The sequence below is a fragment of the Euprymna scolopes genome, chromosome 28 (assembly GCF_053919585.1).
Source record: "Euprymna scolopes isolate OS-2025 chromosome 28, ASM5391958v1, whole genome shotgun sequence".
NCBI lineage: Eukaryota > Metazoa > Mollusca > Cephalopoda > Sepiida > Sepiolidae > Euprymna > Euprymna scolopes.
The window spans coordinates 9,319,662-9,463,840 of record NC_136509.1 but is presented as its reverse complement, the minus strand read 5'-3'; the positions used below and the strand labels follow the sequence as shown (position 1 = coordinate 9,463,840).

At 31.2% G+C, this 144,179-nt stretch overlaps 2 protein-coding genes and 1 pseudogene across 4 annotated transcripts in view; 1 reads left to right on the top strand and 2 right to left on the bottom strand.

Moving 5' to 3' along the window:
* The window catches only part of LOC145249446 (deoxyribonuclease-1-like), a 120,578-nt gene extending 94,025 nt beyond the window's left edge, over positions 1-26,553 (top strand). Inside the window, exon 8 of one of the 3 annotated variants that reach the window (XM_080111004.1) lies at positions 26,207-26,553. In XM_080111004.1, coding sequence (XP_079967130.1) covers positions 26,207-26,356 — 150 coding nt within the window. In that variant the 3' untranslated portion in view covers positions 26,357-26,553. Of the gene's footprint in view, positions 1-1,041; positions 1,240-6,518; positions 6,823-26,206 lie in introns of those variants that run through there. The other 2 variants (XM_080111006.1, XM_080111005.1) reach the window with 2 other exon arrangements.
* Positions 26,554-41,792: 15,239 nt separating this feature from the next.
* On the bottom strand, positions 41,793-118,341 carry LOC145249444 (F-box only protein 30-like). Its single transcript, XM_080111003.1, has 4 exons — positions 118,149-118,341; positions 60,370-60,414; positions 52,334-54,220; positions 41,793-42,134 (listed from the first exon to the last, which is right to left on the bottom strand). The coding sequence occupies exons 2-4, from the start codon at positions 60,370-60,372 to the stop codon at positions 41,865-41,867; spliced, it is 2,160 nt and encodes a 719-aa protein (XP_079967129.1). The 5' UTR covers positions 60,373-60,414; positions 118,149-118,341; the 3' UTR covers positions 41,793-41,864.
* Positions 114,853-114,969, bottom strand: LOC145249930 (5S ribosomal RNA; annotated as a pseudogene).
* Positions 118,342-144,179: the final 25,838 nt, after the last annotated feature.

Below are 144,179 nucleotides of genomic sequence, written 5' to 3'. Positions count from 1 at the left end.
CAGGTTTAAATGGTAATTATTATTTGTATTATTGTTTTTTATTATTATTATTATTATTATTATTATTATTGTTAATGTTATAGTTATCGTTAGTAGTAGTAGTAGTAGTAGTAGTAGTAGTAGTAGTAGTAGTAGTAGTAGTAGTATAAATGCAATCCTTAAAGCGGTAATGACTAGGGCTATGACAACAGCATATTCTTTTCATTGTTTTGACTCTCGAGTATATATCCGACACAGACACAATTAATCAACTGAGAACCACATCACTCTATATAAAAGCATATAAGATATCAACGGATATACACTCGAGAGTCAAAACAATGAAAAGAATATGCTGTTGTCATAGCCCTAGTAATGACTATACTAAACTTTTATTTTGTGTCTCCGATCGCGCTACCCAGTTCCCATGGTAACCCTTTAACTTGTTTTAACTTTTGCTATATCAAAGAGTTAAGCGATTTATAAACGCGAGCCTTCGCGATTACTGAAAACATTGGCACGCACACAGTAGGTTTTAAATATATTTACATTCGTTAATTTCAAAAGACTTTTTGAGTTGCGCTTAGAGCACAAAGCCTGGGTAGGTATGTATGGATGTCAAGCCGCAGAATACCTATACTGGAATGGTCCACTGGAAAGGTAAGCACCAATACACATTGTTCCAGTATCATCGCAATATTATCAGAACGTTTCCCTATATAGCCTCAGATCACCTTGGGGATTCAGGCTTTGGATTTTTGTCATTCTTACTTCCGAAGCATTTCCTATAAATTGTTGAAAGTTTTTTTTCTTCTGTTTTGTTTATATGTAAGACGGCAACAGCCTTTTCCCCTGTTTTATTATGCGTAAGATTTCGTTTACAGTGTCATGTTAAATGTATTCTTTTCAGTTGCTAGAATGATTTGGGTTCACAAATACATTTGTTTCAAAGATTATTTTGAAGATGAAATCGATTTGTAACTAAGTTGGTATTATTTTCATTTTTTTTTTTTTTTTACTTTTACGCATCTTGTATGTTTATTTAATATTATTCTCCAACAGGTCAACACCAAACAACTGGAGAAAGGGACAGTGAAAGGGTTCCTGCATTCTATCCAAGATTTGGGAAATCGTCTCCGTCGATATATAGAATCCAAAGTTAACTATTTCAAAAAGGATAGGTTGGAATTGTAATTACATTAAGTCCCAATGTATCTTTCTTTTTACTGCTGAATTGAAAAGGAATAAAAATGGGTTGAAATTTTGTGTAATGACGAAACATGGGTTAAAATACACAAATTGAAAAGAAAAGACTATCATATTTAGAAAGCGAAATATTGACTTCCCTATAAGTGGGACACTGGGTATATGTGATATATTTAAGAAAATTACACATTATGATAAGGAGCAAAGCAGTTTACACAAAGAGTTACAATGCATTTTTAGCAGTAAGTTAGTGGCTTACTATTGCAAGACTCTTTATGGGAGTTTATAGCTGATCAAACAAATAGAATTTTAGCAAAGTTCACAAGAATTTTAATATATATATATATACTGTCGAACTCCGGGATACGGCATTAAAAATTAGTAACGAAATACAGCATAATACACAGGTATATAATCGAATAACAGTAAGGCGGGACAAATACCGTAATCAGGTGCCGAAAAAACATTGTAATCTAAAAAAAAAAAACGTATTTTAAGGCCACTGTATTTCGGGGTTCTACTGTAAATGAATTTTATCCTTCCTTCAGAGTAATTATGAAGTATTTTTATATATTATCTCATGGATTTTGTGATTTTAAAAATAAATTATTTAGTGTCCTATTTATAGGACAGTTGGATCTAACAGATTAAAAAAACATAACGATGGGATGCATGGCGCGTGTATAATATTAATATACAAACTCGACGCCATGAGCCACGTTTGTTGTCTGAGCCACGTCTGTTGTCTTTGTCTCTTGACTTGGACAATTACCGTCTTATTGGTTTTTAAGTTATAGCAAGACTCATTTCTATAAGTAAATTCATCACCGAACAAAGAATTTTCATACGGTTCCAACAACTCTCGATATATTCTAATGAATATGGATTAATTTTATCCTTTCTTCAGAATAATTATGAAGTAAGCAATATTATGACATATTATCTTATAAATTTTATAAAGAAATTAGTTGGTGTTCTATTTATAGGACAGTGGGACATAATGTGCTTATATGCGTCCATTTAATATGTGCGTTTATAGACGAAAATGGTATTTTAAAACTTAAGCCAACGGACAGCGCTTCGTGTAGAAATGCTTGGACTATCTAAAATTAGATGCGTCCATTCAACTTGCGCATTTCGCAATGAAATACTAGTTTCCAATGCATGCATGATAAAAATGGTATTTCGAATTTTCAGTATGACAGACAGACAGATGTATGGCACCTCTTTTAGAAATATTAAGACGTATCTAACATAAATTACGTCTTGTCAATCTTCACATTTACTGATTCAAATTCCGTTACAAAATTAAACGTAAGGTCTCGGAGAAAATGTTATTTTAAATACCTAATCGTGACACAAAATTTTATTTCAAAATTGTGATGTGATAGATAGAATGGCGCTTCGCTTTATTGTGACAGACCAACGAAAATTCTGTTAAGTGGGACCAGCTTATCTCAAACGATTTTTAACAATTAAAGCCTCTATACTATTTATATTTAAATCCCTCGAGCAGAGCTGGACTTTGTTGAGGTTGCTAGAGACGATTACTGTGAGAGGCGTCTAATAGACAATGTTAGATTGTTGCCACCCTTCGCTTATAACAAATTCGAAATCAATTGTGGAATATAGAAATATTTTTCAACATCTATAACATAAGATTTACTTTTTCCGCTCCCAACCGTTTCCTTCTGGAATTGTGAATGGTTAACATACCTGTAATGTAGTCTGAGGTGTTCTTCGATCACTAAGATGCGTCCACATCGTTTTCAGAAACTGTTGATTAAATTACTGTAGTTGTAGTGGTGATGTGTCAGTCGAAATTAACATTTTCTATTCTCTGTGTCGTTGTAGATGTCTTCTTGTTGTTTTTGTTATTGTTATTGTTGTTGTTGTTGTTGGTGGTGGTGTTTTTGTTGTTGTTGTTGTTGTTGTTGTTGCTGCTGCTGCTGCTGCTGCTGCTGTACTACGTTTTCTTCTCAATAACAAATTTCATAAACATTATTAATAACGACACGTCACAAATACAATTTGGTTCTTAAACTCTTTTGTTTTGTTATTTTACAACGTGCGTAGATATAAATAAAACAACAAACCCCTTCTCCAAATGCGGGAAGTAGCAGTTATCCAAACTCAACTTCTCTGTTTCTCTTTCTCTTTCCCTTTCTCTTTCTGTCTCTCTCTCTCTCTTTTCTTTCTCTCCCTCCCAGTTGTTCGAAAGAAAAATAAATTCTAACCACAGTTGCCACGTTAGATTAGCAACTTCTTGTAACTGTGACGTATTTGTCGGGACACGTAACTTTAACACGACATCTAAGTAGAGAAGCCCACTCTAGAATTCCCATTCTAAGCGTACTTTTACACACCCATCTGTTATTTTCTACCGTTACAGATTAGGGGAACTAACCCTAACCGTTAACTTTAGCCCTAATATTATATGCTGTGTTCATACGTTTGTGTATGTTTATATCACCGTCTGTATCGTATTTAGGGTGTTGAGTGTATGTACGTGTCGACACATTTGATCGTCTATATAATGTATGTGCATGTTAAATATATTTATGACAGTGCCTCTGTGATCATCCAGTGTATATAATGTGTCAGTTTTATCATTGTGATGTTTTTTTCCTTTATATATAGTGTTCATCAAATGAATGGCTGAGTGTAAACAGGTGTATATATATGCAATAAATAGTTCACCAAACGCGGACAATCGTGTACAAGGACAGTTCTTTACCGGGACGGTTAACATCGTTTCTGGGGAGAGGGGCACCTACCTTGTTTCACTGTATCTCTTTTTTGTTGTTCTATGAAGCTGCAAAAAGATTTGAACCGATTGACATAAAATGCCAGATGACATTTTATATTACATTAATTTCTTGAATGTTTCTCAGTTCTAGATTTTACTATAATGTCCACCGGTAGTGTTTCCATGAACCTCAGCGACTGGATCCCTCGTCCGGTAGCCAACTCAACGTCTCTCTAACTCTTTCCACCACTACTGACTGGCTAATGTGTATATCTAAAAACTATCCCTTTCTTTTTTCAACTCTCTGAATTGGAAGGTCAATCTTATTGTTATTCTAGATCAAATTTTGTTTATCTATCTACATTCAAAACTGATCTACATCCCATAATATCTATCTACATTCAAAATTGATCTACATCCCATAATATCTATCTACATTCAAAACTGATCTACATCCCATAATATTTATCTACATTCAAAACTGATCTACATCCCATAATATCTATCTACATTCAAAACTGATCTACATCCCATAATGTCTATCTACATTCAAAACTGATCTACATCCCATAATATCTATCTACATTCAAAACTGATCTACATCCCATAATATTTATCTACATTCAAAACTGATCTACATCCCATAATATCTATCTACATTCAAAACTGATCTACATCCCATAATGTCTATCTACATTCAAAACTGATCTACATCCCATAATACCAAATTCCATTACGACTCAAACTAATCGTTTTATTTTCCAACATTCCCTTTTGTTATCGAAATATTTTACTTTGAATATTTCCTATTTTATAACATCTACATCTCTATATCTAATTGATAATATTAATTGTTTAGGTTACTTTACGATGCTCGAGATTGCTAATATATAACACTAACACTAAACCCTAAACCTTAACTCTAAAACCTAAACATACTCACCCATCCAAAAAATGTAGTTTATAATCACGCGAGAAAAAAATTTAAACTTGCGGTAGGTTGTTGTTATTTTTTATCGTTTTGTTTTTTCTAATTTTTTTTTTATTTTTAATATCGTTATTAATCCGGCGATTGTTGCTATTTTCTCTCTCGTAGCGTTTGTAAGATTTGCACGGCAACGCTCGGTATATTTCGGTGTTTTACGTCAGTTTCTTGGCAAACCGGGACGGATGCCAATGATTTGTGTATAAAGGTTTGGGTGTAATTTGGCACATGTGCACTTTAAAAGATTTCACTATACCAATTTTAGCAAATAAAAGTTCATCATCAAAATGTTCTGTAAGAGATTCAGAACATATAAATGAGGTTGTGATAGGTGACGGTGGTTTGTGGTAAACGACACGGACTGACAACCTGAATGTTCCAAGTTCGAATCCAGTTCTTTCCACAAAAAGAAATCACTTTCACTCAGAATGTTGGTAACTTTCTCGTGGTCCCTCCCGTAAGCATCCGATGTTTTTCTAGATATAATTCGGACTAGAAAAATATCGGGGAAACCAATGACACCAATATAATTTTTGGATTCATATGATATGATGATGAACGAGGTTATAAGTCTACAACAGTTATTTCCCCTTGTTGAAACGTCTCTTGTATGTCGAAATGTGTTTTTGTAAATGTTTTAATATATCGTATTTTCCTGTAATATTCGGACTCGAATGACAAATAAATGCATTAAAATACAAGAACTAGTCGTATTTGTAGCCTTTATAGCAAAAAAATTGTCGTTTACAGCTCAAGTAAAAGCTATTTTTTTTCGTTGTTTGTTAAACTATTAACTATTACGAATTTTAATATTGTTTTTGATAAACTTAATCACAACGTGATGTAAATGATCTTAAAACATCCGATACAATGTTTATTTTCCATTTCTTTGAGTTTAATAAAAATGTATAATATTCTGAGCTTAAAAGCTTAGAATTTACACACCCGAATATCTTTACACCGCGTTTACTGCGATTACCACAACTCTCCTCTTTGATAATTTTCTAAGTTTAAAAAAAAATTGTTTGTTCAAACAAAATCAGAATTGAATTTTTAAGTTGTCATGCATGGAAAACATATCTGTACATTAATATTAAACAGTGATTCAGTCTTATATTTGTGTTTTTTGTATATTTGTTTGTTGGTTTTTGGGGGGTTTTTTCGGGGTGGGGCATGTGGACAACAAATATTCTATGACTTAAGAATTATTTTTTATATAATATTTTGTTTGAATTTTTAATGGATAGTGTAATTTATTCAATTTTTATTTTCATAATCATAATGTGTGTGTGTGTGTGTGTGTGTGTGTGTGTGTGTGTGTGTGTGTGTGTGTGTGTGTAATTAGCATGTTCCCATTAACTCAAGATTGTGAGTATACTCTTTCTACGTACAACCTGCCGCATTTTAATAACTAGTTTTTCAAATGTTTTAATGCGATGTTTAAACACTTTGTAACTATTGCAACCATTGTTTGTTGAAACGGACAACCGATAAAAATTGTGTTTTGTTTTCCGATTTTTTCAATATATAACCAATTATTGTTTCGAATAATGTTTGTTGATTTTCTTTCTTTTTTTTTCTATCAACTCCTCGCTGCAGATTATCCAGGTCTGGAAGATTTCACTGTTCAAGCCATCGTGGAAGATTTTCCTAAAACCAGAGAGTTGGATTCAATGTTTTATCTTAATATTCGGTTTATTATATAACTATTTCCTATAGATCTATTTTGAATGTACGTACCGGAGTACATATGCATATGCATACATATATGCATATGCATCAAGAAATACCTAGATTTTCCCTACCATCAGGTCACACCATGACACATATATAAACATATGAACACACACACACGCACGAATATATATGTCTATATATATATATATATATATATATATATATATATATATATATATATATATATATATATTACAGAAGTAAAAATTAAGTTTACAAGCGAAAAGCTCACGTAAACTTAAGAGAATATAAATATTAATATTTATATAGTCATCCCAACCAAAGAAAAAAAGCTTAACACAACCAAAATAATAGTGTTTGTCATAAAAGAATACAAAGATTGTGAATTATAATTTACAAAAATGTCTTGTTCGACAGAATATTCAAAATAAAACATAAAAATTCGCTTATATAAACCTTGTTTATCGCTTTAATCCAGGTAGATATTTTTTTTAATTTGAAATTGCTATGAAACGCAAAAAAAGTGAAATTTAGTACACTGGAAGAGCATAACAAGGCGCCTTATTTTCCTGATTTTTGTGGAATTTGAACAAATATTTTGAAAGTTATGCTCAATTTTCCATTTTCTGGTTACTTTTAAGTGTGTATCACTTAATTGAAAGTGTCCAAAATTTATATATCCGGTAATAAAACAATACTCTAACTTCATATTTCTATTTACATGAAATAAAGAACATATCCATTAATAATATTAACCAAAATCAAGAACGATTTTCACATTATTTTGTTTAAGGAAATATTTATTTATCAACGTAACTCCCATGCTTCAAAATCACATTGAATTGCCTTTTGTCAACTGATGATGTCAATCGGCAGATTTCAGATGATGTGATGCTATAGGAAACTTCGAAAATCTTCCTCCGAAGTTCATTGACCAGAGCTGCTCAATTGGGTTTATATCTGGAGAACAAGGTGGCCATGTCATCAAATTTACTCTATAATGCCTAATGACTTAAGGTAGGATGTCGTAACCTTGGCTGGGTGGGATGGCGCATTGTCGTATACATAAAAATCAATTTGGGGTGACGTGCGAATTGAAGGTCATCAAGCCATGGTGACAAATGCTCATTTAAAAAATAAAATATAAGACTGGCTTGTCAGTTTGACACCTTCTGGCACTCGAAATAGTCCAATTAGTTCATCGCAGATTATTCCAGCCCAAAACATAACACCTCCACTTCCCAGTTGGCCACAGAATCGATGAGGGGGTAGAGAATTCGAGAAGACTCCAAAATTTGACCCATCCATCCAGTCCATCAAGGGTTGCTATGGCCTCATCGGTGAAAAGAACATTTTCAAAGCTGGTTTTCATGTATTTCTGAGCCCAAGCCAAACGTTTCTCCTTATGAGTTTGGTTTAAAACAGGTCTTGCTATGGGCTTAATGCTTCTTGCAATTTCGTTTAAGACATTGTAGCGTGTTTTTCTCAACAAGGAAATTATTCCAGCCTTGACAAATATAGCAGTACTGTTGCTGTCCGGCTGCTTGATAAATTGACGGCGAATTTTTCTAACATCACGAGCAGAAACTGACTTTCTTGTGTTTTTGTCCTTCCTTGTTTTGATGTTTGGATTTTCAACGAATAAAGACAATGTTCTTCGATCTCTTCCAAGCTCATTGGATAGATCTATGAGAGATAAACCTTCTACAAGGCCTGCAGCAACACGTTCCTTTTCACTAGCTGTCAATAGACCCTTTCTAGGCATGTTGGAAGACCTGCAATAAAATGATACACACTTAAAATTACCAGAAAATAGAAAAATAAGCATAACTTCAAAAATATTTGTTCAAATTCCACAGAAATCAGAAAAACAAGGCACTTTATTATGCTCTTCTAGCGTACCAAATTTCACTTCTTTGCGTTTCATAGTAATTTCAAAATTTAAAATATATTGACCTGCAATGAAGCGATACACAGGGTTAATATATATATATATACATATATATATATATATATATATATATATATATATATTATCCACACTAAATTTTATAGGAAGATATATCTTATGCAACAATTAATAGTATTTACCTCAATAGTGCTCAATACGTGAGCAGAGATAGGTAGTAAGGTATAAAATATATGACAATTAAGCTGCACAAAATCTTCCCATTTCATCCCCGTAGAGAATCGTAAGGCTAAAATGAACTGAATTCGTGTCACCTGTTTTTGTTTTTTTTTTTGTTTGTTTTTTTGTTTTTTTATACATGTGATACTTAGCTTAGCTAGCTAACCAATTAGATTCGTTGTTCTTCCCATCCGTGAGTTTATCTTTCCATCAGCCAATTTCTATGCTTCACACAGACAAGGTTCGATTGATTTCTACTTCCTTTCTGTTGTTCTTCGAGGATGAAACGCAGGATACACTTTATAGTTTAATTGCTATATATTTTCATAGCTTTTATATATATATATATATATATATATATATATATATATATATATATATATATATATATATATAATTTTATTTTTATTTACTTATTAGTATTTATATTGATAATATATATGTATATATTTATTTATTTCTATTGATATAATATATATATATATATATATATTATATCAATAGAAATAAATAAATATATACATATATATATTATCCATATAAATACTAATAAGTAAACAAAAATAAAATTACAGAGATAAATATTTTTATATTAAAACCTATCAAGATAATAAAAAACATCATTATACTAGATAGAGCTTAATTGTTTCTTAATAAGAAACAAGAAAATCGATGATTGAAATAAAAATTGAACAATTTACAATATCTAGTAATCGATCAAATATTCAAACACTGAATTAAAATAAAGAATAATCGATTCACATTTCGGATTGCATATTAACAAAGTTTGAAGGCGTCCGAATAGTGTCGAAACAATTGTAACATTCATGAAAAATACACAATATGATGCTCTAAATTTTTTTGTCTTCTTGGTTTTGAAAACTTATATATATATATATATATATATATATATATATATATATATATATATATATATATATATATATATTAAAAAAATACTTTGCAAGGATGCGATATAGATAAAATATTTTTGCTTGTTTTCTTTTCCTTCTAAGGGAAATGGTTTCTGTAATGTTTTATTGTTAAAGTGTTTTTCATTCAATAAGTCTGAAGAAAGGCCGTTCTTGTGAAAGTTTTCAAACGACATAATGTTTGAATTTGCCCGAATAGTCTTGAAACAATTGTAACTAACGATGAAATACACTATTTGTTGCTGTCAACCCATTCTTTGCAGTCTTGGTTTTTGTTAAAACAATATATATATATATATATATATATATATATATATATATATATATATATATATATATATATACATATATATATATATATATATATATATATATATATATAAATGAGAGAGATATAGAGAGATAGAGAGTGAGAGACATACAGCATACAGAAAACAGAAAGAATATATTATTTTGTTGAAAGAAACCAATAAAATACACGATCATAAGTGACACGGAAGCTAATGTAAGATATTTTATTTAAAAACTATCCGTTACAGTCTCTACTTGTTATACCAGGGTTTAATACGTTTATTTGTAACGATAAAACCCTAATATACCAAGCAGTTACTCTTAAGTATAGTTTTAATGTGTGTGTGCGTGTGTGTGTGTGTGTGTGTGTGTGCGTGCGTGTGTGTGTGTGTGTGTGTGTGTGTGTGTGTGTGTGTGTGTGTGTGTGTGTGTGTGTGTGTTTTCAGTTAATTGTAAAGCACCATCTGGTTCTATAGAGTGGAGAGCGGAATGTTCTGTCTGGGATTTCCGCTCACATTATTTTATATAAAACATACCTCATTAACATTTCTCGTCTTAGTCATGAGGGCAGATGCATCTAAGACCTTGACATTAATTACTATTAACACTATTTCAAACATTTTCTCCTTCTCTCTCTCGCTCTCTATTTCTCTCTCTAGTGCGATATCTCGTTTGATCAGACAGAATTTCTGGAATCTCTTATTTCTTAATATAACATCTAATATCACCATTTTCACTAAATTTAATTCGATGTCATAACAACTTTTATTTTGACACACGCGACCAACGCTAACAAAATTGGTATCGTTTGAACACTCTGTCTCTTGGCCGACAAATATCCAAAAATTGGGCAAAATCATTGACGTCTTCACCCTCAACGCTTTTCACAAGGAGAGGTCGCTTTTTTAGTCGACATTTTCGCAAGTCCTCGTCTCCTTTCGATTGACTACCCTTAATTCCAACGCTCGAGACTTCCGTTAGTTTTTTTTTTTTTTCGCCTTCTTTTTTTCTTCGCGTTACGGGGTCGAGCCTGCCTGCCTACTACCATTTTTTAAACACCTCTCTCCACCCGGGCTGCCTACTGTTGTTTTGATTTCCCCCTCCTCCACCTCTCCACTCCCGCTACTACTACTGTTTTTAATACCTCTCTCCACCCGGGCTGCCTACCGGGATTCCTTACTACACCTGGGCAACGCCAGGTACTCCTGCTAGTCATAACTAAACGACTTTTTTAAAACACGATACGTATGACAAGTAGCTTTCAGTCTTAGAAGAATTTTTTAAAAATTAACCGGTTATTTTCTTAATGATCTATCATGATTATCGGGAACTATGTACCTTCTTTTTTTTGGGGGGGGGATAAGCTTCTGTAGTTTGTTTTTGTTTTGTTTTGTTTTTTTTGGGGGGGAGGGGGGGCTTCTTTTTTGTTTTTCTTTCTTTTTATTTGCACGAGAACCGCTACTATTTTGTAACTTTTCTCCGTGGAATTCTGTAACAGGGTGTTTACAAACATTATTTTTGTCACCACTCTTGTTGAGCATCATTCATGATTGGTTGGCATTCGTTTCTCTGATATCTTTCAATTAAGAATTCTTTCTAGAACAATATTGGGTACTTAAGATCACGTGAAAGTTGCTTACGTCCCTAAGTGAAAATGCCTCCGTGAAACAACCTGGATACGAACTTGGCACACGCAGGTTCCCACTCCGTGTCGTTAACCACTGAGCCACGGTCACCCTCCTGTCACTGCTGTATTTCCTGCTCTACAAACAAGTCTTATATAACTGAGACGTTTTCGCTTGATGGCATTTCTCAGTGGATTTGTTACAACCATTTTCTGATAGTGTCATTAATATACAAAACGCTATAATTGACAGAATCTCTTTTATAATGGTATCATATTGTTATTGAACATTTCGAAATGTTTACAAATTTTTACACTTTTATATCCAAACTATTTGAAAATAAATTTACCTGAAAAATATCAGAATTGTTTCGGATCTTTTTGTTATTTTTTGCTAACACTACTAACAGATTTGGAAAATATTGATACATCTACTAACATATATTCGGCAGATATAGATAACGATGGTGTTCATAAAGTATCTTCTCTAGATCTCTATCTCTAATATTATATAAAATTACCTTTTTGTGAGTGCGTGTGTTCCTTCCTCATAGGTTCCGAAACGGCTGAGCCTACCCTTTGCAAATTTAACACAAAGCTAATTTATGTGTCTGGCAGTGTTCTTAGATATGTTTTGTGCAAAAATTCAATCCGATAAGTATCGAAAATCGAAAAAATTCGATCTTTAAAATAACTTTTCTCTCTTATAGATAAAAAATAATCATTTAACAAGGGAATAGTTTACGTTACACCGACCAAGGGAGATAATAAAATTTCAGCAAATCATTTCTTCCTAAAAATTAGATTTGTTACAACCTGAAGATATAGCTTAGTGGTAGAGCATTTGATTATAGATCAGATGATCCCCCTGTTCAAGTCCGGGTGTACGACATCGTTTTATTTTAATTTTTTCTTATTAATTTACGATAAAAGAAAAGACATTATTTTATATCACCGCAAATAATTTCTTTGATTGCACATTTTAAAACTAAACATTAATCAAAAGTGACTTTTCCAGGGCATTCATTCGTCAATCTCAAATATCAGCTGACATAATATTGTAAACAAACACAGAGGGAATTTGATGAACCACATTATTATTATTATTATTATTATTATTATTATTATTATTATTATTGTTATTATTGTTATTATTATTATTATTATTATTATTATTATTATTATTATTTTTATTATTATTATTATTATTATTTTTATTATTATTATTTTTATTATTATTATTATTATTATTATTGTTATTATTATTATTATTATTTTTATTATTATTATTATTTTTATTTTTATTATTATTATTATTATTATTATTATTATTATTGTTGTAGTAGTAGTAGTAGTAGTAGTAGTAGTAGTAGTAGTAGTAGTATCAAGTCGTCTGGAAGGACAATTGAAAAAACTACGAATCCCCGATGTTTTAGGCGGCCTTCAGACTTCTGCGATTGTAGATACCACCAACATCCTTGAAAAAAACCCTTGATCTTTGAAGCTCCTGGTTTAGAGCCGGGATTGAAGGAAATCCTCTGGAAATGAATCCCACCCCTTTCCAGGGAGACGTTGATAAACGAAATCAGAATTATTATTATTATTATTATTATTATTATTATTATTATTATTATTATTATTATTATTTTATTTTATTTATTTATTTATTTATTTTGTGAATTATTCAACCGGGCAAATGATCCCTCGTTATATATAATATTCAACAAAGGATTGATTCTATAATAATACATACGCAATCTGCATAAATTAAAATATCATGTTTAGGCGTATTGTACGACAGGACAAAGCCGGACTGCAAGCTAGTATAAAGAAAATGTCGGTTTATTTGCGTGCTATATAAATCGATGTTAACCTTCAAATAAGTTTAAAGGCTAAATTTCCGAAGAAATCTAGAGACATTAAATTATTTCTTCCATTCTGAGTCACTAGGGGCAATTATCAGTTAGGTTCATGAAAAATTGAAATATATTTGAACATAAAAAGATGAAATGTACTTTAAATTGATCTTCCTCAGTTAATAAAAGTAAAATAAAATTTTAGAAAAGTGGAAATATTTAAATAATTATTTAGCATTTTTTTATTAGCATATATATATATATATATATATATATATATATATATATATATATATATATATATCAAAAATGATAATTAGTAAAAACCTGAAGAAAGTGCTCAATACTATTGCAGAGAAAATATGTGTTTTATTTTTTATTGCCGTTTTATCTGTTTAGTTACACATGTTTCGGTTACCGAATAGTATTAACGATCCAACAACTTCATCAGACTTTACAGAAATGGTTATTATGATATCATATTAACATAATAGTATCGTATTAACGATGCAGTATGGTTATTATGATATCATAATAACCATTTCTGTAAAATCTGACGAAGTTACTGGATCGTTAATACGATTCGGTAACCGAAACATGTGTAACTAAACAGATAAAACGATAATAAAAAATAAAACACATACACACACATATATATATATATATATATATATATATATATATATATATATATATATATATATATATATATATATATATAGTCTTGGACGTGTTTTCGCTTGTAAAGCTATGTAAAATATCTTGTCCTTCGTTGTCAAATTATTTTTCCAATTAATCTCCTGCAATCGCTGAATCAATTTACTTTCACGAATTCACATATATACATATAGGCATGCATATATATATATATGTGTGTGTGTGTGTGTGTGTGTGTGTGTGTGTGTGTGTGTGTGTGTGTGTGTGTGTGCATCTATATAGAGAGAGATAGAGATATATAGATGATCATTGGGAAGACAACCAAGCCAAAAAGCCTAAGCAAAATTCGTCCCAAAGCAGCAAACTAAAGCTTGCCTGCCAGGACGCTATATATATAACAATATATGCAAATTTTGGCATATTTTATTGGTTTGAAAATATAGGGTTTTTTTACGAATTGTCATAAAATTTTAACATTAGAATAATATTATAAACTTCAAAGAGCCTGAAAATATTGATGTAGTTTCGTCCCATACAACCAAAGATATGAGCATTTCAATTATTAACCGCAAATTTAATTTAAGCTAAATTGAATGTAACTCTTTATACAGTCACATTTTATTGGCCTTTTATTCTTCTATAATTTTACCTGTTTATATTTGACTTTTAATTGACGTATTCTAGTGTTCACGTTAATTTAAAAATTAGCTTCAAATCGAGACGGCAAAAGGAAACTTAAATTTCCGGTATTTGAAAAATGACATGTGCGGACTTTCTTTTTGCGGGGCCCTATATATATATATATATATATATATATATATATATATATATATATATGTGTGTGTGTGTGTGTGTGTGTGTGTGTGTGTGTGTGTGTGTGTGTATATATATATGTGTGTGTGTACATATATATATGTGTATATATATATGTATATATATAAATATATATATATATATAATCACTTTCTTTGGCAATTTAAAAAAAATTCTAGATCTCAGCGACTATTGATCAGAATTAAACAAATAAAGAAATGAAGGCTCATTGAGAAGGTAATGACCTTAATTGTGTAGTGGACTATGTGACATTTGCTCTTAAGGTCGCAAATTTAGGGGTTATCCCTCATTCAGAGCCTATTTTTGTCACTTTTTTACAGTTATAATATATTTCGGTCATAGACATTTGTTTGCCTAGTTTTTCATATGAATTATAAAATATGTATTTCCCCAAAACCCCTGCCTTGATGGAGGGGAGACTGAAACTTGCTGCTATGGTTTCAAATGATCTGAAATAACAGCAAGGGGAGACTTGATTCCAAATATTTCTTATATGTTTTATGTCTCCTCTTTTGTTTCCATACATAAAGTAAATTTCACAATGTATAAGGATTATTTGATACGTGAGATATTCATAATTGTACCTTATTTCCATACACAATAAATACCGGAACACAAAGGCGTATGGAGTCGATATCCTGTTGAGTTTATTCTCCTTGATGTATTTTAACGGCACGTTAATATTCTACACGGGTTTAAAATTGTTATTGTTGTCATTGTTGATTTCTATTGTTACTGATTACTGTTTCCTTTCTTTTTTTTTTTTACTTACTGTTGGAGACGCCTTTCCATGGGATTCATGGATTATCTTATGACATCACTTCCGTTGGTGACGTCACTTCCGGTATCGAGTACCGGTGCCCGGCAGTCTGAGATTGGCACGCGACCTAGCTGAACGTGTGTAAACGTCCTACCGTTCAGGAATGGATTTGCTCAACGCACTTTGCCTGTAATATATGTGAATACATGATTCGTTCCTAAACATCCTGTGTTCCTTCGTTCTTTTTACCATTTAACCCCATAACAACTGGCGACAAGGATTCGACTTTCACACGGGTTAACTCCAAAAAAGAGGAAAAAGAATGAAATTCTAATTGACTTCAAAAGGGTTTAAAAGCTAAGAATTCGGCTGGCAATAACTTGCTAAAACAAAAAAAACACACACAAAAAAAACAGAAACAAACACATGGCAAAGTTATCCGATTAAATTGTCAGTTACTCTTTTTGTCTCTATATTTAAATTGAAAAAAAAAACTGTCCTTAACGCATTTTTTATCATTTTTAAAAATTAATTTGGTTGCCTATTGAAAGAAGAAAGAAAAAAAAAGAGAAAAATGTTGACACAATTTTCACCGCGAGAACAATTCTATTGTAACTGTCTACGGTTTATTCTTATGCAAATTTGAACATTTTTCAAATGAAGTGAAAAGTTTGTTCTTTTTTTTTTGCCTTTGTTTTTGCTGCTAACTTTATGCATATTTTAACGGGAGAGAAATGTTTTCCCCCGTTTTCGTTTTAGTTGGACTAAAAAGCAATACTACTTTTTCATGGAGTGGAATTCTATGAAATATTCTATATTTAACTGTCGGTTCTAAAGTGAAAAACTTTTTTTCTTCCGCGTGGGGACCCCCCCCCCCACACACACACACACATAAAAAACAGCACTTTTGGTTAATTTCCAGACAATTCCACAATTGTTTTTATTCTTTTGCAACTGTAGTACATTTTTTTTGTTTTGTTTCGCAATTTTTTTTTGTCCACCCTCATATTGGGTTATCTCTAAGGTTTTTACGAAGAAGCTAGGGATACATTGCTCCCTCTTATACGCACACACTCAAAGAAAGGACATTTTATTTTTTATTTGTTTTTTATTATTTTATCTCTCTTCCAAAACGTAAAAAACGGAAATAATTTTTTTTATGCTCTTGGAAAAGCCATTACATGATGGAGGAGGTTAAAGCAATAATAATACAGCTTATAAAAACTCAGATGGACCAGCAGCGGAAAACTGAGAAAATTTAAAAGAACATGATAAACATCACCAGTTACAATTTCAAGAAAGGCAACAAGCGTTGGAGGAGAGAATGTTACTTCAACAACAGAGACAAGAAGAGCTATTGTTAAAAATATTCGATAGAACGGAACACAGGGACGACAGTTATGCTTTTCCCCGAAAGTACAATATGGAACGCTATAGAAGCGTTCAACTACCAACCGGAGGTGGATGGGACGTTTGACGCTTTCTATCGGAGGTACGAGGACCTATTCACCGTGGATTATCAAGAGTGGAGCAACGCTAAAAAAAGTTCGCCTACTTTGGGGGAAATTAGAGACCACAGAACATAGCAAGTTTGTGGATTATATTCTCCCCAGGAAGACGAGTGAATTGGAATTTTCTGAAGCCGTCAAACTTTTATCTGAACTATTCAGCCCGAATTCTACGCTCTTTCATAGAAGACGGAAGTGCTTGAACCTGCAAAAAAGCGACGACGATTACCTAACCTTCGCGTCCGTGGTAAATAAACACTGAGATGATTTCCGTCTATCTGACCTATCATTAGATGACTTCAAGTGTTTAATTGGCTGAAGATTGTCAACGGTTAGTCTGCGTAAGAAACAACTCGAGACACGTCGAGGAGTCAGGCGTAACATTCATTAGAAGGACGACTTTCAGACCGAACAAATACTCACTTCAAAAAAGCAGAGCTGGAAGTAAGAAAACTCAGGCTAATCACCTAATAAGTACCACCCAGTCACAAGACCCGGATCCCCTAGAAGCCCGTGCTATCGCTGCGGCGGGAAACATTGGTCGAGTCAATGTTTTTACAAATATAATTACTGCAACGAATGTGGCAGGAAGGGCCACAAAGTGACCCAGTGCAGGAAGAACAAGGTCAAAAACAGCGTCCGACAGATTAGATTCGATTTGGATTCGGATAAGAACCGGCGCAAATATGTCACAGTTAACATTGCAAATAAAACTGTGCATCTACAATTGGATTCAGGATCAGAGCTGTCCATCATTAACCTTAAGATGTGGAAAAGGCTAAGGAAACAAACCATGCGAAAGACGAACAAATCAGCTCGAGCTGTAACAGGCGATAAAGTGGAATTTGAGGGAGAGCTTACACTCCCGGTGACCTTAAATGGTGTTACTAAAAAAGTGAAAATGTATGTACATATGACATCCGGAAACCTATTCGGTACTGATTGGATGGAGCGATTCGAATTGTGGGACCAATCTATGAATAAATTCTGTCATAGGGTAGAAAACTCGTCTACGGAAGCGCAACAACTGAAGGACGAGTTAAAATAGGAATTTCTAGAAATATTCTCACCAGAACTAGGGAAATGTACAAAGGCTATAACAAGATTCGAACTAAAAAAAACACTCTGCCCGTTTTCAAGAAGAAACGAATCAGCAGAGAACTCCCGGTGTCTCTACCGCAGATTAAAAGGGAAGCAGACAAGGGTGACTTCATCTGTGACATAAAAAATGAGATCGCCACAAAGGGCGATGTTCCGGAAGCATTTTCGCTCTGCGATGGGGTTTTACTATATGGCGAAAGAGTGGTGATTCCCAAATGTCTCCAAAAACGAATTCTACGGGATTTTCACACAGGACATCCTGGAAAAAATCGTATAAAGAGTTTGATGAGGAGCTTTGTATACTGGCCTAATATGGACAAGGACATCGATGAGAGGATAGACTCTTGCACAGGATGTGCCCTTGCGGCTAAATCACCACCGATTATGTTTAAACCTTGGCCGAAGACTGACCAGCCATGATCTAGGGTGCACATCGATTTTGCGGGTCCACTCGAGGACTATTATTACTTAATCGTAGTCGATAGTTTCACTAAGTGGCCTGGTGTATTGAGGTGCAGAAGACCGACAAGTGGAACGGCTATAAATTTCTTACATAAACTGTTCGCACGTTTCGGTGTAGTCGATTGCATCGAAAGTGATAATGGAACCCAGTTTACGTCTGCTGAGTTCAAAAGTGTTTATGATACGTTCCAAATTAATCATATCACCACTCCCCAATACCATCCGAAGTCGAATGGACAAGCAGAACGCTTCGTGGACACTCTTAAAAGAGCACTGAAAAAGGCTCAAGGGACCCTAACAGGTGAAACACTTCAACAATTTCTACACGTATAGAATTACACCCAATCCGAACACACCAACAGCAGTCTCACCTGCAGAAACGATGTTTGCGCGGAAAGTGAGATCCGTTTTTGACAAGCTCTTATCCAAATAGTCAAGGCCACGAGTGACCACTTATGTACCCAGTAAATGTTTCATGCCAGGTAAAAGAATGTTTTTCAAAAGTTATAAAAAGAACACATCATTCTGGGAGGTGGGTACAATTACTAAGAGAGTGGTGGCATAGTATATATCATCCAAAGACCAACATATACCCACAAACGTCACCAGAAACAACTAAGATGTCGATTAGTTGAAACCAGCGACAGTCCACCATTGGAAGATGAGCCGATAGACACTGTCTTCGAAACGTTCGATCTTGAACGGCCTCAACCAACACATGAACTACGGCGGTCGTTCCATAAGAGAAAGGTTACTGAGTCATTGATGGTAAACCCTAAAAGGAAGAGGCACTGACAGCTTTTACGAGCAAAAAGCTTGGACGCCCCTCCATGGGATTAATGGACTATCTCATGGCGTCACTTCCTCTAGTGACGTCACTTCCGGTATCGAGTACCGGTGCGCGATAGTCAGAGATTGGCACGCGGCCAAGCTGGGCGTATGCAAACGTCCTACCGTTGAGGAATGGATTTGCTCAACTCACTTTGCCTGTAATATATGTGAATACATGTTTCGTTCCTAAAAATTCTGTGTTCCTTCTGTTCTTATTACCATTTGACCCCATAACACTTATGTTTCTGGCCTTGGCGGTTGTGAGCTACAAGGCGCCAGAAATGACTACAAGGGCGAGAGAGCCGTTCAACCCTCACCCCCACCAAACTAGAGCAAACCATCCGAAAATTATAATTGACGTGCAACAATTCATGGAAAATTAACTTTCAATAGATCTTCCGAAGTGAGAACTAATTTCCAAACATAAAAGTATTTGTTGATGACAAAAAACTTAAAAGTTATTAATTCTCCAAACGACCTAAAAGTTATTGGTGCAACCAAAATAGTTAAATGCATTGCAGATAGTCAAATGCAAATGACTACACACTTAGAATTATTTTCGACACCCGAAGACTGCATAAAGTCGGCAAAAAAAGAAATCATAATTACGTATGGGAACTCTGTTTCGTATTTCATGTGCCATTCTATGTAGAGGGAGAACACATTGCAGCGTCCCATACGAAGTACGGGGATATCACTAAGATTGCTTGCGACGAACATTTCTCAGTCTGGCAATTTGAAATTATTCTAGACCGTCAGGCTTTTAATGAAATCCTTCATTTTCTTTAGAGGAAGACAAGATATCTGTCATAATCGCAGGCAGGAGGCCTTTGTGTTGAGGGTTCACCTGGGCACTAAGGTTGGGGTATCCATTAGAAGAGAATCATCACCAGAGACTACTCACAAAAAAAACATAAACAACAACATTGACGAATTCCCCGATTTTAGCACGACAATAAAACTACCTAGAGAAAATAAGTGGCTGCTAGTCACTGGGGGAAAAAGACCCTGAGAGATTAAGTTTGAAGAGAAACTACTTAAAATGTTTAAAAAATAAATGAATAAATAAATAAAGCCCCGGGGAAAAATTCTTGAATTAAAAAAAACTGGAAAAAGTTCCAAAAAGCCTTGGCCCAAGTACTCCATTAAAAATAATCACCAGCCCTGTAAGCAAATCAAAATCATCACCAAAAATCATTCCTCCCCTATCACCGCGCCCATAAAAAAACAAAAATCGAATTAATCCCTCTCAGTCGATCATATAAAAGACCTAAATTAAACTCTTCAAAACCACCCCTCTTGTCTCCCCTCTTCAGACCCCAAAGAATTCCCTTTCCAGTATCACCAACAAAGTCCCAGCCACAATCACCATTCCTACACAAGAGACTCAAAGGTACCCTCCGTTTCGCCAGTAAAAACCAAATTGAATATCTTTCCCTCTCAACCAATCACCCAAACAATATACCCTCACCTAAAGAAAAGAAAAACCATCTCTATATCTACACGAGCATGATCTTTGACTCATCATAGCTAATACAATCACAAGAACTCTCTTCCGTTTGTCTGTTTCCCACCTGATAAGGTTACACGCAATAACCCTTATCCCCGAGTGGCCTCCGGGCCCTGATAAGTGGTGACTTCCTTCTAAAAAAAAGAGCTAAAGACCACAAATTAAGTTATCTCCGCACATTTTTGAAATTTACAATTTACAAATGGGAACTGCACGAAAGATCCGAAGAAATTCCCTGATGCCACCAGAATACTAGCAGTGATTCAAGCCCGGGATAAAAATAAATAATTCGGGACAAAATGAACGCCCGTACATGAAGTTTTCAGACGAATTCAAGAAGACGGTTTCAAATAAAAGGAAAATAGATGCGTTTTTTATGGAACAAGTTAAATATCTAGGATAAACAATAGACAGGAATTAGAAAAGATCCGACTCACATCTAGCAGATGCAATAAAGTATATGCCAGCTCCAGAATACAAAGTGTCATTACAAAATGTCCTTGCTACATCATATTTATCTGTATAACAGTAGATATGCGTGGCTATGTAAAAATATTTAACCGATAAACTTTTAAACTACTGGTCAGGTAATACAGAAATTAACACGAAATAATAGTTATATACAAAGGATGGTTAATAATACGATCATTGTTTGGATGGATGAATAACGTCTAGAGAAATATGTCAGCAGGTTAAAATGTAAAATATTCATTTCTATGTTTGAATATGCCTATTACTTTTGCGCATGCACAAATTCATTTATAGACTGAAGTGGATTAATTTAATTTTCTTCTTGTCTAACTCTCGATATTTATATTGGTAGGTAACGGGAATTGAACGCTAAAATGTTTTGATTTCAATTCTAACTGATGGGATCCATTTCATTCATTTTAAACTTTTGAAATCAGTACAATATATTAGGTACAATATAATATTCAATGAAGAATTTTCTCTACAATAATCAATAATAAGTACGAAATATGCATGAATTAAAATATATTTAAGCATATTTTACGAGCGAGCAAAGCCGTAGCTGCCCCCCCCCATATTTGGTTTTAAATATACATAACTTACGAGCGCTTCTAAACAAACTATTAAAGGATGAAATGGATCTGGACGGTAGAATGAATTTGGAGACATTTGGAAATAAATAACATTCTCATGTTTTAATTATTCTGAATACATTATGACCCAGAGCGCGAAATCGTTGTAATACTTGGTCATAGTGCATTGTATTTTACACAGAATAAACGATAATTTGCTGAAGTCTATAGCGCATGCGTCTCATACACATTTGCCGGCAAAAAGGAGCTACTCTAAAATTGAAAAAAAAAAGGTGTTGAGTATCATTTTTGCAGTAACAAAATTTTATAGTTTCGTGCATGTAAAATGATTGTTATTACAAACCGATCAATAACCTTTATTAACGATTTATGTACCGACAAAAAAGGATTTATTAATACATACAGCGAACCGATTACAGGGATGGAGCAACATCCACCTAAATTACATGAAATAGAGCATTTTCCATCTTCAAATGCCGACGGACTGTCTAGACTGATACCAAAATCTGTTAAGCATTTTTAAGACTGGTTAATTACTTGAGGTAAAAACAAGTCATTTAAGAGTTTCCAGTGACACTTGAATAAATAAAGACGAATGCAATAAACGATGTTTTTTTCTAAGGAACATAAAAAGGACATAATAGAAAAGAACCGAAAATTTTCGTATGGTATTTTATCTGCAGCGACGTATAATGATCGGGTAGTCATTCTAGTACTATTACAGAAACGTATTCTAAGAGTTTCATGAAGGTCACTCAGGCATTTCAAGAATGGACCGAGATATTGAGAATACAGTTAAATCATGTAAACGCTTTGCATTAGCAGAAAATACGCCTCACCTACAATAGTAGTATTGAATAGTTTCACTAAATGTCCAGAGATATTTAAAGTGTAAAAACAACGGCAACAGCAACAATAAGGTTCTTTGCTTGAAAAATTCGCACCGTTAGTGGATTGTGTAATATCGGATAATTGCACAAATCATGTCCAGTAAATCTAAAACGTTTTGTCAGTCATTTTTAGTGGAATTCATCACAGTTGTGCCGTATCATGCTATAAACAACGGTCAGGCTGAACGATTTATCGAAAATTCATTTGAACTCATACATAGATACGTTGCTTTTTCTGCTTATCCTAAAGTAGATGCATTTTACCATTCTAAACACTTTCTCATACCTGAGACTGTTCTCCGTTTACAAATCAACTACCAGACTATATATGGAGCCCTGTTATTTGGGCTGGTTATCTCTGTCCTATTTGAAGGTTCTTAATAAAGTGCCAAAACGTATTTTTAATTTAATTGCTCCCAACCGTTTCTTCTTCACTGCAACCTCTCTCACACAGACGTAATATTGCTAACTTCATTCGTTTTATATAAATACTGTTATGGTATGTGTTATTTAGACCTGTATAATCAATTCACTGCTTCCTTTGTTCCAGTTCGTCTGACTTGTTGGTCTAGTGCTCTCCATCGATTCGCTGTTTTGATACCCCAGTGTAATACAGCGTCTTATTCCAGTAGTTTCTTTCTGTTCATTGTTTTCATTTAAGGACATTTAAATAAAAATTATTAACCTGAAATTTTGTATAATATCTAGGCCTTATGTAAGGAGAAATTATTTTGACAAAAGCGTATATCTAGCAACAAATGTAAGAAATAACAAAATAATTACCAAATGTACTAAAAGGTCATTTGAATAAAAAAAACCTGAACCTGACATCTTGTTTAATACCTAGGCGTTCTGTAACAAGAAATCATTTTGACAAAAGCGTGCATCTGGCGAAATGCAAGAAACAATAAAATAATTATCAAATGTACCAAAAGGTCATTTGAATAAAAAAAATATGGACCTGACATTAGGCACCCGCTGTAAAGAAGCAACAAACTTGATCAATTATCAAAATGAACATAAGTAATGAGTATGATGTTTGAAAGGTCATTTTCAGCAAAAGGTTACACAGGTGTAACCAAACACAGGTCAATCCAGTGAAACAACAATGGACAAATATAACTCCCTTGGAATTTCGCTAGTGATAATACCGTCCCAAAGAGGCGTTGAAGGTGTTTAGAAATGGTTATATAATAACAACCAAAAGGGATATCGTTGTTGATTGAAGATTTGGGCTCTAAAAGAATGTTATGTTGTGCCTTTTGGCTATGATTACAGTGTAGTATCTGTGTTATGTTGTGGCAGGCAATGCCAAAGGTGTGAATTATTATTATTATTATTATTATCATTATTATTATTATTATTATTATTATTATTGATTTATTAACTGTTGTGTACAAAAAGATATGCAGAGTGAATATTTTGAAAAAAAATGATGTCTGCCTAAAATATTTATGCTAAAAATCAATTTTAACTTAGATTTATAAACAACAGCTCAGCCCGGATTTGCTCGGGCCCTATCTACTGTTCATAACTTTATGTGCATATGTATATATATATATATATATATATATATATATATATATATATATATATTACAAAGTTTGATTCATGTCCAGATAACCTATATTTCAGGTTTTTATACTCAAAATTGGCGGAGGAGTTTAGTAGAGTCTACAAAGGTCAACTCTTTAAACTTTGACCTTTTGGCAGACAAATTTTCACCCCAAAACTGATTAAAATGGTTGCTTCATGTCTGAATACCCTTTATGTAAAATTTCAAATGTTTAGACCCAAAATTGGCTGAATAGTTTGCTAGAGACTGCAAACGTCAAATCTTTTGAACTTTGACTCCTTGGCAGCACAAATTTTCGACTGAAACCGATTAAAAAGCTTGTCCCATCTCTGAATACCCTTTATGTAAAATTTCAAATGACCAGAAATTGACTGAGTAATTTGGTAGAGACCGCAGTAGTAAAAGAAAATTTAAACTTTGACCCCAATTTTGACACCTTAACATTTATTTTGGGGGGCTCAAATCAAATTATAAAGTTTGATCCATGTCAAGTGTTTAGACCCAAAATTGGTGGAGGAGTTTGGTAGAGTTTTCAAAGGTTAAATCGTTGAACTTTTACCCCTTGACAGCCAGATTTCTGGTTGAAAACCGATTACAAAGATTTTCCCAAATCTCATTATTTGGTAATGAGTTATTTGGTAGGGAAATGTACACACACGCGTGCGCGCGCACACACACACACTCACACACACGCACAAACACACACAATTTCACTTTTATAGATACATCGATAGAGTGATGAACTATTACAGAGATATTTATGTAATAAAAAAGATTAAGGAATTCAGTTTTATAAATAATAAACAATGGCATTTACCCGGTGACGAAGAAAGAATAAGTTTTGATATATAAACTAGAGATATAAATAAGAGAGCTTAACAAGGGAGCCGTCCACGAGAGGAGATTGGCTTTGTCAGTCGTGGAAACAGTCGACTGAGATAACTAAGAGACGATGTAAGGACTAAAGGGAGAGAAGCGTTGTAAATCCCTGAGGAAAGCACCTAACTGTGAAAATGAGAATAAACGAGGAAAAACAAAATGAAATCCTGTTGTTACTGCTTCCCAGTGAAATGTTTTCTTGTCGTGTCCAAGAGACGAAGAGAGCCACAATCTAAGGTTAGTAGTCCGTTATGTGTGCATATGTTTCATGTTTTATGAACCCGTCCCGAGCTAATGACTGTTACTTTGTTCTGTTTGAATATGTGTCAACACACACACACACACTAGACGATACACGAACATTGGTTTTATACACGTATAGTTATATAGACTAGATGCACATGAACGCATGTATATAAGCTCGTTGTATACAACCCCACAATTCAACAGGAATCAACCCATCGAATTCCTGAGCATGCATCTCCCTCCTAACAACTAACCATCCATAACAGCCACTGATAATAAAGATATATTGTTATATATCACTGTGTCGTCATTTTTTAAACACAGCAGCAATACAACAAAATATGTTAATCACAATAACAGTTAATTTTCATTATAAAAAAAAATCAGTTAAAAATGAGATTCAAAAATCTTTTTTTTTTCTTTCTTCTTTATATTTGCAGGGAAAGCTAGCAACCGTGTGGACTTCCTTACTCTTATCGAAATGTGTCCAGAAAGTGCTGAAAGAAAATAACATGAAGTTGGATGATTTTAAAGACATCTCTGGCAATTTAGGCAACGAGTATATCGATTCGATCTCTAATCAATTATAACAATGATGCCTAATACAAGGCGGCATCTAATTAACATCTGAATTCGATATATCTATGACTAAACGAAAAATATTCCACGGGTAAACAAATGGACACTTATTTAACCTAAATACTATTTAAAAAATATTATTTACAAAATTTTTACATAATAATCAAACAATCTAGTTCGCATAAAGAGGTTGCTCGTTTTAATGGTACCACTCTCGTTTTCGTAGTTCTTGAACTTTTTTAGTTAAAACATAGGAGGCTTTACTTTGGGATGACCTTTGTATGCAGTGATTAAATATATGATACTCTTTTGTCCCAACGCAACATATTCTTTTAACTATTAATCCTATTATTAAATTAAATAAAATAAAATAAAATAAAATAAAAACTATAAATGCACCAAGCCTCAAAGGAAAAGAAAAATGAAAACGACAACAATCGCCCCTGATGATAATCGGACGCATCGATAGAAAGCGCTTAAGAATAATATGGCTGAACAACAACTTTTGGGCGCCATTTTATACAACCTGCCAGTGTATATAAAAAAGACTGCGCGACAAATGGAAAAGATATCCAGAAAAATCGGAAAAAAATAACCCTGCTGTGTTCAATCAGACGTGCTTGTATATATATATATATATATATATATATATATATAAAAGAATAATAAAGCAAAGTATCTCCATTGCATTTAATAATGTTTGCTTGAATATATATGTGTGTGTGTGTGTGTGTGTGTGTGTGTGTGTGTGTGTGTGTTCGTGTGTGTGTGTGTGTTCAAGCAAACATTATTAAATGTAACGGAGACACTTTGTTTTATGATTCTTTTTTCTATTTTTTCGATTTTTCGTATAATGTTTTTTTTATATCAAAATCATAGATATTAATGAAGGTTCCATAATTGTCACTGTCACAAACGCTTTCGATTCCTCCACGAATCATCTTCAGGTGTTGAGGAAATAAAAGTGAGAAGGAACGAAAATAGAAAATAAAAAGCGAAAAATAAAACATACATTAAACCGCGTTAGGTGATGGAAAGTAAAAAAATATAAAGTCGATGAGAAGTCGATTAAAAATTAATTTATTAAAATCAGCAAGTTTGTGGGCACGATTCGCAGAGTACGTTTATCACGCACTACGCAAGACATTTTTATATAATTCTGCTTTTCTCGAATGCAATATTATTTATAGTAGGGTGATGCGTTTTAATGTATGACGTTTCAAGAATTTTTAATTTTTTAAGATTATTTTCACCTTGTATAATTTATATATATATATATATATATATATATAGTCATCCACATACAGTACTGTTTCGCTGTATCACAGCTCATCAGTGCGGCTAGGCAGACAACTACTTCAAGCCAGGATCAAAACCCAACCGCCAAAACGACGGTCAAGACTTCTCACCACTATGCTTTTCCGCTGCTGCTGTGCAGGTAGTGAATTAACGATGTTTTGATATCGTCCATTAAATACCTAAGCTCGATTTGTTTACACAAAGAGCGTTGCTTAATATGCTAATGGCAGTTTCTATATCACTTCCCAATATCCAAGATAGGGAGCATTATAGTCATCCACATACAGTACTTTCAATGTCTGTGTCTGTGTTTGTATAATATTTGTGTGTATAAAGAGAAAGGTCAGAGATTATATATAAAATCTAAACGTGCACTCTTATGTATAATATACAATGGGAAGAAAATGGAAATTTCTCTCAATCTCCAATTGCACGTTCAAGAGAACAATAAAGGCATCTTAAACCATCAAACATATCAAATTTTTATAAAGTTTAAATCATGAAATTTTCTTGGAAATACAATGGAAGTGGTACGAATCTCTAACTTAATGGAGTTAGTGGGGGAGGGGTCTCCTTTAAAACTTCAAATATATTTATTTTTATGAAATTCATTCCACAGGTGTAACATTCTCCGGGGAAAACAATAGAACTGGTTAGCAAATCATTGTATTACACCCTTTTGTGCCAAATATCTACATGCTTCCATCTCTAAGTGGGCCATGGGTACACAAGTTCCTTTGAACCTTTGCATATGCGTATTCAATTTTAGTGAAATTTAAAGTATATGTATGAAACAATAATTCAGAGTTTTTAAAGAATCAGTTTCTTCTATATTGTGCTGTGGAATGGGAGTAAAATCAGAGAAACTGATACAGTCTTATGAGCACTATGAATAAACACAAAGTAATTTTTTTTTAATCCCGAGCAACGTTGGGTTTTCCTGCAAATTATATCTAATTAACTTGCAATATTTTGGTTATTTGATTATTTGGGTTTTTTGGGTTTTTTTTAATTTGATCCAGACAAGGCATGAAGACATTTTATATAAGAAGCTATAAAAATACTACTTCAGGGTCAAAAACTAACCAACAATAAATGTGAGATGGATGAATTCCTACTAGAAAGTAGCAATTTCATCTCCTTTGTCAGAAACATCTCTCATGGGATGTAAAGATTAAAGGAGAAAATAAAATAAGGGAAGCAAGAGTTATAAGTTTGTCAAAAGTAAAACCAAGCTTCACTTTTTTTAAGAAATATTCTTAACAAGACTCTTTAACTCAATTTGCATGAGTGACTTTATGCAAATTACTCATTATTACTTAAGGCGAGGCTATATATAAACATTAAAAAAAAAAGAACCTTGGACGAGAGGAGCTCAAAAGAAATTTACTGAAAGAAATGAAAACACTTCTGCTCACCTCTGCTACCTAATTTTCTTCAACATTCTTCAACTGTTTTGGAAACTACCAAACTTAACAGCTGACATAAGTATTACTCTTAATTATATTTGTAATTATAATTGATTATAATTTGTTTTTGAATGCAATAACTTGTTAGTTTTTAATTTCATTCGTCCAAAAAGTGGAAAGTTGTTCTGCTACAAAAGATTGTTTTTTTCTACAAGCAAAAAAAAAAAAAATGTGTTAGAAATAACAAAGTCAAGAAAATTTTTAACACTTTCTAAATTTAAGTTACTCAAATAATGGAATATATTCTTTTAGGCTTTCTCTATGTGAGAGTAAGTGGCCTCCCTTGTATCGTTTTTGTTTTAGTAATAAATCATTAGGGTTTGTTTTACTATACACAGATTCGAAAAAGTTGTCAAAAAACAAATATATAAAAAATAAATGTTATCAAAGGCAAAATAAGTTACTTTTCTACCTAACTGGATAAGTGTTTAGTGTTTTTATTTAATGTAAAATGTTTATTCAGTTCAAAAAACATGCAGTGTTTATGGGTATATTTGAAAAAGACGAATGGCAGCGAGCTCACAGTAGGATACGTTAAGTTTGGGAAAATGAGTTCAAACTAAAAAACTACACAAAATACTGTTAGAAACTCACTCAATACATGTTTACTATAACATAAGCTGACATATATTCGGTGGGTTTCTAATATTATTTTGTATAATTTTTTTAGTTTGAACTCATTTTCCCAAACTTAACATATTCAACAGCAAACTCGCTGTCATTTGTCTTTTTCAAATATATTGATAAGCACTGCATGGTTTTTGAACCGAATAAACATTTTAAATTAAATAAAAACACTAAAACATTCATCAAGTTAAGTAGAAAAGTAACTTATCTTGCCTTTGATAACATTTATTTGATATATATTTGTTTTTTGACAACTTTTTCAAATCCAAACAAACCCAATCATTATTATTCCTCCCTCTTAAGATCTTTCTACCTAACATTCTTTCCTCTTATATACCTAACTTCCTATTTATCTCGATATTTAAGCAATATTAATTAGGATCAAATCTCAATAATTCCATATTAAATATTATTACTCATCCACAACTTTGAAACTATCAGTTGACCTTACAATATATCTTTGATACTAAGTCAGCTCCATTAAAAGTTCCCTTCCAAAATCTCTATAATTATGTAGAAACCTTAAATATACCAATCATTTTGATTTCTTTTTTTTTTTCTTTTTTCTTACATGGTAGTCACCACTTATCAAGGCCCGGAAGCCACTCGGGGATAAGGATTATTGTGTGTACAGTAATCAATGGGGCAGTATCATAGAAATCGTTAGTATTGGATGTTTTATAAAGTGTCTTACTTAAGGGGGCAGTTCATCAGGAATTTGTTTATGTTGGACTTGAAGACATCCAAGTTGTAGTCAGGTGGGAAACAGGCAAACGGAAGAGAGTTCCACAAGCGTGCACTTCTAAGAAAGAAGCTTTGTTCATGGAATCTACGTTTTGGTTTTGGCACAGATAAAGAGTGGGGTAAATTTTTGACAGTGGTTTCAGCTAGACGAGTGTTTTTCGTGAAACTTGCATTCAGTATTATAACAATCAGTTCTTTTACTGTATATTATCCCATTTATTTATGTGAAATATTTGTATTTTAATTAGACCATTTATTATCTCAATGATATAGTTATTAATGCCATGTGATTTCAACTACCTGAATGCAGTTGTCACAAACAAAATAGGTGACACCAAAGAAATAAGACGACGTATTGTAATGACAAGGACAGCAATGATTGTGTTAACCAGTATTTGGAAAGACAGATCCATTTCACAACACACAAAGAAACGACTCCTGCAAGCCTTGGTATTCTCAATAATAACATACGCAGCAGAATGTTAGGTCTTGAAAAAAGTCGACAAGAGGAAAATTGCTGCTTTTGAATTGTGGTGCTACCGTGGATTTCTTTGTGGAAGTTGGGTGGACAAGTGTACAAACAAATGGGTTCTGGAGAAGATTGGGCCATGCCGAAGACAGCTGGACAACATCAATGACAGGAAATTGCGATTTTTTGGGACACATGGCAAGAACAGATGACCTAACAAACGATCTACTCTTTGTTACACCTCCTGACAAAAGAGGATGTGGAAGTACCAAAAACAAGAATGTTAAACAAAGTGAAGGACATAGCGGACATTACGATATCTGAGTTGCGCAGAACTGGAGTCAATTGCAATGATTCATGAAGACTGCCATGGTTTGTCAGTAATGACTATTCCGTCAAAGAGAGACAGAGAGAATTAAATGATAATAATATCTAATTAACTTACAATATAATCGATATAATTAAATGAAAGAGGTTATCTCCCTTGCATTGTAATCTTTTTAAGATAACTCTTATTATTTGCTCATTTATCGACCTTGGATGGAATTTTTAATTCTTTTATGGTTGTACTGTAATGGAGGCGATCGTTGGGTATTTGAATGGTTTTGTTAATCCATGCGAGTGATCTCCCCTGAACACTTTCCTAGGTAGTGAGGGGACTTCTAAACCAGACGTTATGAGGCCGCCAATAAAGTTTTTACTAGTTTTAGAAGAAGAGTATAAAGAAAAAATTCTCTCCTTATCCGTTATTTTAGTTCATTATTTACGTGTTTACGTTCTTCTTTCTACATATTAACGGAGTTTTTTATGGTTTTTATCTGATGTTTAAACTCTTAATTCTATAAAAATTCTCTGGTTTTATAATTTTTACTATACTTTAAACACTATTATTTGTGCCTTTACCATGAATTTGTGGTGGCATGGTGTCTTGTCTTGGTGGAAGTCATCTTGGATGACAATAGCATCTTTGTATATGGCCAAGAACCACATCAAAATTTAATACAAAGTGGATATGAATGCAATGTTTTAGTGAAAGAAAGAAAATGAAGGATATATATATATATATATATATATATATATATATATATAGAGAGAGAGAGAGAGAGAGAGAGAGAGAGAATGTAAGTTTAATTATTTGTCGCACTGACATTGATATTAAAAGCCCGCTTTTTTATTTTAAAAAGTTGCTTGTACACTTAGTCATGAATATATTAGCGACTTCAAAAAGCATAACTAATTTGCATATTCCTTGAAAAAAAACATTAATTCACTGTACATATTTTTTGTTTTTTTATCAGACGATTAGTTTCATTTCACTATTATGCACAGTTTTATTTGTGCATATTTTCTACATTCTGAATAATTGCATAACATTTAGATCTGAATTTAGAGTAAATCTCTGTCTGTGGAACGATCTCTACCAAACTACTCTGTCAGTTTTTCATCTACAGATTTGAAATTTCATATATGATGTATTCGAACCTGTGGAACAAAATTGATTTGTTTTTTTTTAGGTGGAAAAATAGCTGCTAAAAGGTCCAAATTAAAACATTGAGACTCTTCAAGCATAGTTCAACATAATGTGTATGTTCGACACATGAGCACATATACGTTTAACTGCATTAATTTGCCAAGATTTTATATACATATGTCGTTAGCTTATATGGTAGCGAATACTGCTAGGAAACTAAATGTTTCGGTTTCGATTCTAGTTAATGGCACTCAAGTCATTTCTTTTTTCCTTTTTAAATATATTGATATTGGGTACAATATAATAATTAATAGAGAATTGGTTCTATACTAAATATGAAATCCGCATGAATTAAAATCTATTGAAGTGTATTTTACGACCAGGCCATATTGGACAGCCTGCAAGTATATAACACTCACATGCATGTAAAAATGAAAGAAATGTAACATGAAAGAATAAAGGGGTCACCAGTTAGCAAGTGCTACCTAAAACATGAACAGAATTTTGTAAATAAAAATTAGAGAAAAACAATTTTATAACAAAGCATTTTCATACAAGAAATAAGAATATAAAAATAATTTTCATGTTAATAAATGTTCATTCACGCAAACACTTGTTTGATAAAGAAAGTTTAATTTAAGGAGAGTAGAAAGTGTTTACTTTATGCTTATTTTCTGCATCTACATAACTCTCGCTTCCCTTGTTCTCTCTTTTAGTCGTCACATTCTTGTTCAAAGTTCATTCTTGTAAAAGTTATTTTGTTCTGAAAAACTGTCATAAAATCATAGAATGACATTAAATTAAATACTTATTTATTAATAGCTCTATTAGATATTCTAAATTTTAAATATTGAGCTTCATTTTGCTTTTGGAAACTGATTCCTATTTTGGGTTTAGGGAAATTATTATTATACTTATATTATTATATGTATTTACTTTGTTATTATACCTTTTTGATGAATAAAGATATTCATTAAACGTATTTCTTTTGTTTGGATTTTATATGCATACAATCTGGCTTTCCTAAATCCCTATCACATCAGAAAGTTTGCTATTTGAAATATTAATTTAAAATATTTATTTAAAATATTTATTCAAATTATAATTCAAAATAATGAAGATTTAGTTCTGTTATGGACATAAAACAAAATCCTTCTCGTTCATTCATACAAACTAGCGGGACCTGTGGAAATTCCACGGCTCCATCTTTCATATGTAATATATTACTGCTGGGCATTTTGTGGACGTTTAGTGTGAATAGAGACCCCATGATATTATATGATATATTTTGTTAAAACTGGAAAAGTCAGTGATGGAACGATTTCAATATTTGTGCCGATTCCAATTCAATTACCGATTCTGATTCTTTATAAATCTCTAAATATTTAACTATAATTGCTATTTTTCCCCTGATTATTGTAAAAAAAAATATGTTAAATGTACATATATTTTCTCAAACATGAAAATACACTTTTTTTTTAATTACATTTTCACCCCAAATAAAGCACAGTGCCACTTTGATGTAGGGGGCTACTATCAGGGACACAAGTTCCAGGGATACTATGTAGGGAGTTTAGCAGCAACATGTCTGTTCACATTACATTTGAACTTCTGCATATCAGTACAGTTGAAAAAGCAGGAACCCGGTAGAAAATTCCAAAGTCTAGCAGTTTTGGGGAAGAAACTACTAGAATAGAATGTTTTCTGGCACGTAGGGAACTCTACTGTGTAGAGGTGGGACTTTGCTGCTTGTCAGGTTTGTCGTGAGATATTTACGTCCAGGGGGTACAAGGGCGTGTAGTTCTTCAGAGCATCAACCATTAAAATACTTGAAACACATATTATTCCTTAATGGAATTCATTTTTGAGATGAGCATTATATATATTAATCTTATTAATTTATTTTTATTTCGGACTATTAGTCTCATCTTTATTAGTTGTTGTTTTTCATCTTTTATTGGTTTGTTTATTCACAACGTTTCAGCCAACTATTCCTCTGGCCTTCGTCAGGTAGTAACCGCGACGGATAGGAACTTCAAATCTCCTAACTGTCTCCATTGTCTGAAGATAGCGGTTTCAATCCCACCCAAAGCGTGCCAGAGGTTTACTTGGCCAAAATGTGGTGAGACAACAACTACGGATGGCAGTGATGGCCGAGAATACAGTTAGGAGATTCAAAGTTCCTATCCGTCGCGGTTACCACCTGACGAAGGCCAGAGGAATAGTTGGACGAAACGTTGTGAATAAACAAACCAATAAAAGATGAAAAACAACAACTAATAAAGATGAGACTAATAGTCCGAAATAAAAATAAATTAATAAAATTAATACTTGAAACACAGACAGAGGGATGCAACATTTTGTCGAGGGGCAGAGGTTGAAGCTTATAGGATGAAAAGATTTTAGCGTTACTGATAGTTTAAATCAATAAATATTATATATTATTATATTATTTATTTTATTATTACTACCAGTAGTGAAAGATTTTGTTTTAAGCAGAATCTAATAAAAAAAAGATAATTAAAAGAATCGTTTTTGGTATTAGAAAATATGCACACATTTTTCCGATTCATCGTCTCAACACTAGTAAAAGTATTTATTTATTTAATCTGGTTAATGTAGTGTCAGAATATATCTGAGTCTGTGACATATTCCCATTGTATTGATGAACAGCATGAACGGAAACCCCACAATATCGTTATACCATCTTTAGACAGAACAGATACTACGCTTAGATCATAGCCAGAAGACCAAGAAGGTATATTTTAGTTTCACATACGTTTTTTTATACATTGTGTCTTCCGTGATCAGGACATCAGATATTAAAATGGAGGATAAAAAGGTGATAACAGACCACGAACATTAAATTAGCGTGTCTGTAATTTATACTAATAATTATAATATACTAATACTGTATACTAATAATTAGCATGTCTGTATACTAATTTAATATTCATAGTACGTTATTACCTTCTGTCCTCCTTTTTGATAAAGAGGATCTTCCGATCAAATAACTTATAATCTGGAAACCGTGACACACGTACATACGTACATTAAAGGTATTATGGTATTAATGTATAGATTAGAAAAGCATTTTTTGCAAGGCATGAAATTTTTTTTTTTTAAACTTTGAAAAATTAAAAAGGTACAGGATTTAATTTGTAATTCATCAATTTTCAAAGTGCACTTTTATAAATTTTACAAAATAAAATATAAAAATTTAAAATTACTTTGGATTTATTTTATGTTACGAACATTTCGTCGGATAAAAGTTACTCGTATTTGTTTGTTTGGTCACCCACTCTGAGGATACACCCTTCAACCTTCAGAAGAAGGTCATTTTTACAACTGAGTTTATCTAAGTACTCTAACCATTGCGTGACCAGAAATCACTCAATCGTTGACTGTGAATCATCAGGCTTGATCGATCCTCATGTGGGACTCAATAGCAAGGATGGATAGAGCCAGTTTTACTCACCCTGGGTGAATGCTGTTTTCTTTTTAAGTACAAGTAATAGCAAAGAAATATTTGAATTATTCCGACTACATTTCTCGTCTCGATTGTCATGGTACACTTCAAAAGTCTATATAGATTCTCAAGTTCAATATAAAGATTCCAAACTTGTTTATTTCAGCCGAAAACATAAAACAAGCCAAAATTTGAATATTTGTAGAGAGTGCTCTGTTTCTAATGCGACATTCTCATAAATAGATCACCCATTTTAGAACAGCTTGATGTTTTTAGGCCAAATTTAGCCTTTTTTAAGCAGTTTAGCCTTTTTCTGATTATGTTATATACATATTTATGGTTATCTTCTGATTATGTTATATACATATTTATGGTTATCTTCTGATTATGTTATATACATATTTATGGTTATCTTCTGATTATGTTATATACATATTTATGGTTATCTTCTGATTATGTTATATGCATATTTATGGTTATCTTCTGATTATGTTATATACATATTTATGGTTATCTTCTGATTATGTTATATACATATTTATGGTTATCAAGTTTCATCATCCAACATTTCCAAAGCTTTTGACCTAACAAATTTTTTTTTTCTTTCGCATTTTTTCTTTTTTTTTTCTCAAATTGTTTTTTTTTAATACGAAATCTTAGTTTCATTACTCGACATTTATAATTTTTAAATTAACAAGAAAACTCTTTGGTATTGGTAAAATTATGTGTGTACACAGTTTCTAATGCAATAAATTGACCCCCCATATTGAAACCACTCGATGAGAACACACACACTCCCCATTTTTATCATGTATCTAAGGGCAATAATTAATGGTCAATATGCACTAGAGTACCAACTAAAGACTTACCTTTAAAAAGTGTATTTTTAGGAGTATTTGCGTGCAAAAAATTGAATGCCAACGCACGTGAAAACAAACATGGCAATGATTGAAAACAATACGGAATTGTATACACTTGTGACAATAATCAAGATGAAAAGGACGTATAAACTGTTATTTAAAGCAGAATAGGAATACGAAAAATAGGTCAAATAGCTTAAATAAATTCACTTGTTCTTTGTTTAATTTCAGCCTTATTCCCCCCCCCCCCTAAACACATGTGATAGCAATGTACGGCACTCGTCTGCTTTCAATAAAATTCCCTTAATTATCTCCCTTTCATGCTTTTATTAGTGAATTAGTAGCAACAGTAGTTGTTGAAGCGACGTGGTTGTTCACCTCCTTACATATTTTTATTATTTTGAACACCAGAAAATTCATCATAACTTTTGTTTTACTGAACGAAAGTTGAAAATGTTGGTTTTTTTTCACAATATAGCTGAGAAAATGATCTATAAACTGTAATAATTGTTTGAAATTTGGTTCAAAAATGAATGGTGAAGCTTTAAAGCAGTTCTAAATGACTAAAATTTCCACATATATTTAAACACTACCATGTTTGAATATATAAAATAATCGAAAAAGGGCAAATTTCAAGCAAATTTTTTTTCTTAAAAAAAAGCTAAATTGCTTAAAAAAGGTTAAATTTGTGAAATTTGGCCTAAAAATGTTGAATGGTTCTAAAAAGGGTGATCAATTTACTAGAACGTTACATTAGATTTTGAGCATCCTCTACAAATATTTAAAAATTGACTTTTTTTAAATTTCTTTGGATAATCTGGTAGATTAGTATCCATTCGATGATAATCTGCTGAAAAAATTGAAAAAAAGACAAAAATAAAAAAGATGGGAGAAAGGGGTAATGCTCATACACTGGCACCGATTTTCTTTATAAAACTAAAACTATTTGATCAATTTACGTAATTTTTGGAATATGATATTTTCATTTCATCATGGGCACCACACAGATTTTTTTTTTTTTTTTTTTAATATAGGGAGAATTCTGGACACAAACCAAATTCTGAAACACAAGCGAATTTTATAATTTTTTTAACATATATTTTTTGAAGAAAAAGCAAGTCATAATTTTGTGAGATGAAAGTTTTATTATAGACAGCCCGGTAATCAGATTTCAAAGCACCAGTATCATTAAAATATAAACTGCAAAGGTCTTTCATAAAAAATATATTTCTATCAGGCAAGAACAAAAAAGAAAAAAAAAAAAATGAAAAAAAGCAATGCTGATACGTAATTCAGGGAACGTTTCTTTTATATATATCAAAAAAACTTTTTTTGTTAATGCCAAAATTAAATACCATTCAATTTTAAAAGTTTGCAATCTGTTTTTATAAGTTTGTTTAGTGCAAGTCCAGGATTCAACCTAATTAAAAAAAAAATAGAAATTAAAAATAAAAATATAAACTCAAAATAAAAATTGATAAAATAAAAATTGATTAAAATAAAAAATGAAAATAATTAAAATTAAAAAAAAATTAATAAAAATAAAATAAAAATTAAAATAAAATAAATAAAAATTAATAAAAAAAAAAAATCTTCATGATGTATGTACTTGTCATGAAACAAAAATGTCATAGTCAAAAAAAAAACACATCAATTGATCAAGTAGGTTTATTTTGAAACTAAGAAAATCAAATTTTATGTTCAAAATGAAACGGTTATGTCTTGGTCAGCCACATTTAATACAGGGAGACAACTCAATTTGAACTAATGTGATTTTAAAATCAGTCTTGTAATGGCTACAATATACTATTAATTGCTAAAAATCGTAGAAAAATGATTTTTAATATATATAAAAAAAAAATACTTGATCAATTTATGTGATTTTTGAAGTATGATATTTTTGTTCCATGATGGATATATGCATTATTTTCTGTATTTATTTATTTTTTTTTTAATTAGGTTGAATTCTGGATAAGGACCATTTGTTCTCATGTATTTAAAAAAATCCCAACCTTTTTTTAGTAACGGTTTAATCAGTTGAAAAGTTAAAGACGTTGCAGCCTAGAATTTGTAATTCAATGATAAACTGCTTTTGTCTTTATTTAAATTTTTGAGTTAATTTCAATAAAATGATTTGTTAAAAATAAAAATAAAACGTCACAGTTAAATTAGAGTCTAGAATTAACAATTAAAACTAGAGTTAGTTTCATGGGTTTTTTTTATTTATTATTTTGTTATTCTTTTAGAAAGGTTTTTAATAACTTTATTTTTAATATCCAAAAATATAATAAAAAAATGTGAAAAAAGAAAAAGATACATGTTTTTATTAAATTAAATAAAAACATTTTAAAAATTAAACAAAGTTTTGTAATAATTAATCTTTTCATAAATAATTAACTAAATATATAAAATAAAAATTTCAAACAATACCTAAAACTTTCGAAATAGTAAAAAAATTATAAAATTAGAGAAAACAAAAAAACAAAAAAATCTTTCAAATAACAAAAAGAAATTTTGTATTTCGATTATTTTGCATAATTTTTTTTTTCATTTTTAAGAATTTCTTTCAAAACAGGGGGCGGAAGGAAGCCAAATCAAGAAGACTCTAAACTTTTTCAAAAGGTTTCTCTGAAAATGGACATTTTTTTTGCAAACTTTGGAACAGAAAAAAACTACCAACTTTTTATAGTCTCAAATTATTGTTATCAGTAGTATCATTATTTATATTATATTTTCTTGGTGTTACTATTATCATTAAAATCATTATTACTCTTTTTATGCGGACTACTAGCTGGCGTTGCGTGGTCGTACAATACGTTTAAATGCGATATTTTAATTTATGCAAATTGCATATGTATTAATCAATCCTCTATTGAATATTATATATTATGAGGAATAATTTGCAAATTAAATTAAAAAGAAAATAATAACGATAATGTCGTTCATCAAATTCCGTTTGCGTTTGTTTACAATATCACATCAGCTATAAAAGTTACTTCCGATTAATGTTTTGTTTTAAAATATGCAAATGAAGAAATGATTTGCAGCAATTTTAAATGGTACCTCTTTCTTTATCATAAATTGAATTCATTAATAAGAAAAAATTAAAATAAAATGACGAGGTAAACCCAGTCTTGAACAGGGGATCATTCGATCCATAGTTGAATGCTCTATCACTAAGCTATATCATCAGATTAAAAGAAATCTGATTTTTTTTTTTTTAAGACGAAATGATTTGATGAAATTTTAGTATCTGCCTTGGCCGATGTAATATAAAATATTCCACTGTAAGAATTTTTTTTTTATCTATAAGAGAGTAAAGCTATTTTTAAGATCGGATTTGTCGATTTTCGATACTTAGATGAATTTCTGTACAAAGTGTGGCTAAGAATACTGCCAGACAATTTGCAAAAGATAGGTTCAGCCGTTTCGGAACCTATGAAAAAGGAATTTACACAAAGTGACTTTTTTTTTTTATAATAGTAGACTTTTTATTTTATAATAGTAGACTTTTTTTTATAATAGTAGAGATATGTTATTACTATAAGTAGTAATAGTAGTAGTATTACAATCTTATTGATGTTCATATATTAATATTGCTAACATTTCTATCATGTAGTATTGTTCATTTATTATCTCAGACGAAGATGCCCAAAGATTTTTTCGCTTAGATACGGGAGACTTTTTTTCCTAATTTTATTTTCAATCAATAAATGCTCGGATAATGTTTTATTTTATGTCATTGTATTAGTTCCTGTTGTTTTGTTTTGCAAATCGTAGATGTCGCTCCATGATGGTAGTAAATATGGCAGGTAGGTTGCCATAAAGTTGCTGTTTTGTTAGATAATCTTGCCAAGATATATATATATATTTTTTTATTCAATTTTCACCCCAAACAAGGCACAGTGCCACTTTGAAGTAGGGGCTACTATCGAGGACATAATTTGCAGCGGCATTATGAAGAGAGATGAGTAGCAAGATGTTTGTTTACATTATACTTGAACTTCTGCATATCAGTACAGTTGGGAAAGCAGAATCCTGGAAGAGAATTCCAAAGACATGCAGTTCTGGGGAAGAAACTATAGGAGTAAAAGGCTTTCTTACACCTAGGTATCTCTACTGTAAAGGGGTGGGACTTAGTTGCTTGTCAGGTTTGTCGGGGTTGTCACGTCGAGGAGGTACAAGTGCTTGTAGTTCGTCAGAGCATTCACCATTAAAGTATTTGCAGAACAGGCAGAGGGATGCAACATCTCGTCGATGGGACACAGGCTGAACCTTAGAGGACAGTTCAGGACCTATCAGGTTAGTGACTCTCTTTTGAACCCTGTCCAGGAGTGAGAGACAAGCAGCAGATTCAACAGTCACATGTGACAACAGTACTCCATACATGAGCGAATGGTGGCCTTAGATGTACAGGATACTTTCAGGCATAAGTAATTTTCTAGCATGGTAGAGAGAGCCCACCTTCTTTGAAGCAGCCTTGGCAATGCTCTCAATGTACCTATTCCAGTTCATGTTCCCTGTAAACGTTAGGCCAAGGAGTTTAAAAGAAGTACTTTCAGGTAATGTGTTCTTGGTCATTGCTATTGGTGGTAGAGAAGGTTTCTTGTAGTTATTGAAGGAAACAAGCTCAGTCTTGGCAACACTGAATGTGACCATCCATTTTTGTCCCCATTCCACTACAGATTGGAGGTCATTCCCTAGTGTGTCTGCCATTTTCGGATAGAGTCTTCTTGAATTGTCTCCCCTTGTTCTTGAAAAATAAAAACATAAAAATTGTCCAAAATAACAGAAATGCACAAGTGCCAGAAATAACTTAGGAAAAAAAATTTTTAAACTATGAAAATTTATTTGCAGCAGCAGAAATATCATCATAATCATCAATCAATCAATCAATATTAACTTTGCAACTTTGATTATTTTTTACTTTTCTTCTTAATAAATAATCTATATTTTTTCAGTGGACTGGATTCAGGTATTATTGATAAGAATTCGATTCGTTTTTCACACCTGAAAATTTATGATTACAACAGTCCACCTTTTATTTTGGTGGGGGTGAATATTTGCACGTGTGCACATTTGTGTATAACTTTATTTCCAAGTGACAAACATCAAACTTGCAGATTTAATTCAGCAATGTCATCAAACAGAGGAAAGAAGGGCTGCTGTATATGTTCGGAGGGCGTGTCAGGATTGTGCTTGGGTGACTGTTGACACGACAAACGTGTGGCTGCGTTACTGTCACTTGGCAGGTGGAATGGCTGCGTGTGTCGAGCAGGGTCCTGGTTGAAAGGGCATACCTTCAGGTGTTCAGAAAGAGGATTGTTACCATTGAAGCCCCAGGTTTCAACAGGTGTAAATGCAGGACTGAAATTCCATTTCTGAAATAAACAAAATAATACAGTATATTAAAACAAAAATAGAATTTTATTTACAAACAGACTAAGAAAAATACTTCATTTTATTTAAAAGCACATTTGGTGCTTGCCGAAAATTCCTCCATATAAACCAAACAAAAAATATAATTCCAAAAACAATCTTGGAAGTTTTAATTATGTAAAGTTTTTTTTTTTCTTCTAATAGACTGCTTTCAAGATGGCATTGCGAGACGATCGTTCCTTGATTAGCCATAAAATTTGACTTTTTTTATTTAAAACTAAAACTGCATGATTAATTTACATGATTTTTTGAATGCAATATGTTTTTTCTGTCACAGGTATTACATCGTACAGATTTTTCTTTATTCTTGTTTTTTTAATATAGAAATAAAAAATATCTACACGATGAACGTATTTGCAATAGAAAGAAAATACTGTATTCCAAAAATCACATAAATTGACTTTATAAGTTTTATTTTTAGAAATAAAATCATTTTCAAGCAATTAATGAGAATCTGTAGATTACAGCAAAAATCTTGCAAGTTGAGTTACCAATTTTGTCAGTGTTTGCTGCGTGTGTTGAAAATTTTTCGCAGACGAAGAAACACACACATAAAAACACACACATAAAAACACACACATAAAAACACACACATAAAAACACACATTTCCTCTTATGTGATAGATTAGTTTACAAGTAAAAACACTTTGATATATTTATATACCATGTAGAAATAAATAGTATTAGAAAAAAATTAGAAAAAAAACTAAAAGTAAATTTTATCATGAATTGCAGTTTTATCATATTTTACATGCTATTGAAAATTATTTTAAAAACAGGGGAGATAATCCAGTCTTACATTTTGGCAACTAATATTTCCACTCTTATCGATGATGCACCCAAAAAATATAAGATTTTTATTTTTAATAAAAAGGTGACCTTATACTCAATCCATTTTTTTTCTAATTTTTGGTGAGGATATTTATTTCTGCATTTCATACATAAATGTTCTTCACTTGTGACTAATAACTAATAAGCATCAAAAAATATTTATTAGATTTTTTCGTAAAGAAAATCTAATAAATATTTGAATTCTTCAGGCTACTGTTCTCATCTTGAGTGTTATTTTCACAACATATACGTTGATGTAACTTTCGACTTTGGGTATATCTTGTCAAACATAGGAATCTGTCTGTCAAACTCAGAAAGGTGCACAGAATTTCAAACAGAACCTTTATTTAATCCACAGGGCTAACATACTGTCATTCCGTCAGCCATGACTGAGAAGTTCTAAGTAATTCACAATTCTGAGTGACGCCCTGCACAGAGGATTGAATTTTCAACTTCTAGATTTGGTTGGTTGTTTTTGTTTTACGGCATATCAACCCTTTCCGGGTTATTTAATGCCGAATCCAAAGATTTTGAAGAAAATTTTTTTTAATATATTTGTTGTTTTCACGTTGGTTTCTATTTAACCCATAGTTGGGACCTTAACAGGTACTACCACTCCGGGTCAGAGTGGACCTGGGAGCAATGGTAATTAAAGGGTGGCTACACACTCCCCAAAGCCCACAAGCTGGGGCCTCACCACTGGATATAGTTTAAGCTCATATCCAGAACCCCCATTGAGGGACTTTTACCCTCTGCAAGGGGGCAGTCGGCGTATTCTAATGCCCCACCGACAGAAGAGCATTAACTGAATTTTACCAAGTATTTTATCCATTATTGCAAGCCATGGGTCCTTACAGGTGAAACTAACACTCAAGATGAGAAAAGTAATCTGAAGAATCCAATCCTCATCTCAAAAACCCAGCAACAAAAATCTTTAAGTTATCATCGATAATATAAAGTTCACCTGTCCGTTAGTGTGTGTGTGTGTGTGTGCATGTGTGTGTGAATGTATATATGTTAGTATCGTTAGATAATTAACATTGTTAAAAGTTAATTATTATCGATCTGTCTATCTATTTATCTATCTATTCAATGATAGTCTTTAAATAGTTTATATTGGAAGTTATTTATTGTTTATAGAATGAAGTGTAACAATGGGTTTTAGCTGGAAGTGTTTATATAAATTAGCTAGGTTAAATATAAAAACAATAATCTTGGGCAGGCAGACGTGAAAAGATCACACGTTAGAGATATGTGTGCTTTTTGAATGATGACGTAACGGAATTGAGGTCAGGACGTCGAGAAGTTAGTCAATCGAAGAGAGTTGGAGTTTAATCACGAGAGTGAACAGACGTACTTCAAGCCAGGAAGCGAGGCTGTGAAGAATAAACATGTAAACGAAATGCAGACTCTGAAGATCATTTGAGACAACTGAAATAAATTTATATTTTAAAAATATAAAGTGTTGTTCTGTGGTTTCACAAAAGAAGGAAGAACAGATGCCTCAATCGGTTATGGTATTGGTCGTTTCATGTTTCATCACAGAGCTCAGCCGTGAAGATAGAAGAACTCTTGAAGAAAGCAAAGATATGAAGCATATATTATTATTCTTATAAAAAATGATACCTTATGTAAATATGAACTATAATATATACCTGTGTGATAGTTCTCTGATACAACATGACTAGTTTATACATCGATATCATATCCTCTGGCTAAACAAACATACATACAATTTATACATTTTTATCTGCCCCAGTTATAAGAACAATATCTCTCACTATACTAAATATAACTGTTTGGGGGCTGACCCACCTCCCTATATAACAGTATGTCTACTAAAAGTTTTTGTCAACCACAGAAACTGGTACCATCTGAAAGAGTGATCCCTTGAGCGCATAATATGTGAAAATTAGAAAAAATGTTTAATTATTTTGTATAGAAACAAAGTTCTGAATGAAAAGAGGGTCAGTAAAATTCTCTTTCTAAACGATTTCAAAAACTGTGCAAGCGTCAAGCATTATCTTTGAATTGGTTTAAATAAAAGAATTTCCAATCAGCGTTGTGGGTCAGTGGATTAGGAATGTTGTCTCGTAAGCTTTAGTTTTGATGTTCGCTTACACATAACAATGGTCTTTTTTGTTTGGCATTTAAACAGGGTTTTTTGGTAATTTCAGCAGATAATTATATTAAAACAAAAAACAATTTCCTTATTTCGATTTTTTTCATCAGAGATTTAAGTAAACTAAAGATTAAGTTTTTATTTAAAAGAAACAAAAATTTTAAACGATAAACAAAAAAACTTTCTATCATTTACATTTTTTTTAGTTTTTTTTCTTTTACATTTAAACAGGGTTAAAAGATTTTTAATTTGGCATTTTTTATGGGTGGTTAATTTAAATTAAAACAAAATATTTTTCTTATTTCAAGGGTTACATAAATCACACTTTTTGACATCGTAACTGCTAATTTTTTTTTTCTTTTAACCCATTACGTCATTTTTATAACGGTTATTTCAGTTAAAACAAATTCTACTTTTTTATTTCTGTTTTTGTTGCAACAGACTGTAAATCTTTTTAGACTAAGACAACATTAAAGAAATTCCCTTAAACTGATGTATATGATAAAGAAAATTAAAACTGTAAGTTGAACTTTACAATCAAAATTTATTGTTCGACTGAATACTCAAAAAAACAATTTACAGTATTCAGTCGAACAATAAATTTTGATTGTAAAGTTCAACTTAAAGTTTTAATTTTCTTTATCATATAATAAGCTCTACTCTCTATTACGTATTGAGCTTTTTTATTCAGTTGGGATTAAATTTCCTATATATAAATACCATTATTTATATTAGTTTGAAGTTTACCATTGTGTATATCAGGTATCAAAAAGTGCTCAATATCTGGAGAATAGCTTCTTATGTTTATATTCCTTCTGCCGAAATATCTAGTAGGGGGGGGGTACATACTTTGGGGGGGGGGGGCGATTACATTTTTGTGTTTTTATTTTTGAAATTGTTGTGGGGGTAGCAACTGATTTAATAGCTGTGTCTAAACCGAACTTCAAGTCCACCCGGGCAATGCCAGAACAATAAAACGGAAAATCAAAATTAAAGAAAAGAAAAAATTTATTTTAAGCATTCGGACAAAATGTCCTTATTGTTCTTGTTCAAGGTGAGGTGTTTCAAATTCTTTTGATCCCAATTCTGTAACAATTCTATCACACCCTACACCCTGAAAGTACCCTACATCTCTACAAGGCTATCATTCGCTATCATGCATGGAATATTGTTGGTGCATCTGGGCTGGTGCATCTGCCATTAATCTCTCACGATTAGACAGTGTACACGAAAAGAATCTCTAACTTGCACGATCAACCAAACTCGAACCTCTATCCCACTGCTGAAATGTTGCATCTCTGCATCTGTTTTACAAGATTTTAATGGAATGTGCTCCGCTGAACTCAAACCACTTGAACCCAACTAACAAGCAGCAAAATCCCACCCCCTGCACTATAGATGCCAGAAAACCTACTGTAATAGTTTCTTCTCCTGGACTGCTAGACTTTGGAATTCCCTGACTGTACTGACAGAAACTTAAGTGTTTTGCTGGTCAACTCCTTACATAGTATCCCTATAGATTTGGTCCCAAATAGTAGCTATTATGTCCAAATGGCTGTGTGCCTTGTTTGGGATGAAAATATAGCAAGAAAGTAAAATGTAAAAAAAAAAAAAAAATAGCATGAATTTTTACAAGTTGCCATATCAAAATCTAATACTTGTAATAAGGTTCTATGAAACGACACATAAGGACAAAGTTAGGCATAAGTACAAAGTTAGGCATAAGTACAAAGTTAGGCATAAGTACAAAGTTAGGCATAAGGACAAAGTTAGGCATAAGGACAAAGTTAGGCATAAGGTCAGTTTTAATTTGGGGAAACTCCCCTTTTTTCAAAAAATGAGAAAAAAAAAAAGCATTCTGAATTGTGACAAAAATTAAAGTTGCCTCAGTCTAGAAAGATTTCACCTTCAATAATTGAGGACAGAAAAAATTATCAAAACAGACAGTACACTCTGTTCCTCCCAAATTTGATACAAGATTTGGTTGCAAGAAAAATTTGTTAAAACAGCTTACAAACAAAAACAAATTAACTGCCATTAACCAACCAGCCATGTCTGTGATAACATACAGCTTTGTCATAATTGACTGGCCACAGATGGACATTAACAGGCTTGACACTAAAATGAAGAACATGTTAAGATTATATAGAGTAACATACATAAACCTGTATCTACCCAGATGAGCAGGAGGTATGGATTTCTCAGAAATTAACTATCACAAATATATAGATATAAAGAAGGCTCTGTGTGTTAGGGAAAGGCAAGGTGCGAATGAACTCGAAATCCGGGCCATCAAAAAATGGAACCTGGGAATTAGATGACCTGGTCCTATGACGCAAGTCGTTTTATGGGTCAGGCCGTTGAATGGAGCAAAGTTCGAACAAACTTAAACCCTGACCGACAAAAATGAAACCCGGGAATGAGATGACGTAATTCGGCCGCAGGTAAGACCAAAAGCAAACACCGAGACGGTCAGAATATGGGTCGATGACGTAAATTGGTTAATGGGTTACGAGGTCGAAAATCCATAAAAGAGATATGGTAAACAAAAAACAGGCAGAGAGATGCGGAGAGAGAAACAAGACACAGATGACGAGAAACTGCCTGTCACGTTCACAAACACACCTCTCCCACCACCACCTCTTCCATTCCATCGCCGCATTGTGTATATATGAATGTTTGTGAAATAAACCAAGTTTGTTTATAACAAGTGTCTTGTTATTCATTGATAAATGAACAGGGTAATTCCAATCAGAGACGCTTACAACAAGCATATGTGCATAAATGTCAAACAAACTATCTCTCTATCTATCGAGATATTCAAAAATCTCTTATAGTTAAATTATAGGCTTGGTGCTAATGCAATAGAATGTACCCTGGCTCTAGATGAAACACTAAGACTCTTCCTAAGACGAACAACAACAAAACAGAATAGACGACATCTTCATACCACCCAGTATATAACATATGGACAAGCTCAAATAAGGACCAATTCACAATGATGAGGCGAGAATGATAACGACTGCTGCAAAGGCTTCACGAGCTTTTAATAAGATGATTCTGTTCTGTATACACTGTTCAAATTTTATCTTCCTCTGAGGTCTTGCAGACACACACTGGACATCTTTGTATCATTCTCACATCTTTTCTCACCATGCAACACATGTCCTCAACTCTTGTTAGTTAGATTAATATAAATGACTATTGTAGATTTCTTTTGTTAGTCTGATTTGAAACAGAATTATACATTTCACTAGTTAGTACCCAGCATTGCCCGTACAATATGCTTAAACATGGTATTTCAATTTATGCAGATTGCATATGTATTATTATTTTTTTTATTTATTCTTTTTTTTTACATTTTCACCTCAAACAAGGCACATTGCCACTTTGGTGGAGGGGGCTACTATCAGGGGCAGCAACTACTGAGACACTATGTTGGGATTTGGGCAGCAAGATGTCGGTTCACGTTACACTTGAACTTCTGCATATCAGTACAGTTAGGGAAGCAGGAACCTGGAATGGAATTCCAGAGTCTAGCGGTTCTGGGGAAGAAACTACTGGAGTAGAAAGATCTTTTACATCTAGGGATCTCTACTGTGTGGGGGTGGGATTTAGCTGCCTGTCGGGTTTGTCGAGGGTGTCTACGTCGTGGGGCACAAGTGTCTGCAGTTCGTCAGAGCATTCACCATTAAAATACTTGTAGAACAGGCAGAGGGATGCAACGTTTCGTCGATGGGATAGAGGCTGAAGCTTAGACGCCAGTTCAGGGCCTATCAGATTGGCGACTCTCTTTTGAACCTTGTCTAGGAGCAAGAGACTAGTAGCAGATGCACCAGCCCAAATGTGACAACAATACTCCATACATGGGCGAATGGTGGCCTTATAGAGGTACAGGATACTTTCAGATGTCAGTAGTTTTCTAGCACGGTAGAGAGAGCCTACCTTTTTCGCAGCAGCACTGGCAATGTTTTCAATATAATTGTTCCAACTCATGTTTCTTGTGAACGTTAGGCCAAGCAGTTTGAAAGATGTACTCTCGGACAGGGAGTCACTGGCCACCGCTATTGGTGGCAGAGAAGGTTTCTTGTAATTATTGAAGGAAACCAGTTTAGTCTTGGCAGCGTAGAATAAATTCTCTATTGATTATTATATATTACAAGGAATAATTTGCTTGGTGGACTAATTCGAAAAAAAAATTTTTTTAATAATAATGATATCGGGCATCAAATTCCGTCTGTTTTTGTTTATAATATCACGTCTGCTGATATTTGGGTTTGACGATCTTACAAATAGTCTTTCTTCTATTACAGATAAAAAAAGAAGAATTTTTACAGGGGAATATATATTCCCCTGTAAAAATTCTTTTTTTTTTATAAGAGAAGAAAAACTATTAAGATTGGATTTTTTCGATATTCAATACCTATCAGATGAATTTCTGTACAAAACATATCTAAGAACACTGCCAGGCATATAAATTACTCTCAGTAATTTAGCAAGCAGTGTACTTCTAGAAAACAACCAAGTTTACCTTCCAGTGTTTAAATTCCAAGTTATTAAAATCATTTTTGCGCATGTATCTCTACACCTTCTCTCGGCTGAATTGATAAAAGCAAATGAAATTATTGGGTTTTTTTTACTCACCTTCACCCCACCCCCCCAACAAGCCATATTGCTACTGGGACGTAAGGGGCTACTAATTGGGACCATGCCTAAGAAAGATTAAGATGTTGGTTTACGTTACATTTGAACTTCTGCATATCAGTAAAGCTTGGGAAGCAGGTAGCAGGAAGGGAATTCCAAAGTTTAGCTGTTCTAAGGAAGAAACTATTTGAGTAGAAAACTTTCTGACATTTAGGGACCTCAACAGTGAAGGGGTGAGATTTTGTTGTTAAGTGGGTTTGTCAGGGATATGTATCTTGAGGGGGCACAAGTGCAATGAGTTCATCAGAGCACATTCTATTAAAATACTTGTAAAACAAGCACAGGGGTTAGAGCCCAGTTGATATTATTACTAGATTGCAGACCTTTTTTTCGACCCTATCCAAGAGTAGTAGATGCACCAGCCCAGATGTGGCAAGAATACTCCATACATGGGCGAATTGTGGCTTATAAAGGTACAGGATATTCTCAGGTGTGAGCACTTTTCTAGCACGATAGAGGGAGCCCACCTTCCTTGCAGCAGCCTTTGCAATGTCCTTAATGTATTGATTCCAGTTCACATTTCCCGTGAATGTTAAGCCGAGGAGTTTGAAGGAAGAATTCTCAAGTAGGGTGTTATTTGTCATGGACATCGGTGGGTTGAGAGGTTTCTTGAAATTGTTAGAGTATTAAATGTAAGTATTCATTTACGTCCCCATTCAACTACAGTCTGGAGGTCATTTCCTCATGATTCAGTCATTGTCTTGGATTTGTGTACATCCGTTCTTCCCTCGTGCATGTTATAGAGCATTGTATCATCATTAAATATACCCATATCGAACTCAATATTATCAGGGAGGTCACTGATGAATATCAAGAATACTAGTGGTCCAAGGATCAACCCCTGAGCCACTCTTACATTAATGTTATGCTGCTTGGATGAACGTTCATCAATGACAACTTGAATGATCCTATTGTCTAAGAAAGATTTAATTATATTTAGTATGAGTCCAGTTTTACAATATGATTTGATTTTCATTAACAGCCCTTCATGCCAGATTTTGTCAAATACCTTGGATATATCGAGGGCTACAGCCCCTGCTTCACCTGCCTTATCCAGTTCATGGCATATGTGTAGCATTGGGAATCCCAGCTTAATTGCTATCTAGGTAGTTTTAGAAATAGAAAGTTATGTAAGTATATTTCATTTCCCATCAGCGATTTGGCAGGGTCACAAAAGGTTAGGTTTCACAGGTATCAACCTAGAGAGAATGTACCGGAAATTAGGGGTGACACGGGAATTGTGGTCGTAGGCTTCCGGTTGACGACCACATGGGCAGAGAGTTGGTTTTGGGCAGCAGAGAATGCAGATGGGAGATTCGGCTCTCCGACAATCAGGGTCTGAGATATAGGCTTGCCTTGAATAAAAGATCGAAGCTTCAGTCTATCTTGTTGCCATTAATGCATCTGTCTGCAGTGACCACTCCCCGACGAGATGGCAGACCAGCGACCAGAAGATATCATCTGCTGGCCAAGGCAACCAGGTATGTACGCATTATACATGGCACAAGGCAAGAAACTGTGTAAGATAAGAACACACACACACATAACAGTGAACTGCACGTAACATACGTAAGAGCATACACACACACATATATATGTAAGAACACAGACACTTAAAAGTACCCTTAGTAGTAAAAAGAAAACAAAGTAAAAGTAAACGATTAAATAATAGTAATAAATAAATAATAAACAGGAAAGCAAACATTAACGGTAACATATGCATTCAGAGTACTCTCTTACAATTTTAACTCTAAGACAGATTTTTTACTTCAATAAAGTTTGAGCCATAGTCCATGACAGAGCTAACATCTGCTTTATGCCAGCTTCCCTCACCCCTCTGTCGTGCAAGCTAAATGATAAATTTCTTAACTCATGCATACAAAATCATAAGCATATGCATCCTTTCATTAATACATACATACACACAATGCACTATCTCTTATAAACTGTAGTCGCTCATCGAAAACAAATAAATTTACTCATGTCAGTACTCTTAATATTTCTCATTTAAGTTCCTCATACAAAGAGAACAAAAGAACATGTATCATCATAACTTTTAATCAAATGTAATTTTTCTAATTGAGTCGAATTTTAGTTTACGTTTTCTAACTCTGTGAATAATTCACATCCTTTAGATTATAGATTCAGACGTTTTCATATGTCAGCTAATGAATTTTCAACTATGAACAAACATTCTATATTCTCATATCAACTTACATTTTAAACATAAAATATCTCTTTTGTTAACTTATGCTTTCAAAGTCATTATTTTGCTTGTGTTTATCATATAACATTTCTCACGTTTTAGTATTACGTTAAAACGTTTCCCTTAAAAACGTTCCCTAAATAAATCTTCCAAACTATAACCGTAAAAAGGATCCGACCAAATATTCGCTGACTTGTTTATTTGACTAAAACAGAAAAGTAAAACAAAAACATAGGTTACATACGCAAAATTAAAATAAAAAGAATATACGTACTTACCATATAAGCTACTTTCCAGTGACATTTCTTGCTATCCTCTGTAATCTCCTTTTGCCAAATCTGTGTAACAACACCTCGTTCCTCCAATAAATTAGAACAAGCCTCCCTCAGCCTCTTGCTTGTAATAGCCAAGTTACATAAACTAAAACTATCAACATGTCGCAAAATTTGCTGCAAAACCTCAAACGGCAACATACTTAAAAAATCACAGTCGGTGGAAGGCGTCTCATGGCTCTTATCAATTTGTAAAACCCGAACTAACGAATCGTATTGGCAAGAAGTTACAATTTCTGGTGTTGTTTCTCGAGACGCTGAAAGATTTTTATTTTGGGATTGATTCTTACATTCACAGTGCATCATTAACGGAATCGTAGGCGGTACCTCATATGGAGAATAGGTTGCAGTTTCATCTGTGCCGCTAGAAGTCTTTACTCCGAAACTTTCCACCAAACTGCTGTGTACGAGATGCGACTTGGACTGACCCGGATAGAATCTTCGAAATGAAAATGTACACCCACTGTGAGCAAGTGGACATCGTTGCTCCTGCCATCCATTCAAGCCGCAGTGTATGTCGTTATGAACATTCTTATAGTGCCAAGCATATTCGTCGCGACGAAATTCTTGGGCGCATAAAAACGTAAACATTGACCTTGGCTTTGCCTGGTAACGTGTCATACATTCGATATTGAGAGCAACTCCAAGTAATTCTTTCAGTTTTATGGCTTGCACTTTCCTGGATGTGGAATCATCTTTGGAACTGACATCGCAGACTGGAGCTTGGCATATTTGCTCGGGGCCTAAGTTCGACAACAGTTCAGAGTCAGAAATCTCTTCTACTTCGGGTTTATTAGTAACCTGTTGATTAGCGGGCGGGCTTTCACTGGCTGCATGAGCTTCGTTACTACAATCCGTGTTCAAACACTCAGACTGTTCACAGTTGCTGTTTGAAGGTTCAGCAAGAACATTGTCCAACGTTGATTTTCTGTGTTTACAATGCGAACAAAATACCGGAAGTTCGTTTTCAAGTTGCCACAGTTTTTGATGTCCATCATCTCCGTATCTCATATAAGTCGAACTGTCTGCTTTCGACTGGTGATCACCCATTAAAGAACTTGCAGACCGGATAGTCAGATTAGGAAAACTGTTTGTAGTTTGTTCATCTGCTGTCCGGAACAATTTGCTGCACACGCTTCGTTGCAAGCCTGGCGGCGCCTTTGCATTATCCCAGGGTGCATCGCTGTCATCATCTGATACGGTTCTCGATGTGTCAGCAGAGTTCAAGTTGTCTGAGTCAAATGAGCTACTATGATGTAAAAAGGGTGCTGCAGGATAGCGCTGGGTAAGAGAATTTCTCAAGATGCGGTGCGTTCGTCGAGGAGCTTTGCGTGATTCTATAAGCATACGTTGGTCACGCAGAGCTAAGGCAACGTCTAACTGTTGGCATCGAAGGTGTCGATTTTCTAAAGGCAACGGGGCTTTTATTCCTTCTTCCATGGAGTGCATTGGCCATCGGTTCCACTCAATGGAGCAAAATATCACACTGGCCGGACACACCGCAAGGTGTCTTGCAATAGCAAACCGTTGCATTAGGACAGGGCAACCATAGGCTGCATTTGTACAAGGCACGCGTTCGTAAGGACATAGATGAGTATGTTCAGCTTGTTTACAACAGTGATACACTGCACCACACCCGAGGGTACAACTGGTCATAGGACAGCATGTGACAATGCCATCTGGAGCATCACCATTGTCATTTGGTCGCATGCGACAAGACCGATTGTAACAGCTATAACAATGGGCATGCAGCAAACCAAGCTCCACCAGCATCCAACTCTCTTTGTCTTCATCTTCAACAGCAGCTTTCACCATGTAATCATCAGCAGCAGCCTGGAAAAAAAAAATCAAATGCGTAACATGAAAAGATTTGCATTTCTGAATTTTTTAGATGAGGGTTGATTTTTGTATTTGTATTCTTCGGTTTACTGTTCTCATAATGAGTGCCATTTTCACAATATTTGGACAACTGTAGATCTTAGACGTGGTGCTGTAGAAATAATAATACCAACTAAAAATATTCTAACTGTAACAGAGTGAGTGAGATGACTTAATGGATAGAGAGTGAAAGTGTTTGCTACTCTGTTTGTGAGAAAACATATTTCAGAGTCATTTTCTTTGGAATAAATTGAATCATTTTAAAATAGGGATGAAATATCTATATATTAATACCATTGTACCTTTAATGTATGTATGTACATGAATGTCAGTTTCCAGATTATATATTATTTGATCGAAAATCCTATTTATTAAAAATAAGGATAGAAGGTAACAACATACTGTGAATAGTAAATCAGTATAAAAAACACTCATGTAATGTTCATAGTAGGTTATCACCTTATATCCTCCTTTTTAATAAAAATAATTTCCCAATCACCGAAGACGCAATGTAAAAAAAAAATTCAATTAAGAAAATGATGTCGCTTTTGGGTCGTACGTGAAACTAAAATATAGCTTCTTGATCTTCTGGCTAATATCTATTCTGTCTAAATACGGCATAATGATATTGTGGGTTTTTTGTTTGCAGCGGGCGTCCATACAATGGAAATATGTCACAGACTCCTATAAGGATATTAGAGATAAACCGCAATAACCAGATACATTCTGAGACTGCATTAACCAGATTACTTAGATAGTTTTACAGTTTTATCAAAAGGGCTGCAATAATATTGTGGGGTCTTCATTCACTCTGAATGTCCACAGAATGCTCAGCAGCAATAGATATTACATATGAAAGATGGTGCTGTGGAATTTCCACAGGTCCCACTAGGATGCATAATTTCACAAAACACGCTTTAGAAAGTGCTGCAAGTGACGGATTTGTTTTGTAACAGCAAGAGAAACAAAAGTAAAGATTATTCTACAGACATGATGTTCGTTTACTTTTCTTAATCAAATGAAAATGTCTGTATATGTGTCTGTATATGTGTCTGTATATGTGTCTGTATGTCTGCTGATTACTTTTAACCTATTTCGTTGTAAGAATGTGAATCTTAGTGGGAATCATAATCTGCAGCTTATTATCAGTCATGCTATCTCTATCTCTACTTCTATATAAAAGACACTTTTGTATATAAGTATATCCCAGTTTAATTGCTATATAGGTAGTTTTAGAAATAGAAAGATATATAAACATATATTTTGGTTTCCATCAGCGAGTTAGCCAGGGTTAGAAAAGGTTGGGTTTGACAGGCGTCAAACCCAAGTCACCTTGAACGACCTAGATTAGAATGTACCAGAAATTAAGGCGTGACACGGAATTGTGGTTGTAGGCCATTGCGGTTGATGACCACATGGAAACGTGAGGGAGAGTTTGGTCTAGGCAGCAGAGGAAGCAGACAGGAGATTTGGGTTTCTCCCGATGACCAGGGTCCGAGATATTAGGCTTGCCTTAAATAAAAAAGATTTAAGTTTCAATTCCATCTTGTTGTCCATTCATGAATCTGTCTGCAGCACCAATCCCCAGCAAGATTGGAAGACCAGCGACCAAGAAGATGTCATGCGCTGGTCAAGGCAAACCAGGTACGTTCATATTATATTGTTTGCACATACACGTCTCGGAAACTCCCCAAGGCAAGAGGAAATTGTAAGACATTAGAAGAATAGCAAACACTGACCCACACATATATAACAGTGAACTGCACGTAAGGACACACGTTTATACGTAAGAACACACACACACACACGTATATGGAAGAATATTGATAAGAACACACATACCCGTAACAGTAAATGTTAGTAAATAATAGCACATCGTTAATCAGTAACATGTGCGTGCATGTGTATGTGAGCGAGTTCCCTATGAACTCCAAAACAGCTGGGCCGATTTTTAAGAAATTTCACACAAATGTACTTTATTTGTTTAGGTGTTTTCTTATATTTTGTATGAGAATGCCTAGAATAAATATAAATACCGAAAATCAATAATTGAAAAAATCTGATTAAAAAAGGAGTAGTTCAAGTTTAACTAAAGTTAACACTCTTATATAGTCTAACATCACGTGCATTTAAGATTTATAACTGCACAGACAGAAGAGATAGACGTATAAAATCAACAGTAGGTTCTTTGATAAGACAGAGCCACATTCGAAATGTTTTTGTAGAGCACAATTAAAGAAAGTTCTTGTTATTTTTTACTTTTAAATTCAAATGAAAATATTTCAGTTCAAACAAAAATTTATTGATCAAAATAAGGGTCATCAGAATGAATACGCTTTTGCCGATGCAAAACAAGTGTATTTATGCCATTAACATAAACATCTTGCGTTTTGCTGGAAATGAAAATGCTGACGGTGTTTTTGATATCGCTTATGTTTTTAAGTATTTCATATGTAGAAAGTTATTGAGATGCTTAAAAAAACAGTAGTCGGTAGGTGAGAGATCTGGAGAGTATGGGGGATGAGGCAGAGTTTCATAGCGCAATTCATTCAACTTCTGCAGAGTTGGTTCAGCAACATGCAGTCATCCATTGTTGTGGAAGAGAATTGGGCCTTTTCCATTGACTAATGCTGGGTGTTGTTGTTGAAGTTACTGATGCATTTCATCTATTTGTTGACAATAAAACAGTTATGTCTGCTGTCATGGTTTTGCCTGCATTCAAAAAAACTAATGGATAAAACCGGTCGCAGGCCACCAAACAGTCAGCATGACCTTCTTTTGGTGCCCCTCTGGTTTCAGGAAGTGTTGGCGGTGTCTAACCACTGAGTGTCGCCGGTTGTCGTAAAGAATCTACTTTTCATTACAAGTCATAACCCGGTCGAGAAACAGGTCATTCTTGTTGCATAAAAGAAGGAAAGATGACACTTCATAATGATGTTTCTTTCAGATGGCGTTCAATTCGTGGGGCACCCATTTACCAAATTTTTTTTGTCTTTCCAATCTCTCTCAAGTCATATTGTCATATGTTACATCTAATTCAGAAACAACTTCTTGAACAGTTGTGCATGGATTAGTTTCGACTTAATCGATCGTTATCAACATCCAATGGCGAACAAGTATGTCTATCATCTTTAATGCTCTTATCGCCAGGAAATTTCTTAAACCACCATTGTTCTGTATGTTCAGTAGTGGTTCCTGGGCCAAACACTTTGTTGATATCACACACTATTTCAGATTTTTGGCCTAGCTTTAATTGTAATTGTGCGAATTTACTTTTTTCTATCTTGTATTCAACGTTCTGAAAAGAAGACATAATTAATTTAAACGATTAGGTAGAGCAGAAGACACTCTTTAAAATGATATAGAAAGTAAAGATATTACCACAAAAAACTTATTTGAAAATACATCATTTGAAATCAAAATTAAAAATGCTGCTAGAACTTTCTTCTCAATCTATTTTTTTATAATATAAAACAAACTTCCAGAAGGGTCATAAATAGTCTAATGACTCTCAACCAAGGTTTGAACTGGTTTGAATTTCTTTTCTTGTCTGTTAATTGATACAAACTTTATCATATTTCATACTTTTTTTTTGATAAAATACTAATGGAGTGCGAACCTCTAATTGAGGAAAAACTGAATAGGTTTATAAGCCTGTCTCTGCTCTATTGTTATTTTCATGGCAATTGCTTGTCTGAGCTCTAACCTATGGTTCCCACTTGCCAAACTTTCATAAAAAAAACACTCGACTAGCTACAACCACTATAAACAGTCCCCCCCCACACACACACTCTCTATCTGTGCCTAAATCTAAATGCAAATTCCACAAACACAGCTTCTTTCCTACTAGAACTGTCCGCCTGTGGAACACTGATCCATGGGCCAACTATAGTGTGGTAGCCTTCAAGTCTAATGTAAACAATTCCTTGTTAAACTGTCCCCTTAAATAATTAAATTGTACCAACTTACACCATTAATGATTACTACACTACCAACTTACATTCATTAACCATTATCCTTGAGTGGATTTTGAGCCTTGATAAGTGGTGACGTCCTTGTAAAAACAAAAATAAAATAATAAAGCTTCAAAACTACATTTGAACTTGATCAAGAGATATGTGGTCGAAGTGATTAAGATGTCAGTAAAAGATTATCTTGACGTTGTGAGTTCACTCACAGTACAAAGACAGCATGTCAATTTTAACAAGTTAACTGAAATAATATTATAAGATTGTTTCAGAAGGGGGGGGGCAGTAGAGGTAGTAACTGTGCTGAAAAATGCACAAGGTTATGTGGATGATGATGAAAAATGTGTTGATGGGATTTGAATACAGTATTGGGAGTTGTGGATCGAATTGAAACATATATCAAAGTCATTTGTAGGTTAGTTAAGGTATCCACGCGAAAATTATGTTCTCAACTTCTTTATCAACTCAGAGTTTGAGATGTAAAGAAGAAATTTAAAGGAATATTCAAATATTTACGTGTCTCGTATAGGGATCAAATGTTAGCCCCCCCCCCTAAGAAGAGGCCTCTTAATTTCTGAAAATTTCAACTGAAGTAAAATGCAACAAAAATACACACTAGCTGGGTAATGAGAAAACATCAGAGCAAACTATCACTGGGTAGCGAGAATGTCTTATTTTTTTTTTTATTTTTTTTTTTTTTACATGGTAGTCACCACTTATCAAGGCCCGGAGACCACTCGAGGATAAGAGTTATTGCGTGTACAGTAATCTATGGGATAATATCATAGTAATCATTAGTAATGGAGATTTGATAAAGTGTCTCACTTAAGGGGGTGGTTTATCAGGAATTTGTTTATGTTGGACTTGAAGACATCCAAGTTGTAGTCAGGTGGGAAACAGGCAAACGTTCTCAATGTTGTTGACTCCCCACATCGTGGTAGATAAATAGTTGTGTTAGAAAACATTGACACATCAAATAAAATAAACAATTAAAATTCTTTTCGTTTTTTTCTTATTGTTTTCTGAGTTTGCTGGTATGAATGCTAGGGTCAACGTCCAAAAGCAACTAAAATTCAATGATGGTTGCTAAGTTCAACGTAAGGTGGCTGAAAGGCAAAATAACCAGAACGTTATGCTACTAATAACTAAGATAAGAAAAATAGTAAGAAAATTATAATTAATAAGGAGATGGTCTTAATTGTATTTACTTCATTCTTACAAGAATAAGCTCAGCTTTGTGGGATTTTAGCCCTCAGCCTCAAAATCAACAAAGATTAGACCATTCCTGTAATGATCTGATCCCTGTTGATTGCAATGTAAAAGCTAGTTCAGTGCAGTTCTGTAACAGAGCACATAGGAGAGCATGGGAAAATATCAGCAGAAGCCATAAGATAGCTGGCTCGCGAAGATATTAGCAGCAGCAGAAAAAGCACATATGCAAATTAGAAAGTGTGCACGGGCTTGTGTTAGAAGAAAAAGAAAAAAGAGCAAAGAACAATGCATCACGTGGTGGGGCAAAAAAAAAAAAAAAAAAAAACATGTCCATATGAGATGGACATGTGGTCCTGCAATGGTAGCGAGAGAGTTTTAAGCTAGTGTCGAGATGACAGGGTTTTGTTAATCCCAGAGCAGACAAAATGAACAGTTAAAAAAAAACAAGAAGCAGGTATTGTTTGGAAAATAATGGTAATAAATGCCTTTTGCTAAAACAGAAAGAAAAGCTAAGTCAGATTTATTTATTTTTGTTTGTTCCTTTTTGATGGTGCCAGACAGCGTGGGGGTCCAAGAGAGGTTTGAACTATAATGAACACAGTCCAAGCGTAACGGCAATGTTATAGTTCTAGGAGGTCCACTTTCCCAGGCTTTGCCTTCTCTCTTTGAGAAGGTGTTAGTTTATTGCTAATCGTCTGAGGTGTCCTCACCAGGGAATGCACACGGGGCTGCACAAGCATTTTTTGTAAGGTCAGAGTGTTACTTCTCTGGGGTGCTGACTTTTTAATCATTCTTTCTGACCACAGTGTCAGATTTCTCGCAGTGGGAGAGAAATACAACTAAATGGACTCTTCTTGCTAACTGGATTCATCCAGATGAATAATGTGATTTGAAATGGAAAGTGATGTAATTAAATTTACTTACCATAAGAAATAAAAAGTCGCTTTCAACTTTGTTCTGCTTTCGACCCTAAAAATAGAATAAAACAAATTAACTCAAGCTTTCAAAGAATTCCACTTCACATATTTATCAGAAATTTTAATGAGAATAAAATATTATAATGCTAATTGTACTTGATTAATTTATTACACGTGAAAAGGTTTTTAGTCAGATGAAAATAATTTCATTGAAAATAAAATAAAAAAAGAAACAACAAAAAATAAAATAGAAAATATTTTCTAGAAACGAAAAACAAAAATGTTTAAAAATAAACAATTGTTATAATGCATGTTTAATAAAGGGTTTCTTTAGAAGCGTTGAACTTAAAGTTAATATAGATCACAGAAAAATATTCTTATTATACAAATATGTGGTGTATACCAAAGATTAATTTTTGGCATTTATAATTTAAATACAATGTATTTAATTTATGTATCTGGAAGTGTTCTTATATAGGTTTTGTATCAATGTTCATGATAAGTATTGAAAATATATGATTAAAGAGGGAGCAATCCAAGTTTGGTTGGTTGTTTTTGTTTTACGGCATATCAACCTTTTTCAGGTTATTTAATGCCGAATCTAGTTATTTTGAGGAACGATTTTTAATGGAGTATATTTGTTTTTTAAGTCGGATTCTATTTAACTCATAGTTGGGACCCTAACAGGTACCACCACTCCGAGTCAGAGTGGACCTGGGAGCAATGGCAATTAAAGGGTGGCTCCACACTCCCCAAGGCCCGCAAAGTGGGGCCTCACCATCGGATATAGTTTTAGGTCATATACAGGACCACAATCCAAGTTTAACCGAAGTTAACACCCTTATACAGTCTAACATAAGTCCATTTGAGAAGTTTTATTACTGCACAATAGTATGTTCTTTAATAAGATAGGGGCCTGTTTGAAATGAATCTTCTGTTTAGAGCACAACAAAATTATTATACTTGACTTTTACATTTTAAACTTTAATTGAAGCTATTATATAAAAATAATTTTATAAAAATCAACAGTAGGTTTTCTACTGTGCAATGTACACTACCATTTATTGTGGACCATGTCACAGCGGGTTAACGTGTGAAGTTTCCTCCTGGTGCAGGTTTCACACTTGAGCACGTAATCAATCAATCTGATTAAAAAATATGGGCAATTTCATCGATTTCGATGGCAATAAAAATATGGGAGTGTGTTGTATCAGATGCCCCATTTCTAGTTTGAACAAAATGAGAAAAAAAATTTTTTTTTAAATTAAAAAAAAATGAATGCCTTAATATATAGTCTTCCATAAATAGAAGGCACAGGATACAAGGGACATGATAAAAATATTTTTTGGAACTAAAATACGAGGTGGGGGTGGGTGCATACACGAGTATATACAAAGCCGTGCTTTATTTTTCCTCCATCTTTTTTGTAAGTGTCTTAGAAACACTCAGGTATGTTGGCATTTTTCCAAGATAAAATTAGAATTGCTGCTAATGAATATACAAAAAAAAAAAAAAAAACACCCAAAAATTGCTGCGAATGAATAAAAAAAAAAAACAAAAAAAACTGATGTTGATGAATAGAAGAAAAAAAAACTGATGTTGATGAATAGAAGAAAAAAAAAACTTCAAGGTGTAGTAGAAAAAAGTAGTATTAAGCACAGTGTGTTTATTCAAACTGACTAGGTCAACAGGTATCTCGTGAAGCAACTAACTCACAAAAACCTTTTTTATGGCAATAAACTTTCTCAGGGTGGGATGGGGAGGGGTTCTTACTATGAATAGCGTTTCTTGAAATCATATAAATACAGGTTAAGATGGAAAATTATTTGTTTTAAATATATATATATAAATGTTGTTACCTTTTTTCTCATGAATGAGTAGTGATTTTGTCTTAACTTACATGCAACCGTTTACTTGGCCTTCGGGACAAGATCAAAGTGTAGTATTTGTTCTTCAGATGCTGCACTTCTATTTCTTGTTCTCTTTCGGTGGAGGAGAAATCCTTCACGACTGAGACAATTTTTATTTTTGTACCTTTTCTCCACGTTAAAAAACGACCCTGGTGTCTAACTCTGTCCCGTGGGGAGGCATAGTAAATAGGTACATGCAACCGTTTACAAATATGTTGTGTGTGCATATATATATATATATATATATATATATATATATATATATAAAATAAAAATTACAATTAAATTTACCAAAATGATCCAAGATGGTAAAATTAAAGTATATTATAAATATTAAAGAATTAATATTTATAAAGTTATCTCAGCCAGATGTAAAAGCTCGATAAAACCAAATAGGAGATAGAGCTTATAATAATAATATAATATAATTAAGTTATATATTTGGATTTTACCGTCACTGGATTATTTATCTTCCACCAGACTATCCATTCACGTGTAATCACCTTTTTCTTCACCATATTCCCTCTGCTTCACTTTTTTGTTATCAAGTAAGATCTTTGACTTACTTGTTGTTTCATCAAATACTTTTGCATACAAAATCCGATCCCGCATTTTGCTAATTCCTACCCTCTGATGAGAAGGAAAGTATTTCTTCGAAACTCCGTGGATTAAGGACTATCCACTTATCTAGTGTTTCCTTTTCAGAATTAATGTTTTTAACTCTTTTTCAAAGTGATTTTTAACATGTTTTATTAACTGTTTGCTCGTATATATATATATGTCTTGGAAGCTTTTTAACCTGAAAAATATTTTATAAAAATCTAACTTTTTGTCTTTCGTTGGAAAATCATTTTGTCAGTAAAACATTTAATCTCCTATAATCATTGAACAAAGCTGCTTTCTCGAACTAACAATAGTCCTACATTTTCCGGGATCATCAGTTGTTTACCATGAAACACTGTTTCGGGGATTTAAGAACAAAACAGTATATTAAATTATGGTTCCCCAGCAGTGTTGATCAAACACCACCTCCCCTACATAAAAAAACAAAAACTGTTCCAGATATTGGATCCAGTTTTTTTTTCTTTTTTTGCTTCAGATTAATTAGGTTAACTTATTCATGTTATTAAAAAAAAAAATTCTTATTTATGCCATTAGTCTTTGTCTCCAAAAAAGAAACAATTATTCTTACAAATTTACTGCATTTATATAATCTGGATGAATCCACTATAAATACTTATCACAGACACCCTTCTTTGCTATTAATATTCAGTTTACATATACTAATTTTCTTACCTGCTAAGAATCTCTTTGTATTTATTAGTTTATTAAAAAAATATAAAAAGTTAAAAATATTATAAATATATGCAAACGATTTTTATATACGTGACGAATGCCGTTTTGAATTTCCTTTATTAATTTACTTTTAATTTAGTTTTATTAGATTTAAAAGCATCAGGATAATAAATTAATGCTTTACTTAATTGTTTTAATATTTTATTCTTATCACCACTTTGCTAAAGCATTTTTATTATTAAGCTAGAGACTGGGGGTATAAAATCTTTTAATTTTAGAGTAGCGCAAGCTATTCTTAAAAATTCGGACAAAATGCTTCCATAAAATATTAACATAGGGCATGTGCTATTTTTATGCGGCATACAAACTATTTGAAAGGCGAAGGAGTTTCTTTTATCAAACAATTTATAAACAAAATTCTCATCCTCGATTTTTATATTTAAATCCAGAAATGTAGCTTGTGTTCCTCTGTGTTCACAATTTAATTCTAGCTCCTTTGGATATATAAGATGTTTATTTTCTTTTTTTAACTTCCTCCTCATCAGCCATCATATAAAGGTCAAAATGGGCACGAGCATTTGTGTACGTCCATGAAAGGCTTTTGCATCGGATTCCGCGAGAAGTTTTCGCATACTTCCCAGATCTTAATATCTTGCATTCGCAAATGGATATCATCTCCATCTTTTTTTTGATCGAGTTAAAATTCCCACCATGCCGTCATCTCCAGTGTTTGTTTGTCTTTTAAGTATAAATAAAGCAAAAGTATTCGAACGCAACCGCCTGGACGGGCAGTATCTGTTCTGTAACTGGTCATTGGTTAATGTAGGGGAAACCCTTCATACCGAGACAATTACTATTTATTTGGATAATGCCAAAGTGCCCCCTTTTTGGGAGAGCTGGTTTTCCCCCCACATTAGAAATGACATTGTGTCTAATTTGCTTTCATGGGAGGTTTAAAAGAAACGCCATTTCTGCAAGTCATCTTTTGTTTTTTGATTGACTATGTTAAATTTGAACGCTTTAAACTTGTAGTCGCGTCATGAAGTTGCGGTAAGATGTCAGATTTTCTTTCACTTTCTTTTCCGCCTTCGTGTCACGGGTTTGAGCCTGCCTACCTACAACCATTTTTTTTCTTTTTTTTGCTCAACACACACCTCCAAACACTGCCGAAAAATCAAGTTGTTGTTATTTTTTTAAAACGAAATTACATTTATTAAAATCCATTATTTCTGAGTAACTTCTTTTTTCCCAGAAAGATAAAACCCTGAATTTTATCATATAGAAAGCAGAATAATGTAAAACTTTTTCTACTATTTTTAATTAAATTTTAAATGTTAAATTTTCCCCAAAAGTTAACAATTGGCGTTTTTTGTTTTGCACAAAAAACGTATATAAATAGTTAAAAAAAAAAAGGTTTTTGAAAGAATTAATTTGTTTATTTCTTGTCTAACTAAGATTTAGGGTGATTTTCTATGAGAATATGCAAAAATTTTATAATATAAGTACCTGGATTTCAAATAATTCCACTTATTCATATAGGCAACCAGTTACTTCGAGTCGATTTGATTACTGTTTACATTTGTGCTTGATAAAAAGCAAACTACAGAAGACCAAAAAGCCAAAAAAAAACTTATTTTTCAGTGACGAAAATTTCAATGTATTATTAACGCTGAGGCTGGCCAGTACCAGATGGGTGACCATTTGTATGAGTTTGGTTTTTAATGTGTATGTGTGTGGGGGCCAGGCTCTCCAAAATGGGGAGGGGGCCAATTTAAAACAGAATAAAAAAAAATTATTTCAGCGTGTTTGGTCCACCGTAGTCGAAAGGCGGCAAACATTTCCAAACTGGATCGAAAAAATAATGATATTTTTAACACAAAGGGCACAATATTTTATCGAATTTTTTTTTTTTTGTATCGATTCTTCAAAGCATGCCCTGTTTAATAATGGTCATGCATTATTCGGCTCGCTAAAAAGAAATTGTTAATTTATTTATCAAAGAATTTAAAATGGCTTTTTTCGTATAAATATTAAAAAAATTTTTTTTTGTTTTGCTTAACTTAAATTAATTATTTTACTTAATATATTCACCGAATTTCACACTTCAAAACTCAAAAGCGGGATAATTAAACACAATCGAAGTTTTGATATTCAGACATCAAAATAAGGTATGCAAACAAGTTTTTTTTTTTTTTTTTTTCTTTTGTTTTTGATCTATAATCCCGTCCCTTACAACAACATAATAGGTTTTGTTCAGTTTCAGATGATTATTTTAAGCATATTTGGAACCCGCTCAAAACAAGGGGGGGGGGGTTGTAAGCAAAAAAAATATATATATAAATATTGTTTATGAAAAATAAGTGCACTGTTATAAAGTTCATTCTTCTCTTAATAATCGCTGAAAATTTCATTGATTGGATAATTACCTGATTTTTGGGAGATTTTTAAAAAGTCGGTCCGTCAAAAAGTACTTACCTGCCCCCCCCCCAGTTTTGGCGGTGCCTACAATAGGGTAATTCCATCTTTTAAACAAGGCATGACAGATAAATTTAGATTGTATATATACAAGAAAATTTGAAAACCTGAAAATGTTGTGAAATGCTAAATTCATTTTTTTTTTTTTTGTTATTAAATTCCGAATTTTCACCAATAACATGGCTTTATCAAGGAGATCAGTCCGATTGAGTTTTTTTTTCTTCTTCTTCATAATGACGTAATGAGGAGTCGTAGCGTCCGAAGAGAAAATACGACATATTTTCTCTTCGGAATTTAATAAAAAAAAATTAAATAAAAATGATTTTATCATTTCTCAACATTTTCAGGTTTTCAAATTTTCTTATTTAAATTCATTAAAAAAAAAATGTTTTCTAAAGTGTGTGACTTTACATTGCTATATATATATGTGTGTGTGTGTGTGTGTGTGTGTGTGTGTGTGTGTGTGTGTGTGTGTGTGTGTGTGTGTGTGGCTCAGAGGCTAAGGAATGAGGGTGGAGAGTTGTATGCTTTGGTTTCAATTCTAGCTGATGGCATTTAAGTAATATATATATATATATATATATATATATATATTTAGTTTTGATCTCACTACTATATATTAGGTTTAATATAATAATTGATAGAAAATTATCTCCACAATAATATGTAATCTGCATAGATTAAAATATAATAAATATGTAATCTGCATAGATAAAAATATAATATGTAATCTGCATAGATTAAAATATAATATGTAATCTGCATAGATTAAAATATAATAAATATGTAATCTGCATGGATTAAAATATAATAAATATGTAATCTACATAGATTAAAATATATGTAATCTGCATAGATTAAAATATATGTAATCTGCATAGATTAAACTATAATAAATATGTAATCTGCATCGATTAAACTATAATAAATATGTAATCTGCATAGATTACACTATAATAAATATGTAATCTGCATAGATTAAACTATAATAAAAATGTAATCTGCATAGATTAAACTATAATAAATATGTAATCTGCATAGATTAAACTATAATACATATGTAATCTGCATCGATTAAACTATAATAAATATGTAATCTGCATCGATTAAACTATAATAAATATGTAATCTGCATCGATTAAACTATAATAAATATGTAATCTGCATCGATTAAACTATAATAAATATGTAATCTGCATCGATTAAACTATAATAAATATGTAATCTGCATAGATTAAACTATAATAAATATGTAATCTGCATAGATTAAAATAAAAATATGTAATCTGCATAGATTAAACTATAATAAATATGTAATCTGCATAGATTAAACTATAATAAATATGTAATCTGCATAGATTAAAATATAATAAATATGTAATCTGCATAGATTAAAATATAATAAATATGTAATCTGCATAGATTAAACTATAATAAATATGTAATCTGCATAGATTAAACTATAATAAATATGTAATCTGCATAGATTAAACTATAATAAATATGTAATCTGCATAGATTAAAATATAAATATGTAATCTGCATAGATTAAAATATAATAAATATGTAATCTGCATAGATTAAACTATAATAAATATGTAATCTGCATAGATTAAACTATAAAAAATATGTAATCTGCATAGACTAAAATATAATAAATATGTAATCTGCATAGATTAAAATATAATAAATATGTAATCTGCATAGATTAAACTATAATAAATATGTAATCTGCATAGATTAAACTATAATAAATATGTAATCTGCATAGATTAAACTATAATAAATATGTAATCTGCATAGATTAAACTATAATAAATATGTAATCTGCATAGATTAAACTATAATAAATATGTAATCTGCATAGATTAAACTATAATAAATATGTAATCTGCATAGATTAAACTATAATAAATATGTAATCTGCATAGATTAAACTATAATAAATATGTAATCTGCATAGATTAAACTATAATAAATATGTAATCTGCATAGATTAAACTATAATAAATATGTAATCTGCATAGATTAAAATATAATAAATATGTAATCTGCATAGATTTAACTATAATAAATATGTAATCTGCATAGATTAAACTATAATAAATATGTAATCTGCATAGATTAAACTATAATAAATATGTAATCTGCATAGATTAAACTATAATAAATATGTAATCTGCATAGATTAAACTATAATAAATATGTAATCTGCATAGATTACACTATAATAAATATGTAATCTGCATAGATTAAACTATAATAAAAATGTAATCTGCATAGATTAAACTATAATAAATATGTAATCTGCATAGATTAAACTATAATAAATATGTAATCTGCATAGATTAAACTATAATAAATATGTAATCTGCATAGATTAAACTATAATAAATATGTAATCTGCATAGATTAAAATATAATAAATATGTAATCTGCATAGATTAAACTATAATAAATATGTAATCTGCATAGATTAAACTATAATAAATATGTAATCTGCATCGATTAAACTATAATAAATATGTAATCTGCATAGATTAAACTATAATAAATATGTAATCTGCATAGATTAAACTATAATACATATGTAATCTGCATAGATTAAACTATAATAAATATGTAATCTGCATCGATTAAACTATAATAAATATGTAATCTGCATCGATTAAACTATAATAAATATGTAATCTGCATAGATTAAACTATAATAAATATGTAATCTGCATAGATTAAACTATAATACATATGTAATCTGCATAGATTAAACTATAATAAATATGTAATCTGCATCGATTAAACTATAATAAATATGTAATCTGCATCGATTAAACTATAATAAATATGTAATCTGCATCGATTAAACTATAATAAATATGTAATCTGCATAGATTAAACTATAATAAATATGTAATCTGCATAGATTAAAATAAAAATATGTAATCTGCATAGATTAAACTATAATAAATATGTAATCTGCATAGATTAAACTATAATAAATATGTAATCTGCATAGATTAAAATATAATAAATATGTAATCTGCATAGATTAAAATATAAATATGTAATCTGCATAGATTAAAATATAATAAATATGTAATCTGCATAGATTAAACTATAATAAATATGTAATCTGCATAGATTAAACTATAATATGTAATCTGCATAGATTAAAATATAATAAATATGTAATCTGCATAGATTAAAATATAATAAATATGTAATCTGCATAGATTAAACTATAATAAATATGTAATCTGCATAGATTAAACTATAATAAATATGTAATCTGCATAGATTAAACTATAATAAATATGTAATCTGCATAGATTAAACTATAATAAATATGTAATCTGCATAGATTAAACTATAATAAATATGTAATCTGCATAGATTAAACTATAATAAATATGTAATCTGCATAGATTAAACTATAATAAATATGTAATCTGCATAGATTAAACTATAATAAATATGTAATCTGCATAGATTAAAATATAATAAATATGTAATCTGCATAGATTAAACTATAATAAATATGTAATCTGCATAGATAAAACTATAATAAATATGTAATCTGCATAGATTAAACTATAATAAATATGTAATCTGCATAGATTAAAATATAATAAATATGTAATCTGCATAGATTTAACTATAATAAATATGTAATCTGCATAGATTAAACTATAATACATATGTAATCTGCATAGATTAAACTATAATAAATATGTAATCTGCATCGATTAAACTATAATAAATATGTAATCTGCATCGATTAAACTATAATAAATATGTAATCTGCATCGATTAAACTATAATAAATATGTAATCTGCATCGATTAAACTATAATAAATATGTAATCTGCATAGATTAAACTATAATAAATATGTAATCTGCATAGATTAAACTATAATAAATATGTAATCTGCATAGATTAAAATATAAATATGTAATCTGCATAGATTAAACAATAATAAATATGTAATCTGCATAGATTAAACTATAATAAATATGTAATCTGCATAGATTAAACTATAATAAATATGTAATCTGCATAGATTAAACTATAATAAATATGTAATCTGCATAGATTAAACTATAATAAATATGTAATCTGCATAGATAAAACTATAATAAATATGTAATCTGCATAGATTAAACTATAATAAATATGTAATCTGCATAGATTAAACTATAATAAATATGTAATCTGCATAGATTAAACTATAATAAATATGTAATCTGCATAGATTAAAATATAATAAATATGTAATCTGCATAGATTACACTATAATAAATATGTAATCTGCATAGATTAAACTATAATAAATATGTAATCTGCATAGATTAAACTATAATAAATATGTAATCTGCATAGATTAAACTATAATAAATATGTAATCTGCATAGATTAAACTATAATAAATATGTAATCTGCATAGATTACACTATAATAAATATGTAATCTGCATAGATTAAACTATAATAAAAATGTAATCTGCATAGATTAAACTATAATAAATATGTAATCTGCATAGATTAAACTATAATAAATATGTAATCTGCATAGATTAAACTATAATAAATATGTAATCTGCATAGATTAAACTATAATAAATATGTAATCTGCATAGATTAAAATATAATAAATATGTAATCTGCATAGATTAAACTATAATAAATATGTAATCTGCATAGATTAAACTATAATAAATATGTAATCTGCATCGATTAAACTATAATAAATATGTAATCTGCATAGATTAAACTATAATAAAAATGTAATCTGCATAGATTAAACTATAATAAATATGTAATCTGCATAGATTAAACTATAATAAATATGTAATCTGCATCGATTAAACTATAATAAATATGTAATCTGCATCGATTAAACTATAATAAATATGTAATCTGCATAGATTAAACTATAATAAATATGTAATCTGCATAGATTAAAATAAAAATATGTAATCTGCATAGATTAAACTATAATAAATATGTAATCTGCATAGATTAAACTATAATAAATATGTAATCTGCATAGATTTAAATATAATAAATATGTAATCTGCATAGATTAAAATATAATAAATATGTAATCTGCATAGATTAAAATATAATAAATATGTAATCTGCATAGATTAAACTATAATAAATATGTAATCTGCATAGATTAAACTATAATAAATATGTAATCTGCATAGATTAAAATATAAATATGTAATCTGCATAGATTAAAATATAATAAATATGTAATCTGCATAGATTAAACTATAATAAATATGTAATCTGCATAGATTAAACTATAATAAATATGTAATCTGCATAGATTAAAATATAATAAATATGTAATCTGCATAGATTAAAATATAATAAATATGTAATCTGCATAGATTAAACTATAATAAATATGTAATCTGCATAGATTAAACTATAATAAATATGTAATCTGCATAGATTAAACTATAATAAATATGTAATCTGCATAGATTAAACTATAATAAATATGTAATCTGCATAGATTAAACTATAATAAATATGTAATCTGCATAGATTAAAATATAATAAATATGTAATCTGCATAGATTAAACTATAATAAATATGTAATCTGCATAGATTAAACTATAATAAATATGTAATCTGCATAGATTAAAATATAATAAATATGTAATCTGCATAGATTAAACTATAATAAATATGTAATCTGCATAGATAAAACTATAATAAATATGTAATCTGCATAGATTAAACTATAATAAATATGTAATCTGCATAGATTAAAATATAATAAATATGTAATCTGCATAGATTTAACTATAATAAATATGTAATCTGCATAGATTAAACTATAATACATATGTAATCTGCATAGATTAAACTATAATAAATATGTAATCTGCATCGATTAAACTATAATAAATATGTAATCTGCATCGATTAAACTATAATAAATATGTAATCTGCATCGATTAAACTATAATAAATATGTAATCTGCATCGATTAAACTATAATAAATATGTAATCTGCATAGATTAAACTATAATAAATATGTAATCTGCATAGATTAAACTATAATAAATATGTAATCTGCATAGATTAAAATATAAATATGTAATCTGCATAGATTAAACAATAATAAATATGTAATCTGCATAGATTAAACTATAATAAATATGTAATCAGCATAGATTAAACTATAATAAATATGTAATCTGCATAGATTAAACTATAATAAATATGTAATCTGCATAGATTAAACTATAATAAATATGTAATCTGCATAGATTAAACTATAATAAATATGTAATCTGCATAGATTAAACTATAATAAATATGTAATCTGCATAGATTAAACTATAATAAATATGTAATCTGCATAGATTAAACTATAATAAATATGTAATCTGCATAGATTAAAATATAATAAATATGTAATCTGCATAGATTACACTATAATATGTAATCTGCATAGATTAAACTATAATAAATATGTAATCTGCATAGATTAAACTATAATAAATATGTAATCTGCATAGATTAAACTATAATAAATATGTAATCTGCATAGATTAAACTATAATAAATATGTAATCTGCATAGATTACACTATAATAAATATGTAATCTGCATCGATTAAACTATAATAAATATGTAATCTGCATAGATTAAACTATAATAAATATGTAATCTGCATAGATTAAACTATAATACATATGTAATCTGCATAGATTAAACTATAATAAATATGTAATCTGCATCGATTAAACTATAATAAATATGTAATCTGCATCGATTAAACTATAATAAATATGTAATCTGCATAGATTAAACTATAATAAATATGTAATCTGCATAGATTAAACTATAATACATATGTAATCTGCATAGATTAAACTATAATAAATATGTAATCTGCATCGATTAAACTATAATAAATATGTAATCTGCATCGATTAAACTATAATAAATATGTAATCTGCATCGATTAAACTATAATAAATATGTTATCTGCATAGATTAAACTATAATAAATATGTAATCTGCATAGATTAAAATAAAAATATGTAATCTGCATAGATTAAACTATAATAAATATGTAATCTGCATAGATTAAACTATAATAAATATGTAATCTGCATAGATTAAAATATAATAAATATGTAATCTGCATAGATTAAAATATAATAAATATGTAATCTGCATAGATTAAAAAATAATAAATATGTAATCTGCATAGATTAAACTATAATAAATATGTAATCTGCATAGATTAAACTATAATAAATATGTAATCTGCATAGATTAAAATATAAATATGTAATCTGCATAGATTAAAATATAATAAATATGTAATCTGCATAGATTAAACTATAATAAATATGTAATCTGCATAGATTAAACTATAATAAATATGTAATCTGCATAGATTAAAATATAATAAATATGTAATCTGCATAGATTAAAATATAATAAATATGTAATCTGCATAGATTAAACTATAATAAATATGTAATCTGCATAGATTAAACTATAATAAATATGTAATCTGCATAGATTAAACTATAATAAATATGTAATCTGCATAGATTAAACTATAATAAATATGTAATCTGCATAGATTAAACTATAATAAATATGTAATCTGCATAGATTAAACTATAATAAATATGTAATCTGCATAGATTAAACTATAATAAATATGTAATCTGCATAGATTAAACTATAATAAATATGTAATCTGCATAGATTAAAATATAATAAATATGTAATCTGCATAGATTAAACTATAATAAATATGTAATCTGCATAGATAAAACTATAATAAATATGTAATCTGCATAGATTAAACTATAATAAATATGTAATCTGCATAGATTAAAATATAATAAATATGTAATCTGCATAGATTTAACTATAATAAATATGTAATCTGCATAGATTAAACTATAATACATATGTAATCTGCATAGATTAAACTATAATAAATATGTAATCTGCATCGATTAAACTATAATAAATATGTAATCTGCATCGATTAAACTATAATAAATATGTAATCTGCATCGATTAAACTATAATAAATATGTAATCTGCATCGATTAAACTATAATAAATATGTAATCTGCATAGATTAAACTATAATAAATATGTAATCTGCATAGATTAAACTATAATAAATATGTAATCTGCATAGATTAAAATATAAATATGTAATCTGCATAGATTAAACAATAATAAATATGTAATCTGCATAGATTAAACTATAATAAATATGTAATCTGCATAGATTAAACTATAATAAATATGTAATCTGCATAGATTAAACTATAATAAATATGTAATCTGCATAGATTAAACTATAATAAATATGTAATCTGCATAGATTAAACTATAATAAATATGTAATCTGCATAGATTAAACTATAATAAATATGTAATCTGCATAGATTAAACTATAATAAATATGTAATCTGCATAGATTAAACTATAATAAATATGTAATCTGCATAGATTAAAATATAATAAATATGTAATCTGCATAGATTACACTATAATAAATATGTAATCTGCATAGATTAAACTATAATAAATATGTAATCTGCATAGATTAAACTATAATAAATATGTAATCTGCATAGATTAAACTATAATAAATATGTAATCTGCATAGATTAAACTATAATAAATATGTAATCTGCATAGATTACACTATAATAAATATGTAATCTGCATAGATTAAACTATAATAAAAATGTAATCTGCATAGATTAAACTATAATAAATATGTAATCTGCATAGATTAAACTATAATAAATATGTAATCTGCATAGATTAAACTATAATAAATATGTAATCTGCATAGATTAAACTATAATAAATATGTAATCTGCATAGATTAAAATATAATAAATATGTAATCTGCATAGATTAAACTATAATAAATATGTAATCTGCATAGATTAAACTATAATAAATATGTAATCTGCATCGATTAAACTATAATAAATATGTAATCTGCATAGATTAAACTATAATAAAAATGTAATCTGCATAGATTAAACTATAATAAATATGTAATCTGCATAGATTAAACTATAATAAATATGTAATCTGCATCGATTAAACTATAATAAATATGTAATCTGCATCGATTAAACTATAATAAATATGTAATCTGCATAGATTAAACTATAATAAATATGTAATCTGCATAGATTAAAATAAAAATATGTAATCTGCATAGATTAAACTATAATAAATATGTAATCTGCATAGATTAAACTATAATAAATATGTAATCTGCATAGATTTAAATATAATAAATATGTAATCTGCATAGATTAAAATATAATAAATATGTAATCTGCATAGATTAAAATATAATAAATATGTAATCTGCATAGATTAAACTATAATAAATATGTAATCTGCATAGATTAAACTATAATAAATATGTAATCTGCATAGATTAAAATATAAATATGTAATCTGCATAGATTAAAATATAATAAATATGTAATCTGCATAGATTAAACTATAATAAATATGTAATCTGCATAGATTAAACTATAACAAATATGTAATCTGCATAGATTAAAATATAATAAATATGTAATCTGCATAGATTAAAATATAATAAATATGTAATCTGCATAGATTAAACTATAATAAATATGTAATCTGCATAGATTAAACTATAATAAATATGTAATCTGCATAGATTAAACTATAATAAATATGTAATCTGCATAGATTAAACTATAATAAATATGTAATCTGCATAGATTAAACTATAATAAATATGTAATCTGCATAGATTAAAATATAATAAATATGTAATCTGCATAGATTAAACTATAATAAATATGTAATCTGCATAGATTAAACTATAATAAATATGTAATCTGCATAGATTAAAATATAATAAATATGTAATCTGCATAGATTAAACTATAATAAATATGTAATCTGCATAGATAAAACTATAATAAATATGTAATCTGCATAGATTAAACTATAATAAATATGTAATCTGCATAGATTAAAATATAATAAATATGTAATCTGCATAGATTTAACTATAATAAATATGTAATCTGCATAGATTAAACTATAATACATATGTAATCTGCATAGATTAAACTATAATAAATATGTAATCTGCATCGATTAAACTATAATAAATATGTAATCTGCATCGATTAAACTATAATAAATATGTAATCTGCATCGATTAAACTATAATAAATATGTAATCTGCATCGATTAAACTATAATAAATATGTAATCTGCATAGATTAAACTATAATAAATATGTAATCTGCATAGATTAAACTATAATAAATATGTAATCTGCATAGATTAAAATATAAATATGTAATCTGCATAGATTAAACAATAATAAATATGTAATCTGCATAGATTAAACTATAATAAATATGTAATCAGCATAGATTAAACTATAATAAATATGTAATCTGCATAGATTAAACTATAATAAATATGTAATCTGCATAGATTAAACTATAATAAATATGTAATCTGCATAGATTAAACTATAATAAATATGTAATCTGCATAGATTAAACTATAATAAATATGTAATCTGCATAGATAAAACTATAATAAATATGTAATCTGCATAGATTAAACTATAATAAATATGTAATCTGCATAGATTAAAATATAATAAATATGTAATCTGCATAGATTACACTATAATATGTAATCTGCATAGATTAAACTATAATAAATATGTAATCTGCATAGATTAAACTATAATAAATATGTAATCTGCATAGATTAAACTATAATAAATATGTAATCTGCATAGATTAAACTATAATAAATATGTAATCTGCATAGATTACACTATAATAAATATGTAATCTGCATCGATTAAACTATAATAAATATGTAATCTGCATAGATTAAACTATAATAAATATGTAATCTGCATAGATTAAACTATAATACATATGTAATCTGCATAGATTAAACTATAATAAATATGTAATCTGCATCGATTAAACTATAATAAATATGTAATCTGCATCGATTAAACTATAATAAATATGTAATCTGCATAGATTAAACTATAATAAAAATGTAATCTGCATAGATTAAACTATAATACATATGTAATCTGCATAGATTAAACTATAATAAATATGTAATCTGCATCGATTAAACTATAATAAATATGTAATCTGCATCGATTAAACTATAATAAATATGTAATCTGCATCGATTAAACTATAATAAATATGTAATCTGCATAGATTAAACTATAATAAATATGTAATCTGCATAGATTAAAATAAAAATATGTAATCTGCATAGATTAAACTATAATAAATATGTAATCTGCATAGATTAAACTATAATAAATATGTAATCTGCATAGATTAAAATATAATAAATATGTAATCTGCATAGATTAAAATATAATAAATATGTAATCTGCATAGATTAAAATATAATAAATATGTAATCTGCATAGATTAAACTATAATAAATATGTAATCTGCATAGATTAAACTATAATAAATATGTAATCTGCATAGATTAAAATATAAATATGTAATCTGCATAGATTAAAATATAATAAATATGTAATCTGCATAGATTAAACTATAATAAATATGTAATCTGCATAGATTAAACTATAATAAATATGTAATCTGCATAGATTAAAATATAATAAATATGTAATCTGCATAGATTAAAATATAATAAATATGTAATCTGCATAGATTAAACTATAATAAATATGTAATCTGCATAGATTAAACTATAATAAATATGTAATCTGCATAGATTAAACTATAATAAATATGTAATCTGCATAGATTAAACTATAATAAATATGTAATCTGCATAGATTAAACTATAATAAATATGTAATCTGCATAGATTAAACTATAATAAATATGTAATCTGCATAGATTAAACTATAATAAATATGTAATCTGCATAGATTAAACTATAATAAATATGTAATCTGCATAGATTAAAATATAATAAATATGTAATCTGCATAGATTAAACTATAATAAATATGTAATCTGCATAGATAAAACTATAATAAATATGTAATCTGCATAGATTAAACTATAATAAATATGTAATCTGCATAGATTAAAATATAATAAATATGTAATCTGCATAGATTTAACTATAATAAATATGTAATCTGCATAGATTAAACTATAATACATATGTAATCTGCATAGATTAAACTATAATAAATATGTAATCTGCATCGATTAAACTATAATAAATATGTAATCTGCATCGATTAAACTATAATAAATATGTAATCTGCATCGATTAAACTATAATAAATATGTAATCTGCATCGATTAAACTATAATAAATATGTAATCTGCATAGATTAAACTATAATAAATATGTAATCTGCATAGATTAAAATAAAAATATGTAATCTGCATAGATTAAACTATAATAAATATGTAATCTGCATAGATTAAACTATAATAAATATGTAATCTGCATAGATTAAAATATAATAAATATGTAATCTGCATAGATTAAAATATAAATATGTAATCTGCATAGATTAAAATATAATAAATATGTAATCTGCATAGATTAAACTATAATAAATATGTAATCTGCATAGATTAAACTATAATATGTAATCTGCATAGATTAAAATATAATAAATATGTAATCTGCATAGATTAAAATATAATAAATATGTAATCTGCATAGATTAAACTATAATAAATATGTAATCTGCATAGATTAAACTATAATAAATATGTAATCTGCATAGATTAAACTATAATAAATATGTAATCTGCATAGATTAAACTATAATAAATATGTAATCTGCATAGATTAAACTATAATAAATATGTAATCTGCATAGATTAAACTATAATAAATATGTAATCTGCATAGATTAAACTATAATAAATATGTAATCTGCATAGATTAAACTATAATAAATATGTAATCTGCATAGATTAAAATATAATAAATATGTAATCTGCATAGATTAAACTATAATAAATATGTAATCTGCATAGATAAAACTATAATAAATATGTAATCTGCATAGATTAAACTATAATAAATATGTAATCTGCATAGATTAAAATATAATAAATATGTAATCTGCATAGATTTAACTATAATAAATATGTAATCTGCATAGATTAAACTATAATACATATGTAATCTGCATAGATTAAACTATAATAAATATGTAATCTGCATCGATTAAACTATAATAAATATGTAATCTGCATCGATTAAACTATAATAAATATGTAATCTGCATCGATTAAACTATAATAAATATGTAATCTGCATCGATTAAACTATAATAAATATGTAATCTGCATAGATTAAACTATAATAAATATGTAATCTGCATAGATTAAACTATAATAAATATGTAATCTGCATAGATTAAAATATAAATATGTAATCTGCATAGATTAAACAATAATAAATATGTAATCTGCATAGATTAAACTATAATAAATATGTAATCTGCATAGATTAAACTATAATAAATATGTAATCTGCATAGATTAAACTATAATAAATATGTAATCTGCATAGATTAAACTATAATAAATATGTAATCTGCATAGATTAAACTATAATAAATATGTAATCTGCATAGATTAAACTATAATAAATATGTAATCTGCATAGATTAAACTATAATAAATATGTAATCTGCATAGATTAAACTATAATAAATATGTAATCTGCATAGATTAAAATATAATAAATATGTAATCTGCATAGATTACACTATAATAAATATGTAATCTGCATAGATTAAACTATAATAAATATGTAATCTGCATAGATTAAACTATAATAAATATGTAATCTGCATAGATTAAACTATAATAAATATGTAATCTGCATAGATTAAACTATAATAAATATGTAATCTGCATAGATTACACTATAATAAATATGTAATCTGCATAGATTAAACTATAATAAAAATGTAATCTGCATAGATTAAACTATAATAAATATGTAATCTGCATAGATTAAACTATAATAAATATGTAATCTGCATAGATTAAACTATAATAAATATGTAATCTGCATAGATTAAACTATAATAAATATGTAATCTGCATAGATTAAAATATAATAAATATGTAATCTGCATAGATTAAACTATAATAAATATGTAATCTGCATAGATTAAACTATAATAAATATGTAATCTGCATCGATTAAACTATAATAAATATGTAATCTGCATAGATTAAACTATAATAAAAATGTAATCTGCATAGATTAAACTATAATAAATATGTAATCTGCATAGATTAAACTATAATAAATATGTAATCTGCATCGATTAAACTATAATAAATATGTAATCTGCATCGATTAAACTATAATAAATATGTAATCTGCATAGATTAAACTATAATAAATATGTAATCTGCATAGATTAAAATAAAAATATGTAATCTGCATAGATTAAACTATAATAAATATGTAATCTGCATAGATTAAACTATAATAAATATGTAATCTGCATAGATTTAAATATAATAAATATGTAATCTGCATAGATTAAAATATAATAAATATGTAATCTGCATAGATTAAAATATAATAAATATGTAATCTGCATAGATTAAACTATAATAAATATGTAATCTGCATAGATTAAACTATAATAAATATGTAATCTGCATAGATTAAAATATAAATATGTAATCTGCATAGATTAAAATATAATAAATATGTAATCTGCATAGATTAAACTATAATAAATATGTAATCTGCATAGATTAAACTATAATAAATATGTAATCTGCATAGATTAAAATATAATAAATATGTAATCTGCATAGATTAAAATATAATAAATATGTAATCTGCATAGATTAAACTATAATAAATATGTAATCTGCATAGATTAAACTATAATAAATATGTAATCTGCATAGATTAAACTATAATAAATATGTAATCTGCATAGATTAAACTATAATAAATATGTAATCTGCATAGATTAAACTATAATAAATATGTAATCTGCATAGATTAAAATATAATAAATATGTAATCTGCATAGATTAAACTATAATAAATATGTAATCTGCATAGATTAAACTATAATAAATATGTAATCTGCATAGATTAAAATATAATAAATATGTAATCTGCATAGATTAAACTATAATAAATATGTAATCTGCATAGATAAAACTATAATAAATATGTAATCTGCATAGATTAAACTATAATAAATATGTAATCTGCATAGATTAAAATATAATAAATATGTAATCTGCATAGATTTAACTATAATAAATATGTAATCTGCATAGATTAAACTATAATACATATGTAATCTGCATAGATTAAACTATAATAAATATGTAATCTGCATCGATTAAACTATAATAAATATGTAATCTGCATCGATTAAACTATAATAAATATGTAATCTGCATCGATTAAACTATAATAAATATGTAATCTGCATCGATTAAACTATAATAAATATGTAATCTGCATAGATTAAACTATAATAAATATGTAATCTGCATAGATTAAACTATAATAAATATGTAATCTGCATAGATTAAAATATAAATATGTAATCTGCATAGATTAAACAATAATAAATATGTAATCTGCATAGATTAAACTATAATAAATATGTAATCAGCATAGATTAAACTATAATAAATATGTAATCTGCATAGATTAAACTATAATAAATATGTAATCTGCATAGATTAAACTATAATAAATATGTAATCTGCATAGATTAAACTATAATAAATATGTAATCTGCATAGATTAAACTATAATAAATATGTAATCTGCATAGATTAAACTATAATAAATATGTAATCTGCATAGATTAAACTATAATAAATATGTAATCTGCATAGATTAAAATATAATAAATATGTAATCTGCATAGATTACACTATAATATGTAATCTGCATAGATTAAACTATAATAAATATGTAATCTGCATAGATTAAACTATAATAAATATGTAATCTGCATAGATTAAACTATAATAAATATGTAATCTGCATAGATTAAACTATAATAAATATGTAATCTGCATAGATTACACTATAATAAATATGTAATCTGCATCGATTAAACTATAATAAATATGTAATCTGCATAGATTAAACTATAATAAATATGTAATCTGCATAGATTAAACTATAATACATATGTAATCTGCATAGATTAAACTATAATAAATATGTAATCTGCATCGATTAAACTATAATAAATATGTAATCTGCATCGATTAAACTATAATAAATATGTAATCTGCATAGATTAAACTATAATAAAAATGTAATCTGCATAGATTAAACTATAATACATATGTAATCTGCATAGATTAAACTATAATAAATATGTAATCTGCATCGATTAAACTATAATAAATATGTAATCTGCATCGATTAAACTATAATAAATATGTAATCTGCATCGATTAAACTATAATAAATATGTAATCTGCATAGATTAAACTATAATAAATATGTAATCTGCATAGATTAAAATAAAAATATGTAATCTGCATAGATTAAACTATAATAAATATGTAATCTGCATAGATTAAACTATAATAAATATGTAATCTGCATAGATTAAAATATAATAAATATGTAATCTGCATAGATTAAAATATAATAAATATGTAATCTGCATAGATTAAAATATAATAAATATGTAATCTGCATAGATTAAACTATAATAAATATGTAATCTGCATAGATTAAACTATAATAAATATGTAATCTGCATAGATTAAAATATAAATATGTAATCTGCATAGATTAAAATATAATAAATATGTAATCTGCATAGATTAAACTATAATAAATATGTAATCTGCATAGATTAAACTATAATAAATATGTAATCTGCATAGATTAAAATATAATAAATATGTAATCTGCATAGATTAAAATATAATAAATATGTAATCTGCATAGATTAAACTATAATAAATATGTAATCTGCATAGATTAAACTATAATAAATATGTAATCTGCATAGATTAAACTATAATAAATATGTAATCTGCATAGATTAAACTATAATAAATATGTAATCTGCATAGATTAAACTATAATAAATATGTAATCTGCATAGATTAAACTATAATAAATATGTAATCTGCATAGATTAAACTATAATAAATATGTAATCTGCATAGATTAAACTATAATAAATATGTAATCTGCATAGATTAAAATATAATAAATATGTAATCTGCATAGATTAAACTATAATAAATATGTAATCTGCATAGATAAAACTATAATAAATATGTAATCTGCATAGATTAAACTATAATAAATATGTAATCTGCATAGATTAAAATATAATAAATATGTAATCTGCATAGATTTAACTATAATAAATATGTAATCTGCATAGATTAAACTATAATACATATGTAATCTGCATAGATTAAACTATAATAAATATGTAATCTGCATCGATTAAACTATAATAAATATGTAATCTGCATCGATTAAACTATAATAAATATGTAATCTGCATCGATTAAACTATAATAAATATGTAATCTGCATCGATTAAACTATAATAAATATGTAATCTGCATAGATTAAACTATAATAAATATGTAATCTGCATAGATTAAACTATAATAAATATGTAATCTGCATAGATTAAAATATAAATATGTAATCTGCATAGATTAAACTATAATAAATATGTAATCTGCATAGATTAAACTATAATAAATATGTAATCTGCATAGATTAAACTATAATAAATATGTAATCTGCATAGATAAAAATATAATAAATATGTAATCTGCATAGATTAAAATATAATAAATATGTAATCTGCATAGATTAAACTATAATAAATATGTAATCTGCATAGATTAAACTATAATAAATATGTAATCTGCATAGATTAAAATATAAATATGTAATCTGCATAGATTAAAATATAATAAATATGTAATCTGCATAGATTAAACTATAATAAATATGTAATCTGCATAGATTAAACTATAATAAATATGTAATCTGCATAGATTAAAATATAATAAGTATGTAATCTGCATAGATTAAAATATAATATGTAATCTGCATAGATTAAACTATAATAAATATGTAATCTGCATAGATTAAACTATAATAAATATGTAATCTGCATAGATTAAACTATAATAAATATGTAATCTGCATAGATTAAACTATAATAAATATGTAATCTGCATAGATTAAACTATAATAAATATGTAATCTGCATAGATTAAACTATAATAAATATGTAATCTGCATAGATTAAACTATAATAAATATGTAATCTGCATAGATTAAACTATAATAAATATGTAATCTGCATAGATTAAAATATAATAAATATGTAATCTGCATAGATTAAACTATAATAAATATGTAATCTGCATAGATTAAACTATAATAAATATATAATCTGCATAGATTAAAATATAATAAATATGTAATCTGCATAGATTAAAATATAATAAATATGTAATCTGCATAGATTAAACTATAATAAATATGTAATCTGCATAGATTAAACTATAATAAATATGTAATCTGCATAGATTAAAATATAAATATGTAATCTGCATAGATTAAAATATAATAAATATGTAATCTGCATAGATTAAACTATAATAAATATGTAATCTGCATAGATTAAACTATAATAAATATGTAATCTGCATAGATTAAACTATAATAAATATGTAATCTGCATAGATTAAAATATAATAAATATGTAATCTGCATAGATTAAACTATAATAAATATGTAATCTGCATAGATTAAACTATAATAAATATGTAATCTGCATCGATTAAACTATAATAAATATGTAATCTGCATAGATTAAACTATAATAAATATGTAATCTGCATAGATTAAACTATAATAAATATGTAATCTGCATAGATTAAACTATAATAAATATGTAATCTGCATAGATTAAACTATAATAAATATGTAATCTGCATAGATTAAACTATAATAAATATGTAATCTGCATAGATTAAACTATAATAAATATGTAATCTGCATAGATTAAAATATAATAAATATGTAATCTGCATAGATTAAACTATAATAAATATGTAATCTGCATAGATAAAACTATAATAAATATGTAATCTGCATAGATTAAACTATAATAAATATGTAATCTGCATAGATTAAAATATAATAAATATGTAATCTGCATAGATTTAACTATAATAAATATGTAATCTGCATCGATTAAACTATAATAAATATGTAATCTGCATCGATTAAACTATAATAAATATGTAATCTGCATAGATTAAACTATAATAAATATGTAATCTGCATAGATTAAACTATAATAAATATGTAACCTGCATAGATTAAAATATAAATATGTAATCTGCATAGATTAAACTATAATAAATATGTAATCTGCATAGATTAAACTATAATAAATATGTAATCTGCATAGATTAAAATATAATAAATATGTAATCTGCATAGATTAAAATATAATAAATATGTAATCTGCATAGATTAAACTATAATAAATATGTAATCTGCATAGATTAAACTATAATAAATATGTAATCTGCATAGATTAAAATATAAATATGTAATCTGCATAGATTAAACTATAATAAATATGTAATCTGCATAGATTAAACTATAATAAATATGTAATCTGCATAGATTAAACTATAATAAATATGTAATCTGCATAGATTAAAATATAATAAATATGTAATCTGCATAGATTAAAATATAATATGTAATCTGCATAGATTAAACTATAATAAATATGTAATCTGCATAGATTAAACTATAATAAATATGTAATCTGCATAGATTAAACTATAATAAATATGTAATCTGCATAGATTAAACTATAATAAATATGTAATCTGCATAGATTAAACTATAATAAATATGTAATCTGCATAGATTAAACTATAATAAATATGTAATCTGCATAGATTAAACTATAATAAATATGTAATCTGCATAGATTAAACTATAATAAATATGTAATCTGCATAGATTAAACTATAATAAATATGTAATCTGCATAGATTAAAATATAATAAATATGTAATCTGCATAGATTAAACTATAATAAATATGTAATCTAAATAGATAAAACTATAATAAATATGTAATCTGCATAGATTAAAATATAATAAATATGTAATCTGCATAGATTAAAATATAATAAATATGTAATCTGCATAGATTAAAATATAATAAATATGTAATCTGCATAGATTAAAATATAAATATGTAATTTGCATAGATTAAAATATAAATATGTAATTTGCATAGATTAAAATATAAATATGTAATTTGCATAGATTAAAATATAAATATGTAATCTGCATAGATTAAAATATAATAAATATTTAATCTGCATAGATTAAAATATAAATATGTAATCTGCATAGATTAAAATATAAATATGTAATCTGCATAGATTAAAATATAAATATGTAATCTGCATAGATTAAAATATAAATATGTAATCTGCATGGATTAAAATGTAATCTGCATAGATTAAAATATCATACTTAAGCGTATCTTACAATCGGGCAATGCTGGGCAGCCTGCAAGCATGTATATAATATTTAATAGAGAATTGGCTGTGTAATAATAAATGCAAAATCTGCATGAATTAAAATATATTTATGTGTATTTTATGACCCCCCCCTCCCAAACACGGCTAGTTTACAAATAAATAATAGTTGCCCTTTATGTCAGATAGGTAAAATGATTAAATCAAAACCAATATTCTTTAATTGTGTGTGTGTCCTGCAAATCAATTCATAATGCACAAGTTGATAATATTAGGCCAAAATTTGCGAAATAACGAGTCTTCTCTTCAAATACAGAAAAGAAAAAAAAAATCAATGAATCGATCGCAACTTTGGTACATTCTCCTGGAAAGAAGCCAAAAGAAAACCCGAGGTTAGAAACATTTCAAACAAGATTTGCTGATAATAAGAAAATAAAAACACATTCCAACATTTAAGTTTCAAAGCAGAAAATACTGACTTGTTGTGCATAATAGTGTAGACATAAAACGCTCAACTGTTGATCTTGGCAATTTCGTTTTAATTCACCAAGTGAAAATACTTCTCATCGAAGCATATAGAAGAGCCATCTTTTTTCATCACAGTCTATATCTGCATTATCATTATTTTCATGGCAGATGCTCAACTTAGCTTCTATATTCGTCCCCCCTCCTCCTCACCGTAAAACATTCGCAACAAATACTCGTCTAGCTGCAACAACTGTCAAGAATTTCCCTCACGTTCTGTGTCTAAAACTAAATTAAAATTCCATAAATGTTTCTGTTTAGAGCACAACTGAACTATGATACTTGGCTTTTGCTTTTTAAGCTTTAATTCAATGCATTATATAAAAATAATTTTATAAAATCAATATTAGGTTCTGTACGGTGCAATGTAGACTATAATTTAGTGTGGACTCAGTCAGTGGTGGGGAGGCATGTGAAGCTTCCTTTCAGTGCACTGTGATGGTCAACAACTAGAGCAATTGATTTGATTGAAAATTGGGTGATTTCATCAATTTCAATGACAATAAAAATATGAACGTGTGAAAGATTCATTGATCATCATTTAATCCCATGCAATGTCAGTCTCCTTGCTAGTATATATATATATATATATATATATATATATATATATATATATATATAAAACTCAACTAAAATGTTAAAATGAGCACAAGAATCCTGAGGAAATTTATTGTTAAAAGTTTCAAAGAAAACTACCGGTTGATATGAATGAGATCACAATGGTAAACAGTGCAAGAACACCAAGTTGCAATGGTGATTAAATGAAGATGACAATGTTACAAGAACAGAAGCCTGTTCTTATAAGTGAGTAAATATGAAATAGGATAGTCAAGGATTGGAACTTGCGAAGCTAGATTTGGAATTGAGAATTCCAATCATAAGTTAAAATAAATACAGAATGTTATTGAAAATAAGGAATGTGGAATTGCCATTGTTTAGCTCACACAAAATAATTAGATATCTGTTTATTGAAAAAGGAATGTAATGATGAAATTTGTTTCTGTATAAAAGAAAATTAAAATAAGGAATTTAAAAACGGACAATGGAAAATGTTATTTGTAAAGTGGGTTACGAAAATTAGGTTAGAGAGTCGGCTTTGTAAGAAACACGTGAATAACAATGCATGCTTAAACACGGAGGCATGTCATGCCATGTGTTTTGAGAGACACATGCTCAGTCATGCAATGACATCATGAGTTATGAATTTAATTAGATAAGTGAGAATCAGAATGAGTCAGATAGAAGAAGCGAGAGGAGTCAGATCAGAGAAGCAGAGAGGTTCAGACCGATTCTCGGTTAGAGTCAAGGCACCCTCTGGGAAGTGAGGAAGTTTAGAAATAACCATGTAACAACTTTGAATCCCTGAAACACAGAATCATTTCCGACCGGTCGAAGAATAAATGATCATCATGTTTTTTCATAACAGCCGTCTTCTGTGTTCATCATTACAACGAGAAAGGTAACGTGTTTATATTATCTGTACAACTGTCAAACGTAAATGTCAAACGCACTCTCGGTCTATCTATCTATATATCCAATCTCCTCTCATTGTGTATTACATGCTGTTGGTGCTTTTGTAGTAACATGTACACTGTCTAATATATATATATATATATATATATATATATATATATACACAGAACTGTCTCTCTCTTTATATGTACCCTGTCTCTATATCTCACCAATGTCTCGTTATATATAAGACCTGTCTATCTCTACAAACATGAACACTCCTAAGACTGTCTCTATCACTCTAAGACTCTCACAAACATGAACAACAACAAATATATAAGTCGTCATCTAAATAAGAACAACGTAACATACACACATTTGGTACTTTCAGAAATAACACCCACAACATAACAACAATACTGGAAATATGGTGAGACTTGTGATCACTCAGATTCCAGGGAACACCATTTATTTTTACCAGCAAGAGGTGATATAGTTTCTTGATCTGCTCTATCACATCCTTCTAATATGGTTAGAAGGTTGGGGAGTTAGAGTTTATTTATTGCAATAGGCATCAGAGTGTGAAAATTTGCCGACTGCAACTCAAAAATACAAAATAAAGTGAAAAATGACTAAAACAAACATCATGATGCAACACTGTGTTGTGCAATATGTTGCATTAGTGCATGTGGTAGATGTGCAGTTGTTGGCCGCTTGATCAATGGAAGAGGGGGGGAGGCGGTAAAGAGGTTTGAAAATATCTCTGACTAGCAAGACCACCTAAAAATGTATACTCCTTGTTTAGAAAATAAGTACCTCAGTGAATGGGAAAAGTTCTGCGAGAATCACCTTGGTACAAAAAAAAATAATATCCAATGTTATTTGCAGTTAAACACCAGAAATGGAGAGTCATAGATATTATTTTCAGTAGATGTCTGGAACAGCTAACCCCTAGGCAAACGAACAGTGACCACTAACAAAGGCCCTGAACTATCTTAGCATGACGAGATCCCAGGAGAATGGAAAGAGAAGCGGTTATAGCCAGCCTCACTTCACCCTAGAAGAGGCAGAGGAAAAGTGTGAGTTGGAGTGAACACTTGGAAAGCAGGCAGTTAATTTTAGCAAAAGCTACCAGTCAGTTCAGGTACTGCACCTCTCCAATCAGGTTGGGCCGTTGAGCTCTTAGGCAAGGGACTTTGTTAATGGGGTTTGTGTTTCGATCTGGTCAAGCAAAGATTCAATGCTGCAAGTCTGTCATTTACCCAAGTAAACAGGTACAATTTGTAAACTAAAAAATAATTTATTGTTTATGAACTGCACTTTTGGTTTTGCAGTGCTTACTGGAGAATCAATAGACAGCCTTAGCCTGGAACAACGTCTGAGAGCCGATCATGGTTGGTGAGTGCACATCTTTATAATAATATGACCACCATTTGATGACGAGACAAAAGAAAAAAATGATTAATTTGGATTATTTGGACTACAATTCTCATCTGCAATATTATTCTCACAATGTTTCGGGCAATGTAATCTCAAAACTTCTTTGGATGCATCTGGTCAAACTCGAAAATCGTGGTGCAATGGATACAGTGATGAGTAATAATTCTTTTGGAGATTGAAGAATCATTACTGAATACAGACAATACTAAGAATACAATTAGGAATTACTTAAGACTTCTGCACAGACATACCTGGAAAAACAAGAATGCGACGAAGAGACATGTTTGACATAATTCAGACAATAATAAAACAATGCGAGTCTATTTCATATTGTTTAATTGTATTTACCAACAATCAAGCCATACACAAACTCTTAAAAGAGTCACAATTTGACTTCATAAATTTCTCCTTTACTTCATTTATTCATACGACCAATCGACATCATTGCATGCACAAGTATTAAGCTTTATAACAATTAAATATTATTTGGAAGACTTTTTTGAAACTCTTTTTCACCCCAAACAAGATGTATTGCCACTTGGTCATAGGGTGCTACTATTTGGGATCATGTTTAACAGGGGATTATGAGGAGTTGAGAAGGGAGTTCACATTATATTTTCTGCATGTCAATACAGTCAGGGAAGCAGGCAACAGGGAGGGAATCTCAAAGTCTAGCTATATAAAGGAAGAAATTATTAGAATACAAGGCTTCCCAGCATCTAGGGACCTCAACAGTGAAGGAGTGAGATTTTGCTGCTTGGTGGGAGTATGTTCGTTGCATGGAACAACGTGGCCAACAGAGCAGGACCTACTAGATTGGAGACTCTTCTTTGGATCCTGTCTAAGAAGGAGTGACTAGTCTGATACTATGAAGATGAGCTAAGTCACCAAATGCTGAGAGGCGGGAGGGATAATAGACAAGTAGGAAATAACTTACGATGAACAAAGCATAGGAAATGACAAACAATGAATCTGTAGGTATTTTTAGATTGAGCTTTTAATTTGACAAATCACAATAGAAATCTATAGAACAGATAATAAAGAGAATCAACAACACTTGACAGCAAGGGGGCATCAATGAGATGCTTAGAGAGGGAAGGGCAGCTTCCAGTTAGCCAGAGCGGGGGACCTGAGATCGCAACACCAGGAGAGTTGATAGTTGACAGTAGGCAACAGTTGACGATGGGTGAACAGTAGGAGCTTGAATGCGACTGAAAGCATTTCATAGTTTGGACCAGATCGATAGCACTTGAACAACCAGTAATGAATTAATCAAATAACTGATGAAGATGGCCTCGACAGTAGATATAGATGTGAACCTCAGTGTGTAGAGGGTAATTTCACATGTATGTTAAGCATTAGCATTGTGTTCTCCCTGTGTTTGTTTTATTTTTATACTTGTGGACCACGTAGTGTCACACTAGTGGCAGATGGGCAAGCCAAGATGTGGCAGCAATACTCCATGCATGGGTGAATGGTGGTTTTGTAGAGGTATAGGATACTCTCTGGTGTGAGTAATTTTCTACAGTTCTCATCTTGGATGTTTCTTTTTCACGTTTCGGCCAATGTAACTTTCAACGTTCTTCAGGTAAATTTTGTCGAACTCAACAATCTTTATGTCAACCACGTCCAAATGAGACAATTTATAAATCCTCATCTAAAAAAAATTCTGAAACATACAAGGTCTTTAAAGCATTAGGAATTTAATAAAAGCTTAAACAATCATCTCTGGTAAACCAAGTGCAAGAGAGATACAAATGCAGTTAAAATCTTTTTAAAAAATCTCTTGGTTAGAATGTAAATGCAAATAAATGTTTGGCATCCATTAAAAATGCCTCTTCTCAGGTAAAACAAAAGAAAATTAAAAGAAAAAAGAGTAAATGAATAAATTAAATAAAATCTATATATCTATAAAAGTGAACGTATCTGTGTGTCTGTCTGTATGTCTGTTTGTGTACATTTCCCTACACAATAACTCTGTCAATTTTAAGTCTACAGACTAGAAATTTGATACACAGGGTACTGAGATTTGGGAAAATCTATGTGATCGGTTTTCAGCCAGAAATTTTTCTGTTAAGGGGTCAAGGATCAACGATTTGACCTTTGTGAACTCTACCAAACTCCTCCGACAATTTTGGATCTAAACACTTGAAATTTTAAATATAGGTTCCTTGCACATGGATCTAACTTAATAACTTGATTTGAGCCCAAAACAATAAATGTTAAGGAGTCATAATAGGGGTCAAAGTTAAGAAAATTGACCTTTTTTTTTTGTTTTTTTTTTTTGCTCAGCATACACCTCCAAACACCCGGGCAACGCCGGGCACCCATGCTAGTTATATATAAAAATAAGTCAGTGTTAAGGTTAGCACTATGGCTGTCATGTGCAATTTGCTTATAAAACCATCTATCTATCTGGTCAGGTAGTTGGCCTGAACCAATGTGACTGACTCTCTCTCTCTCTATAGATTTCCCTGTCTTCTATCAACTGCCTCAGATCTTCAAGATCACAGTTGGGGTCATGTGCAATTTGCTGGATGCACATGGATCTAAGTTGTCCTATGTTTATGCACCCGTGCTGTGGAATCCATTGCAATACATTTCTCACCAGCTCTTGTTTGCTCCTCTGGCAGTGACCGGCAAATCATAGACGTTGTTCTCTGATGGTAGTACATATGGCAGGTAAACTGCCATAAAGTTGCTGCTTCATGGAATGATCTTGCCAAGATATATTTAACAGGTGTACGTGCTGTTTCCTCTTATGGTTCTAATCAGGAGTTGTTGTAAAAATCATATTGTGCCAATCTATACAAGAATTATCCACATGGATAGAGGGTTTAATGGTTACTTAACCATTAATTCTAAGTGAGAGTCTTCTGTAGGTTGGAGGTTCAATCCTTACTACAGGCAATAATAACTATAAATAACATTAGCATATCTATTTGGTTATGGCTGATTAAAGGGAAACAATCTATCTCCATGAATTAAATAAACAGTTCAATTCGAAATTCTATGGGCAGGTTCCCCAAGTTAGGCGTAAACTTGTCAAAAGGAAAAAGATTAAAGTTTGCACTGAGCAAAATGCTGACATGGCTGGCCAGGAATATTTTGCAGATCAGAATGCTCTTCCTTTAGGACATGGGTCTCCAAACTATGACCCACAGACCAAATATGTTCTGCAAAAGTCTTCAATCCAACCTGCAGAAGTCTTATGGAAAACATAAAAATATTCATGAAAAAAAAAAAAAAAATGGAAATATGTGAAAATACTGTGTTGGTTTTTTCTTGTTTTTTTTTGCAGAAAATGAGGTTTTGGAGAACCAGTTTCACAAAAAAGTAAAATTATTGAGCAAACAAGGATAAAATACATCCAGAGTTCGTTTTTTTTTTATTTTATTTATTTTGGTCCACATAGCTTTAAAAAGGTCAGTTATATGGCCGCCTGTTCGAAAACTTTGGAGACCTCTGCTCTAGGATATTGGCTTTTTAATCCCACTTCCCAATTCTTGTGTAACATCTTCCTGCCGTGGGAGGGAGATAAATAATAATAATAGTCTGAGTAATCCAAATAAATGTGTTGATTTGCAATTATACACCCACCCGCTTTTTTTTTTAAAGAGAATTGTGGAAGTCTCCAGTTTCAGTCTCCTGTTCTAAATGAAATAAATAATCCCAATAATAAAGATGAGGATGCTAGTCGAAATAATCATTCCAATAATGACAACACGTGTGACAAGAAGACAACATTCATATCACAAGAACTGAATCAGCATAGATGAAAGATGAAACAGCTGAGTCATATGACAGCACTGCATGGTTAACATTCCAAATGTGACGTTCATCAATTACAGGATCGGTTTTCATTCGATCGCTGTCGCCCCCCCCCCCCCACACACACACACCGGCACTCGATGTTGGCACTTCCAGTAAAAGATTGTGAATCTAAAGGTTCAATGATACAATAGTGGTGCCATCGAAAAATGCTCAACTTTTTGGCTACAAAATGTTATATCTTTTTTAAAGGTTTCCAAACCATAGTTGGATATTGAAGTTCAAAGAAAATTCGAATTAAAAATAATATCAACCGTTTGTAAAACATTTTAAAATGTATTAAAACCCCTGAAAATAAAATAACTTTCATAACTTTTCATATAACTTTTTTATAAACTTTTATAACATTTCATATAACTTTTTTTTAAAATTCGTTTGATTTTTTATTTTAATAAAATGTTTGTTATTGATTTCAGGGATTTCAAATAGCAAACTTTGTGAAGTAATAGTGAGTTAGAAAAGCCAGCTATCATATATATATATATATATATATATATATACTAGACTACTCGTGACCCATTGGGTCAGTATGTTATATTAGCTATGGAATTCATGTATGAGCGTGACACTTGTGACGTAAAGAAAATAGGTTTTATTTGACATAACAGCAACAATTCTATGAAAGTATATTAAAATGAAAAATCATGGACGGATCACTCAAACATGAAAAAAAAAATCCTCCCTATTCGTGTAAAGTTACCTATTTTTCAGAATAATCGCTCAAAAATCGAAAATTAAACATGATTTTCCTACGAATCGAACGCTGACGAAAGTCATTTAGCAGCAAAAACACACATGAACCTACCGATGAGAAATATAAGAATGAAAAACCCATATTGGAATCCTTCAACCAAATTATAGAAAATTAAAATCTAAAAAAAATAATAAAACCTGAAGCAAAAAATAAAACCTAAATAAATAAAATAAAATAAAACTAATATTGAAACAGATTAGTAAATGTGTCAACAAATTCACCGTTCTCACACAACTATTTTGTATCTAGAAATGTAAACAAAAAATAAAAAGGAAGGAAGGAAGGAAAAGTGACAGATAGAGAGTAGTAGTAGTAGTTTTGGCTTTACTACAATTGTTCTTATGTTTGTCAACGCGTTAAAGTTGTTTAGTTGTAAGAAAATAGCGACAGTATAGTTGTAATAAAGAATAGTTGCAAAACACCCCCACTCTTCCCATGTTAAATAATAATTTTGAAATAATAATGTTACTATTTCAGTGCACAAGTCAAAATCTGCATAAGAAGTGATTTGTGTTTATTTGTTTAGGTTGTTATGGGTTAATGTTTATGCGCAACCAAATGTCATAAACCTGAAAGTGGGTTATATCACTCGTTACAGGGTCATTTGAGTTTTATATATATATATATATATATATATATATAAATTTTAACTAAAAGATGAGGAATAAAGGTTACGTATATCTTTATTATAACATCAGATCAATAAGGAACAAAAATAAGGAAGAAAAAACTTTTTAGGCCATGGCATTTCGAAGCTAAATGCTTCTCGTCATTTTAATTCATGCATATTTTGCATTTATTATTATAGAGCCAATTCTCTATTGATTATTACATTGTACCTAATATATAGTAGTGGCCGCCCGATGTAGCCTGGTTGTAAAATATGCTTAAATACAATATTTTAAATTTATGCAGATTTTGTATTTATTATTTTACAGCCAATATGCTATTGATTATTATATTGTACCCAATATAATCATTACAATTTAAGCTATCGTCAAATGGATAAGAAATAGTTTAAAAGAAACCGACTTAAACCTATAAATTTGCACATGCATAGAAGAACACTTTGCCAATTTACACCATCCAAGTCAATTATTTTTTTTAATTTTCACTGTTTAGTAGTTATTTTTACTAGCTAAAACCCAAATTAAATTTGTCCCACTGGTCCAGATGCCCTACGCCAAGTTTCAAGTCAAAATATTGACAGACAAGGTCATTAATATATACATATATATATATATATATATATATACATATATATATACTAGCAGGGAAACCCGACATTGCCCGGAATGATGATCAACAAATTTTTCACACTCATATTTTTATTCATTAAAATCTGTGAAATCGGCCATTTTTTAATCAAATCGATTGATTGCCTGCTCTAGTTAGCAACCCAGCGCAGTGCATCAGATGGAAAATTCACATGCCTCTCCATAGTGGCTTAGTTCACAATACAGTGTAGACTACATTGCACTGTAGAGAACCCACTGTTGATTTTATAAAATTATTTTTTTATATATAACAGCTTGAATTAAAGTTTAAAATGAAAAAGTCAAGTATCACGTGCCCCTGTCATATCAAAGAGCCTACTGTTCATTTTATATGCAAGGCGTTTCTGCTTATGTGGTAATAAAACTTCTCAAACGATGTTAGGCTGTATAAGGTGTTAACTTTGGTTAAAATCATCTGTTCTTCCTTTCATCAGATTTTTTTTCGATTATCGATACTTATCAAAGACATTATGATACAAAACATATCTAAGAACACTGCCAGCTACATACAGTACATTTGTGTGAAATTTCATAAAAATCGGACCAGCTGTTTTGGAGTCCATAGGGAACAAACTCACACAAAGTTTCCTTTGTATAATATATATATATATATATATATATATGATTTGAGTGCCAAACTGATAATGGAGATCATTAAAAAAAAAAAAGAAAAGAAAAAATAGAAAGGGGATAGAGAAAAGTGCAGATAAGAAATATGAAAATATATATATAAAAAGGTAATATAACTCTGTGGACCGTCCAGGCGTCCTTGCTTGCCTAAATCTTGTCTATCAAAAACATTGCTATATATATATATATATATATTACCCTTTTATATATATATATATATATGTTCATATTTCTTATCTGCACTTTTCTCTATCCCCTTTCTATTTTTTCTTTTTTTCTGTCCTTCTCTTTTTCTCTTTCTTTTCTTTTTAAATGATCGTCATAATTTTTAAATGATCCCCATTATTAGTTTCAGTTTCGATTCTAGCTGATGGCACTCAAATCATTTTTTTTTTTTTGGTAACTTTTGAAATCATAACTATACATTGGGTATAATATAATATAAAATAATCAATAGAGAATTTACTCTATATAATAAATATGAAATCTGCATAAATTAAAATATATCAAAGTATATTTTATGATCAGGCAACGCTGGGCGTCCATGCTAGTATATATTAATGGTCTACAGACAGTTGGACACTGAAAATCTGTTTTCATTATGTCTTGTATTTAAAGCAACGAAATGCTGCAAGAAAAGTGATACGATAACAATCGTACGTCATCAGGTAAGCGAAAACAGTTATGTATTTATTTGATCATCATATCGATTAGAATATAACGTTTTCAACAACCAAACATCAATATCACTTCTCTCCCCTTCTTTTAGGGAGTAACTTGCTTTTTTTTTCCTTTTTCATTATTTTTTTTTTATCGCATTGCTGCAAATTCCAACTATTTTGTTTGTTTTTAAACTGGTTTTCTTACTCATCTTTACGAACATACTCCAAATTGTTCTTTTAAATATCTACATGCACAACTGAATATTCATAAATTATTCCATACAAAAATAAGATTAATTTGATAAATATTTAATTTGGGTTCCTAAACTGTATACAGAGTTCAGGACTCTAAACTAAACATTTACCATTATTTTATTTTCGTAATCATAAAACTATTTGAGCAATATTTTCACATCAGACTCTCTGCAAAATACAAATTGGTGTTTGTTCAGAAATGTACTAGCAAAACTTTTGTCATCCACATCTGACCAGGCCGAAACTGGCACCATCTTAAAGAGCAATGCCCCGGATGCATAATATGTAAGAATTGGAAAAAAAAATGATCAATTATTTCATATAGAAATACATTTTTAAATGAAATGGGATTTAGTTAAAATAGTCTCTTTCTAAATGATTTCAACAACTGCGCATGCATCAAGCATTGTTTTTTTAATTTGTTTAAATAAAAGAATTTCCAATGTGATTTCGCAATCAGCATTGTGGTCGAGTTGATTAGGAGGTTATCGCATAAGCATTAGCTTTTAGCATACACCTACCAATGACCGTTTTTTTGTTGTTTTGTAATTTTGACGGATAATCATATTATTAAAACAAAACAATTTCCTTCTTTCGAATTTTTTATCAGAAGTTTAAATCAACTGAGGATTACAGTTTTATTTAAAAGAAACAAAAATTCTAATCAAATTACAATTCTCTCATTAAAATAAAAACAAAACCCTTTCTTTCATGTACATTTTTCAATATTTTTCTTTTGCATTTAAACAGGGTTAAAAGATTTGTAAAATATTTTTTGTTTTGTACTTGGTAGTATTTGAGGTTAATCAAATTAAAACATTTTTCTTATTTCAAGGGTTGCCTAAATCACATTTTTTTTTATTTACATCGTAACTGCTTAATTTTTTTTTTTTTTTTTTAATACAACAAAAAGTAATCATTTTTAAAACAAAAACGTTTATTTCGGTTAAAAAATTCTAATTATTTCCAGTACGGACTGTGAAGTAACACGGTCGCTGCAACAGATCAGAAAGTCATGCTCGCATATTAAACTAAAACTATGTTTATAATGCTTATTTTGCAAGGTTATGACATCTATGGTAGCACATCTAAGACAGTAAACGATCAAGTTCTCTCCGATTCTCTCTCCTCTGATCTAAATCACATTGTACAATGGGGAAAGGAATGGCTGGTTACTTTTAATGCATCTAAAACCAAGCTTCTATTTTTACATCATCAACGTTCTGATCCCCATCTGGCATCAATTAAAATGGCTCTTGTCTTGGGGAGGCCTCTAGTTTTGAACAGCTTCTGGGCTTGACCTTTACTTCTGATCTTAAATTGAACACGTACATCAAATCTGTGCCAAGGCCGCTGGAAAAATGGTCGGATCCTTCTATCGATCCAGTAGATATCTCACTGCTGATGCAATTCTCTATCTATATAAGAGCCAGGTACGTCCAAGGATGGAATACTGTTGCCACATTTGGGCAGGAGCTGCTAGAAAGGACTTGCCCTACCTTGATAGAGTTCAAAATAGACTTCGTAGCCTCGTAGGAGATGTCCTTTTCTCTTTGCTGCAATCTATCTCACAGAAGAGATGTTGCGAGTTTGCTTTATCGTTATTTTCATGGAAAGTGTTCGACTGAGCTTCAATCTATGGTCCCCCCTTGCCAAACTTTCACAAAAAACAGTCGTCTAGCTGAAAACACTATCAATAATTCCCCCCACAATTTATCTGTGCCTAAACCTAAACGTAGGTTCCATAAACAAAGCTTCTTTCTTAGAATGGCATGCCTGTGGAATTGTCTTCCGCTTTCTTGCTTTCTAGCTGACTACAATATGGTTGTCTTCAAGTCCAACGTAAACAAGTTCTTGATGAGCCATTCCACTTGTTAACAAATTTACCAAATTTCCATTACTAACAATTACTTCATTTTCCAACTGACTACTGTACACTTTTAACCCTTATCCTCGAGTGGTCTCTGATCCTTGATAAGTGGTTATGCCTATGTAAAAAAAAAAAAAAAAAAATCATAAGCACTCATGGCTATGTGGGCAAAAACGTTTGCCTGTAACTTTTTGCCTTCTTCCCCTTTTTCGCGATTCACGTTCGAGCCCAGCTACAGCAGCTCATTTTTTTTTCTTTTTCGGGCGCACAGGCACTTTTGATTGAAAGAAAAGTTGTTTTGATTTATTTGGGGGGGGGGGTCCAGCACATGGGCAACACCGGGCACCCACCCATTAGTCTATTATATAAAGGAAAGTCATGTGTGTTTGTATGTTTGCTAAAAACTTCTGCATCCGACCAGGTCGAAACTGATTCCATCTGAAAAAGCAATGCCCCAGATGTTTTATACTATTGAAAATTAGAAAAAAAGATTAATTTTGTGGTCGTCAACAGGACCAATTTTTGGAAGGGGTAGCATCCTTTTTTGCATTGCTTTTTTCACAAATCATGTGAAAATAACACCAGCAGCCAAAGGATAGATGGTTAGCGAAGGTGTTAGCAGGAGCAGCCCTTTGAGCGCGTATGCAAATTAGCTAGTGTGTGCAGGCTTGCGTCAGAAGAAAAAGAATTGGACAGCACATGGTCAGAAAGAAGAAAAATGCATGTTGAAAAAGATGAACGTCTAATATCAAAGATGAGAAATGGCTATGGCTAGCATGTGGTTGAGCAAAAAGAAAATGTGTGCTAGGTGAAATGGATATGTGACCCCTGGTGGCAGTGAGAGACTTTTAAGCTGGTGTTGATACAGCAGGGTTTTATTAATCTCATGGCAAATGAAATGAACAGCTAAAAAAACAAGAAGCAAGCATAATTTGGAAAGTAATGGAAATGAATACCCTTTGCTAAAACAGAAAAAAAAAGCCGAGACGGATTTATTTGGTTTTGTTTGTTTGTTCCCTTTTGATGGTATCCGACAGCGTGGGAGTTCGAGAGAGGTTTGAACTGTAACAAACACAGTTCAAGCATAATGGCCACGTTACACTTGTACCTCTTCAAAATACTGGTTTAGCAACAAAATCTCTCCTCTTCACTGTAGAGACCTCTAAATGCCAGATAGCCTTCTATTCTAATAGCTCCTTTCATCGAACTGCTGGACTTTGGAATTCCTTCCCTGCTTCCCTGACAGTACTATCCTACAAAAGTTTAAATGTAATGTGAACAAACATCTCGTTCATCTCTTTACATAGTTCCCTGAAGACATGGTCCTAAATAGTAGCCCTTTACATCCAAGTGGCTATATGCCTTGCTTCGGAGAGAAGAAAAATAAAAAAATAAAAGCTGAAACCTGCAAAGAAGAATTTTTGAGGTTTATTGCCAAATCAGTGTTTTGTTGTTGAATTTAGTGATGATTCCAAAATTTTTACTCATTCCGATACAATTATCAATTCAAATTCTTTTTAAATTTTTACTCATTCCGATACAATTATCAATTCAAATTCTTTTTAAATTTTTACTCATTCCGATACAATTATCAATTCAAATTCTTTTTAAATTTTTACTCATTCCGATACAATTATCAATTCAAATTCTTTTTAAATTTTTACTCATTCCGATACAATTATCAATTCAAATTCTTTTTAAATTTTTACTCATTCCGACACAATTATCAATTCAAATTCTTTTTAAATTTTTACTCATTCCGATACAATTATCAATTCAAATTCTTTTTAAATTTTTACTCATTCCGATACAATTATCAATTCAAATTCTTTTTAAATTTTTACTCATTCCGATACAATTATCAATTCAAATTCTTTTTAAATTTTTACTCATTCCGATACAATTATCAATTCAAATTCTTTTTAAATTTTTACTCATTCCGATACAATTATCAATTCAAATACTTTTTAAATTTTTACTCATTCCGATACAATTATCAATTCAAATTCTTTTTAAATTTTTACTCATTCCGATACAATTATCAATTCAAATTCTTTTTAAATTTTTACTCATTCCGATACAATTATCAATTCAAATTCTTTTTAAATTTTTACTCATTCCGATACAATTATCAATTCAAATTCTTTTTAAATTTTTACTCATTCCGATACAATTATCAATTCAAATTCTTTTTAAATTTTTACTCATTCCGATACAATTATCAATTCAAATTCTTTTTAAATTTTTACTCATTCCGATACAATTATCAGTTCAAATTCTTTTTAAATTTTTACTCATTCCGACACAATTATCAATTCAAATTCTTTTTAAATTTTTACTCATTCCGACACAATTATCAATTCAAATTCTTTTTAAATTTTTACTCATTCCGACACAATTATCAATTCAAATTCTTTTTAAATTTTTACTCATTCCGATACAATTATCAATTCAAATTCTTTTTAAATTTTTACTCATTCCGATACAATTATCAATTCAAATTCTTTTTAAATTTTTACTCATTCCGATACAATTATCAATTCAAATTCTTTTTAAATTTTTACTCATTCCGATACAATTATCAATTCAAATTCTTTTTAAATTTTTACTCATTCCGATACAATTATCAGTTCAAATTCTTTTTAAATTTTTACTCATTCCGACACAATTATCAATTCAAATTCTTTTTAAATTTTTACTCATTCCGACACAATTATCAATTCAAATTCTTTTTAAATTTTTACTCATTCCGATACAATTATCAATTCAAATTCTTTTTAAATTTTTACTCATTCCGATACAATTATCAATTCAAATTCTTTTTAAATTTTTACTCATTCCGATACAATTATCAATTCAAATTCTTTTTAAATTTTTACTCATTCCGATACAATTATCAATTCAAATTCTTTTTAAATTTTTACTCATTCCGATACAATTATCAATTCAAATTCTTTTTAAATTTTTACTCATTCCGATACAATTATCAATTCAAATTCTTTTTAAATTTTTACTCATTCCGATACAATTATCAGTTCAAATTCTTTTTAAATTTTTACTCATTCCGATACAATTATCAATTCAAATACTTTTTAAAGTTTTACTCATTCCGATACAATTATCAATTCAAATTCTTTTTAAATTTTTACTCATTCCGATACAATTATCAATTCAAATACTTTTTAAAGTTTTACTCATTCCGATACAATTATCAATTCAAATTCTTTTTAAATTTTTACTCATTCCGATACAATTATCAATTCAAATACTTTTTAAAGTTTTACTCATTCCGATACAATTATCAATTCAAATTCTTTTTAAATTTTTACTCATTCCGACACAATTATCAATTCAAATTCTTTTTAAATTTTTACTCATTCCGATACAATTATCAATTCAAATTCTTTTTAAATTTTTACTCATTCCGATACAATTATCAATTCAAATTCTTTTTAAATTTTTACTCATTCCGATACAATTATCAATTCAAATTCTTTTTAAATTTTTACTCATTCCGATACAATTATCAGTTCAAATTCTTTTTAAATTTTTACTCATTCCGATACAATTATCAGTTCAAATTCTTTTTAAATTTTTACTCATTCCGATACAATTATCAATTCAAATTCTTTTTAAATTTTTACTCATTCCGATACAATTATCAATTCAAATTCTTTTTAAATTTTTACTCATTCCGATACAATTATCAATTCAAATTCTTTTTAAATTTTTACTCATTCCGATACAATTATCAATTCAAATTCTTTTTAAAGTTTTACTCATTCCGATACAATTATCAATTCAAATTCTTTTTAAATTTTTACTCATTCCAATACAATTATCAATTCAAATTCTTTTTAAATTTTTACTCATTCCGATACAATTATCAATTCAAATTCTTTTTAAATTTTTACTCATTCCGATACAATTATCAATTCAAATTCTTTTTAAATTTTTACTCATTCCGATACAATTATCAATTCAAATTCTTTTTAAATTTTTACTCATTCCGACACAATTATCAATTCAAATTCTTTTTAAATTTTTACTCATTCCGACACAATTATCAATTCAAATACTTTTTAAATTTTTACTCATTCCGACACAATTATCAATTCAAATTCTTTTTAAATTTTTACTCATTCCGACACAATTATCAATTCAAATTCTTTTTAAATTTTTACTCATTCCGATACAATTATCAGTTCAAATTCTTTTTAAATTTTTACTCATTCCGATACAATTATCAATTCAAATTCTTTTTAAATTTTTACTCATTCCGATACAATTATCAATTCAAATTCTTTTTAAATTTTTACTCATTCCGATACAATTATCAATTCAAATTCTTTTTAAAGTTTTACTCATTCCGATACAATTATCAATTCAAATTCTTTTTAAATTTTTACTCATTCCAATACAATTATCAATTCAAATTCTTTTTAAATTTTTACTCATTCCGATACAATTATCAATTCAAATTCTTTTTAAATTTTTACTCATTCCGATACAATTATCAATTCAAATTCTTTTTAAATTTTTACTCATTCCGACACAATTATCAATTCAAATTCTTTTTAAATTTTTACTCATTCCGACACAATTATCAATTCAAATACTTTTTAAATTTTTACTCATTCCGACACAATTATCAATTCAAATTCTTTTTAAATTTTTACTCATTCCGACACAATTATCAATTCAAATTCTTTTTAAATTTTTACTCATTCCGATACAATTATCAATTCAAATTCTTTTTAAATTTTTACTCATTCCGATACAATTATCAATTCAAATTCTTTTTAAATTTTTACTCATTCCGACACAATTATCAATTCAAATTCTTTTAAATTTTTACTCATTCCGATACAATTATCAATTCAAATTCTTTTTAAATTTTTACTCATTCCGATACAATTATCAATTCAAATTCTTTTTAAATTTTTACTCATTCCGATACAATTATCAATTCAAATTCTTTTTAAATTTTTACTCATTCCGATACAATTATCAATTCAAATTCTTTTAAATTTGTTAAGTATTTATTTTTAGATTTACTGCTTTTTCATTTTCGAAGTAAAAAACCCAAGTCATGTCTGCATATATTTTTGCAAACATAAAAAAATAAACATTGGAGGGGCAGAGCGTATATTTAACAAGATGATTTTTATCAAATATTTTCCTGATTTTTTTTGTTTTGTTTTTTTTTACATAGGCGGCACCACTTAATAAGGCCGAGAGGCCACTCAAGGATAAGGGTTAAAGAGTGAACAGTAGTCAAAAGGACAATATAGTAATCGATAGTAATGGAAGTTCGGTAAATTTGTTAACTTAAGTGGAACGACTCATCAGAAACTTGTTCACGTTGGACTTGAAGACAACCATATTATAGACAGCTGGAAAGCAGGAAAACGGAAGACAATTCCACAGGCGTGCAGTTCTAAGAAAAGAAGCTTTGATCATGGAATGTACCTTTCCATGAAAATAACGATAAAGCTGAGACAAACTCGCAACAGCTCTTCTGTGAGATAGAGGTTGCAGGGAAGAGAAAAGGACATCTCCCACGAGGCCACAAAGTTTATTTTGAACTCTATCAAGGCAGGACAAGTCTTTTCTAGCAGCTCCTGCCCAGATGTGGCAACAGTATTCCATCCTTGGACGTACCTGGCTCTTATATAGATAGAGAATTGCATCAGCAGTGAGATATCTACTGGATCAATAGTAGGATCCGATCATTGATTAAAATTAGTGAGGCATGTAAAGGTTTAATTCTTTTTCAAAACGTTGATTAAATGCTATTTTTTTTTATAAACAATTGAAAATAGCCAACATAACCTTTGACCATGTTAAGAATGAATTTCTAAATAATAATATTACTATTTAGAACAACCATTCTTGATATGATGCAGGTGTGTTTTATTAACTATTCTGTGCCTTTTCTGTAGCAAAGAATTCCATGATTTTAAAAATTTTACAAATTACATGATTTAAAAAAATGTGGTCGGTAATTGCTACTGCCAATGACTTTAGGAAAATTAGCCAACAGAAAATTAATCACCGAAAAATTTTGGTAAGGAAAATTAGGTAAATATGGAACAAATATCGACTGAAATAGATTTTAGGATAGTTTTTGGGAGATAAAGTTTTAAATAGGGGATAAGACCCTTCCCCTAATATTTAAACAGTAAATATCTAAAAATATGTAAAGATATCTAAAGCTATCTAAAAATATTTAAAGCTATCTAACAATATTTAAAGCTATCTAAAAATATTTAAAGCTATCTAAAAATATTTAAAGCTATCTAAAAATATTTAAAGCTATCTAAAAATATTTAAAGCTATCAAAAAATATTTAAAGCTATCTAACAATATTTAAAGCTATCTAAAAATATTTAAAGCTATCTAAAAATATTTAAAGCTATCTAAAAATATTTAAAGCTATCTAACAATATTTAAAGCTATCTAAAAATATTTAAAGCTATCTAAAAATATTTAAAGCTATCTAAAAATATTTAAAGCTATCTAAAAATATTTAAAGCTATCTAAAAATATTTAAAGCTATCTAAAAATATTTAAAGCTATCTAAAAATATTTAAAGCTATCTAAAAATATTTAAAGCTATCTAAAAATATTTAAAGCTATCTAAAAATATTTAAAGCTATCTAACAATATTTAAAGATATCTAACAATATTTAAAGATATCTAACAATATTTAAAGATATCTAAAAATATTTAAAGCTATCTAACAATATTTAAAGCTATCTAACAATATTTAAAGCTATCTAACAATATTTAAAGATATCTAACAATATTTAAAGATATCTAACAATATTTAAAGATATCTAACAATATTTAAAGATATCTAACAATATTTAAAGATATCTAAAAATATTTAAAGCTATCTAAAGATATTTAAAGCTATCTAAAAATATTTAAAGATATCTAACAATATTTAAAGATATCTAACAATATTTAAAGATATCTAACAATATTTAAAGATATCTAACAATATTTAAAGCTATCTAACAATATTTAAAGATATCTAACAATATTTAAAGATATCTAACAATATTTAAAGATATCTAAAAATATTTAAAGATATCTAACAATATTTAAAGATATCTAACAATATTTAAAGATATCTAACAATATTTAAAGCTATCTAAAGATATTTAAAGCTATCTAAAAATATTTAAAGATATCTAACAATATTTAAAGATATCTAACAATATTTAAAGCTATCTAACAATATTTAAAGCTATCTAACAATATTTAAAGATATCTAACAATATTTAAAGATATCTAACAATATTTAAAGATATCTAACAATATTTAAAGATATCTAACAATATTTAAAGATATCTAACAATATTTAAAGATATCTAAAAATATTTAAAGATATCTAAAGATATTTAAAGCTATCTAAAAATATTTAAAGATATCTAACAATATTTAAAGATATCTAACAATATTTAAAGATATCTAACAATATTTAAAGATATCTAACAATATTTAAAGCTATCTAACAATATTTAAAGCTATCTAACAATATTTAAAGATATCTAACAATATTTAAAGATATCTAACAATATTTAAAGATATCTAACAATATTTAAAGATATCTAAAAATATTTAAAGATATCTAACAATATTTAAAGATATCTAACAATATTTAAAGCTATCTAAAGATATTTAAAGCTATCTAAAAATATTTAAAGATATCTAACAATATTTAAAGATATCTAACAATATTTAAAGATATCTAACAATATTTAAAGATATCTAACAATATTTAAAGCTATCTAACAATATTTAAAGATATCTAACAATATTTAAAGATATCTAACAATATTTAAAGATATCTAACAATATTTAAAGATATCTAACAATATTTAAAGATATCTAACAATATTTAAAGATATCTAACAATATTTAAAGATATCTAAAAATATTTAAAGCTATCTAAAGATATTTAAAGCTATCTAAAAATATTTAAAGATATCTAACAATATTTAAAGATATCTAACAATATTTAAAGATATCTAAGAATATTTAAAGCTATCTAACAATATTTAAAGCTATCTAACAATATTTAAAGCTATCTAACAATATTTAAAGCTATCTAACAATATTTAAAGCTATCTAACAATATTTAAAGCTATCTAACAATATTTAAAGATATCTAACAATATTTAAAGATATCTAACAATATTTAAAGATATCTAAAAATATTTAAAGCTATCTAAAGATATTTAAAGATATTTAAAAATATCTAAAAATATTTTTAAAATATTTAAAAATATTTTAAAAATATTTTAAAAAAATATTTACTTTTGTTTTTCAAAAAAGTCAATCAATTTTTTAATTTATGCTTCTTCGAAGAACAGTTTTTCTATTATTATTTTTTTATTATTATTATTTTATTATCTTTTTCAATTATTAAAATAAAAATAGTAGTAAATTAAAATCCTATTGCAAGATTAAATTCATCGTAATGTATCCCGATTTCTTTGGAAACAAGCCATTTTAATATATTTTTTCTAGTTTTAAAAAATCATTCACTTCATGACTGTTCGAAATTTAAAGGGAATTTGGAAGTCTTTAAACTATCCAATGAAAAGTCAATTAAACTGACTTTAAAATTCTTAGCAAATTCTCATGTATTACCTCTTTTTACAGCGTTGCTTCTTAAGCATGCCATACAAACAACAAATCCTCATCACCAAAAATAGCATACACGTGGAGCGTGTTCAACGACAAGCACGATGATGAAAGAACTCTCTACGCTTATCTACAAAGAACTTAAAATTTGTAAATTTGGTTTCACTTGAGCAGCATAGGATGCGAGGTGACCTGATTCTGGCATACAGCATTATCAATAGGAATTTAAATCTAACTTTAGAGGAGTTTGTCACTCTGATGCCCAGTTGGTGATCTCTGCAGATATACGTGGAAAACACCAAAGTCACTTTGGTTTCAACAGAAGAAAAGCAGCATTTATATATAACTGATCTATTATTTGATTAGAGAAAACCTTTTACTTTCGCAAGCATAGGTCTGTATTTATTGCTCTCTCTCTATATATATATGTATATAATATATATATATAAAAGTGAACGTGTCTGTCTGTCTGTCTGTCTGTGTACATTTCCCAACGCATTAACTCTGTCAATTTTTAGTCTATAGACTCGAAATTTGAAATACCGGGTACTGAGATTTGGGAAAATCGATGTGACGGGTGTCAGCCAGAAATTTGGCTGTTAAGGGGTCAAATTTCAACGATTTGACCTTTAAGAACTCTACCAAACTCCTCCGACAATTTTGGGTCTAGACACTTGAAATTTTAGATATAGGTTCCTTGAACCTGGATCTAATTTAATAAAGTGATTTGAGCCCGAAACTATAAATTTTAAGGGGTCATAATAGGGGTCGAATTAAAAAAAAAATTACTCTTTTTTTTTTTTTGATCAGCATACACCTCCAAACACCCGGGCAACGCCGGGCTGAAATGCTAGTATATATATATATATAATATATAATTTATTATTAGATTAGGTTATAAAATGTCTGTGAATGAAACTAAAATTTAAAAAATGATAATAAATATTCATTCAAACTCCTTTTTACCAACTTCCAACTTCAACTGTAATCTTTACCGACTGTTCTCACTATCTCTTTTTCAGCTGTACAAAAAAAAGGAAAAAAAGAGACTGCTTTGTGCTTTCCCATTCGTCCTTTTCACAGCTGTGAGTGTCCTCATATGCAAATTAATGGCATATGTATATTAATAAGCCGTCTATACATTAAGGTTTTTCTTTCTCTTTCCTTCTTTGATTGCGTCACCCAACAGTATAGAGGAACCGTCACTTGTGTAAGTCACGTTTTGCATTACTTTTGCCACAGTCTGACATAACATTTGATAAATAATATGATTACAATCTAATACATCTTAAAACTAAAAGAACGGTTGAGGCAAGATGCACGAGTCCTGCTAATTTTAAATAAAGTAGAAAACTCTCCTCATCAATACAATTAAAATTATGCAAGATTTTCTACAAAACAACAGGATAACATGATGGTGTTGAAAGATATTGCCGCAGAATCATAATTACATGTTAAAGATACATGATTTTTTGGTAATTACAAGATGAAGATGCAATAACATGAGAATAAACCAAAGATTTATGGATAACTTTCATTAAAATAAAAATGGTAAAATTATGAATAAGATTAAAAAAAAAATTTTTTTAAAAAGGAATCATTTTTCCAGCATGTTTCTTTTTTTTGGGGGGGGGGGGATTTTGTCAATTTGTTTATTTTGGTTTTTGGTAAAATATCTTCATAAATCTGGCAACCAAGATAGTGAAGGGATTCTTCACGGGTTGGAAATTTTTTCATTTGAACCAAGATAGTAAACAAGTCAGCAATTTTAATGGATTACTATTACAGAAGAAAATATTAGTCATATGTTTACATCATTGCTAGAAATCCAAAAGAGATTACCAACAAACAACTGCTTCTAAGACTAATAAGTGATAAGGAAGGATGCAAGCTAAACATTCACTAGGAACGCATTCAACAGTTGGTAACTAGGATGATGATAGAACTCTTTACATTTACAACAAAGAACAGCTTTAATGGCTAAATTTGTTCTCACTTCAGCAGCATAGTATGCAAGGAGGCTGGATTTTGGTATACAGCATCATCAACAAGAATTTAAATCTACCTTTAGAAGTTTTTACGCCAACATCTAGTTGCAGTTTATGCAGACACACGTAGAAGACGTACCATTGCCAATTTCATCTCACAGGATGAAACAGGAGAAAGGCGACAGTCGCTGTCTGTGTTTCTGTTCCCTGGAACAGCCTGTGAAAGATGCCTACCTTATCAAGATTTAAAGTTGCTTTGATAATCAGCTGGTATATAGATTTAATACCTTCTGTTGAGAGTAAAAGAAACTGTATCAAAGCAAAATATGTACTTTTTGTTGTTGCTCATTGTAGGGTGCCTCAAGTGTAATTGATCCATAATAATATTCCTTTTGAAATAAGAAATGTTTGTTAGCCCTTTATTACCAAAATTATGATGTAGATGATTTAAAAAAATATTTATTGTTAATTTTAGTTACTTTGAAAGATAATGATGCTATGATTGTCTTCAAACTGGAAAAATTATGAAGTTCAATAGTTAAACTACCACTGAGAATTTTTGCATTTCATAAACTTACCTTGATTATTATCCATAGTGTTTGAAACAAGTGTGTTTATGACAACAAACAAAATCCTCGACTCTCTGAGACAGATGGTGGCATACTGAATGTAAGCAATGGACAGTTGCAATCTGGAGGTACCTGACATCTACCCAAATACTGAACTAATATGTACAAGGCCTGTTTGAATAAATTCCTAAATCATTCGTTGACATCTATGCTGATGACATGACCATCTATGGCAACACATCTAAGGTCGTAAATGGCAAAGTTATCTCTGATTCTCTCTCCTCTGATCTTGAGCGCATGGTACAGTGAGGGAAGAGGTGGCTGGTTACTTTTAATGCATCTAAAACCAAGCTTCTTCTTACATTCCCATTTTATTTATGCTTTTATATTGATTTATTTATGACTGAATGAATTAGTTCAACCAGATCATAAAGGGTCAGGGTCAATGCTATTAAGAAATGACTCTCCTTCCATAAAAATAATCATCAGCTAAATATTTATTAAATAAAACGAATATGACTGTTGTAAGTGATGATCATCTCATTGATTGGTCTTACAATTAAGAAAGTAAACACAGGCAAGAAGTAACGGCAATGGAAAGGAAGATAAATGCAGATGAACAGAGTAAAACTGGTGTTTATTGCACCAAAAAAAGATACATAAAGAAAATAATGGAAAAGAAGTGAGGGAATAGGTTTGGTGGCATTTCTGGAAACAAGAAGGCCAGGAATAACATCTCTGGAAGCAGAAAGGTTGGAAAGGCAGGAATGACTTCTCTAGAACCTAGGAAGTAGGAAAAGTTAGATCGATAGAAAGGATGATTCTGGAACTTGGATAGCATGAGATGATGTCACCTGGAGTTTAATGTGAACTGAGACGTAATGAGGTGCTTCAGGCTTGGTCAGAGTGGATGTTGCCAAAAGCCGAGTCAACAGAAACAGGCAGGTGCAGGATGTCAACAAGCCCAAGAAAAGGATGTGCTGCAATCTGAAAGGCAGATGCTGAAGCAGGAGATTGAAAACTAAGAGTTGCTGGAAGAAGTCGGAGAACATGCTGTAGGATCCAGAGCAGGAGCAGGAACTAGAGAGGTAAGCTGGAGCAGGAGTTGCACAGAAGTTGTAAATGGAGAAAGGATGATGTAATGTCTGACAAAGGTTTGTGGAGCAAGGTGTGTCGACAGCGACAGAAAAGACATCATCAGGCGTCTAAGTTAGTCGGCATGCAGTTCTCAGACCTGCTATCATACCCGATGCCACAGAAACGTCTGCTACCCATGGGAATAACAGGATTGTTTATAGACGTTTAATCCTCCATGTTCTCTCAATGTTCATATATATTAATGTGATAATATAATCTGATTTAGAACAATTCATTTTAAAATGAGTTGGAATTTTTACCTTAGCGACATCAGATTACTCTCCAAGTGTAACAGAGCCGCTGACGTTGGTAGCAGCAGCAGCTACCATATTCAAATGACCAAACCGGCTGTGCAATTTGACGTCACAGCAGAAACAAAGGACACACTTTGACGGAGAAATGGTGTTCAGAGAAGCAGAGGTACTCGAAACAAGTATTCAGCAAAGCACATGTTCGAGACGGGTGTTTGGCGAAGCACGTGTTCAAGAAGTGACAAGAGAAGCACGTATTTAGGACGTTGCTGGTATTCAGAAACGCACATATTCGAGACACATGGGTGCTATTACAGCAAAAAAAAAAAAAAAAAATCACACACAGTCAGAGAAGGAAAAATGAACTGTTTAAATATTTAGAAAAAATTTGTTGGAAATACCTGATATAAAAGCATTTGTTAAAAAAAAGAAAGTGAATAGAGTTTCTTTCGTATCCTCTGTTTCTTCGATATAACGACTATGTTATACAATCAGACGTCATTTTTTTAATATGCATGAAAGCTGATAATAAACTTAAAATGTCTTAGCAGATTATTTTAGAGATTTTTACCTTTTTTTAAAATTTATTTTTACCTTTTTCTTATTTATTTTTACATTTTTCTTATTTATTTTTACATTTTTTTAATTTATTTTTACCTTTTTCTTATTTATTTTTACATTTTTCTTATTTATTTTTACATTTTTCTTATTTATTTTTACATTTTTTTTATTTATTTTTACCTTTTTCTTATTTATTTTTACATTTTTTTTATTTATTTTTACCTTTTTCTTATTTATTTTTACATTTTTTTATTTATTTTTACATTTTTTTTTATTTATTTTTACATTTTTTTATTTATTTTTACATTTTTTTATTTATTTTTACATTTTTTTATTTATTTTTACATTTTTTATTTTATTTTTTTTTTTTTGGCACTACATTTATTTTTTGAGAATAACATGATGAATGTAGATATAAATATATTTGATAAAAATAAAATACATTCCTTTTAATATAAATGTAAATGTCCGTTTATGATATGCATTCGGTATATCTTGACAAACACTCTTAGGAGATTGGGGAGGAGGTAGACATGAACCATAATATTTGACTTTGATTTACAAAACTTATATCTTACCCATAATAACAATGTCTCAGCAGCACTCTATAGGCTTCCTTAATTTTAGTTTAAGTCACCTTAAAATACCGATAAAACATACAGAGCAGCTTTCAATGGCAACAACAAATAAAATTACGTTACTTTGTACATATGTTAATCTAATCTCATCTGAAATTCTGTCAAACGTGTATGCTTGAAAATTGCTATCATGTTAAATTTGGTTGTCAGGTTAGCAGTTTAAAAAACAAAACAAAAACTTTGAAATGACTTTTAACATTCAAAAATGGTAGGAATTCAGAAGTATAGGTGACCCTAAGTGTGACTGTACTGATGTGAGGTGAAAACCTAGCCTCAATGTGAAAATGTTCAATTACTAAACCAGATTTCCCGTTTCAATTTAAATAAATCTAAAATATGTTTACAAAAAAAAAAAAAAAAAAAAAAGAACATGTTCAGAAATTTCACAAATTTTTTTCGTTCCTGTCAATCTGCTAATTTTAAACTAAAACACGAAGTCCAGTTTGTTACTCGGAACATTTTCACATCGAGGCTAGATTTTAACCTTGCACCAATACGATTATACTTAGGATCGCCTAAGCTTTTAAACCACCACCATTTTTTTCATGTTAAAAGTCATTTTCAAGTATTTTTTTTCTTTTTGTTTTTAAACTGCAAGCCTTAAAGTAATTTCTGACTAAAAAGTAAATGCCCTTTCAGTCTTGACAGATTATGGAGACCCACCGTAAGGGTGTCTGCACATAAATGTTTATGGCAAAAGGTGCACAATCTCCAACCACACCTCTCCTGAGTCGACATTGTTGAATACCAGTGACAAGTAGAGTATATATATATATATCTATAAAAGTGGAATTGTCTGTGTGTGTGGGGGGGGGGGTGTCTGAGCGTGCACATTTCCCTACCAAACAACTTAATTTTCAGTCTACAGACTCGAGATTTGACATAAGGGGTATTGAGATTTGGGAAAATCGTTTTAATCAGTTTTCGGCCAGAAATTTGGCTGTCAAGGAGTCAAAGTTCGAGGATTTGACCTTTGAAAACTCTACCAAACTCCTCTGCCAATTTTGGATCTAAACACTTGAAATTTTAGATGTAGATTACTTAGACATGGATCAAACTTTTAATTTGATTTGAGCCCAAAACAATAAATGTTAAGGGGTCAAAATTGAGGTCAAAATTTAAAAAAAAATTTACTTCTGCGGTCTCTACCAAATTACTCAGCTAATTTTTGATCTAAGCATTTGAAATTTTACATAAAGTGTATTCAGACATAGGGCAAACTTTTTAATCGTTTTTTAGCCAAAAATTGGGCTGTCAATGGGTTAAAGTTCAAAAGATTTGACCTTTGCGGTCTCTAGCAAACTATTCAGCCAATTTTGAATCTAAACATTTCAAATTTTACAAAAAAGGTATTCAGACATGCAGCAACCTTTTTAATAAGTTTTAGAGCAAATATTTGGTTGCCAAAAGTTCAAAGTTGAAAGAGTTGACCTTTGCAGACTCTACTAAACTCCTCTGCATTTTTGAGTCTAAAACTTGAAATTTTAGATGTAGGTTACATGGAGATTAGTCAAACTTTTTAATATATATATATATATATACATATATATATACATACATATGCACATAAAGTTATGAACAGTACATAGGGACCGAACAAAACCAGGTGAACTGCTAGTATATATATATGTGTGTGTGTGTGTGTGTTTAGGACGGATGGAAACAATACCGAAATAAGCGGAGAACACATACAGCACCTAAAATTCCCAAATGGTCACCCATTCAGTACTAACCAGGCTCAATGTTGCTTAACTTCGGTGATCTGACGAGAACTAGTGTGTCAACGTGATTATGCCGTATATAATTTATGACTAGAATTAATGGAAAAGGTAAAGTATTATGGCTGCTTTGTGCTCCTGATTTCATTTATCTGGAAAAGAAACCAAGATTAACCTAAGAGGAAAGTGAGGTGCTGTTTTACATTTATGATCTTTTAAACCAACACATTTCAGGTGAAAACATTATTATGTACTTACACATCATAGAAAAATTAGTATAAATCCTAAAAATTTATAAAACTGATCCATTAAAAAAATAATTACAAGTAAAAATAGAATTTATTGAATTATAGAGTTTTATTGTATTTTCTAATGTAGAAGAGTTGTGTGACCAATTCAGTATGACAAACAAGGGAGATAATAACCCTTGAATTCAACTGACAAATTAAGGGTCTGCATCTCTAAACACATTTTTACAGCATGTAATTGTGATGATATTTTGTTAAAAATGCATTTAGCACATCTACTAGATCATTTTTCGGAATTTTAAAAAACTTTTTTTACCCCTAACAAGGCATATCGCCACTTGGACGTAAGGGGCTACTATTTGGGACCATGCATTAGGTGTATCAGAATTTTTGTAGGAATTTTTGACACCCCTAACACGAAACTGCGAATAAAATCTAAAAAAACTCATAATTTCTATTTTAAAAGTGGATTGTTTATTTTCTTAATGGATTATACTTCCAAAATAAACTATTAAAGTTGTTTTAAAAGTAATAGAAATTTTTTTTTTTTTAAACAATAATGAAATTAATTGAATTTTACGAGCTCAGTATTTTTCAATTTTTAAACTTTAAAAATCTATCAAAATTTTTCTATTGATTCAATTTTTACGATATTTTCAGGGTCAATGTGAAATTTTATGCTCTTTCCAATAAACTGAATATAATATTTTAAACAAACGTTTTTTTAATTCACGCCCCCCTCCCATTTTCAAGTGTCTATTAAAAAGTGAATAATTTACTCACCAAAGTGTTATATATCACAAATTGAAGATAAAAGATCAATAAATAATATATTCAAATTTAAAACAAAAAAAAAGTGTTTTTTAGAAATTTACCTGTAAAGTCCCAAGTTTAAAACCTTTTTTTTTTTAAAAACACGTTGTTTTGTTTTTCTTTTGTTTGTTTGTTTTTTTAAATGAAACCTTGGTCCTTGCTCCTTTAATTGAAAAAAAAATTAGGGCTTGAATTACATTTTTCGAGTAGTTATAAGCTTAGAAAGACAGAGGGTCGAATTAATTCACGCCTCCCATTTTGAAATGTCTATTAAAAAGTAAATAATTAATTTACTCAAAGTGTTATATATCACAAATTGAAGATAAAAGATCAATAAATAATATATTCAAATTTAAAACAAAAAAAGTAGTGCTTTTTAGAAATTTACCTGTAAAGTCCCAAGTTTAAAACCTTTTTTGTTTTTTTTAAACCACATTGTTTGTTTTTTGTTTTTTTAATGAAACCTTGGTCCTTGCTCCTTTAATTGAAAAAAAAATTAGGGCTTGAATTACATTTTTCGAGGAGTTATAAGCTTGGAAAGACGGGGTGGAATTATTCAATATTTTTCACGAAATTTCTGACACACCTAACCATGCATAGGAAAGATTGACAAGGTGTTGGTTTACATTACATTTAAACTTCTGCATATCAGTAGAGTCAAGGAAGCCGGTAGCAGGAAAGAAATTCCAAAGTCTAACTGTTCGAGGAAAGAAACTATTAGAGTAGAAAGCTTTCTGGACTTTATGGACCCAACAGTGAAGAAGCGCTCGGCACAACTTGCGTTTCACAGTTTGGTACTAGTGCAGAGAGTGATCCGGACGTAAATAATAACGTTATTATTTAAAAAGCCATTCTTAACTTTGGGAGGGTGTTTTGTACCTATTCTATACTTCAACCTTACAATTGAATAAAAAAAAAACATATCATAAAACTTTAATTAAACTTGGAAATACGATTAAAAAATAGTGCGGATCATCACTCTCTAGCACCCACAGTTTAAAACACAATTAAAAATCAGTTAATACACTAAAAGAATTATCCAGATATGTAGAAGGGTAACTTATCTTGCCTTTGGTAACATTTATTTGTTATATATTCGGTTTTTTTTTTTGTTTTTGTTTTTTATGTACCTTGGTCTATTGTAAAACAAATCCCTTAAAATAAATAAATCTTCGGTAGGTGCTAATGCACTTACTGATCTGCGCTATTTCTTTTAATCGTATTTCCAAGTTTAATTAAAGTTTTATGATATGTTTTTTTAATTCAATTCTAAGGTTGAAGTATACAATAGGCACAAAACACCCTCCCCATGTTAAGAATGGCTTTTTAAATAATAACGTCCGGATCACTCTCTAGTACCATGTTTTTTATTCAATTTTTGTAAGGTTAAAGTACAGAATAGGTACAAAACACCCTTCCCTCCCCATGTTAAGAATGGCTTTTTAAATAATAACGTTATTATTTCAGCACGGATCAATAAGTGCACTAGCACCAAATCTTCTTTTTAAAAAAGTCTGTAAGTTACGTAGGGGCGGAAAATACCGATACACGGAAAAAGGTTTTTATTTATTTTTTTATTTTTAGGTGCGTCTGCACTTATTGTACCGCACTATTTTTTTTTAAATAAAATTGTCAAGTTCAATTCAAGTTTTACGATACCTTTATTACATTTTTACTTGGTTTTCCTTTAAAATGACGACGTATATGGTTTTCTGGTATGCTGAAAACGAATATCGCATTTAAATTTTTCCCAAATAAGTAGTTTTCCGGATATTAAGCAATGTAATTCCTTATGTGATAAGTGGTGGCCATTGTTGTGTACATAAAGTCGTAATTTTTAAGGAAAATTTTAAAGTGGAAACCAAGTAAAAATTTATCGTTTATGCCTAATAAATTGTTAGGTTTAAAGTGCAGAATTGTTACAAAACACCCTCCCCATGTTAAGAATGGCTTTCTCAATTATAACGTTATTATTTCAGCACGGTCGGTACACTCAGTGCATAAGTACCAACAAAAATCAAGATTTATACATCATCGTAATAATAATAATAAAGACTGCAACTAAAATACATTTTCCGTTTGTGTTAATTAATATTTGTTTATATAAAGATGACGTGCAAGAAATAAAATTAATTTAATACCAAATTAATAAAAACTCGAGACAAACGTCACAGGTAAAAAATAAAAGAAAAAGAAACTCACCTTTATTTTCGTTTTGTTCAACCTGTTACGTTTGTTGAAAAAAAAAAGTAATCGTATATTTTAGTATATCACAAATAACAACAGTCAGCTGTGGTATGCAAAAGAACTCAAGAGGGGAGAGAGAAAAAAAAAGGAGTCAAAAATAGTGAGTTATCGTTGCCATCTTCACGACTCGGCAGATGTGAAGAGAAATGCATAAAATACAACAGTGGACGCTAATAAAACTACGGATGCACAAACATGCCATAATCTTTCTTATCGCTTTCAGTTTTTGGAGGATTTTTTTGTTTGTTTTTGTTTTTCAGATGCGTAAACTTAGATTCCATCCGTACATACGGAATTGTACTGCGTTTATCAATGAATTGCTAATTAATTATTGAGATCAGGGGTCTTGCAAGTTTTCAAATGGTGTGTGTGTGTGTGTGTGTGTGTGAATGAAGGGGTGGGGGCATACTTTTTAAAGCTATGCGGGCTTTGCTCATTAGCTTAACTTTTTAGTGAAACTCGTTTTCTAAAACTTCATTCTTTTAATTATCGTCTGAACAACAAGATAATCACCACACTATTTTCACGTATACCCATTTTTTAATTTATTTTTTTTATTTTTGTGAATATTTTTATGTTTTCTATAAAAGTTCGGCGGGCTGGATTAAAGACTTTGGTGGGCCGGATCTGGCCCGCAGGCTGTAGTTTGGAGACTCCTGATTTAGATTATTCGTACTACCTCATCATGCATGTTATATTCAGTATTTCAACCGATGTAATCTCCAGTATTCTTCAAATGCATCTTTGTAAAGTTAGAAATCTTCGAGAGTATCGACAGGACCTTCTTTCTTCGCAGCAGCGGCGCTGCTGCGAAGAAAGAAGGTTCTCTCTACCGTGCAGAAAGATACTAACGCCCGAAAGTATCCTATACCTCTATAAGGCCACCATTCGCCCATGTATGGAGTATTGTTGTCATATTTGCGCTGGTGCATCTACCACTAGTCTCTCGCTCCTAGACAAGGTTCAAAAGAGAGTCGCCAATCTGATAGGTCCTCCTGAACTGTCATCTAAACTTCAGCCTCTGTCCCATCGATGAAATGTTGCATCCCTCTGCCTTTTCTACAAGTACTTTAACGGTGAATGCTCTGACGAACTGCAAGCACTTGTACCACCTCAATGTAAATACCCCCGACAAACCTGACAAGCAACTAAATCCCACCCCTTCACCGTAGAGATCCCTAGATGTAAGAGAGCCTTCTACTCCAGTAGTTTCTTCCCCAGGACAGCTAGACTTTGGAATTCTCTGCCGGGTCCCTGCTTCCCCAACTGTACTGACATGCAGAAGTTCAAGTGCAACGTGAACCAACATCTTGCTGCTCAACTCCCTACACATTACTCCTGATGCCCATGTCCCTGATAGTAGCCCCTACAACAAAGTGGCAATATGCCTTGTTTGGGGTGAACATGTAATAAAAAAATAACAAAATCCCAATCGTAGTAGGTACGCTAGTAGTAGTATCAAGTCGTCTGGAAGGACAATTGAAAAAACTACGAACCCCCGATGTTTTAGGCGGCCTTCAGACTTCTGCGATTGTAGATACCACCAACATCCTTGAAAAAAAAACCTTGATCTTTGAAGCTCCTGGTTTAGAGCCGGGATTGAAGGAAATCCTCTGGAAATGAATCCCATCCCTTTCCAAGGAGATGTTGATAAACGGAAATCAGAATTATTATTATTATTATTATTATTATTATTATTATTATTTGTTATTTTTTGTTGTTATCGCCTGTACTAAGGCTATCCAAAAGACCTTTTTATACAAGTTGATCGGCTGCTGCTGATAGCAACACCTCACTGACATTTGATTGGTCGACGAGTAGACAGATATGTGGTAGATTAGACATTGAGATACAATTTGAACGAATGCTAAAACGTAAATACTTCTGTAGTGACCTGCCACAAACATTAAAAATGGCTGGAAACGGAGCGTTCCAGTTGCGTGTACATCTGTTTTTCACACCCGTGATGTTGCGAAGCTAATCAAAAACCTTGATTCGAGTAAAGCAACTGGCCCTGATGGTATTCCAATTATAGTACTCAAAAAACTTCAACCTGAATTAGCGCCCATACTTACAAAACTGTTTAAACGTTGTCTTAAGGAGAATAGTTTCCCATCTCCCTGGAAAATCTCATCAGTATGCCCTGTATTTAAGAATTCAGGTGATCGCTCATCCCCCTCTCAGTACAGGCCAATAAGTTTCCTGTGCGTCATGAGTAAGTTGCTAGAATCTGTGTTAAATACAGAAGTAATCAAACATCTCAACAAAAATAACCTTCTTAGTGACACTCAATATGGTTTCCGTTCTGCTAGATCTACAGCAGATGTCCTTACAGTTATATCGCATAGGATTAGCAAATCTCTCGACGGTGGCAATCTTTCTAGGGCAATTGCTCTTGACATATCTAAAGCCTTTGATAGGGTATGGCATAAAGGTTTACTTCATAAGATCGCTAGCTATGGTATAGCTGGAAAAGTCTTCTCAATTATTAAATCATTTCTTTCTGATAGGTTCATAAGAGTAGTAGTTGAGGAGCAAAAATCAGAAGCTCACAGTATTAATGCCGGTGTCCCTCAGGGATCCATCCTGGGCCCAACTCTTTTCCTGATCTACATTAATGATCTTCCAAATCATATCCTTACATCATTTGTAGACATTTATGCTGACGACACTACCATTTATGGTACCACATCTAAGACAGTAAACGACCAAGTTCTCTCCAATTCTCTCTCCTCTGATCTTGAGCACGTAGTACAATGGGGAAAGGAGTGGCTGGTTACTTTTAATGCATCTAAAACCAAGCTTCTCTCTTTACATCATCAACATTCTAATCCACATTTGTCATCAATTGAAATGAATGGCTCTCGTCTTCAGGAGGCCTCAAGTTTTGACAAGCTTCTGGGCTTGACCATTACTCCTGATCTTAAATGGAACACGTATATCAAATCTGTTGCCAAGGCCGCTGGAAAAATGGTGGGATCTTTCTATCGATCCAGTAGATATCTCACTGCTGATGCTATTCTCTACCTATATAAGAGCCAGGTACGTCCAAGGATGGAATACTGTTGCCACATCTGGGCAGGAGCTGCTAGAAAGGACTTGTCCTGCCTTGATAGAGTTCAAAATAGACTTCGTAGCCTCGTAGGAGATGTCCTTTTCTCCTCCTTGCAACCTCTATCTCACAGAAGAGATTTGCGAGTTTGTCTCTGATGTATCGTTATTTTCATGGAAAGTGTTCAACTGAGCTTCAATCTTTGGTCCCCCCTCGCCAAACTTTCACAAGAAACACTCGTCTAGCTGTAAACACTATCAATAATTTCCCCCACTCTTTATCTGTGCCTAAACCTAAACGTAGATTCCATGAACAAAGCTTCTTTCTTAGAACTGCACGCCTGTGGAATTGTCTTCCGTTTTCCTGCTTTCCGGCTGACTACAATATGGTTGTGTTCAAGTCTAAAGTAAATAAGTTCTTGATGAGCCGTTCCATATAAGTTATTAAATTTACCAAATTTTCATTACTAATGATTACTATATTGACCAATTTCTACTGTACACTCTTTAACCCTTATCCTTGAGTGGCCTCTGGGCCTTGATAATGTGGTGATGCCTTTGTAAAAAAAAAAAAAAAAAAAAAAAACACCCACGCAAATATTACATTACTTATAGCAAAACTTGATAATTGTCGCGGACGGCATGAAAAGCACTCCACGTGACAGATGTTGACTTTTTATCCAATCGGCATTTAGAGAAAGCGAATTTCAAAATATGTTTTTCTAACAGTTTTTGCTGGAGCCGGTGTGCCTGCACCTATGAAAAAAAGCACTGTGCGCGAAATCCAGTCAGTCGAGTCAGATTTCCCTTCAAATGTGTACAAGCACACGACTCTCGCTCTGTCTCCTGACGTTAAAACCGTTAATATGATTTTTTCACCTGGAACTCGTAAATCTCCCTGGATTAATTACCAAAAGAAAATATATAACTTTGTATTGCATCAGATATATTCAGGCAACTTATTAAAATAACAAACTTTATTTTCCTTTACCAAAAAAAAGAAAAAAAAAGAAACATGTATTCTGCAAAAATGACATTCTGCCTCAATCAGAGAAAGATGTCTCTCTCTTGCACATTTTAATCTAAACCTTATCAGACTGTTTATATATATATATATATATATATATATATATATATATATATATATATATATATATATATATATATATATATAAAGAAATAAAAATTACAATAAGTTTACCAAGGTAATCAAAATGGTAAACTTAAAATATATTATAAATATTAAAGAGTTAATATTTACAAGTAATCTCAACCAGATATTAACGCGGATTAAGGACTATCCACTTATCTTGTGCTTCCTTTTTAAAATTAGATATGTTTTTCAAGATGTTTTTTAACATGTTTTATTAATCATTTGTTCATATATATATATATATATAGTCCCAGCAATTATATACACCAGTTACAAACTCTGCTTTTATGCCATGTGCTGTCACACACACACACACACGCTCGTGTGCAAATAAACGAACGTTCATTGATTTTAATTTCCCGCGCATTTGCACAAAAATAAGTTCTTCAAGCAACGACATAATTTCAAATATGCCGACACACTTTTCTCACAACAACAAAAGCAAAATCGACATATTTCTGGCGGACGTAGACGAAGACAATACCACGTAACAATATCGACCAATGAGAAATTTTAGAAGATTGTTTTTTTAACGCTTTCTCAAACCAAATATCAGCAGCAGCAATCTTGTGCTGGAATCTGATTCCAAAAGTATTTAAACGCAACAAACATTCTTTCTCTCTCTCTTTTCGCTTTAACTTAACACAAGAACATGTCTCTTGTTTTCATATCCGTCATTTTTAAATCTGCCAAAACCATAATTACGCATGCACGCGGGCATCCAAAATACCACACCTATGCACACAGGCACTCATTCTGTACATTTTCTATAAAAATTACTAACAACGGACCACTTTCCTCATGGGACTTTCGAATAAGGCAAACTTTGCTAGTTAAAATAAAAACCTTGAAATAAGGACATTATTTTCACAAAAGACTTTCACCTTCCAATCTTATTATTTTGATGAAAGACTTTCATCTAACATGACATTTTAATCTTAGTAATTCCACAAAGGATTTTCATCTAATTTGAATATTCTAACCTCCATGATTTCACAAGAACTTGTAACACTGGCTTTATTAGCGGTAATTTGAATGATAGAAGTAATACTAATGTCAACCTTTAAAAGGAAATAACTTTATTTGCTTTTTACATGTTGGAGAGAGTACACCTTTTGTTAATAATGTTCGCTGGCAACGTACGTCTTGTTGGTTCAGTGGCTAAGAATGTACTGGCTACTTGCCTGTCATGCTGGCTAGGGCTTGGTTAAGGAGAAAAAGAGAGAGAGAGAGAGAGAGAGAGGGGGGCGAGGGAGATGATGAGAGACTCTGGATAGCAGTTCTTGGTTAGTGTTTGATTTATAAGCAGGAGAAAGAGAGGGGCTAAGAAACTATTATTTTGGGGGAATGGTATTATTTTCGTCCTATTTCTTGGATTTTAGGGGTGACTCAGGCCAGTCCTATAAACCCTTACCGATCGGACTTTGCTTGTTCATCTTGTTATTGTGTTGAAAAATAAATGTGGCGAATTTTAAATGAGAAGGAGGTGTCATTGTGTTTATTTCTTTTTTATTATTATTTTGCTTGGGGCAGAGGAATTTAATTTCTCTTAAATTTCTTTTCCCCTACAACCAGGACCCTTTCTTTTAAGAACATATCGACATGTTCACAGACATTGGACTTTTGATCCATTTATTATTTTCTTGCTCGTGTGTTGCATCGGCACACACATTAAAATACGCCAACAATAAAAGCATGATTCATTTTTCCTTGCTATGTTAAATAAAAAACCATTATTGTTCATTTTTATATTCGACTTCGTTTTGATCCTGATTTTGACGTCGTTTTTAATAGTTTCTTTACATCGAAGGATTAGAAAAACGTAGTCTCATTAACATCGTAACACCGGCGACGGTACTTGTACAGTTTAATCAAGACATTAAAAAATGAAAATATCGAAAAAAGGTTATATTGTACGTATCTGCTTTGGACTGAAGATCTCCGCAAAAAAATTTCATTTAATTTGATCAAGTTTTTTTTTTTACTGCAGAAAAACACGTTCTTATGAGAGCACGTTTAAGTCAGCCATTGTGAAATTTGCTGAACACACCACGGGGAGATAACTCCATGTAAAGCATCGATACTCTTTCCTCATCGACAGGGATGCAATATTGCAGTGATGGGACAGGAGTTGGAGCTCAGCTTGTTACATGATAAGGGCTGTCCCCTTTTCATGTAAGTATAAAAAAAGAGAGATTTAGTTAAAATGAAAATGAAATAGAATAGACGAAATTCGAACCTCGTAATTTAGGTTTAGAAATAGATTATGATAGAGAATTAGCAAATGGAATGTAAAACAAACCATTGTTAAGCTTAGAGATAAAATAGTTTGAAGAAAAGAATGTGCATTGTCAATTTTGTTATGAAAATTCAATTGAAAGAATGCACCTACAAGATAATTTAATAAACATGTTTTTAACATATTGGAAATATAGGTTACTGGGAATATAGGTTAAAATTCCTTTTGTAAACAAAGGAAAAAGTTTTGGACACGCATTTCCAGAACACGTGAAAGAAGACACATGTTTTAACATGTGTATGACGTCATGGAAAATGGGAAGTTCTCAATATAGTTAGAAACTTTAGAGTTAAGCAAGGAGAAACTGAGAGAGAGTCAGAGGGAGTTTGAGGACGACAGACGATAGCCTGCAGTTGGGATTCGAACGTCTAGAAGCGAGACGGTAACTTTTGAAACTTAGAATGTGAAGCTTTGAATTCTTGACTCAGAAAACCACGACCGATCGGGAGAAGAAATAAACCCATCATGTGTTTTTATAAACGTCGTCTTTGTGTTGTAATTCTACCAAAAGGTAAAGTGAAAATTGTTATTATATGTCTTGTATATCATATGGTTTAAAATGTCTTTACATACACGTCTCGACATCTCATATCTACAATATGAACACTAAGACTGTCTGAACACTGTTTGACTCAAAGAGCTTCTATTACACTTCTAAGTATGAACACTTTATATATATGAATCTCGTCATAACACGAACAATCTCTCTTACAACAACATCTCTCTCTAAGACACAAAGACTCAAAGACTCTACTAAGACTCACTTTTAAGAAAACCTATATGTAACAAGCTGATAGAGCATTACCTATTAGATTTGATAATCTTTTTTGATGAGGACGATGATGATGATAATGACAATGATGGCGATGGTGTTGATGATGATGCTGACTGTGATGATAATGATTATGATGATGATGATAAAGATGATGACGATGATGATGACGATGATGATGACGATGATGATGATGATGGCAACAACAACCACGATGACGGCAATGATCATAATGATGACAATGATGACGATGATGATGATGACAACAACAATGATCATGATGATTATGATGATGATGACGATACAAAATGATGATAATGATGATGACGATGATGACGACGATGATGATGATGATAATTATGATGATAATGACAATAATGACAACGATAATGATAATGACGATGATGACACTAATGATAACAATAATGATGACGATGATGATAATGATAATGACGATGATGATGATGATGATGACAATTATGATGATAATGATGATAATGATGGTAATGACTATGATGATGATGATGATGATGATGATGATGATGATGATGATGATGAAAATAATGATAATGGCGATGACGATGATGACGATAATGATGATAATTATGACGATAATGAAGATAATATCACAATGGAAAAGACTTTTCTTTTTTCCTCCTCCATGTGCATAGCATCAGTCAGAATTTCCATGGACGAAGCTTCTTTGCAACGGCTTTCCATCTATGGAACACATTTCCACAATATTAATATCCTGTAGATTACAACGTAGCCATCTTAAAATCCAAACTCAATAAGTGCTTGTCATAAATCGTCCCCAAGTAATCAAACAATTCATTGCATTGATGAATTTCGCTTGACAATCATTCCATCTTATTAACCCTTATTCTCAAGTGGCTTTTGGCCTTTATAAATGGTGTCCCAACAGTAAAACGCAACAAAAAGCTTCAGCGCTTTCTTTGCTTTCTTTTTTTTAACAAGTTGTTATTGTTAAAAACGATTATACATATTTTGGTTTGACTATTTTATTTTACGACATAATGACCCTTTTCAAGTTATTTAATATCAAATTTGGTTATTTTGGTAAAAGATTTTATGCTTTTAGTTCTTTATATCTTCGTATATTTATTTATGGTGTTTAGTTTGGATGTCTTGTTTTACGACCTATTTTTTAGGTTATTTAATGCCGAATCCAGTCATTTTGGTAAAAGTTTTTATGTTTCAAGTTCATTATATCTTCTTTGGTTTTGTAGAAAAACGTTATTGTTTTTGTTTTTGGCTTTTGTTTTGGCAGATTATGACTGAGTTTTGCAAAAGGAAAGACAAAAAAAAAAGTCGTCAATGTTTGGTGTATTTTAGACTAAGAAGTTAATATCTTTAGATAGCCTGATCATTATCCACCAGGTATATACATATTTTTTTTTCCAACAACATTTTAATAAAGGAGCTAACCGATAAATCTAAGGAAGCCCTTAAACTGCAAGTTTTTTATGCTTCAAGTTTTTTATATCTTCAAATATGGTCTTTGGTTTGATTGTGTTTGAGAAAAACAAATTGTTGTTTTTGGCTTTTGTTTTGCCAGAACATGATTGAGTTTTTATACATTTTTCTAACATCTATAATATAAATCTCACCTGTCTGTTTAGATGTATGTATATATGTATGTTTGTATGTCTAAAACTTTCGACAGAGGTGACGGATTTTCACGAGATCAGTATCGTTTTGAAGCTCGACCTTGCAGACGACAAATATCGAAAAATTGGCTAAAAACATTAATTCCTTCACCGCCAACTGGGCGCTTTTTTACAAGGAGGGGTCCCTTTTTCGCGGATATTTTCGAAAGTCATCCCCCTTTTCGATTGACTAGCCTTAATTTAAACCTTTGTCACTTCTGATTTGGCGATGGACGCAACAGCAAAGACGTCACGTTTTTTTGTTTTTTTTTTTTCATATTCTTTTCCTCCTTTGTGGTACAGGTTTGAGCACGCCTGCTTACTACCACTTTTTTTTTTTTTTTTGCTCAACACACACCTCCAAACACCCAGGCAACGCCGGGCACCCAGGCTAGTTTTAATTAAGCGGTTAATAAATAAATCTAAGGAAACCATTAGACTGCAAGCGACAGCACTAATAGTTAGAGCTGGGCCCTTATCGGACATCAGGCAAGTACAGTAACACTGGAATGTGATATCTCCTTTCCTATGAGGTAAAGAATTTGATATCACACCGCTGTTATCCAGAACCTTAGTGTACATGGCACAACTTCAAGGGTAAAGGTTTGAAAGAAAAAGGCTGACACGTTTTTCTGCTTTCGGGGAAGGAATATTTATACTATCCACCTACTTGCGACCGCCTACTCTCAACCAGGAGAACGGGAAGTTTAAGGGAAGATAGTGTACGCAGTGAATTTAAGGCCAATGACTCCTTGGCATAAAATGTTGGTGGAAAATTTACATAGTGTTGTTTTGTTTACAGCATATTAACGCTTTTATTTAAGGCCAAATTCGGTTGCTTTTTGGTAAAATTTTTTTAGCTTAAACTTCTTTATATCTTCAAATATTTATACATAACTAGCAGGGAGATCCGACATTGCTCGGGATTGAATGGTGATCATATTTTTTTTATTGTCATCGAAATCAGTAAAATCGCTCATTTTTCACTCGAATCGATTGATTGCATGCTCTAGTTAGGGATCCATCATGGTGCACTACAGTGACTTAATCCACAATATATTGTAATCTATATTACACTGTAGAAAACCTACAATGTAAGAAAAAAAGACAATTAAAGGAATCGTTTTTGGCATTGGAAAATAGGCACAAATTTTTCCGATTCTGATACCGTTTCTGATACCCCTAAAAGTTTCGATTTTTCAGATTTCTGATTCTGATTCTTATTAATTGTCCCAACACTAGTGTATATACAATTGCAGTAAAAATAGTTATATTGGTTAAACAACGAACACCTTGTCTCGAAGACAAACGCTCCATTTTTCCAATTTCAATTCTATAAGTCAACCCTTAAAAAAGCATGGCCAGTCACACTCAGAATTTATGAAAATTTTGATTGAAAACATAAAAATCTTACATAATGATACCAACGTTGAACGACTCAAAATTCGGGAGGCTTTGTATATAAAAACGAAACTGATATCAACTACAAATCCAGTTGTAATGTTTGTAAGCATTTAGTTACGTAATTAAAGATAAGTATGCAGGGGGTAAAAGAAAAAACATGTACAGTTTAAATATATATATATATATATATATATATATATATATATATTTGTACTCATCGACCCAAGAGGGGGCTTTATAAAATATATTTTAGTCATCGACATACAGTCCTGTTTCGTTGTATCACAACTCATCAGTGCCGCTAGACTAACATCTCTCCCAAGCCAAGGATTGAACCTAGAACCGTCGTGTTGACAGTCGGCAGTTCTCCCATTCGACCAGGGAATTGACGCCCGTAAATAACTCGTCAGAATGTTTATTTAAATAGACACCCGCCACCACTTTTATAGTGCTCAAATCGCCTGTTCGTAAACGAACAAACAACGAGCTTCGCATTTTCAGCCAATTAAGTAATGGAGTCCATTTTCTGTCGGCTGTTTTTGTTTTGGTTTTGATATATATATATCTCACTCGCTACTTAATTTAGCTGAAAAAATGCGAAGCTCGCGGTTTGTTTACAAACAAACGTTTGAGCACTTTACGAGTGGCGGACGGATGTTTATTTAAATAGACATTCGGACAGATTAGTTACGGGCACCGCTTCCGTAGTCAAGCGGTAGAACTGCCGACTGTCATCACGACGGTTCCAGGTTCGATCCTCGGCTTGGGATAGGTGTTAGTCTAGCAGCACTGATGAGTTGTGATACAACGAAACAGGACTGTATGTCGATGACTAAAATATATTTTATAAAGCCCCCTTTTGGGTCGAGCAGTATCGTAAATAATCTCACTCGCTACTTAATTTAGCTGAAAAAATGCGAAGCTCGCGGTTTGTTTACAAACAAACATTTGAGCATTTTATAAGTGGTGGACGGATGTTTATTTAAATAGACATTCGGACAGATTAGTTATGGGCACCACTTCCGTAGTTAAGGGGTAGAACTGCCGACTGTCAACATGACGGTTCCAGGTTCGATCCTCGGCTTGGGATAGGTGTTAGTCTAGCGGCACTGATGAGTTGTGATACAACGAAACACGACTGTATGTCGATGACTAAAATATATTTTATATATATATATATATATATATATATATATATATATATATATATACTAGCAAAAGTCCCCGTCGTTGACTGGGTTCAAAAACAGCCAACAGAAAATGGACTCTGATTTATGAAAATATGATAGGTTATGAAAAGGATGGGTTGTAAAGAGATAGCTTCGAATTTGGGGGTATCAAAACCAAAGCAAAATATGATGAAAGTAAAAAACCCCATAATTTCTTATACCATACCTGTTCACACAGAAGTACTTATCACAATATTCTGTGGATCTATATTAAAAAATCTTGTTAAACTTTGTGATATATTTCCATTCTATGGAGGTCAGGCGCGAACGAACACCCCATAATTTTATTATACCATATTTCCTCAAACTGAAACATAATTATCAAAGTATACTTATGCAGATAGATATGAAAACTTTTTATTAAAGTTTGTGCCTATTTCCATTCTATGGAGGCCAGGCGCGAACGCAGACCCCACAATTTTATTATACCATCCCTATTTAAGTTAAAACATACTTATCAAAGTATTATTATGTACATCTATATAAAAAACACTTGTAAACGTTTTTTTGTTTTTAATTTTAAAATTTTTTATCTCCATACTTTGTGGATCAGGTGCGTACGCAGATCCCACAATTTTAATGAATCATCATTATGCCAGATCAAACATACTCATTCCTGTGTCTCGATACATCTTCTATCATCATATGTGATCAGTTTTCTATAATAGTCAACCATATAGGAGCATATTCGTGACCAGACACACACACAGACGTTCAGCTTTATATATATATATATATATATATATATATATATATATATATATATATATATATATATATATATAATGTATATATATATAATGTATATATGATGTAATGCAATAAATCTACAAATCTACTGTTATGTAAATCCAGCGATTTTCGATCTTACAAAATATTAATGGCTGTAATATTTTTTAAAGACAATTCCAGCTAAATGAAAATTGCTCAATATATCAGATAGAGCAAATAAATCATAAATTAGTAATTTAAATTTTATGATGTGAAATGGTTAAATTTCAAATCTATAATTTTTATTATATGCAAGACAAAGAATACATTTCAATAAGTATATCTCCTTAACCTATAGGTTTTTCATGTTTACCTATCTCCCCATAGGAAAAATATTAACAAATATTATGGTTTATACCTAATTTGATAAATGTAATAAACACAGAAAATCATAATTAAAAGTTTTTAAAATTTTTAAATCATAGAGTAAGGGAAATTATATATTGAATCAGAATGAAAAGGATATTGAACCTCATATCCAAATTGTATGGTAAATCCGGGAGTGAGAGTTTTTGGTAGCAGGGAACTAAAAAGATCCAATGCGTAGCGTAAAATTAAAAAAAAAAATCCAAAAAAAACTATTAATAAAATAAACTTTAGCAATAGTAATAACACCCTGAAGTGTTTGTAGAGTTATTTATTTTAATGGCTTTGCAAACATTTGAGGATGCCAATATAAAAAAGATAAATAAAATAATTAACCAATGAAAAAAAAAAAAACTTTATAAATTGTTCAAAACCAGTTAGATTAATTTATCCCTAACAATGAATCGTGGAGGATTTGGAAAGTACTCGGACGTGTGATGAATATAGTGATTATAAATGTTAGTTCCCGCCAAGAAGTGAAGACCGTTATTCGGAAGTTAGAAAGACAAAAACCATATATTTTATTTAATGAAATATATATATGTATATATATATATATATATATATATATATATATATATATATATATATATATGCATACATATGCATAAAACAAAGAATGTCATGAAAGGTATTCCTATTTCATACAGTTTCAAAAATTAGCCTTTTTTCTTCATAGAAAATAACTAGCAAAAAATATATAGAATTGCTATAGAATTACTAGTAATTAATTTGAAAATTGCAATGTTTGAAGAAAAGTCATTCAAAATTGAAGAAGGATATTCACAGTGATATACATGAATCCAAATATAGTTAAAAACAAATATATGTGCGCACGCACACATGCACATGTATAATGTGTATTTAGGCAGCATTTTTTCATTTAAACAATCATCATTAAAGATAACAGAGAGATTCTGTTTAATTATGCTTTTATTTTTTTAATTTTTCTTATCTTCTTCATGTGAAAATAAAAAAAAAGTGAATGTAAGTTCCATAGGTGTCACAAACGTTTTAGATTCTATGTTGAATCATCATTGGTGAGGAAATGAATGAAGCTGGGGAAGAAGAATTTCGATAGCAGATGAGGCCGGTATTTGTGGACAGTGCAGCGTCAAAATATGGGGAACGGTTAATGGATTAAATGTTGTGTCAGAATTTGAGACACTGGTTAAAAGTACTGTCATGTCAGGCATTTTAAAATATTATTACTGGTTTGATAGGCAATATTATTAATTATAGGATTTTGAGTTTTTATGTAGATGGCTTTGAGTATTTTTAACTTTTCAAATTTTGTTTTGGAATGTATTATTTTATATTACTAGCTACGATGTCTTAAATCGGAGGGCAGGTAGTTATGTTTTCATAGAGGTTCATAAATTGAGGTCGAATTTTCAAGATGCATGTTGAGGCCACAGTATAGGGTAGTGGTATTAAAACCAATGTATCTATTAGCTTCAATATGGTGTTGTATAGTCACAGTACCAAAAAGTGTATATGTTGGATAGCAGGTTATCAAAAGTGTTTATATAACATAGCTGGGGGGAAATATGAAAGAAGTTTCATACCTTTTTCTCTGAAGATCCTCGTCTTTTCAACCGCTGGGCTGCTGTGCAATGCACATCATACGAACACAATAGATCAATGAGAAACTTTTCTTTACATGCTGATTCTGAACCACAGGACAAGAATTTATATTTTATACATATAAATTTATTTCAGATTTGTCTCAGGGTACCTAGGCCCCCTGCCTTATGTGTCTACATACTTGTTTTCATCTAGCCTCGCTTCCAGGCTTTTGGATCGATTTTTATCAATGCATATCTTCACAGTTTGCTGACAACTCCTTGACTCTCAACTCTAATCTTTTGACCTGTCTGTTCCGGTACATCATCCACAAAAGGACACGTTTCATTCATGAGTTCCAGGAAATAAGTTGATCAACATACCAAAGGTTATAAGAAGTGAGGTTAGTAGGAAGACAATGGAAAGGAAGTTGTTCATGAAGGCACACTAAAGAAAGCTAAAATAGGATTGTTAATCAAGGTGTGGCAGTGATTGGGACAAAAGGGTCGGACAACAGATGCCGATATATTTAGAGTTAGTTTTATGAATGGCAATGAGTTATGCGGCAGTTTATGGATAGTGTTGGATTTGCAACGATTGAGGAAAGTTTGGAGTTGAAGAGGGACAGTTGAACACAGGTTGCGGCTCAGAGCACATCGAGAGGAACTGACAAACATGGCCTTAACACCTCGCAGCAACAAGTGCACTTTTGATTTTTATATATCTTTGTTTTTTGTTTATAGCTTTTCAGGGATTCTTTTCCAAATTGACCAAAATAAAAACAAAGAGAGAATGAAAGAGAGAGTGAGAGAGAGAGAGAATGAAAGAGAGAGAGAGAGAGAGAGTGAAAGAGAGGGTGAGAGAGGGTGAAAAAGAGGAAGAAAGAGTTTCTGACTATAAGAAAAATATATTTAGAAATTCTTTTCCTTTCTTTTTATTGCATTTTTCTAGAAAATTCATTTAAACAAACAAAAAAGAAAAACGAAAACAAAAAAGGAAAAGAAATGGATAATTGTGAAAAAATGATCAAATCGATTTTTTCCAAAGCTATTTTGAAACGGTAAAAATATTTTTGTTTCGCCGATGTTAAACGGATTTATTGACTGAAGATCATAGAAACATTTTTATTTATACATATTGATCAAAGCTACTTTTGAGAAGCGGCCACAAAAACAAGGTAATTGCCAAATTGTCATCCGTCTTTCTACATATTACAGCTATATAATGAGAAAACGGAGCTATTAAACCTGACCCAATAATCATACATATGACCACAAAGATTCTATTGTTTGCATTGGTTTCCCTGATATTTTCATAGTCAGAATTCTTTCTAGAAAGCCATCAGGGGTTAATGGGAGGAACTACGTGAAGGTTGCCAACATCCTAAGTGAAAGCAATTTTTGCAGAACGAACTGGATGTGATTAACCACTTGACCTAATGATTTGGGATAAGAAGGAAAAAGAGGCAACCTTTTAATTGGCCCCCACCTTTTCCTTCATTGCAAACTCTCTCTTACATATGTGATATTACTAGTCTCAGTCTTCTCTGTATATTGTTATGGCATGTCTTATTCAGAATTGTCTGATCTATTCTCTGCTTCGTTTGTTCCAGCTCGTTTGACATGTTGGTCTAGTGGTCTTCATCAATTCACTGTTTTTATATATCATTGTAAGACAGTTTCCTATTCCAGTAGCTTCTTTCCAAGAACCGCAGATTTGTGGAACTCTATTCCTGCTCACTGATTTTGTCCTAACTATATCATTGGTCTTTTCCAGATTAAGGTCAATGGGCATTTCCTGTATTTATAATGATTATCTTTCGTTTTTGTTAGCTCCTTACATTAAATGGCTTCACGTCTTGTCTGGAGCAATTTCCATTAAAAAATATATATATCTATGAGTCTATTCCCTCCAATAAAACATTGAAGAAAACTCAGACAAAATCACCTTGTGTCTTCCATGCATGAGATGTTTGTTCGTCTAAGTTAAACAGACAAGGCGATTGACAACCACTGAAGAACATAGTAACTGCTGAGATGGCGATCATGAAGCGACAATAAGAAGAGGCGGGAATGCAGAGAATAAAAAGATGACCACATAAAAAGTTGCACGTATATATGTATACACACACACACACACACACACACACACACACACATATATATATACATATATATATATATATATATATATATATATATATATATAAAATAACTCGGCCCTGGATATGACCTTAAACTATATCCGATGGTGAGATCCCAGCTTGCAGGTTTTGAGGAGTGTGTGTGTGTGTGTGTGTGTGTGTGTGTGTGTGTGTGTGTGTGTGTATAATTTAATATAAATAAATTTACAATGCTGCTACACCGAACATGCTAATGTTTCAGACAGATGATGGGTTAACACCACAAGTCCTCCTCAGGCGACTTAAGAAGTAGAAGAAACCAGTCCATAAATAAAGAAAAAGAAAAAAAGTTATGTTTACTTAAAATAAAATATTGTAAAGTTTAAGGAAGGCAGTGATGGGTCATGTGACATATATATATATATATATATATATATAAAGCTAATTGTCTGTGTGTGTGTGTGTGTCTGGTCACGAATAGGCTCCTATATGGTTTAGTATTTCAAAAAACTGATTGCATATAATGATAGATGTATCGAGACACAGGAATGAGTATGTTTGATCTGGCATAATGATGATTCATTAAAATTGTGGGATCTGCGTACGCACCTGATCCACAAAGTATGGAGATAAAAAATTTTAAAATTAAAAACAAAAAAACGTTTACAAGTGTTTTTATATAGATGTACATAATAATACTTTGATAAGTATGTTTTAACTTAAATAGGGATGGTATAATAAAATTGTGGGGTCTGCGTTCGCGCCTGGCCTCCATAGAATGGAAATAGGCACAAACTTTAATAAAAAATTTTCATATCTATCTGCATAAGTATACTTTGATAATTATGTTTCAGTTTGAAGAAATATGGTATAATAAAATTATGGGGTGTTCGTTCGCACCTGACCTCCATAGAATGGAAATATGTCACAAAGTTTAACAAGGTTTTTTAATATAAATCCACAGAATATTGTAATAAGTGTTTCAGTGTGAACAAGTATGATATAATAAATTATGGGGTTTATCTATTTTATTTTTACTTTCCCCATATTTTGCTTTGGTTTTGATACCCTCAAATTCAACCCAAATTTACAATCCTTCCTTTTCATAACCTATCATACTTTCATAAATCAGAGTCCATTTTCTGTAAGCTGTTTTTGAACCCAGTCAACGACAGGTACTTTAGCTAGTATATATATATATATATATATATATATATATATATATATATATATATATATATATGATGGCAGCAAATTCACTTTCAAACATTGCCATCACTCGATATAGCACAAAAAAGAAAGAAAAAAAGGTATATAGAAACAAGAAAACATTCAGTGATAGGCTGCACAAATGTGGATTTTAAGCCCTGCTAAACTCTGGAATTCCTTGGCACACATTGTACAGACATGTGCACCATTAACAGCATGTTCTTGCTGTTCTTTTCTATGCAGGATCAAATGCCGTTTCAAACCGCCTGTCGTTTTGTACATTCGCCCGCAGTGTACACAGGTCAACTCAAGACTGCTTTGTGGCCCGCTGCACTGATGAGTAGCTTGGTGACTCATCAGCCCAGCTCTGCTAAGACATATTCTTCCGCACACCTCACACTCCAGACCAATTCGGTTCCCCCTCCCATCCACAGCTCCTTTCACTCTCCCTTTCCGGATATCGTGCTTCAGTCGCTCATACTGGGTTCGATCCTCCTCAAACTTGCCCACACCTCCCCGCAAGGTCCTTCTCCACCCTCCGCGATCCAAAGTAAGACTCTTCCAGGTTCTTTCATCAATCCTACATTTTTTTAAGGTGGATCTTAAACAATCCTTAAATCTCAATTTAGACTTTTGAGCTAGACATCTTCCCTCAGCAAGCTCACCATAAAGGAGTTGTTTGGGAAGTCGACTGTCTAATATCCTCACCATATGTCCACTCTATCTCAGTCTATGCTTAATAACGTGAGCCTCAATGCTAAGGCATTGGGTTCGATCAAGCACCTCCACATGACTGACATACATCTGCCAATCCACACCTAAGATTCGCTGTAGGCACATCTGGTTAAACCGCTCGAGACGTCTCAAATGCTCCCTGTATGTTGTCCAAGTTTCACAACCATAGAGAAGAGTAGAGAGAACGCATGTGGCATAAACCTTAATCTTTGTTGGCAGCAAGATCCCATGACGTCTCCACAGACGCCCATCCAACTTTCCAAAGGCATCACTTGCCCTGCTGATCCGTAATGATACCTCATCATCCAGGGTACCAGACATACTCAGTGTGCTACCCAAGTATACAAACTTAGAGACAACTGCTATCCTTGACCCACAGATATAAACTGATGGCTCATAGTATGGCATGCCCGGAGCAGGCTGATACATTAAGACAGTTTTTTTAAAGATTGATGGTCAGGCCCAATGCGCTGCAGGCAACCGCAAAAACGTCCACAAGATGCTGCATATCAGTCAACGTATGAGCCACCAGATCACAGTCATCTGCATAGAGCAAGTCACGAATCGTGTTGGTGAGTACCTTTGTACTTGCATTGAAGCGCCTAATGTTGAACAACCCCCCCCCAGTAGTTCGGTAACGAATATAGACATCATCAGAGCACCCCCCAAATGCCATCCGAAAGACCATGGTGAAATATAACGCAAAGAGTGTGGGTGCTAGAATGTCTCCTTGCTTAACACCATTTTCTACTGAGATAGGATCAGCCAGCTTTCCCCCAATATTGATCATAACCTTCATATCATCGTGGAAGAGCTTTAAGATTGTTATAAACTTGTCAGGACAGCCAAGCCTTTTCAAAATCTCCCACAAAGCATCCCTATTGACTGTATCAAAGGTCTTAGTTAAATCGATGAACACCTGATACAGTCCCTTTTGCTGTTCTATACATTTCTCCTGCAGTTGCCTGGCTGTAAAAATCATATCCACTGTCCCTCAACATCTTCTGAAACCACACTGCGACTCAGGCAAAACATCATCAGCAATATGCTCCAGCATTCTGTCTAGCATGATCCTACAGAGCACCTTACCGACTACTGACAGCAAAGAGATGCCTCGATAGTTTCCACATTCATCTCTGCTACCCTTCCCCTTGTATAGCACTACCATCAATGCATCCCGCCAATCCTGCGGAATACACTCATCCCGCCAAGCAGTCTGCAACAATTTATCTTGGGTCCAGAACATTTAAAGATCTCTGCAGGCAAACGATTCGGGTCAGGAGACTTTTCATTGTTCAGCTTATGGACAGCTGTGTCAACCTCCTGGAGAGAAGGAACCTCTGCCAAGATATCCTTGACCGGATTGCTAGGAATCGACCTAACAAACTCCTGATCAACGTAAGAATGTTTGTTCAGGAGGTCATCGAAATGCTTCCTCCATCTATGAAGAATGTTGGTTGGGTCTCAAAGAAGATCCCCACCATCTTTCGAGCGCAGAGGAATGATAGGTGATCTGGATGGTCCGTAAACCACACACAGTAGGCTGTATAAGACCTTGGTGTTGTTCGAATCCGAGACGAGCTGTATTTCCTCAGCTTTCTGCCTCCACCATTCATCTTGTATGTTACGCAACCTCCTCTGCACCTCGTGCTTGATTGCCTTAAACTTGTCCCTCAATCGATCTTGCTCACCATCCGTCAAACCACCCCCGAGATAAGCATGCAATGCCCTGGCTTTTGAATCAAGCAGAGCCTGAATTTCAGTATCATTCTCATTGAACTAATCCTGATGTTTACGCTCACAATAACCTAATACTCTCTCACATACCTCATAGACAGATTCCTTAAAAGCAGGCCAAGTATTTTCACAATCAATCTCTTCCATCTCCTAACTAGTTTCTCCCTCACAATATTGTCCTTTAGGCGGGAAGCATTAAGTCGCTTTGGGATAGTCACACTAGCTCCCCTCATCTTGGGCTTCACAACACACTTAATCTTTGTACGGACCAACCGATGGTCGGTTCAGCACTCTGCACCTCACATGACACGAACACTGCAGATATCCCTCATCTCACATTTTCTGACTAACACATAGTCTATCAAGTGCCATTTTTTGGAACCAGGATGCATCCAGGTCGTCTTGTATTTGTCCTTCTGCTGGAACACGGTGTTACCAATTTTAAAACCCATCTCTGAACAAAACTGCAACAACATCAAACCATATTGCTATTACACTTGCCCACTCCGTGTTTACACAGCACATCTCAGGTTTCAAAATCTCTTCCCACCCTAGCATTAAAATCTCCAAGAATGAAGATCTTATCAGCAGAGGGAATGCGTCTAACTACACTGCACAAAGCAAGGTAGAAAGCAACCTTTTCATCTTCTGTTGCATCCATAGTGGGTACATAGACACTCAAAAAAGTTGTATAACGACCATTTACCAGAGGTAACCTCATAGTCATGGTCCGGTTACTCACACTACAGGGAAGTTCTTCCAGGCTAGAAAGAATTGATGCCTTTATAGCAAAAGCCACACCTGATTCCCTCTTACATCCATCCGCTCTACCACTCCAGAAAATGGAGTAGGCCCCAGCCAACTCAGAAAACTGTCCCTCATCAGCCAGCCTGGTCTCAGACAGAGCAACTATGTCCATGTCATAACGTTGACGTTCCTTAGATACAAGAGCAGATCTACGCTCTGGATGCGTTATTTCTGACGGCAAGTCAAGCAGCGTTCACAACAGCCGATGGTCATTGTCATATATTTCCTCACAGTAGCATGATGACGACCGGGTCCAGGCTGTGGAACCCTGAAACACCTGCCGGGCCAGGCCCTGGAAATTCCAGTTCCCTTATTGCCATTTACGTTTATAATCATATTTTCCAACTTCATTGAATGTTTTGCCGTTTTAAGCTACAGCCAGCCTTTTTTGCTATAAAAGATACACGAGATGGTAAAAAGTGTATCTAATTTATATCGAGAAATGCCTGTGCATTAGGATTGTTATAGTGGGGAAAGACTTTGCACCGAGACAATCTATATATATATATATATATATATACATATACACTTAGATAGACATTGCTAAAAAAAAGCTTCTGTTTAGTATTTTTTCAATTTTCCATATTATCCTTTTTGTGTATACATCAACGGTACGGATGTATGGTCCAAGCATTTTTTCTTCTCAAAGTGTCCATGTTTTTTACTTTTCGTGTAGTCGTCTACACAAGATCAAGAATGTGTGTGTAAGGTTCTGCAGGGAATTGTGGGAGGATTTTTTTTATTTAGTAGTTGGGGTGCAAGTGAAGGTCAATGCGACTTCTGGCAGCGGTGGGGTGTTACTGTCATGGGGAAAGGGAGAGCGTGCCGGTTCTAGGGTCAGTAGCAGGAAGAGGTTGGGTGTTGGGGAGGGGAAGAGTTATGCGAGGCATATACACATACGTATATATATATATGTATGTGTGTATATGTATGCTTGTATATATATATATATATATATATATATATATATATATATATATATATATATATATGTACATATATTAATTACTTGTTCTTATATGTACAGAGTGTTCGAAAAGTAACTGAAGGTTTTTGAACTTAAATAAATTCTTTATTTTTGATAATATCTGTCTGTAATTTTAGCACAAGCATTGGCAAATTTAAAATAGAGAAATGCAAAATTCAAACAATCTTCATTTATAAAAAGAAATGTCTTTTAAATGTTGTCCATTTTCAGCTTCGCATATTTGTGCTCTTTCCAAAATATTATTTATAACAGATTGCAAAATTTAACTCCCATATTTCGTTCTTGATGTTTTCCTTCAATTCTTCCAGTGACTTTTTGGACACCCTAAACCCTGCAAGAATTGAAGGAAAACATCAGGAATGAAATAAGAAAGTTAAATCGCAATCCAGAGATTCTGCAATCTTTCATGAATGATGTTTTGAAAAGAAAAAGAACACAAATATGTGAAGCTGAAAATGGACAGCATTTAAAAGACATTATTTTTCATAAATAAAAATTGTTTGAATTTTGCATTTGTGTGAGCCTTTCCTAGCCTCACACAAAAACACGTTCACATTTCAAGCTATATTACTTGTCGCATACATACACGCACACAAACATACGCACCCATGTCCACACACGTACATATATTCACGTTCGCGTACATACACTCACATTCACGTGTATATACACACACGCTAACGTACACACATGTACTCACACATGTGCACACGAACGCACACAGATGGACAACGTCACTTCCGCTTTCAAAGTAAATCCACACATGCACAAAAGACACTCTGGAAACGAGTATAAAAGAGAGAGCAATAAGTGGCTCCTCTTTTTAGGCCCAGCTTTCGAGCTGGTCGGTCTATGGACCGACCGCGTGCGTCACGCCTTTTACTACTATGTGGGACAAAAGGCCGACAGACAGAACCTACACTCTTTCTCTCTCTATCTACTACTGGTCCCTGAGAACACCTTCGCGTAGCCGACTGCTAACTGACGTCAACTCTCCATTCTTTGTCTTTGTCTACATGCTGGACTATCATTCTCATTTTCACTACGTTACTCCTTTCTCTTCCCACGCGCAAACAAACGATAGTGACCCGAACTTGAGATGAACACACATTTCCTTTTCTTTCTACAACACCAGTCCCGCAACGAACATTGGTTACACCCGCGCGGACATGAACACATGTTATATCTAAAACATTATTTCAACAGTAAATAAACAACGTTTATCTTATCCATCAATTGAGTCTTTGTTTCCTTCAATTCCATTCGTTTCATTATTTTCTTGTAGCGAGCTAGGGTATTATATCCTGGTCCGTTACACATTTCTCTATTTTAAATTTGCCAACGTCTTAGTCAGATTGTGCTAAAATTACAGAAAGATATCATCAAAAATAAAAAATTTATTTAAGTTCAACAACCTTTTTGGACACCCTGTGTGTGTGTGTGTGTGTGTGTGTGTGTGTGTGTGTGTAATACAATAGTTTTTTTCTGTTCCTTTACAATTTCTGATTCTCTTCTAAATTCATGATTCCAATAAATAGAAAACTACTAACACCCGAAAGTATCCTGTACCTCTATAAGGCCACCATTCGCCCATGTATGGAGTATTGCTGCCACATCTGGGCTGGTGCATCTGCTACTAGTCTCTCGCTCCTTGACAAGGTTCAAAAGAGAGTCGCAAACCTGATAGGCCCTGAACTGGCATCTAAGCTTCAGCCTCTGTCCCATCGACGAAATGTTGCATCCCTCTGCCTTTTCTACAAGTATTTTAGTGGTGAATGCTCTGACGAACTGCAATCACTTGTACCCCCACGATGCGAGCACCCTCGACAAACCCGACAGGCTACTAGATCCCACCCCCACACTGTAGAGATCCCTAGATGTAAAAGATCTTTTTACTCCAATAGTTTCTTCCCCAGAACCGCAAGACTCTGGAATTCCATTCCAGGTCCCTGCTTCCCCAACAGTACTGACGTGCAGAAGTTCAAGTGTAACGTGAACCGACACCTTGCTGCCCAAATCCCTACATAGTACCCCAGTAGTTGTTTCCCCTGATAGTAGCCCCCTACACCAAAGTGGCAATTTGCCTTGTTTGGGGTGAAAATGTAATAAAAAAATTAAAAAAAAAAAAAAAAAATTATCGTTTCTGATTAGAAAGCAACAACAACGTTATATTTTCAAAACGGATCGATTAGAGAAACACTTCTGTTTTTCTGTTGGAAAAGTTTAATTCATGTAAGTTAGACATACTTTTCATTTTTTGAAAATGTCATGGATAACTAAACTAAACTAAAAAAAAAAAAATACGAAAACGCCACCAACAACAATATATTTTCAAAATAGATAAATTAACGGAACATATCTGTTTTTTTAGTTGAAATAAAAATGAAAAAAAAGAATAGAAAATTATGACGATGTAAGGGAAAACAATGGACAAAATATTTACTTTTAACAGCTACGTAACTTTAGTTTCCCTTATTTTGTCCTTTAGTCCTCATATTCCTTGAGCGATGTTTTTGACAAAAAGGAAGAATTGCTGTTTTCTGTGTCAGAATCTATTTAATCTAACACTTATTGTTAGCAAGTTTTTGACAGTGAAGCAGTATTTTTTTTTTTACCTTTTTACATTAAGTGGCTTCATGAAAAAAAAATTAATTTCTAAATATATAGTTATAGAATTGTTGTATTTTGAATTTTGAATTTTTGGATTACCATAAAAACCATTGTAATTTTGCAAAAGTAAAAATACACTTGTAAATTATTTCTTCCTCAAATGTTCCCCCAATCTCGTACTTAATTGAAAAAAACAACGAGGTAATATAAAAGATTTTGTTTTTAAAAGAACAGGGATTAGCATTAGTTCGCTCAGATTGTTAACAGACCCCCCTGTGTACCTGACACTGACGGTCAGTATATAGGTCTCTTAGATTTTTTTCTTACAACTTGCTCTGAGCTATGTTCATCCTCCGTTCTGTCTCCACTGGGATCTTCCGACCACTCGGATGTATCAGTTAAGTTCTCAGACGTACCTCTTAATCGTACAGTGTGTCGATACTCTATAGTTGACTAGGAAAGCTTCCGTAAATTTATATCAGATTTACCTCTGCATTCCATGTTTAAAAAGAATGTGTCCTCTATCGTATCAGGCCAATAGCAATGGCCAAGAACACATTGCCTGAAAGTACTTCTTTTAAACTCCTCGGCCTAACGTTTACAGGGAATATGAACTGGAATAGATACATTGAGAGCATTGCCAAAGCTGCTGCAAGGAAGTTTGGCTCCCTTTACCATGCTAGAAAACTACTTACGCCTGACAGTATCCTATACCTCTATAAGGCCACCATTCGCCCATGTATGGAGTACTGTTGTCACATCTGGGCTGGTGCATCTGCTGCTTGTGTCTCGCTCCTGGACAGGGTTCAAAAGAGAGTCACCAACCTGATAGGTCCTGAACTGTCATCTAGGCTTCAGCCTCTGTCCCATCGATGAGATGTTGCATCCCTCTGCCTGTTCTACAAATACTTTAATGGTGAATGCTCTGACGAACTGAAAACACTTGTACCTCCTCGACGTAACTACCCCCGGACAAACCCGACAAGCCACTAAGTCTCACCTCTTTACAGTAGAGATCCCTAGGTGCAAGAAAGCCTTTTACTCCAATAGTTTCTTCTCCAGAACTGCAGGTCTTTGGAACTCCCTTCCGGGATTCTGCTTTCCCAACTGTACTGATATGCAGAAGTTCAAGTGTAATGTGAACAAATATCTTTCTACTCATCTCCCTTCATAATGACCCTGCTAATTAAGTCCATGATAGTAGCCCCCTGCTTCAAAGTGGCACTGTGCCTTGTTTGGGGTGAAAATTGAATAAAAAAAAAGAAAAAAGAAAGTATAGGCTGCATCATACCCTTAAAAAAATCCAGCAAAAACCAACAGCCAGCCGTGGTTCTCTCCAGAATGTGCTGCTGCCATTGAGCACAGAAATCACTTTTTTCATTGCTTCCCCCGTAACAGATATACTGTGACTAAAGCTACCTTTAGGGCTTCCAGCAACCACTGTAAAAGAGTAATAAAGAACACAAGAGTTGTATGCTCAGTTGGTCAAGTGAAAAG

What these genes read in the sequence shown, in the direction of transcription:
- LOC145249444 (XM_080111003.1), bottom strand. An exon ending in ACTGGAAAGTAGCTTATATG is followed by an intron (nt 42,135 to 52,333) that starts GTAAGTACGTAT and finishes TGTTTATTTCAG; the next exon opens with AAATGGAATTTCAGTCCTGC.